We start from the raw sequence: 144,179 nt of genomic DNA, 5'->3' as shown, positions 1-144,179 counted from the left end.
GAAAAACAAGATTAACAATTGAGATATTATTAGCATTTAGTTCTCGCTCTTTTTAAAATTTCATACCAATTTTGCCACATATGGTAATTCATTTTCATGTGATTAATTTAAAACGTGAAAACATATTTTCAAAATGAACTAACTAACTGGGATTTCATGAAATCATAATATTAAAAAAAAATCAATTGTAATGTTATGTAAAGTTTGAATTATTCACTATTCAAATGTTTCTGTAGGTTTAGTGTTATGTAGGTTAAGTAGCTCTAGGTAGTTGAAATACAATCGTATGAATCATCTCCTTCTTGGCCTTTGCTTTTATAGATCATAAACATGACTTAACTAGTATATGTAATGTGTATATAGTTTAGATTATTCCTTGTAAAACGAAATTTGGTAATATTCGTATTTATTTCAAGGTAGGACAATATTTTGAACAATATTGATTATTTTTAAATGTAAAGAACAAAATAAGCAAAAAAGTCAAATAAATTATTAGTTAATTAATAATTTAGTATATTAAATTCCTAGAATAATGTTTTATTTTAATTTGTGACGTTGTTAAGAAGAAAAAGTGTCATGTAAGTACTCACAAGGGTTAACTTGGAAAGGACAGAGTTATTGGAAGTGTTTTATTTTAATAAATTGCTAAACTTAACAATAAATAAATCAATCAATATTTTCTGCATGTAGCCTCTTATGCTTTGTCCTCAAAATGTACAAAAAAACCTAATATTATACAATATCATATAAAGCATAACAAGACAAACAAACGCGTGTTTTATAAATCATTTTTTGACTTCAAATAGGGAGAAAATAACTGCATGGACTCTTTTACCATACGGAAATATAATTCCTAAGAAGATTTTCTTGTTTCGTTGAACATGTCAACGCCAAATAAATATTTTAGTTTGTAAGTAAATTTCTATATTTTTATCTGTACCATTACCATCGATCTCCTATTAAAAAATGGATGCACAATTAGCGACCAAAAAAGTTCCCACTCAATGAGTGCCAAACACTACTTTTTACCTTTTGTAAAAATCTTAGCCAAAATACGTTTTATTTAGAGTGTGACACTGAGCTTATTTACGTTAAATCTTTAAAACAAAGTCTAGTTTTGTCAACGTTTTCTAATCTTTGTAAAATATACATCAGAAATATTAAACCCACGAATTTGTTTTAAAATCAGATTTGACTACGATTTTTAGAAATTGCTGTACATTTGATATTTTGTACTGATACTGAGTAACAAACGAGACGCCATGAGCCTTCGTAGACGTCCGTAGAGCCATCACTCAAACGGAACGCGATACTTACCGACGGCGGCGGCCACCGAGGAGTATAACATAGGGATAAGTCAAGTTATAGAAACTTTCGCTACATAACAAATTATAAACAATATTATCTACATCAAAATAAATCTGAAGGACTTAAAACTAGTTAACATTGCACTTGTCCTTAGGAGGAGTGTTATTCTACAGGGTTACAACAGACGTCGTTCCTAACGTTATAAGACAACGATATTACATAGATAGAGTCATACACAAACACCACGAGATTCTAGAGGGCACCCACACAGATATACAAATATGAATTCGTTCACTCACCACTCACGCACACAACTACGAGCTACAGAAATGCTTCATTTTGAGCTAGCGGTAGAGGGGTCACGCCCCTAGTCCCGCCCGATCCGCTTGTGGATCTGCTGGTGCTTGATGAGGTGCGCCTTCTGGCGGAAGGCCTTCGCGCACACGTCGCACCGAAACGGTTTCTCGCCTGTGTGCGTGCGCAGGTGCACCTTGATGTTGGACTTGTTCAGGAACCCTCGGTTGCAGATCCCGCAGCGGTGCACCGGCTTCTCCTTGCCTAGCAGCCCGCTCAGTTCCGCCGACGTCGCCGACGCGAACGACAGCGAGCTGCCGTGGAGACCGTTGTTCGGTTGTTTTGCCTTTGCTCTACTTCGTTTGCTCTTGTTGGAGGGCGTCACCGTCGTCGTGTGCGCGTGCGGGTAGCCCAGCAGTCGATCTGGGCTGCAGAGACCGTCCGGCTTCAGCCCTAGTGCGTAGTGCGAGGCGTACCGCCCGTTGAGCAGACTGCCCACGCCGTCCGTCGTGGACACGGCGTTGCCGGGCGGGGAGGACGTCGATATGACATCCATGCCGTAGCTGGTCGAGCTCGGGGCTTCCTGCTTCACTGGAGGACCGTTCTGTAATCTATTCTGAAGGAGCGGCATATAATTCTGCGTTAGCAGCGACTGAAGCGTCGATCCCGCGTGGCCTAAATTTTTTTGAAGAAATTCGTGGCTTTTCAAGAACTCCTGACTGGGTTTGCACGGAAAGTCTATGCTCGACTGATGACTGCACTGCGAAGGCGGTGGAGACCCGGGGAGACCGAACTCGGACAAATCCTGTGGGACGATTTTATCCCCGTGCTGGCTGTACGCTCCCGCTATCCACGCGTCGATGTCCAGCCAGCTGTCTTTTGAGTCGCTTTTCTCCGGGTCTTCGGGTTGGGACGGCACGGTGGTGTCGGCTATCGCCGAGCCGATGATGGCCGCTATGTCGTCCATGGAGCTGATGTCACACGGATACATGTCCGGCTTGTTGTCGTCGAAGAACTTACGCGGCGAGCACGACTTGGCGCACGAGTCCACTGACGGCACAGAAGACTCCGGGAACGGTTTCGTGTCCGTGTCTAAAGGGAAGGGTTTGACGTCCTCCAAGTCGGGAGGCTCGGAGTCGGCGGCGCATGTCGAGGAGGAGACGACGTCGTGGTCGGCGCCGTAGCCGCTCTGCGTCGGGTAGTTGTTGTTCTCCTCGGGCAAGCGCTGCGCGATGGCGTGGAAGTGGTGGCCGGAGATGCCGTTGATGGAAAGGTGGCCGGTGTAGCCGGTGAAGGGCGGCAGCGGCTTGAGCTCGGGCGGAGGGGACAGCAGGGAGTCCAGCAGCTCGTGGCAGGGCGGCGAGGGCGCGTCGTGCTTGGGGTCGAGCCAGCAGCCCCCCAGCAGCAGCTCGTCGGGCCCGCCGCCCGCCGCGCCGGCGCACTTCATGCCGCGCCTCAGCGCGCCGGACCCGAGAGAGACCCCGCCGCCGGCATACTTGGACGCCGCCACCCTGCTGCGCTCTCTGTGGAACAAAAACTGAATTTTAAAATTTGGTTTTTTTTTCTAAATAGGTTCGTTGGACCACAATGTCACCTGATGGTGAACGTTAGTTTGGTCAACGGTGGGAAAGCATTGCTTAGCTTGCTCAAAAGATGCCGATGATTGATCAACGTTGTATGAGGTTAGAAAAATTAACGCTCTGGGATAATAAATCGAGATTTCTGCAATACCTGGCTGTCTTATGGTTAAAGATAACAGAGGAAGCAAGTCAAAATATCTGTGACATATTCTATCTAAAAATTCTTACAGGCGTTTGAGCTACCACAATCTTATAAATAATGTCACGCATATACGCAGGGCCGTTACAATCATATAGACAGTGTAATAAATAATTATCAATTATTAAGTAAGATGTAATCATAGTAGGTACAATACCCTCTACCAGTTTTAATTGAACTTTTCCAGTTTTGTGACATTATTTCTCATCTGACAATAGTTAACTTGTAGTTAAATAAAAAAAACAAGAATGTTATATCTAAGTGTTGTAATTTAATGTAGGTTAGTCGAATACGAAATCAAGATATTGGTGTTCAATAAACGTTTCCATTATACAGCGCGCGGGCCGCCTCGCTTCACTAGCTATCGGTGTTAGCGCGGCGCGAGCCGACAACACATTTTTATTTCATACTGCTTACGAGCAAGGAGAACGATTTACGATTTCCTTACAAAATGGAACGAGTTAACAATTCATATTTTGTCATAGAAACTAATTTAATTCTACTTAAGGAGTTTAAATGCCATGCGAAAATGTTCAATAAAGAACTATCAAAGTGTCGTAAAAAGTTCAATGTTATAAATTTAGCTTTTAATAGAGCTGTAGCAAGTTAAGTAATATTAAAATTTAACAATTACAGGTATTATTTCTTTTTTGTGTTATACAGGTTTGCGGTTAACCACGATCTCACCTGACGGTACCTAAGTGTAGACGCGCTTGCCTAGATTATTGTCTTAAAGATGCCCAGGTTGTAACATTAGGAAACACAGACTTCGGGAGACAGCTCCACAATCTATCTAATACGTAGAGAAAACTAGTCGAAAAAGAAATCGTAAGAAGTGGATACGACATTAGTCAAGCGGGCGGGATCGAACCACCACCGATGATGAGTCCGGCCCCTAAGTAGATAATTGAGGGTTTGTACGAGTGATGTCAATCACATAATATGGAGGGAAACCCACCGGTGTTCTGCAGCGCGATGGTAAAATAGTGACAATGGTACAATCTCAAAACAACTCCGCAATCGATTTTGATAGTTTTCTAACTCCACCTGATAATATCTATTTACTTAACTAATGATTTTTTTTTAATTATTCCACACACTAGAATGAGTTTCTGAGAGAGTAATCAAAATAATGTTTTAGATAAACTTGTGAGAAAATATATTTATTAATTTTGATCGAATAGCGTCAGTAGCTTTACGTTATATAATTAAGTTTTAGTTAAGTGTTTAAAAATCCTTCATTAAGATTAATTAATTATTTTTGTACTAAATAAATCTCTATATTTGTTACCACATCTTTTGAGTCAACGCCATATTTTGGCAAATTCTCCATCGGATCGCAGTGAAGGGATTGTTTCGGTATACGCTTTCATTCACATAATTTACAGCTAAAAATATATAAAAGTATAATTAAACTAATTGAAATAAAAAGTTTTAATCACAAGTATGTATCCGTTTAATAGCAATATCTGCAGTTAATTAAAGTGAACAGCATGGTAATGATCTCATTAGGTAGGATCTCGCGCTGATACGAGTGGCGGTGCGCGGCGCACGGCACACTTACCGGCGAGTGTGAGCATACACAATTAACCGAGTTATTCGAGTTAGCTGACCGGGTTCTCTGTAACCGCCTACTATGAAATGGATTATAGATTAATACATGCCTGCACTGCTGTCAAAAGTCAGTCTGTAACTTATCAAACATTATGTTTATATCAATAGGTAGTTTGTGGAGATTTGCGTTAAAATATAGCTTTTATTTCATTTAATGCAGTTGTGATACAAATAAAAGATAAAATCCTAAAAATTTAACCTTCCTTTTCATCATCATCATCACAATTTTTACACATTTAAATTAACAAAATCTATAACTAAAGACATAAAGAACTGTGTGGACTTTTGAATTATGAAAACGGATAACGCAAAATATATATTTCGTCATAGCTTAGATCACGCAACAGCTTAACAAGCAATATAATATGTTCAATTTATAATAAGTTAATGACCCTTGTTAAGCTTAACTTAATTATACTTTATGAAGAAAAATAAAATCAATTCCATAAATGTTTAGCAAACGATTGGCCCAGAACGTTTGGCGGAATGTCTTTGACAGAAGTTAGGTAGCTAATTAAAACTATTTAACTCTATAATAATATTTCAACAAAACCTTTAGAAAGTATAATCTAAATGTTTTGCGACAAAACCATAAATAGAAAACTATTGATACAGTATTTCTTTGAATATTAGACAGGTAGTTGTTTACCTATCTATTGTAGAATGGAATCAAGTATGAGGTTACAATAGTTTCAATTTACCAACGCTTGCAGTCGCGAATGGTATTCGGCACCTTTCTTTGTGGAAGTTAATAGTTATTGCTTGTGCCATTATAGTGCGACTGTACGTATCACTGCAGCACGCACAGTGTTGCCACACAGCTGCCAGCACGCAATAGCTTGCAATGTCCGAGTAAAAAATAAACTCGATTATAATAAAGATTTGTCTCGCCAACCACTTGGCCTTGTCGTTTTTCGCAAAGTGTATTGCGCGGGTCAACGGCCCGTGGCGCTGTGGCGAAATTATTAAAAAAAAAAACCGCCACAAAATCGATTGCGTTCCAAACGTGACTACTATTAAAAAACAATGTATTGTGACAGATGATAAACATTGGCTTGTTTACTCGAAAATTGCTGGTCACTTTACTGTTGTTTGTTTTGCGATAAATAACAGTTTAAATGAAGTAGTTCTATAAATACTGTTATCAAAATAGTGCAACCTTTTTTGTTCAAGAATAAAGTAGTTGTACTTGTGACGTTAATGACTATGTAGTCGATGAAGCAACTTCTGCGCCTAAGTACCTACTGAGGGATGATGCTGCAACAACCTTATTTCGGAGTCATAATAATGTAACATTCTATATCAGTTATAACAGCTCTACAGAGCCAGATCTAGAGAGAAGATATTGAGCTAACCCACGACGTTGCTCGAGTGGGATTAGGGCGATAATGTTCGACTCCGTAACGATCACTTCTTCTTCTTTAATTCCTCTCAATTAGCAGTTAGCTCTTTATTTTTGCGAGGCTAAATAGTTAGTAGTGCGACACTTGCCATCTCGGTCCACACTCTAATGTTTCTCAACCAAGACTTTTTTCTGCGACAAACGCTTCATCTACCAGTTTTCCATCAATGAGCTGTAGGAACTCGTATCTATCGTGGCTTATCACGTCCCCGCGATATGTAACTTTTCTCCTCTGGACACTATCAGATGTTAATGATGACTTCATCCGACGGTTCAACGTGCTCTTTTAGGCACAGTCTTACACTGCGAGCTACTCTGAACTGAGAATTTTTATTGGAACTTGGGAGAACATAAATCTCAATATTTTGTATATTAATCACTGAGCTACCGAAGCAGTTATCCTTGTATAATGAAATGTGATTAAAGCATTGCTTAGGAGCCTATATTTGTCAAACGAGATGATCCAAAATCAATGCTCCGAATTAATGAGAAAGTCGCGCGGCCATTATCCGCTCTGATGAGTCGCGTCGGTGAAAGTGTCCGCGACACGACTCGCGACTTGTGTCGCTACAACTATCTGTGCCACCATTGTCTAAGCAACGAGTAATTAAGATCGGTATACGAATATGTACAATAATTCTGTTCGAGTTACCGTACAAGCAATGGTTGTACAGGTAGTGGGTTGTACTGGCACTCCCTCAGGAGGTTAGCATCCTAAGCCCTCTTCCCCACAATACCAAAAATGCTCAATATTTCACAGGACTCAAACCCCAGACCTTGTGATCCGAAAACAAATAGGCTAACCACTAACGACAAACGACAAAAAACGGTTTCTCTATTTTCCTGTAAGATAAAAAATTATATTCGATATCATTCGTATCAAGACGTTCAAATTATAAACGCAAGTGTCAATCACACGGCTACGGACCGGACTCAACACCGGTCACCGGTTCGATCCAACCCAGCCCAGTACACTGGATTATTGTCGTACACACTCCAAACATAGGCTTTTTAACTAATTGGTTATATTTAAATTATGGCTAATATTCTTTATATAATAAAAATAAAAATAAATTATATTTCAGTAGATACGAGTATGCAAGACGAGCTTTGTAGGCGTTGAAGTCTTTTGAATCTTGAATTGATATTGCTACGAATAATTCCATTTTCCACCGAGTTCTGATAGAAAATATAATATTTTCACAAAAATACAACTATATATTATAATATATTCACAAAAATAATACTACTTTAAAATAGTTCAACTGGTTCTAAAAAGATTTCGTACCTAGGGATACTAATAATATGAACTTTGAATTAAAGTTGAAGTTTGTCTATGCAATACTGCGGAATAGATTCGTAAATTAATAATATCTTACTCACGAGGAAACCATTGTTGTTCTGATAGTCGTTTCAGTCAATGGTCAGCGAAAAGCTTCGAAGCATTAAGAAGCTTTCGTTTAACTGCTGAATTAAGAGTCGGAAGGCAGCACGGCACGTATTATAAGGAGGTTCCTCACTCTGGAACCCTGACCACCGCACCGATTGCTTGGGCACTCAAATGTCCCACATGATAGTTATTTTTTTTTATTAAATTTATATATTTATATATATTTTATAGTGTCCTGTATTATATTTAGTATTTTATTAACATTGTTAAAAATTAAACAAAAAGGAAAAATAATTAAATGTTTCGAAATATAAATAGTTCACGATCGAAATACTCAGAAACATGCGCGTGCGTAATTGAATGGACGCTGCCCCACTCTGTCCACAGTTTAAATATAACCGTCAAACAAAACTATATTCGCACATGGTGTAAAGATTCGTGTTTATTACATATCTCTAGCCTTGAGGTAGGTTGAAGTTAGATCGAGCCATCGGCCATTATAGTGATTCAGCACCGTGAAAATCGAAAACTTTCCTATTCACGACCGACAGTCGACCCTATCTCTGTAGGTCAAGGTTGAAATTCAAATAAAGAACGCACGGTGCTTACGACCCGCGGTCTTCGGATACGGTTTTACGCCACTGACACACTTCCTAGTGGGTACCGTTAGGCGGCCCTGTTTTCGTCTCTTTCACTCTCGTTTGCGGCGCGCCGGTTTCGTTCGTCGTCTCGCTCTTTAGGCGACAAATTTTCGATGCGGGCGCAGTGTGGGCTGGCCCAAAAATTAAATTCGTGATAGGACTTTTTTGAGAATCCGCCTGCCGCTGGTCATATCGGCCACTGGGTCACCCTGGTCACCCTTCGCCGGTTGACGGCGCCGTAAGGAAATTGACGATGCTTATGGGGTTGGACTCAGATTAATTCACTTATCCGATTTAAATTATGTTAACTGTGAAATTTAAATATTTAATGAATTTAAATGTCTATTATATACTAATTAATGAATATGAGTTACACTTCTATTAATTTTAATTTATAAAGATTTAGCTGTTAAATTATACATTTTTATTTAAATCCACGAATTAATTTGTGATGAATTCGTTTTATTCATATTTTTTTTAAATAATAACTTACATCCCCTATTTAACATACTTCAAAGTTTTTTGTGTATAGGTATATACAAGTAAAAATTACTGAAAAATAATAAACGGCCCGCGGTTTCTATCCGTAGATACCTAGTTCCCGTTCCTGTGTATACGGGTATAAAACTTTAACTATAACACTCATGTATAACGTGGCTTTCAATTGTCAAAAGAATTTTCAAAATCGTTTCAGTAGATGAATAAATGACTCCCACAACCTCACAAACTTTAATTCTTTAAAATATTGGTTGGACACACAAAATCTATTACATTAACAGTTCATTCAACATTTGAATACTTAATATCCAACAGAATACGATTAAAGTATGTAATTTATATACACATATACAAATATTTAGGTAAGTATATTGAAAGAAAGTCAATTAAATCAATATCACGAACAATTTATAACCACAGTATAAATAATTCTCATTAATAAAAATGAGACGAATATTTCAGAGCTTTTTTATCTTTTAGACACTAGATCAGAAAACGGGTATTTTCTGCTAATTGGGTTGTTAATTTAATAAAATTTAAGTTTGCTAACGGTTGAATGCAAAACCTGTCTAATATATGTTTTGAGTTTTATAGCAATTTGAAGCTTGTTTCAGTAATATATATGTATCGGGAAAGTAGGTAGATACTAACGTATGTTTAAATTATCAATGCATTACTAAGGATCGTTATTTGGTGATAATGATGTTCTCATCTTTTACAAGCAAAATATTAAACTAATACCTATGGTCTTTCTCAATTAATGTGACACTTCAATATTTTTTCAATTCGAAAAAGTAGGCTTTGAAATTAACGCAACCAACCAAACAAAAAAACTTTTCAGCTAAATTAAATATTATATTGAAGTTTAGTATAGATTGTGCAAGAATTGTTCTGATAGTAGGCTTCGGCTGTGGCTAGTTACCACTCACCGCTAAAGACGTACCGCCACGGGATTTAGCGTTTCGGTACGATGCTGCGTAAAAACCGTTAGAGATATAAGTAAAATGTACTTGTATGTATGTATGTATCTTCCAAGTTAGTTTCCATCGTCGACTGCATCGACGTCATGCACGTCAAAGGCTAACTTGTCATTTAATAAAAAAAAAAAAAATCCGAATCAATACAAAGTTAAAGGCACCTAACAAATAAAAAATAATCATTTAAATTAGGTACTACGTTGAAACCCAAGTCTTTATGTATATCAAAGATTTGTTTGAGAAAAGAATTATTGCAGAATTATAAAAAACGTGCCATTACAATAATTTAATAAAAAACCAAAGAATGATAGATGACGTAGGTACTAACTTTACCAAAAATATTAAGATAATAAATGGTAATAATATTATAATATGTTTACCTACAAACAGTATTAAAGGATTTAATCTACAAATACCTGAACGTATATCCGCTGTGCGCCAACATTGATCCCAATCCTTAAACTGTTAATCCTACAGAGTTACATCAAAATCCACTTATTTCACATCACAGCACTAAGACAACTTATCCGCTCAGCGACCTTACACAAAATGGGAAGAAACAACCTTTTCGGCATTTTGCGTTACCCTAGAACTCGAAACTAATCCCAAAAACAATGGAACGGTAGGTCCTTTAACCCATAAAACTACATTCATGCTATTTTCAACTCTATTATTATGGTTTTAAGTACGAAATTAGATGTTGATGGTACATTTTAGTAGTATAAGGCGGTATCTATGATCCTAACAAGCTAATATAAACAGTCGATTCTTTTCCTAACTGCGTATACCGTTATGGGCCTAAGATATTTTAATATTATGACTACCTTCTTTTATTGTAGCTTAGGTAGGAATTTAATATTCATAACGGATTCTTTTGCCAACAGAAAACTACTTATAATATAGGTACATTCAGCAGTATTTGGCGGCTTACTTAAAAAAGCTACAGTATTTCTGTTAATAGAGAAGTTACTCGTATATTGGTTTAGCATTTCTTAGTTTTTAACAATGTAGGTGTATGTGCTGTTTGGTACATAACCTTTAAGTAAAAATATCATAGAAATATTGTTCTTTAAATAATAATAGATAGCCGTGATAGCCCTGTGGATATGATTTCTGCCTCCGATTGAGGAGGTTGAGGGTTCAAATCCGGTCCGGGGCATGCCTCCAACTTTTCAGTTGTTCATAAACATTATTAAATTTCTTAAAATAATTTAAGAAACTAAATATCACGTGTTTCAAACGGTGAAGAAAAAACATCGTGAGGAAGCCTGCATACCAGAGAATTTTCTTAATTCTCTGCGAGTGTGAAGTCTGCCAATCCGCATTGGTTCAGCGTGGTGGACTATTAGCCTAACCCCTCACATTCTGTGAGGAGACTCGAGCTCAGCAGTGAGTCGCGTATGGGTTGATAACGAACGAAAATTTTACTATAAAAAGCGGCCAAGTTTGATCCAAAAATCACTTGATAATCTCTAAAGCATAGCAGAAAAATATACAAATAAAAGATAAGTAATTCGTTTTATTACGTGATACACAGTTTAAGTCGACGAATATTACCTACTAAAAATTTAAATTTTAACATCTCTACTAGAAATTAACATATTGTGACAACCGCCTTCGGACCTTTTCCAATTATTTTGCATATTTTAGAACAATACTACGGTATTCATCCTTTATCTCTCAGTCGGCAGTCACAAAGGCTCATACCCTTTGCTTTACGATATGTTTTGCATAAAGTCCGAGATGTCCGCGCAACAAAAGCTCGGCTCCTGTGATCCTAATTGCCCAAAACAAACGCTGTCGAAGCACCGTTAGATACGCAACGGTTTTTGGGGCTGGTGCGTGATCGTGCGTAGATCACTTGGCCGCATATTTTACTCTACCGAATAAATGGAAAATTTAAAGATATCAAGATTGAAAAATTTTTTTTTTTTTTTGGAAAATTCCTCCTCCTCTTTCGCCTCCAATATTACAACAAGCTTTTTATATAAATAATAATTCTTCGAGGTTCGAGGAAGAAACATGTAGACTTTTTAATACAGAAAGATGTGTGAAGTACATCTTTCTGTATTAAAAAGTCTACATGTTTCTTAAAAGCGAAAAATAACATCGTATCTATATCCTGTTTATTGATGGGTTTGAAGGCGATACCAAAATAAAAAACAAATACCTTATTAGTAGGTATATATAAGACACAGGTGAGATGAAATCGTTAATTTTTATTATAGTCGATTGAATTTTTTAAAGCTTTATTGTCTGTAACTTATTAACTAAATTACAATTACTCTAAAGATCTTAAATCTATACTAATATTATGAAGCTGAAGAGTTTGTTTGTTTGTTTGAACGAACTGATCTCAGGAACTACTAATCCGATTTGGAAAATTCTTTCAGTGTTAGGTAGCCCATTTATAGAGGAAGGCTTTAGGCATACGATTACCGTATTCTTACGGAAACGGAAACCATGCGTGTGATACCGCACGGCGTCAGCTAGTAGTATATACTGATACAATGTACGTAGGTGCAGTTTGCCTGTTACAAGATATACTAAACTGTCATTCACAGCTGGGTCCAAAATTATCTATAAAATGTAAAAATACCAGTACAATTTGATTTAATGAATAAAGAATAGTAAAACGTTAAGTTTACGATTATTGTTTTCGTATACGCCACAGCCCAAACAAACGCCCACAAGAAATACTTAATGCAAATCCTACGAAGGCCGCGTCAGCAGTCGCAGCCGGCATTAGCATTGCAAGCGCGTCCGCATTACACGTGACAAGACAGTTCCGAACATGGAGAAAACAAAACATTTCTAAACCAGATAAGCTCGCGCTTTACCTGTACAGTTCCTGTAATCAGGTGGCACAACGATTCTCTTTCTACGATCGCAAACGCTTCGAAAACTAGAAAAATCTATGGGAATGACAAAACTTGATCGCGTGACCTGTCGATAGCACAATGTCATTCCCATTCATTTTTCTAGTTTTCGAAGCGTTAGCGATCGTAGAAAGAGAATCGACGTGTCACTTGGTTACAAGGGCTGCTTTGTAGTACTTATACCTATGACCACCTCTCTAGCGCAGTTGGTAATGTTGTGATTTTCAACAGAAACGTCCTAGGGTTGATTCCCAGCTCGAGCCAACATTAGATTTTTTTTTCAAAATAGTCTTACCTAATGTAAAATTACATTGGAATTATTTAGTATTAATTAGAAGAGGTACAAAATTATTATAGCCATACATACGTCTACGCGGCATCGTACCGAAACGCTTTGCTGATGTTTTGTATAAAACACAAGTACAAGTTTCGAATTCACCTCTATCTTTCTCGTACTTTAGTATCGTGTTCGAGAGAGAAGTGTTACGTCGTTTTAGAATAGCACTACAGATGTGGTCTGGTGTTTAGTTACCACCAAATTGAACGGACAAAAATTTTCTTCCCTTCTTTTTGATTCCTACTGTGAACATGTGGAATGCTCTTCCGAGTTCCGGTTTTCGTACCGGTGTGATTCGGCAGCTTCAGAGGAAATGTCTAACCACGTAACCAAACTGTATCTACTGTAACTTGCATTTTCATTGCTCATTAATCCAAACCTACTATTTGAAGTATTTTGTTCACAACGTTAAATATTAAGTCATGGAATTGTACCCAGATACCTTCTGTTCTATCAGCCATTGTAAAAACAGAAGGCAGTAATAAACTACAGCATCACAGGAATAGATAAAGAATGAGTCAAAACGCCGGTAGCTCAAAACCAATAAGATAACCTTTTTTAAAATTAACACCCTTAAATAAATAACTGATATCTAGAACTCGGATCGCGTCAATTACGGTCAAATAACTAATAAATAACACAAGTCATTCTATCAAAAAACATCCATAAGGAAGGCGCTACCGAATGAGAGAAAAAAACCTACCGAATGCACAATCCACAAAAAAGGGCCGGTCATTGTCCTTTCCCGGGATAGCCCGGGATCTAACGGGCCTGGTCGTTGGCCCCGCGGCCTTGGGGATCCTCCGACGAATCGGGAATGAGGTGACTTTTTATCATTCCATATGTGAACATTGCGTTTTTTCGTACTTTATGTAAAATAACTGCGCAATATGTGAAGGAAAGTCGTTTTGGTCACCAATTGAGTAATCAAGAAAACTTACAAGTTATTAAGGTTATTTCTTTGAAATTTAGTAAATTATCTTTTAGAAATATCTATAATAATTGAACTTTAAATCTTGTATTGCATTGTTATTGAAGTATCAAATACAAAGTAATAGAAAATAGCTTTTTGCTGTATAACATTTTAACTGATATTTATTTGATTTAGGCGTTCCTTGATTAAGCATAATAAATTCCTTACACATGTTTTATAGGCGGACGGGCGACATTAAACGGGTTGAATAGAATAGGTTTAGGAGTTGCAGCGTGAAGGTATAACTAACATACATTCTAACACACCTACATAAACTTTTGTGATTTCTAACTATACAAATATTATAGAGGTAAAGTTTGTGGTACTTATTATATTGGGTATATATATATTATATTTTATCCTCATATTCTCACGGGAACAGAAACTACGCGGATGAAACTGCGTGGCGTCGCTTAGTGTTTTAGTTGGTTAAGATCATACAACCCAAGCATAGCCGCGGTTTTTTTATAAGCTAACACTCCTCGTTAGCTACAATCTTTAATGATACCTATCTACTCACGACACTTATGCATGAATGATTAGAATCAACTGCGCAAGTAAATGTGTTGGTATTTTTATGCTTTACTCAGCCATTCGGTTAAATATCTGATAATTATTACTTCCACGTCGCTAAAGGGCGAACGGAACTTTCAGCTTTCCTTTAAAAGTCACTTACTTATATTGTTTGACGCAGATGCGTTTGTATTGATAATGAAATTCTTTTGATCGTAAATCGAATGGGCTGCGACACAGTAATTTGTATGTGGTCTTTACAAGAGTTATGTGAGTACGCGGCTAAATAAAAATATATATCAATTTGTTTTATCGAACATTATAATTAAATGCTATCTATCCTGTATGTTCAAATAAATCCTCAAAATGACTTTTTAATTATAGCAAATTAATAAGTAAACAAAGAGTTTACTTTCTTTTCTTTTCGATTCTGCAGTGTTTTATAATAAATAACATACTCAGATAATCTACATACATATTATAACTAGAGGGTAACCGCGACTTCGTCCATGTGAAATTCAGATATTCACAAATCCCAAGTTGATCACGATTTTTTCTGAAATAAAAGAAAGCCCATATGCTTAATAACCTTCTCTAACTTCCAGAGATAATCCCATTAAAATCAGTCCAGGCATTTCAAAAATTATCACGGACGAAACACAGACAGAAAAAAAAATTAAAATCGCTCGTTTGTGTTTTAACACAAAATTTCAGACAAACACTTCAATTTTATTAATACGTTTGTGACGTTCCTTCCTGAAAATGCATTTCTCTAGCCATAATAAATTGTATTTAAATAATGTAAAAAACATTATCAGGTTTCTACATTATTTTTTTTTAATTTTTATTTTTGTTGTGTATTTATATTTTATATTATTAACATTTTTTTTTAATTAAAAAGAAAGACAAATAAATAAATGAGAGAGAAAAATAACGACTTTTAAAAGCAAACATATACGTTATGTAATTATGACTTTGACTTTGACTTGCTAATACTCGTAAATATGAAAATGTTGGATACATTTTCACTTTCACTCCAGATTAAAGACGTACCGAGCACCGACATATTACATGTACCCGCCTACATGACATTGGAAATATGGCAAAACTTTTACTTGGTAAATAGAAAATTTTAGACGACCCATCCACCTTTATGTCAAGGAAATAAGGTTCCGTTTTGAATGTATATTTCAGTATAGGTACTGTCACTAATTGACAACTTTTACATTTAGCACTAGGGCGCTAATACGGTTTTCATTTGCTCGATTTTCTACGCAGATCGTGTGTAAACACTATGGGTATATTTTTTAAGTAACAAAATACTTACAGATTCAATTAATTGTTCCAAATCTTTCAACTCAACGAAATACAATGTACAAACCAAAGAAAAAAATTGAATATTGTGGATAGCGTCATATACAATTTTAAATTTACAGTTCTTGATCGATCGATTTAATGAAAAAATGGGGTAAATTGAAAATTTTATAAACTTTGTAAACGTCAACGTAATAAAAAATGTTACAGTTCCAGAAATACTCAACAAATGCTTTTAAATTCTCTATTTCACATATGATACTCTGAGTTATAAGTATATTACATCAATCTTTGCCTTTTAAAAAATTCACAACCTTGACAAAGGATATGTTTATGTACAAGTGTATTTAATTCGAAAATGGAATCGACATTATTAGCCTACTTCGCGTACGCAAATGCCTACCTGACTTACGGTGTCATTCTATGGGGCAATAGCACAGATGCACAACAACTATTCACCCTACAAAAGAAATGTATTCGCATTATAAAAAACGTTAAAAAACTGAAAGTTGTGTACCCCACTTTAAATCATTAAAAGTTCTTACCCTACCAAGTCTATATATCTTAGAAACATGCAAATTCGTAAGCAAAAAATCCAGAATTTTTTCAAAAATTAAATGAATTGCCACGAAAAAATAAATTACGGAGCGCGCGTAATTTTAACTTGGTACAGCCAAAATCAAATTTAAAGATGCACAGTACTGGCCCGCTAAAATGTGCATAAAAATATATAATAAATTACCGCAAAACATTAAGAAAAAGGAAAACATTAATGAGTTTTTATTAACATTAAAAAACTTTTTGCTTGAAAAAGTATATTATAAAATTAATGATTTTTTGACCGAAAAACGATAAATCCGCCTCTCTACTTATCTTATCTTATGTTATGTTAAGTTAAGTTAAGTTTTACTTTGTAGTTATAACACCCTCACTGGGTTCCATTTGTAATAATTATGAAATTTTATTTATGACATGTGGAAATGTAACTTAAATAAAAAAAAAAAAAAAAAAACGACAAGACCTGCGTACCGAACTTGTTACTGAAAACTTACTTGGTAATCAAAAGATAAGTCAACCTCACATATAAAAGACTTCAACGCGGGTACCTCACACAAAAATAATTAACATTTATTTAATTCTTTTTGTACTTCTGTCTTCTGAATATATGGCGTCGGATCATGAGATTACTTATCAAATTCAGTCCTGACTCCTCAGTCGGCTCATGAAGTGGTGGGCTCAGCCCCGGTCATTATCATTAACATATCATAGTGATCGTTACAAACATTGTCACGCTACACCCGCCCACACGCATTGGAACAGCGTACTGGGTCTGAGCTTGTATAAGAAGAGATGCCTGGCAATGGCACTGTATTGGACCGTCGAAATAGATTGATAACGATTTAAGAGTCACTAGAACTTTATCAATTCAAGCTTTAAAATTAATTTAGAATGTGCGAAAGAGAGGCATATAGACACGTAGAAAGAGAAGGGAAACACACGCGAAAGGACGAGTGCTATCTCAATCAAATAAGCTTCGAATTTACGGTTCAGTTATTTAATCTAAGTATTTCTAATAAAAATACTGTACGAACTCTAGAGTTAATCACTCATTAACCGAATAGATAAAAAAATCATGAATCATGAAAAAACTCAAAAAGAAAATAATACTCGCTTCACCGTTCCCATTCTCTGCGACTGTTCCCAATACCGTACCAATCGTAGGCCGCGTCAAATTTATCAGCACTACTTTATCAGCAACGGTAGGCTATAAAGATGTGCTGATACAACCCGATCAGCAGCCGATAGCAGTCGATCGGCACCGTCGATAACTCAGACACAAGTTAGAAAGACAATTTATCTATGAATCGGGCCGGTTGTTTATCTTTACGTTTCAAGGTCATTTTTTGTGTTGACTAATGAAATACAGCTAAAATAGGTCAATGGAAGTTTCACGATAACGTCTTAATTGCTTATTTGTAGGCTTTTAAATGACAGTTTTTGTCAACATTTTAACTGTTAAGATGTGAATATCAAACTCTCGAAAGGCTCGTACGGAAAAATAAGTTTATGGCTACTTGTAGCATGACAGAAGCTATGAGTCCATTTTTAAGTTAGTTAAGTGTTTTATAGATTTTTCTCCCAAAATTCTCATAGGATTGAAAGTTCAATTGTAGCTGGAGAACAGTGTGATGTGGCACATAGATAATAATAATATGTTTTTGAGACGGAAATCGTCATAGAATCAAAAATAGTGAAATTAAATAGTTCGACGTTTAGTTTGACTATACAACATTTATAATCTAGAAAGATATATAAAATCAAAATTATGGAACCAACGAGGATTGAACCTCGATGGTTATCGCAGCCTGAGCGTCTATTAACCATTACTCAACTCACCCATTGATACAAAATTGATGCGTAGCTTTACGATTATAAATAAACATTGTCGGCAAATTTATACTTTACATTATAAAATATACTTTTTTAGTATCTAACTTTTACCTCCTTATTTATATGATTAAGTTCTCGAGTATTAGTTAAACGCTTATCAAAAGATACCAGCAAACCACTCGTCTATACATTCCGATACACATCGCACTGTCAAAATAAAATAACATTAAAAGAATCAAACAAGTTCATCATCTATTCGGGTCAGCGAGCCGTCGCGTTGGACGCAGATCGGTTTCGACACTGTCCGATGCTAATTGCCCATCAGTTAAAGTTAAACGTTACAGTTAAATACAAAGAGCTTACCGCCAATTAATGATGCATTAAATTCATCTGCTTAAACTGTAAACTTAAAAAGTGTTATAACACTATTAGGAACTAGCGGTTGTCTTGGATTTCTATCTTAATTTGTAAAATATACGCCTTTTTTGACATTTTGACATAGTTATGTATATATAATTGCCTGGCTTCGATTCCTAGCGTGGCTTAAATATAAATTGGCTTAAATCTGATATAGCTAAAGTAGAGCCACATTTGACAGTAATCACACGGCACACCCTAAACAATATTTTTAAATTAACATAATCCGATGCGGCTTGGCAGTAAGCACCCATACTAACAATTGTGTCTTTCTCGGGTTAAAAGAGCACGCAAAGCTACAGGCAAATAAAGTACTCAGTTAAAGTATCTGTTTGGTTATTGGTTTATAGTTTTCCATAGTTCCACAGACAGAGAAACAAACATGGGGTTAAAAAGGAGGTCTATCAAAAAGCTTTTCATTCACTTAACATCAATATTTAATACATCAAGTACCTATATAGATATAGATACTCCAGTAAGCGAGCACAAAGGACCCGGTATCACTCCGAGGCTAAGTGGGCTGTCCGGTAGTGGGTCGGCTTTGTCTCAGTGGAACAGATCTAGCGCTCGCACTTTATGGGATACATTACGCGCTGCGGAACGCAGGGAAAGGTCTGATACTGGGTACAGTCGAATACCAATACTTGTACATTCAATATGACCACTTTAAAATATCTGCAATCCCTTGATAGGCTTCTTGAAGCTTTAATAGCTCAACGTTGAAGGGGCCTTTCGCGGACGACCGCAATCACATATAGTGACCATATTATGTATGGAACAGCTAAAGAACTCCTAGTAATCCATTAATACTTTTACATTAACAATCTATGTTCAGTACACTGTTGACCACGAGTCACAATGAGGGGGGTTAGGGCGTTAGTCTAATAGTCCACCAAGCTGGGTAGGCTGATTTCACACACGTAGATAATTCTTAGGTGCGCAGGTTTCCTCACAATAATTATCCTTCACTCAAAAGATGGCATGCCCCGGATCGGATTCGAACCTACGCCCGCCTAGTCAAAGACAGACGTCATATCCAATCATAGCTTTCTTTTATTATAAACAAAAACAAGAGTATACAAGTAATCAAATTGATTCACAATCAGTTGTGTTATTCGTAGTAATTATTTTTGTTGCCCACAATTTATATCGAATTCAAACAAATTTATACAAAATTTTAAAACTTCAGTAAGTAACACAAATTGTTATAAGTTATTAGTGTAAAAGTAATCGACCCCCGAGGCTTCCAACAATTAAGTGGGCAGTATACGCTAGCTCTTAACGGTGTGTTCGCGAAATGCCTGATTCATTATACCGGCTCCGTTAGAATTGATATCTGACTCCAGATGTTTGAGCTCTAACTCTACTTGTATCTAACTTGAACATTGGAAATGTATTCGGTATTAATAGAAGCCTTGTTGGAGCAGTGGTTAGTTATGTCGCTTCAGGTCACAGGTTCCTGAATTCGAATCCTGGTTAGAGATATGTAATATATTGATCTTTTCTTTAGAAGACACTACCGAAGTATAAAATAGTGAGCTTTCCTATCTACGAAGACGGAATATTATCAGTCCATAGTTGGGTGCTACGCCCCCGTGTCTTGTTAAGCATGATAAGCCGTCAGTACCGGTCCTAGCTATCTGATAGTGATCGTTACAGTACACAAAATCTCTGTAATTAACCCACCATCTCGCATTGGAGCAACGTCTAGTGGCTCTTAGTTTGGGAACGAAGACTCGAGGCACAGTATAACCAGTAGTTGGACTTCATACTAGAGGTCGAAACACGAGCTATACCTACGCACCTCGAACGTGGGGTGATCGTAGGGTGAAGACAGTCGCGACTGTGCCGCGGTGACGAACGCACGGTGTATTAGATTTTTTAATTATGACGACTAGAAAAAAAAGCCTCGCAACTGGTGGGCTATTATTTTTATAAAGTTTGAATAATATTTTGTATTCTAAAGGCATAATTAAAAAATATATATACATATATAAATGCTTAAATAATAAAATTGTGTAAAAAGGTAAATAATGAAAACGGTAATATAATATTATTGAATAATTATTTATTCACTTCTTCATTTAGGTTGTTTTCTTTGATTATTATGTAATACATAGATTTAAATCTTATTACATGTGTGTTTTGTATTGCAACACGCATTTTATTGATCACCTCCTATTTTACTAAAATTTACAAAGTATTTTATTTGTTTATTTAAAAAAAAGTATATTTACAATCACAAAACTAAATGGAAACACAAAGTTGGCAAATGTAATTAAAATGCTGCAGGCGGGCAGCCCTATCACATGTTTACGTACCGCGCGGCTGTAGGTATTTATTTCAAAAATACGGCCGAGTTACTATACTGCTTGTAATATCTTTACTGTGCTCGAGGTTAAGTCTGTACTCATTTCCATAGAGCTAACAGGGATCTATACATAATTGTATGATTGAAACTCGTAATAGTATATAAGTCACAGTTAAATGCTATGAATTAGAATCTGATAAATAAGAGTATATTCTGGGAAAATCGAACCATTTCAAACCACTAGTAGGATCACTACAAACAGACGTAATTACTAGTCGTTATCTCATTTTGCAATATGTTTTGTAGTTGAAGTTTAATTTCCTAAACATATTTTAATTAATTTAAAGTCACGCAATTTTACTAAAGTATATTTTATTAAAAAACATTAAAATAACGTTTTAAAATAGTAATTATTTCCTATATCTTGTCCATAAAAATATCTTTACGTCACATAGCATCCGATCAATCCATGTTTTTAGTTCAAAAACATCGTAAACAGTCGCAAACACACCTTTAGTTGACCCTAGTGGACAGGTGCAGTACTGCGCGGTCAGCAGCGAACATATCAGCTCCACACATCGTCGAGCCATCCGATAATACAACGATGTTAAACGCTTTATTTCTTTAATTGGATAGGCCTAAAGGGTTGTCGGATATTATCTGTATGCAAAAATAAGCGTTATTTTTTTAAATTCATGACATGACCAACAATTGACTGCGCTTTGTTAGGCTCAAAAGGGCTAGAACTCAGCACCGTTAAGTCAGTTTATAAATAAAAGTTGACTGCGCTATTATCTAAGTACGAGTAGACATCTGAATAAGTGGTTTTATTAAATGAAAATTATAAATAGACTAGCGGACGCCGCGACTTCGTCCGCCCTTAGACCTCGTAAACATGGCCCTCTTGCAAAATCCGTTCTTAGCGGACGTCTACTAACTGTAAACTACCTCTCTGCCTAATTTCATCTTTGTATGTCAAGTGATATTCAAGTATCAATGACTGCCTATTTTAACGGCCCACTAGGCTATATTACATTAACATATATGGGATAATGAAAGAGTATATTGTTATATTCAGTCCTAAATCACTATGTCCGTATCTACGGAGCAATTATTACTATTTAATTGGTGGCTATATCGTTCATGCTTAAAAACATAACAAATCTTTAATAAAAAAAAAACACAAAATCGTTTCACAGTCGCCAAACACGTGTTACTTAACACATGTTTTGGGCCTCATTTTCAACCATTATATACCTACTTATTAACTAATGATTGAATTTGTGAAAAGGTGGTGCGACCAATAAAGAAATATTAAAATAATAATAATCAAAATCAGCTTGTAACCCCGCCAGGTGAAGTTTGAAATGTCAAGACCAACCACCGAAGTTTAGTTGACAAACACTCGACGTTACTCTGTCATTATTATTTATGTTGAACGATGTCATTTTACTCAATTAATTGAATAAATTGAGGGTGAATTGGAGCGTGATAAATAGGAGTTATCAAAAAGAGACCACCTAAGAAGCTTAGTGGAACACGGTTAACGTATATCAGAGCTTTTCAGAGCAATTATTGTTATGAACATAATTAGTTTAATCACTTAATGTAATAAAGTCCTGTGCACATCTTTAAAACATGAGGATTTAATTTATATTAGGTACGAGATTTTAAAGATTTTAAGTATTATGCAACTCTCTGGTTCTAACTCATTTTGAGCATCATCATTATCCTAGCTTAACCATATGAATAGCCTTTTTAAACGACCTTATATTATTATTTACCTTAGACCCACAGCACTGTTCTAATGCGGGTTGGCGGGTTGAGGATGATATGTTAAACTCTTTCATGATTACTTATATTGTATTAATAATAATGATCTAGACGGCTTTGATAACTTCGAACTGCGAATTTTCACAGACTTAAGAAAAACATAGAAGCATATTTTAGTGCTCCACCCAGGATTAGGGCCCAAATTGCATTATCCAGAGCGACATAGGTTAATCACTGTGCCAATGAGGCAGTAGTAAAATGAAAATTCATTTGACTCTGCTAGGCAACAAAAACTCTTATAAACCAAAGCATTACAAACAATAACAGCGAGGTTGTAAAGTATTTCGATGTTCAAAGTCTTAGGGTAGTAAAGTAGTAGTCTTACAAAGCACAACAAGTGTACAACACGAGGGGGCAAAGTAAATCACTTGTAACATAAAAACGCGGCCTCCCGATGTAGGTTTACGAGCTCTGCCCGCTATGTGCGCCGCCGGTCACGCCTCGCCACCAGCGCTCACCAAATGTTGACAGTATATGAAAAGATTCTTTTCCGATGTCTTCGCTGCTGTGACTTCGAGATTGTTGTGTACCTTTCTAACACGGACTATCTATGTAGTTCGTGGTATCTAGAGTACCTATCTGAATTTACTGCGGCTACATTTCCAAATATTAATTTATTCATCTATTATTTTATTATAGTTTTAATATAATTTATGGCCCAAGAAGATGAATCATCTTACAAAATACCCGCCCTGTGTATACCAATCAGAGGCGTACGTGTTGAGCCTCATGTGCCTGTAACGCCGGCCACTATGCCTTTCATTGCCTTTCACACACAAGATAAATAAGGTAAATGTACCAATATGCCTTCAATATGCTTTTCAGATCGAAACACCGCAACGTTGCTTGGCGCCAAAAATAAGGATAACGGAAAGACCTTTATACAATACAGAACATGTTTAAACAAAAAGCTCTACTGTGAAAAAAATATATCGTACTTCTAATATCAATCAGTCGTCAAAAAAACCCTTTTGATGGAAAACATATCGTTCTTGTAATAATATTAGATCTCGTCACAAATACCCTTTAATGGAAAACGTTGTAACATTATAAGAGTCCTACGAGTACCTACATATTTCCTCATACAGGTACATAACTGACCTCAAGGTCTATGTCCTACGATCATTAAAAGAAATGATAACTAGCCTTTTGGTAAGTACAAAGTCACCGTACGAGTAATCCGTATACTCGTACACATAAGAGTGCGTGCTGGCGCAGGCCTCAGGGCGGCGTGTCCTGTCGGTGCCGAAAAGGAACAGGTTCCTAAGTAACGGGACTCTGACCCCAATACATTTTTCCAAACCAGATGCACAGCGTCTATCTTTACAATCAACTTTTTTCACTATCCCGTCTCGGATTTATTGGTTTTTGGTTTTCTGAATTATTTCGTAAGCTCGATGGATATCAGAATTTTTTGTGTTCAGGATTAAATAATTTATTTCTCAGGTTTTACCGAAAATAGGATTCCTACAAAATTACCGTTTATCTCTGTGTATTTTTTGTCTGTGAAATGGTAATCATAGAAAGATTTAACTGATTTGATTTTGGCCTGTTTTTTCATAGGTAGATGACATGTATTATTAGTTCGGTTAAATATTTTTAGCTACGAGTGTGTAAGACATAAATTGGATAAATCTTTTTATGACACAAATGCGTTATTTCAACAAAATTACCTCATATGTTTTCTCTGTAGATTACGAATTCTCTTATCAATTGTTATATTTCAATTTTGGTTGAAACTTTTGACAGATGGTATTTTCGATCTCATGGTAAAACAAATACACGGATAAAATTACGGAATACGACTAGTCGTAATGCTCTATTATTGTGTCAGTCTACAATGACGTTTTTTGCTACGAATTTTTGAGTGTGTCAGTAAAAAATGAATGGAGAGCTTAATAGGCTTCTGTGATATTTCATCAGATCGGTATTTAGGCCACGACTGGGCCGCATCCTGCTGGACGCGGATCTGCCATTAATAAGTCATCGAGGGAAAGTATTTTATAACTTTTACTTCAAAATTATCGCCGAAATTAAAATTTTGTATTTTATCGCTTTTCATTTCAATACTAACAAAATTATCACCAAACAAAAAAAAAATGAAATTCCTGTGACCATCAACAATTTAAGTAGAATGCAGACTTTTGTGTAAGAAATTCCTTTTAATGAAAAATGCTCATTCTTTTAACGATTCGTCATTTAACGAAGAACTTTTTTTCGAAAATTAAGATTCAATAAAAATTTAAAATGTTGCTTTAAATTAATCCATCTGTTGCTAAGACCATACTCAGAAACATAACTCAGGAAAAAGATAAAGCATCTCAGATATCCATATTTTACTCGTAAATGTCTAGGTATACAATTTAACAACCGAGTACACAACATTCGCCAAAAAATTTAAAAATGTTTTACGAATAAACATTACTTGTATACATGTATATATGTGAAAAAGAAAAGCCATATACAAGATCCATCTATTCACTGACTTGTCCAGATGTAATTTAACCTGTCAACATATTTTGATCGCTTTGCGTGGACACAACAATTTAAAGCCATACCTATTCCAATGGAAAATTTGACGGGAAAGTATGCTAAAGGCAACCATTCAACGACATAAAAAATTAAGACTTCAAAATAACAGCTAAAAAACAATGGCATACACAATACGGCTATAAACTTTCTATATTTTTAATTACGAACTTTAATTATATCGAAGAAATTAACGCCACTAATTTGCCACTCACGCCATTCCACTACTTCATCACAGACAAAGCGTCGTTTTAATGAACTTTGCTCACGTACTTCAACTTTTACTATATGTATAGCAATAATTAATTAATTAGCAAAAAATCAGCTTAATTTGGCCATTGAAACAATAGATTAGGTGTAGTAAATCGACAACAGCGAAACAGATTGAATATTGTGACACTCAATGCTGTAAAGATCATTCTATTTTAACAGCCTACTTAAGGTTATGCCTCCCTGCTTATAGGAGAGACGACATGATGGAGCTAAGACACATCACGCTGTAGAACTGCGGGCTGACGGGCGGGTTAACCCAGACTATTCAGGCATTAAAAAGTTTCAATAATGAAACTTAATACAGCTGATTATAATACACTCTTTTTTTTATTTTGTGTCAAAAAAATTTACTTTTTATTAACTTAGTTTAAAACTAAAGTTATAAGGGTTTCAAACGTTACACAAGACGGTACCTAAAGATAAATCTTTTTATACATAGTCATTTCGAGCCGGCAACAGGTCGTCTGTAGATGCTTTATATCGTACTTGACTTTGAAAGGAGGTTTCGCGGCCACGCGCGGGGTGGTGGGGCGGGTGAAAGGGGCGAGGTGCGGGGGGCTCAAAAAGTGAAACGTCTCTAAGAACTGCCACCGATTCACGTAGAAGCGGTTAATTTGAGTTCGCATGGCAGTCCCGAGAAGTGGGTGAGTGAATCAAAAGCGTACAAAATGCGTACGCACTTTGTAACGAGGTTGTTTGTAGCATTGTTATTTTTTTCTGTTTGCGTGTTTGCTACATGTTGCTAAATGGAACGGCAGCAGTGTTGCCTATTAAGGTTTAGTAGTAGAAATGGTCAAGCGAACTCTTTTTTTTACTTGGGAAATTCTCATGGATACCTTCTCGCCAGGGGGAGGCAAGACTTCAACCGGCTAAAAACCCACGCTTTTTCGACTCGTTGATGACTGGGCTACGTTAACGTGTCGTAAGCTACCGCAACCCAGCCAGCGGCAACCGTACATCAGGCTCTCCTCTGATGTTGTTGAAAGCGTATCAGAAACACTAAAAGCTTAACAACTCGATGACCGGTGACAGATTCTCCAGCGAGTGACAGATTCCCCGTATCCATCACACGAAGTCCTCGTCAAGGAGAAAGTAAAATAAATAAATTATATGTATATCCAGGTATACAGGAGTATATACATATATGTAACCTCGGTTTAGAAGGGATTTGCAGGCTGACTGAAATCAGTGCTGAAAATCCGTGTTCAGTGTTCAAATTTAAAAAAAAAATGACAGATTCACAGATATAGGAGATTTTCGTCTTCGCCGCCAAAGTTACAACGCAAAGGTTATTACCAAGACAGCATTGTTGATGATTTTTTTCTTCATGATGACAAACTTTTCTCAAGCTTTTCTTTCAGTGGCAGAGGTTGTAAAAATAAAACTACTACTTGATTGGAGTGACTGTTATTACTACAAAACAAAAAATTGCGATAGATTAAGTAATGAGCTAATGCTGGGAGATTGCACATTTGTGATCTGATTAAGAAGGTTTCATTATTATTCATTTACAAATTGGATCCGTGTTGATTATTTCTATTCGGGTTGGTGAGCCACCTATAAGCTCGACTCTAAACTCTTCTATTCTATAAGAAGGCCTGGATCTTTAGCGAGATAAATAGATTGACAGGTCGTCTGGAGATCACAGACAATCGACTTTTTGGATTTGAAACCATTTTCATAAATACGCATTTTTTATATTTTAATGACGACGATTACTGTACCTTCATAATCTAGATGTGTGCAGAGCTTCTCAGCTAATCGCATTGCGCGATGCAAGCGCAAAAAGCTATAATTCGACACGCGCGCGCGGCCGGCCGTGTCCCCAGTTACTCTACGTCACACCGTACCGTTCCCGCGCACAGTTAGCTTGACCACCACACCACACCACAGCACTAGCCGGCGGAACAGCCACTCGACAGATTATGTTAAGCGCATTGTCTTCATATGATACGTTGCAATGATATGGATTTGTAATTTTACCCTTTTAACGGCTCCCACTCAAAAACAATGCTTAAACTAGCTGCAACTTTATGTTTAGTGGGCATTTACCTCATAAAATAAAATAGAAGATCGATGTTAGTGGGAGACCTTTATTAGGCTAGTGCATTTTTTTTTGTTTAAATTAGCTTTATGTTTTACTAAACGAATAAAAAGAATTTTCTTTCTTTTTAATTATATTATGTACAGTAGACAGCATTAGAGTTTGTGAAGGAGCTCTTCCGAGGAAGTACAGAAGTATCAAGGATGTTTGCCGGCATATGAGGCTTAACCAAAAGCCGTGATGGCCTAGTGGATATGATCTCTGGCGGGCTTTAATTAATACTAATTGCATATGCATTCTAGGCCTAATTGACAGTCCCAATCGATGCGGTGTTGATGTGTTTACATTGATTTGATTACACGCATTGCTTCACGCGCGGGGTCGGGACGTGCGGGGTCGGTCAGTCGCGCACGTGGGGTCGGCCGGCCTTGTTGGTGCGCGGCCGAGCGTGCGCGCAGTTAGCCACGTCACATAACTGTTCCCTGTTCCCGGCGAGCACGCGCCGTGTCGCACTGCACCGCGTCCTATACTAATAGCATTAACAACTGAGTCTTAGGGCCATAAATCATTTCTCTATATCTATCTCGCTTGCACTTATGGGTCTTATGGAGCCGTCTAGTGAAGGGTGTAACAATGAAAGACATATTATCGATAAGTAAAGTTTATTATCGTATCTTGTTCACAAAATTAAAAAAATTAACAATATTTGATTTAATATAATACATATTTCATATTATATAATTATTAACTAAATAAAATTAATCTTCATCTGAGTCTTCATCATCAGAATCTTCGTCTTCTGCCAAATTTATTATATATTAGTATCCATAGTGCGCAACGAGTAACACATGAATGTATTTATTTAATTGCAGTAAACACATTTATAGCAAAAAAAATACGCAATGCAATTACATTAGAAACCGACCAATCAGAATCGTCCAAATCATTATTGACTCATCATTAGCACGTGCGCAGGTAGCCGTTTATCGATAATTAGGGTGCGCAGGTAGGCGCGCTGCACATTCCTATCTTTTTTGACTTTTATGACCGGACGACTCAGATGATAATGCGCATACTATAGCTATTGTATAGGCTGTATTCATTATCAGTCTATTGTAACAGCCCATTACAGAGCCAGGCCTCCCTTCATTGAGGGGATATGGAGCACCGCTCCTAATCAGGTTGGCGGGCTTAGGGTGATAATGTTAAATTCCGTACCAACCACTATCAGATGTTAATGTTAATTGACCGGGAACGACGGTAACACCAGTAAATTCCTATTCTATCTATCCAGAAAATTTACTGAAAATTTCTTAAAAGAAAGAAACGCTTGATACTTTACAACCTAGGACTCGAACACAGAACCTTGTGGTCTGTAGCCATATAGGCTAACCGCTAGACCAACGAGGCAGTATTAGCTATTGCCCAACAATGTATCGTTTTGAGGGACCAAGCAGATGACTTACCTGATGGTCATCATCATCTGACAGCTCAGTGCGGACTGATTCGTACTTAACATCGTCAGTCCAGCTAATAGAGAGTCAACTAATACTGCGTCTTACTATACTGGCCAATTTTATCAGACTTCTTTGCACAGCGGACCACATTTCTTAATTTACGAGCGGTCGTAGAGAGAAATGCTCCCCGAAAAAAATTTCAGCTTATTACTGGAAATCACTTTTAAATACAATTATCCCATTCGGATCTTCAAATTTACGTATTTTTTGTTAAATAGGCTTCACAAGCACTTTTTAAAGGCAACAGTAGTGACTTACCACCGATCGACCACAAGAAATAAAATATAACAATATTTCATTAAACAACACGCCCCAATTTATAAGAACACATATTTTCTGAGTACTTATAAAAATGAAAAGATCAATCTATCCATTACAAGTGACGTGTGAGAGACGCACTTGCACTAATTAATAATGATAATACAATGATGGACGCAGGCTCCGTGACCACGTACCGTTACTCCGCGCCACAAGAGGCATTGTTTGATCTGACGTAACGCGAGCCGCAGGCAAGCATTATACTAACGACAGTTTACAAAACCTGACAAATATAGAACATATTGTATGGATAGGGTTTGAAATAGAGTTACCAATTGTTGTGCTTCCTGATTCTTATGGCTTGGGCGGCTTTGAAGATAAATATCTTCTACGCATACATGGCCTATCTTAACGCTACACTTATTATCAGGTGAAATCATAAACAAGCATAGCTACAATAAAATAATTGTGACCTAACCCTTCTAACCCACATTGAAGCAACGTGGTGTAGTGATGATTACTCCGTAGGGAGTGGGTACGTCAATAGCCCAAAGGCCGAGGATAGAACTCACGACCTCTTGGTATGACCCCTTGACCCCTTGATGGCCCCTTGACCGTCGAGTACATTTTCGTGTAACATGAAGTGAGCGCTAAGTATTCACTCACTTTCCGCTATTAGTGAACCTGCAATTTTCGTTCATACTGCACTGTTTCTTTATACCATCTACGACATATACAACTATCATAGTACGAGTATAAAAATAATTGAAACGTCAGTGACTGCGCAAAGCGTAATGTGGTATTTCAAGATAAGCTTAATCTTCTTTATTATAAAGAGGCAAGCTTTGCTTCGTTACTCTACAATTTCCTACTGTTTCAATCAACGAGGAAGCTGTACTAGCTGTAAATTGAGTATTTATTACATTACTACGAGTAAAATCACGCGCCACACACAATATACCAAACGCCATTATTGTTAGTAAAATCATTGCAATGCATCAAATGCATTACCACAAGTAAAATAAAATCTAAACATGTGCCACCCAGCAACAGTAACTAATAAACTCGTAATAACCAAAAGGCGAAGGAACTCTCTGAAAAAAAAAGATATAAAAATAGAAAAAAGGAAGGAAAAAAAGCTCACGATTCCCGCGTGGCCACGGAACCGCGGCGTGCGCCGTTATGTTAGACCGGACAAGGACCTGATATGTCACGGCCACACCTACCGAATATTGACAAACGTGTGATGCGTGAACTTTTCGCCGTTGTATGTGACATAATAATATAGACGTTTAAAATTCTAGAAAAAAGTAACAGTGCAAGACCTAAAGATCTGAAAAGAGCTAAGGGGCGTATTTTTCATTAGTAAAACTCGAAAAAAAACCGTAATCAGGTCCACGGTAAAAGGGCTGGACTCGCACCGAGAAGATGTGGTTTTGGACTAGACTGTTATCGTCCACTCTGAACACATATTATATTAAATTATAATTATATTATTTTATTATAGCCATTAATATCTCATTTGTTTGTCTTTTATACATTGTATATTTATGTATTCTAAATATTCCTTTTTGCGTTGTCGTAAATGGCGTCTAACTAAATAAACCAACTATTGTATCATAGATAAATTAATTGAACCTGCATTGTGTTTTCTACGCGATATTCGCAAAGTATATTGTGCTGTCTTGGCATAACCAAAAGCCATTAAATTATGGAAGAAGAAGAAGATGATTAATATAGACATATTTAAAAGACTAATGCATGCTTTATACTGTCAAAATTAAAATAAAACCTAAGTGCCCTATGCTTGAGAAGCCAAAGATAAATTCAGCCAAACAAACGTGTTGGGAATTCTAACAAATTCTTAAAATATATTAAAAAGAAATATCTCGCCTAATATGGACGCGGCGTAACCTAAGATTCCTGGCCGGTTCGCCCTCAATGGGATGTGGGTCAAGTTTATTGACAAATCAGGACGTTGCCCGCGGCCGTCCCGCTCGCACGTGGCTCGCTGTCCCTCTCTAGCGGCGAGCCTCCGCGGAACGGCGTCAGGGTCTGTGACGCTGCGGTCTGAGGCGCGTCAACCTGTCAGAAGTATTCTGACGAGGTGTCAGAGTACTTAATGCATTTTGCAATCTGATTTCTGTGACAATTCAAGTAATTATCATGAGATAATACTAATTATGCGCAATGGTATTTCGTTGTGGTGTAATGTACGATTTTTTTGGAAAAATCATCGAAAGAATAATTACCATTAATCATACATATCATTATACACTGCTACAGGTACTCTGAGCGAGGTACCTATATAATCTTCACGAAATTCCATTACACTATTTAAATTTGTTGGAAAGATATTACAATCTAAATGGCCTATTTTGTTGGTCTCCTTTCTTCTATGAGAGATAGTTACTTGGAGTTTAGGTCCACCAAGATGCTCGCGAGTACAAGCTTGCGAGCAAGCAATGTAAAATTTGGAACTTACCGCAACAATGTTTCATAAATCTCTTAATATGATATATATCTTCCTTAAAATCACTTAATTGTATTTGTAAAAAAATAATTGCCACATCAAATAGTCGTAAAACTTTAGTCCAGCGGGTGAAAATCGATCCTATAACCTCTCGGTGTCTCAAGTCCTAACCTATTGCTATTGAGACTTCAAACTAATCATCAGCGTCTGTTTTATTCCATGTTAATGTGGCAACCACTTAACATCAGGTGATCCGCATGTTTGTTTCAATAAAAAGGAGAGTCAACAACAAACAATGATAGCTAGTGATTTAACTAAATCATCGGCCGCGGATGTCAATGACTCCACATAAAGGCAATATTCGAACCTTGACTTTGAGTTGCGCAACTCATTCATGCGCGCGCGAGGCCTTGGCGAGACATTCGCATTACTACATCTACTCATATGCACGGTACAATTACGCATACATTCTTAAACTCAAATATGCAAAGAAAAGTTGTCTAACTCAAAATTTATTTATTTCACGAAGCCTTAGCAACTTATAAGCCTTAGCAACTTAGAAGAAAGAAATACTGCAAATTTTCTAGGGATAACAGTAGATAAACATTTTAATTGGAAGGCACATATCGAGATAGTGTGTAACAGGATAGATAGGTTTATTTACGCCTTGAAAAGAGTTGCACAAGTTAGTGGGAAAAAAACGGCTCTGTTAGCTTACCATGGACACGTTTCATCTATATTGCGCTATGGATTAATTTTATGGGGTAACTCAATAGATGCGAAAAAAGCCTTTATTAAACAAAAGGCATGTATAAGGTCAGTGTTTCAAGCCAACCCTTTAGATAGCTGTAAACCTCTGTTTAAATACAATAAAATCTTACCGCTGCCATGCCTTTATATATTTGAAATGTTGCTATTTGTAAAATAGAATCCAACTCTGTTCCCTACCAAAAGACTAATGTGCCCAAACTGGCGGGGCAGACAACCAAATAAAATCTGTGTGCCACCGAGACGGCTGGTTCTTCTTTCAAATAATTGCTTCTGTATGGCTGTTTCTTTGTACAATAAGCTTCCAGAATCCTATAAAAATATGCCTGTAATAAAGTTTAGGCGAATAATCTTCTCCATTTTAAATAATAAGAATTATTACAGTGCTGACGAATACATGAATGACAAAATTTTGTAATGTATAAATATTGACGTTTTAATATAATAAATTATTGTAAAATACTGTAAATATTTGCACGCTGATATGTCAGTAAATTGTGTTGGAGTTTTTTCCTATAGTGTAAGAACCATTGTAACCCACAGTTTCAGCAAATAAATTATTATTATTATTATTATAAGCACTTTTGAAACGTCAATAGGTGTTAAGTAAAATTGATGATTTTTCATCATCATCACCATCATCATTATCAACCCATATTGGCTCTCTGCTGAGCTCGAGTCTCACATAATTAAGAAAATTCTCTGGTATGCAGGTTTCCTCACGATGTTTTTCCTTCACCGTTTGAGACATACTCTTCCAATAGTGAAGGCAATTTAGATAATATTTTCATCAACAGAATAAGGGCATATTATAGCTGCACAATATGAAAATTTTACTACTCGTTAAATAAAGGATCAGTGAAATGGTTATGCTGAGGATTGTGACGCATGTTGCTTAGTGATGACGTAGTGTGACGTCACACCTTAGTGATGCCTATAGTGTCTACAGTAGTCATTTCGACGTCGATGTGTTCAAGCACACTTCGACATACACACACAGTAAACCATATATATAATAATCATGGCCGATGAAATGTTATAAGTAAACATTTTATAACTTACAAAATATTTGTGCGCTTGACAAAAAATTCTAAAACGATGTCTTATATGTATAACACATTCATAAGAATACCTAAAGATCTTATCTTATAAAATAAAAACCAAACCTAAGAACAGGTACAACCAGATATAATTTATCACTAAAATTAAACGCTTCCGAACCGGTCACCATTAAGAAATAATTTCTAACCCTTTCCAACCCCATCATTACCTAGTTCCCAGGGCACAAAACATCCAGTAGGCACACATCCGGATGGGCAGGAAATCGTTTTAATAAGCTAGGGGTGAATGGAACACGTGTTCAGGTGTAATCTTACGCCTCTATGTGGGTTAATGGGGCATTGTGATGGGGTATGATGGTGAAATGGGTTATAGTAGCGTCTAGTAAGTGAACAATTTATTTGAGTGCTAAGAGGCCAAATATTTTCGTTTTTTTATAACAAATAATACATTCGCCTACCCAAGAGATGGTGCTTGAAAGTCAAGTATCACGAGTTTGTAGTCGATACAGATAAGTCTGTATATTAAATGAGTAACTGAAGATCCAAGATCCAGTTAATGATTGGTTCAGTTTTAGTTTTTTTTTTTGGAAAATATACAGTACTTTAATGGTAAATAAGTCAAAGATGAAACTTTGATTGTCAAAGATGAACAATAAAAATTGCGTAAATAAACCACGCTTCCTGTAGGCCTAACGTGCGACCAACGACATAAGTAGTATATCAAAGGACTAAATGCATGAAAAAAATGTATATTTTTAGATTTATTGTTTAAACAAAAAAAAACACTTTAATTAATTAATTAATAGAATAATTCATTGATACGAACTCATTGATTTATAAAACATATTTTTTATTGGATGACAATGATAAATACATGTAATAATAACATTATATGCTACGGTTTTTTAAATGTGTTGTATTAAAAATTGTAATAAATAATAAAGTTAAATTAATTGTAAAATTGTGTGAAGAAAAGAAAATAAAAGGCTATTTATTTATTTATTTTATTTAATATTTAACACAGCAGCTACTAAAACTTTGATAGAATCAATGCATTTCATGCAATAATTAACCCACGAACTATATGAATGGTAGAAGGAAATTGATAATATCTACTACGACAATAGTGTTAACTATAAACCATAATTATCTACTTGAGGCCATTAATCTTAGGGTCCTTCGCCAGATGTGGGGCCTCGTAGTGAAAATATTATGACTGTTGCGGTGATACGCGAGACGCGGTGGTAATTTATTATCTTTTTATTAAGTGTTGCCGGAAACGTTCTAGGACGCTTTTGTAGGAAACGCTATTTAGGGAAAAATAGTAGATGAAAAAAGTATTTGCTGTTGGTAGCTGGTCGGCTGGTTGCTAGGGGTTGTATTGCTGCTGGTTGCTGAGGGAGATATGGAGGAGAATCACGTACAAAAGTTAGTTGGTAATAGCTGGTAGTAGCTGGTCCAGTCCAGCATATGTGTCTTCAGATCGCGAGGTCCTGGATTCGAGTCTCTGTGAAATACAGATATTTCCTTTCTTCTTTCTGGGATGGCGAAGTTGGCTTTCGTCGCGGTTTTGTAGCGAATTAACGACGTACAGTACATTCAGTAACAAAATGGATTCTGACGACGAAACACTGCTGTTTTATTTATTAAAAAAAAATAACAGATTTCTGGCTAAAAAACTATTGCTTATATTGTTTGTGTTTTTCTTTTCCAACCAACAAATCATCGTAGGTTAATTTTTTGGCAACTGTTAATATTTTTAGTTCGTTATGATGATGGGCCTAAGATTTGAAAAGATGGTAAATTTTGCCTACGATTCCGATTACTCGATCGTACATCGTACAAGAGCAACAAAAGTTGTAATATGATTTAAATCGTTCTTTTGGCAACACTGGGACGGATTATGGGATTAATTATAATGATGATGAATCGCTGGCTAAGGAATATTTATTAATTGTATTTGCAAAAAAATACTAATTATTTGGGTACCTATTATTTTGGTTTGCTATAATTATGCAACAATGAAAATAAATACCTCTCTATGTGGGTACACCTTTCTCTAAGGCACCGAATTATTCCTCAGGTAGTACTGTTCCCACAATACACAGATGTTCTTTTTTTTCCAAAATTGAATTCAAATATTGACTGATTGAAGGGTTGGTGGACATCTGTCGGGTGCTTCGCGGAGAAAGGCTCACGCGATGGGAAAGAACGTATTTTGGTAACATGTGTTAAAAGAACCTTATTGTTTGCTCTTGACATGTGCTCTCTTTTTTTGGCGGCGCAAGGAGGTATAACCCTTGTATTCATTTATTATATAACATATTTCCATGGTATAAGACCTGTCAGAGTGAAGAAAGTATAAGAATTTTACTCATTATATTTCAGAGGCATGTGTAATGGCGAAAATAGCTATATTGTTTTTGTACCTGATCAATATTACACTTCCCTCCACTATGAATGGGCGGAATCATACAATTGCGTTTGAGTTCGCCAAATTAACCAGTTGAGCTATTAAGGCTTTCGTTAATGAGATACATTAAAAGCAAAACTATCATCTATAGCAAAACATCAACTTGCAGGGCATGCAAACATAACAGAATACGTTTTGCGACAAAAAGGGCAAAGGTGTTTAGCATATGCATATAATATATATATTAATATATATATATATATTATTTTAAATCAAGGTTTGGCGTACTGGATTGATTAGCTTATTCTCTTGCAGTTGAGATTTCTTTACAATAGAATTCAACGCGCGTCGTATAGCGTCGAAGCATATCTACGTAATCTTTTAATGAATTTAGTAATTTATCTGTCAGTTGACTTGCAAAATTCCATGTTTAAAGCAAATAAATAAATTATTATTATTATTATTATAAATTTTTTTAAAGAAATCTGTATCGCTAGTAAAAATATTAGTAGATTTCTTTGTGACAACGCATATCCTGAAAGTGTTCTTTAAGCTAAGCTTTTTTCTACCACCAAGCAGAATGATAAAGCTTGAATTCTGTATATCCGAAAGGTTTCTTTAGCAAACTGTGCTTTCGACTTTTGCGATTTTCCTTGTTTAGTGATAACTTTAATTAGTAAAAGTTTCGAGATAAAGGCCGTTTTAGCCGTAGTTATCGATCGTTGTGCAAGACGTAATATGAAAAGTTTTTCCTTAAAATCTTCCAAACGAAATGTTTTAGCACCAGTTTTCCTCTACAAGTAGGTATGTAAGCACATATATGTATTATACATATACAATACCTAGTCTCTGTAGGTCTGTAGACCGCTCAAACGGATCTGAGACGGCTTTCTCCTGCCTCGTCACTACTTGACACCACTATAAAATTACTAAAATACCAACTCTTCTAAATAGAGTTGTATGTCCGAGGCGCAGAGTGCAATTTAGTGTGAAGAATTTTGCCGACGGAAAACATGAGAGTATTGCTTAGAATGAACTCAACTGTCAGTGCAATTTAAGTTCTGTGTCAAGTGCATAGAATGCAATTTTCATTGACGTATTTTGCTGTAGGAAATCTTGACACTGCACTGCGAAAGATCGCAAGAAATCAGCTCAATGAAATTTGAACGTTATGGCTGTTACTTAAAGTTTAATTGTGATTGGGACTAATTTGCGATTAAAGAACTTGATACTGCGCTACCATTTAGTGGTATTGACATTGATCTCTAAATCTATTATAACTTGTATGTTTATGGCGTGTTCCGAAGGAACTGGGTCAAACCGCTTATTTGTACGTAGGTTATTTATTTAGAATTATTAAGCTACTTTGCGTTTTGTGGGCAGATACTTAAAGTGCTATAAACTGGAGACGTGCAATTGCTAGTCTAAAACTTAATTAAGTGTGGAAGATACCTCTTATCTTCCTCTTATCTATCATTATAACTATAACTGGCTCAATTCATGTCTCCTGTAGTTCTTTCTCATTATTCTTTCTCACATCACAACATCAGCCATACGAGTATGTTGAGTGTGACTTTCGATGCTCTTGACATATGGTGTCAGATGCGCGACTGTTCCAGAACACTCAATAATAATAATAATAATAATAAAGCTTTATTTAATTTCATATAAACCTAAAAACTAACACATTCTTATATTACATTTCTAATATATATATATATATACTAAGTATGACTCCAAACGGCTTTGGAAATATTGTTTGTATCTTTTTATTACAAGTACGAAAATTCCTTTGTAGGTACTTTGAAAATATTACCAGATATCTATACACCACATATGTATATGACGTCACAAACCTTACATGACGTCATTTTAATAGCATTTCGATGTCATTTTAATTGACCAATTGACATAGCCCTCGTGAATGACGGAATTGAACAATCGCTGAAGGACTTTAAGTATCGGTTTTCCACCCGCTTTCAGGAGTTCTGCTGTGATTCCGTCCTCACCTGGCGCCTTATTGTTCTTCAGTTGTTTGAGAGCCACACTAATCTCGTATAGGCTGACGTCATTTACGAGGGCACGACGCCTGAGGCGTGGCATAGGAGCGTGGTGGTTCTGTTCTTCAAAAAAGGTGACAACACCTTGCTGAAGAATTACAGACCCATCTCGCTGTTAAGCCACGTTTACAAATTGTTCTCGAGAGTCATTACGAATCGTCTCGCTAATAGGTTCGACGACTTCCAGCCTCCCGAACAAGCCGGTTTCCGAAAAGGCTTTAGTACCATAGACCACATCCATACGGTGCGGCAGGTTATACAGAAGACTCACGAGTATAACCAGCCACTATGCTTAGCGTTTGTGGACTATGAGAAAGCCTTTGATTCGGTGGAAACCTGGGCTGTGCTAAGGTCATTGCAGAGATGCCGAATTGATTACAGGTATATCCAAGCGTTGAAGTGCTTGTACGAAAACGCCACTATGTCAGTCCGTATTCAGGATCAGACTACGAGGCCAATCCAGTTGCAGCGAGGAGTGCGTCAGGGAGATGTGATCTCTCCGAAGCTATTTACCGCCGCACTGGAAGACGTCTTTAAGCTTCTGGACTGGGGCGGACTTAGCATCAACATCAATGGCGAGTACATCACTCAACTGCGGTTCGCGGATGATGTAGTCATCATGGCACAGAATCTGGATGACCTTAGTACCATGCTCAATGACCTCAGCAGCGTTTCTCAACAGGTGGGCCTGAAAATGAACATGGGCAAAACAAAAATAATGTGTAATGCTCATGTATCGCTCCACCCAATTATAGTTGAGAACGCTGCACTCGAAATTGTAGACGAATACATATACCTAGGACATATGATCCAGTTAGGTAGGTCCAATTTCGAGAAAGAGGTGAACCGTCGAATCCAACTCGGCTGGGCTGCATTCGGGAAACTTCGCGACATCTTTTCGTCCGAAATTCCTCAGTGCCTGAAGACAAAAGTCTTCGAACAGTGCGTGTTGCCAGTGATGACCTATGGTTCCGAGACTTGGTCGCTAACTATGGGCCTGATAAGAAGGCTCAGAGTCACACAGCGGGCGATGGAACGAGCTATGTTAGGAGTATCTCTGCGTGATCGAATCAGAAATGAGGAGATCCGCAGAAGAACCAAAGTCACAGACATAGCTCAACGAGTTGCGAAGCTGAAGTGGCAATGGGCGGGGCACATAGTGCGAAGAGCCGATGGACGTTGGGGTCCCAAAGTGCTGGAATGGCGACCCCGCACTAGTAAGCGCAGTGTTGGCCGACCCCCCACCAGGTGGACTGACGACATCAAGCGAGTCGCAGGTATTCGCTGGATGCAGATGGCTCAGTATCGTGATGTTTGGAAGTCCCTACAAAAGGCCTATGTCCTGCAGTGGACGTCCATCGGCTGATATGATGATGATGATGATGAATTGACATAGTTTAATATACGAGTAGGTACTTAGGTGGTCTAAAGATAAGAAAATTTGCTATCATGATTAAGCGTACATACAAAGAATTTTAGAGGAGGAAAGCTTGAAAGCAGCATCAAGGGATTTTTATTATTTTGAATACCTACTTGAAACTAAACAATGCAAAATTTGAAAGTTCTGAGTTGTAAGTATCACAGCAAATTAATAAAAAAAACCCATGCAAAGTTTTATCAGACCCATTGAAAAAGAAAAACTGCGACGCGTCCTTGCCAACTCAAATGGACTTGACCCATACATACAAACTAACATTAATAAAAAACTGACAAAAAACCATCAGACTCATTGACAAACTGCGACGCGTCCTTGCCAACACAAATAGGCAGTCAATCACGAATTCAGCGAACGTACGCGCGCGCGCACGGCGCACGGGAACGGCGCACGAGCACGGCGCACGCGACGCGTTCGTTGCCCAGCGGAGAAAGCGATCAGCTGGCACTAACCTTTCGCCTTGGAGTCTACGTTCATGCGTGCATGCGTAGCCTAACTTAACTGTTGCACATCCTTATTGGGACCACAAAAATATATACTTTTTGTCATACAGTAGACATAAGAAGCAGATGGCTCATCTGATCATAATTGGACAACCAACGTCTATAACAGACCATCTCCTGTAGTGAATGTTAGCCTATACTTAATGTTATTTCTATAAGTGTGGGCACGATAGTAGTTCGTCGAATCTTCCTTAGGACTTGTCTAGTGGAGAACACGACAGGTCCTCTGTAGATTCGACGGTCTTTTCTACGTCGGGTTCGGTGTGAACTGCGTTTTCAGGATATCCGCAAAATATCTCCGCTCGGTCCTCGGCTCGATAACGGGGGGTACCGTCACTGGCCAGGAGGGGCTTAGTCGGAGGGGTTTTTCGGAGAGACGGCAGCAGAGGTGGTGGACGCCGGAGCAGTCGGCGCCAGCTCTCTCAATGGTTAAGTGCCATGCCTCGGTGACATCGGTTTTGAGCAATTTCAAGATTTTGGCTGCCAGAGCGTTGAGCTGCAACCTCATGATCACTCTAAAATACGTTATAAACTCGTGTACCTACAATACTACTATGCTGGTTAGTGACAAAAATAAACATGGCGCTAGAATTTTGTCAAAAGAGCGTTAGCTACTGGCAAAATTATCACTTTTTAAAGCTTTAATTAATCAGACGTTAACTACGTATGGGAAACGTCAGGACAAAACAGGAGCTCAAGTTATGTTGTATTCCAATACGTGTAGCATGTTTTTATAAGAGGTTAGGTAGGAGGTAGGTTAGGAGGTGATGGTAAGATAAGAAGCAGCCTACGAAATATTTTTGCCCAGAAAATGCCCATTCAGTGTGGACTCTGTAGCAAATTCCAAATATTTACAAAACGTATCAGGAATGAGGAATCAAGCTGACCTCAAACTTCTGACCAGATGATTCCTGCGACGTCTGGCTTCGTAGTAAATAACAGAGGTAGAATAACATGAAAGGTATTGTTGACGAAATTCTAAATTTGTAATTTGTCAACACTTCAGTAAGTTCCAGTTAGTCATAGGCTTATTTACATAAATAATTACGCTCATAGTTGTATAACCTTCCTGACAGCCTCGACAGACGGACAGACGGAGGCTCTGTGTGGCACCGACCAGGCTGCGTGACTCATCAGATTAGCCAACACTTCGGCCACAGCAGCGCTAATGGGTTATCGGGAAACACAGATTTCATTTACTCTTGTGAAACGTAAGACACCATGTAATTGATGGATTTCAATCTGTTTTTAAATACTTTTTTTTTGATTGGATATGACGATTTTTTCATCCATATTATTTCAAACAATTTTTATTCGTTATGCACCTAGAAAGCGCAGTGTTGGTTGATCTACCACCAAAGGCTAATTTAACATTGAGAGCAAGGCAAGCATCGGCGTCCCTTTATTAAACATAACTAGTTCTATAATTTGACCGAAATAAACTAGAGTGGTGGGACGCCAGCACCACTCTAGATGGACCGACGACATCAAGCGGATTACACCGAGCTGTTGGATGCTGCAGTACACAAGACCTATATCCATCTATACACCTAGGACATCTATAGGGTGTTCTTGATCATGATGTTAGATTGATGAACCCATCATCACCAGTGTTTCGTTAAATTTTGTACAAAGACAGTGAAGATTAATTAATGGCGTCGGAAATCTCTTGAATCACGAATCTCGGGGATAAGGACGAGGAAATAATAATTAATAGTTAATACTCGTATATTTAGATAGGTATATGAAAGTCAATTTTCTTACTCATTGGAAACGTATACATGTCACCGTAACATTGTGTGCACTATATACGAGTATAAAATACGGTAAAGCCAAGATATTCTGTCAATCAAGTTGTTCTCCATGTTCCGCGGCCGGGGGGGAGGGGGCGGTGCGGGCGCGCAGTGAAACCGCACTTGACATTACTCGCATGGTCATTGCCGCGCATCATAGTGAAAGTCGCCAAAGTGTGTCACTGTGGACGGGGTCCGCCGGGGACCGCCACTCGCGCCGCTGATTCTGTTCATGCACATTATAGTACCTACTGAGTGTGTCTCAGTCTAGACGTGAGACGATATGAGTAGAGATTTAAGTAGACGAATTATAGACATTTTTATATTTCTTTATTGAAAATGAAATAATAACAGCAGCTAGACATAAGGCTAGACGCGTTTTGAAGCTTTGATTTTTAACATGTAAATGAAATGTTGAAATGTTAGTTTTAAATGGAAATACTTACTTGTAGTTTTGTCAGCGTCTAGACCATCTATACTCGACTGTAGGTACATGCTTGTTTATTGAGATAGAAAAAAAACAAAAAAAAACTATTCCAAATAAAGAAGTCCTTCCATACTGTACCTACGAATACTACTTAAGTACTTGTTGTTTCGTAAGTCAGTATCGGACGTATCGCATCAAAGGGATCGTATTAGTCTTTGTATAGTATTTAAAAGATTAATAAACTTACTGACTGTTTACATTTATACGCACAATGAAACTATTAAATGTAATATATTTTATTATATATGCTATGGGAGCTACACCTTCATTGAGGCTTTCTGTCACACTTTTTATTAATGTAAAGCACGCTAATGTAGTGGACTTATTCTTCCTAAATCCAAACTGTTCAGTTTTTAAAATATCACAAGTCGACAAAAAGCTGTATAATTTATTGTACATGACCCTTTCTATAACTTTGGATATTATTGGTATTAAAGTGACAGGTAAACAGGTATGACGGGCAAATTATGAAAATATGGTTTCTTAAGCGAACGAATTCGCGGGAGTCTGCGAGTTTAAAGATTAAACAGACATCCTTAACCAAACAATTAGTGTAGGATGTTTGAATGTATGGCACGCTTGCACGGTCAGGCGAGTGCATGGCGCAGTGAAAGTTGCCAATGTGTCACAGAGCTAGCGGCTAGGTCTAGGTTTTGTGACGCTCACGTGTGTGTACAGTGATGCGTTCAATGGATTTTATTTACACTAAACGGAACAAGATGAACAAACTGTTGTTCAGTGGACACCATCTAAACTAATAAGGGAGTAAGATTTAAATTTTCTGTTACGATTTAACTCAAAAACTACTCGAATTTTTTTTAAATTCTTCCACTAATGTAAAGCTACATTACCAGCGAATAACATAGGTTATATTTTATCCCCTTATTCGCACTCTATTACACTACGACGGTAAAACCGCGGGGTGACACAGAGCAGGATCACAGGATATGACAGGAACACCATCTATGTAGTAATAAATGAAGGACCAAGCAGCATCTGCAGATGGTCTAAAGCCCAAAGGACCCACACGCAAAGCATAGCCAAAGTCAAAGTCGAAATTCATTTATTTCAATTAGGCTTAGTTTACAAGCGCTTTCGAAGCGTCAGGTAAAAATATTATTCAATAATAGTAATAATAATAATTAATCGAAAACTTAAAATTAAAGTTATGAGGGTTCCAAACTCGCACCGGTCCGAGATGAACCCATACTAAACTCAGCTAGGATTTATTTTAGGGTTCATTTTACAAATATGTGTACTAAGTACACAATCGTATAGTGCAATACCAAGATTTTTTGTCTTCTAAATAATCCTTTAATAAGATTTTTCTTTAAGTTTGCGTTTAATAAATACTTGCAACTTATAGAGAGACATGCCCATGCGGCCTACGTCCGCATGTGCGTATGTTCTACGAAGTGCCGCTTTCTGTCCATCTACTTCAGACTTAGATGTTACGTGGCTTAAATTATACCGACAACCAGGCCCTTTAAAATTAACAGTAATGCTGCTTAACGATTAAATAAGTATGGAAAGGTCGTAGCTACTTTCTTAAAAGAACCCTAATAGAAAAGGCTATTCCCACCTCCTAAAATATGTCCATCAACCTGATATGTAGGTGTAATGACATACACGTATAATTGACTATAATTATATCGTATGAAGATCTGTTCTTAATTATTTTTTTTTTCTTCACTTAGCAACTGTTTTATACATTTAACAAGACGCGCACTAATTGGCATTTCCATACTAAGTAGGTATCAGCCACAAAATAAACACCTTGAGACGTATAATTTTCCGTCCTACTAGCGCGCAGAACGACCGGTGCCGTTTTAAATTATCAAAATTATCATAATCCGCTGACTCGACCCAGAATTCGTCGGAACACATTTCGGGGCGCATATCTCACCGTGTATAATATATCGGTCAGCTCTTTATGAGTTACTATGGGACTGGTAAACCGGCTTCCTTGGACAGCGCTCCGTCCGGAGGAGACTTGGGCTGAGATTTGAATTAGAAACGACCTTCACCTAACTGTTTATTAAATGAAAACGGATTTTTTAACATAAGGAATTTTATAAATTGCGAGTATATTGCTTAAAACCCTTAACCAAACTATCTTTTTTGAATAATGTTTAGTAAAAATTTGGCAACGAATACGGCATCATAATTTTAACACATTAAATTTTATATTAAAAAATTTTCATCCTACAAATAGATGAGTGAAGATCGTTTCTCATTTAGATCTACAACACATATTGATAAAAGTAATGCAATCCGTGGCGAAGGTTCAAAGATCTAAGCCACAAAGGAACAGCGAACTTTGTTTCATATTAATAAATAGAATTAAATAAACAAATATATAACATATATCCTATATCTAGAAGTAATATATGTTTTATAATTAACTAGCGGACGCCCGCGACTTCGTCCGCGTAAAATTAGTTTTTTTAGAAATCCCTCGGAAACCATGGATTTTTCCGGGATGAAAAGTAGCCTATGTGTTAATCCAGAATAAAATCTATTTCCATTCCAAATTTCATCCAAATCGCTTTAGCAGCCGCAGCGTAAAGGAGGAACTAACATACACACACACACAAACTTTCGTCTTTAAAATATTAGTGTTATAGCGGTCATGCTTTTGCTTTCGCTTTTACTTATGTACACATCTTCCCTACCCCTACCTTACCCTACCCCCTACCTAAACCTACCCAACCCTACTGTGCCCCTACTTTTCCCTTACCCTACCGCTAACCCTACCCTTACCCTACCCCTACCTTACCCGTACCCTACCCGTACTCTATCCTACCCGCACCCTACCCTACTCGTACCCTACCCCTTCCCTACCCTACCTCTATCCTACCCCTACCTCTACCCTAACCCTACACTACCCCTACCCTACCCTAACCTACTGGTACCCTACACCTTCCATTCCTTACCCCTACCCTTCCCATACCTTTAGCAAAATCGGTCCTGCCCTCTGAGCGTGGTTCGATGACCAAAGGACTATTTCCCAAGAAACTAAAGAGGGGTAATCTCTGGATCTACTGGACCGATTTAGAAAATTCTTTTACCAGTAGTAAGCTCCGTTATTTGCGAGTGTCATAGGCTATGTTTGATCCCCATATTCATACGGGAACGGAAACTACGTAATTAAAAGCGCGGGGCGTCATGTAGCGGAATTTCTGCGTTTTTTAGAAATTTTGTATTATCTCCGAAACTATTTAACTAATTAACATACTATAAAGGGCAAATATTATCTCCATAATATTCTTGTGATTATTAAATAATTTATTTTGATAAGGATTTAAGTTAAGTAGCATAAATAATGACGCAAACCTAAGTATATAAAATTTATAATTTTTAAAACACAAAAGGTACTATATCTGCTAATATATAGAAGATAGATATATGGTGTCGCGGACTTTTTTGTAGAACTTTTAAAGATACATAAAGCCTCCATACATTAATTTCAATTTTACACAATGGTTAAGGCAGCGCATGCGAATAAGTCTGCTTAAGAGGATTTTCGGTCCGACCTGTATGACAAAAACTGTGTTAACTCGACGAATATATATCATACTAATATAAAATATAGCCTATAGCACTCCCCGATAATGTAGCATTCTACTGGTGAAAGAATTGTTGAAATCGGACCAGTAGTTCCGAAGATTACCCCATTTAAAAAATGTGACAAACTTACAAACTTTACCTCTTTATAATATTAGTATAGATTAATTATGCTGCTGTATTTAAGTCGTCAATAACATTACTTGTTTGCTCATCAGTAACAATTGTCTAAGCACTACAATGTAAATGACACGAGTACTTAAGTCATATCGAGCCTTCCGCGTGCCGCCTACAGCATTGCTTCATCCGGGCCATGTGAGTCACGCAGCCTCGCTGTCAAACGCTAGGAGGGACTGACTGTGTCATCCGCGACCTTTGACAGTTACCGCGCCGAAAAATGTGTGATGCGTTTACCTTCGCAGCTTTAGTTTTCAAGCTATAGAGTTTAATTATTTATATTTTTTATAAAAGTGTCATATCTTTTATGATCAAAAAGTCTATGAAACTGTGAGCCCATGCTTCTAGCATAGCCATTTCAGGTACTTAATTCTATTCTGACTTTGAGAAGTATTGGATTGGACAGATTGAAATGGATCAAATGAAATGTTGACTTTACGCTCGATTTTGTTTTAGCAGTTTTAGATGCTTTTAAGACATTTTTGTCATGTATTTTTCTTTGATCGTACCAGTACATCACGTTTGTGCAATCTTTGTCGCACTTTTTATTTTCTTAAACTTGACTTTGTGATCTGCAAATACCAAGTCTTACAATGTACGCGGCGTCTATCAGTTACATTGTAGGCAAGTAATGGACCCGCCCTCAATCAACTAACGCCATTATCAAGCGAGTACGTAAAACAAGTGTTATCAAATTAATTCAGCTAATCCTGACTGGTTTGTCGGTAGGTAGGTAGGTGCCAGTAGATATAGGTAGGCACGCAAAACATTTATTCCACTTTAGGTCAGTCACCCACGAGCCGTGCTATTCGCGGGTCAACAACCGACGTTTGCGCGGAATATCCGAATTATCGCGCCCAGGGTCGTTCGCGCAACGGTATACCTAGATGTTATGACTATAAATACCTAGTTGTAAACTAAATATTATTTAAATATACAAAGCGAAAAATCCATAACAATGTTGAAGTTTTAGCTGTTCTTTGGGGTCAATATATGTGTACGGTTCTTAAGTATCCGAAACTAGGCTCGCTATAGAAAGCCGTCTCGAGGGCGAACGAGGGATACGTCCTAATGCGCTGCCCTACCTCAACCTGAGGCATAATATAGTAAGCCTCGTAACTATGTAATTTCACCACCTATCCAATGCAGCAAAGTCACACGTGATGGTACACATAAATATTGCTATAGTATTGTCACAAAGTGCCCTTTTGTTGCAAACGTACTTAAGATCATAAAATGTTATTGTAATAAGTATGAATATTAACATCTACCACATTTCAGTTGTGTGCATTTTTAGAAATTAAATATCACGTGTCTCAAACGGTGAAGAAAAAACATCCTAAAGAAATCTGCATACCTAAGAATTTTCTTAATTCTCTGCGTGTGTGAAGTCTGCCAATCCGCATTGGGTCAGCGTGGTGGACTATTGGCCTAACCCCTCTCATTCTAAGAGGAGAATCGAACTCAGCAGTGAGGCGAATATGGGTTGATATTGATGATGATGAATAAGAATATTAAGTTAATATTAAGTTTTAAGTTAAGTCAAGAATTGTATTATAATTCAAGGCGCGTAATACAAAATTCGGGTTACTCGTTGTACGTTGAATTGTTGTCGTAGTGTTGTTTTTGTCTACAAATATCTACAAAAGAACCGAAACAAGCAAAAGTTTCAGTTATGTATAAAACCTATAACTTTACCTATTCCAAGACCATCCGGCCAATTTTAATTTCTTCCAAACACTCCACTCCAAAATCTAATACCATAATCAGACAGTATGGAGAAGTAGATGTAATTTTTGGAGATTCCAGGCGTTATTTCATCATTACTGTATGGTTTATGTTACTTTAAGTATGTATATTGAAGAAGGCTTTCATTTCATATTACTTTTAAATATGATTAAATTATTTTTCCTTTACACGAGAAACGGAAAATCGGTAATCGAAGTCTATTTGCCTCCTGTAAGTGACAATTGAGCAGTCTATGGAAGTACATAATAAAATATGTACAAAACATTTTTTGATATATTTTGTGAAAATTATACAATTTTTTAACTTACCTGAAATTTTTATACAGGATCGTTGTTAGCGGCTGGGAGCGTGTCAAATCCAAAACAACATTATACACTGTGTCCACTTCAGAGCGTTCAAAGTCAGTAGATTCGATTCCCGATTGAGGTACGTGTCGGCCGTTAGAAGGGGAAAGACTAGAACAAGAGGTTTTACTGTACACTTTTGTTATTTTAATATCTATTGTGTCCAAGACCTGGTGAGTTAGATCGAAATTTGAGATAGGCTTGTTAGATACTCGTAAGTAAGTACATCGTAAGCTTTAGATATTGTGCAAAACTTACCTAGTTATAAATTTTTGGGGGAGAATTTCTCAATCGTAAATTAAGTAAATAATAAGAATTTGACCCAACAAATAGAGATTATTTAATATACAAATAGTTTTTAAACAAAGAATATATTTTTATTACTATTAAAGAAAAGATACGACTATATACATGCATTAGTTGTATAAAAAGTAAACTAATGATTAATGTAAATGATACTCTAAATGTAGGTCATAGTAATTAATTGATAATGTTAGTTACGTAACTAAGTATACTCGTATTACTTAAATATTACTCAGTACTCAGAGGAACATCTAACTCATAAAATAACTAATTATAATTAATAAATACTTTCCATATAATGGTACCAAAGTCTGTGCAGATAATAAATATTTACTCTATAATGCAAAGTGAGCTAATTTCCAAATTGGTCCAAGTCTGTCATTAATGATTTAATTTGAAATTTCAATTCCAAAATGAACAGTAGATATGATTTTTAGGTTTTAGTTTTAATATTTACTTTCGCAATAGTTCCATAAAATACGCAATGTAACCTTATTTCAAAAGCAACACCAAATTATATAGTCGAGTATTTAATTCATTTTATATAGTCATTATCATATTCATTTTATATAGTCGAGTATTTAATTCATCAAAACTAGGTAAATTAACGTAGATAAACTAAAAATCCATTGTCAATTTATTAAATTTACAGAATTATTAACCTTTGTAATCCCTGTCCTACGCTATACATATTTTCTTTTACAATACTTCTTAAATATACGCAACCTGACTTAATTATGAAATATCATTAAAAAATCCCATTGAAAAGGTAACTGAAATATATGGATCCGCAATTATTCAAACAAAAACATAGTTTAAGCGTAGTTGTACTAAATAAAAACAAAAGAGTGTAATCGGTGTCACCGCCGCGGCGCCCGTTAAAACTGTAAAAAAACCTGTCGGCCGACCTTCGCGCTATCAACCGAAAACCAGCGCTTCACGATTTACGGGGAAATGCGCTCCCATGTTAATACCGACTACTCTATGGTTGTTCACTAGTCTCATTTTAATTTTTTTTTTCAATATTTTTTTTAATTAACTACTCCATTATAATTTAAATTTGTTTATTTATATCTCAGTTATTTATATTAAATGAAATGCTCATGAAAAATAATGTCTATATCATTTCGAATTTAGAATTAATTTTTTATAAACATTTTTAGAGGTAACTACCGTGCTCCGTTTTTTCGGAACTTTGTTTGTAAAAAAAGCTCTGATTTAAATGTAATTTTTTTAAAGTTACTTTTATTTAAGTTATTATATTTATCGGTAATATGTTTGTTGGTCAAAAACGTTTCAGGTCGAACGTTGCTGAAATTCAGGTCAACTTTGCAATGCTGAAATATTTAAACTCTGTTGCACAGTCCGAGAAACATATTAACTATTGAATTGCTTTTTATCATGAAAGCTACTAATAAGTCATAATATTAGCAAAATACCCATAGATTTGTTTAGTTAATCACAGAAAAAGCATGCGGGTAAGTAAACTAAATAGAAATTAGAAAGAAAAAGAGAAAAGAGGGTATGTGATTGGCAAAAATAAAAGATCAGAACAACAAAAATAATACTAAATATTCTCTCGAATATTTACAAGGGGGTGGGGAGAAGAGAAATTAAAAAAAAATAAAAAACGGATAGATTAAAAAAACATGGCGTCCAGTTTCACTGTTTACTCCATCACACATTCACGTCACTTTATTAATGCCAATAACATATTTTCCGCTCCGATTCTTTTTTTCAGAAATGGGATGAACGTACACTGTTTATTATTTGTGTTTTTTTTTCTTTTTTTAAATCTCGCAGCGTGCGTATCGTGTCCGTCACTTCACTACACTCCGGGATGGCGGGCGCGCGCGCCGCGTGCTTGGAACCGACTGGCGGCGCGGGCGCACCCCACTCACTCCCACCAGCGCGTTCCACCACCGGCTACGGGGCGCGCAAGCTACGGCCCGCTTTTCGCGATACGTAGCAGCAATTTTCTTTTAGAATTCGCTAAGCTTGTATCTCTATTCAGTTGTTCAGGTGTTTGGCGCTGTATTGGCGTAATTACAAATTAGCTTCATTGTTAATATGCTGATTCAGAGCTTCCTACAATCTGTTGCGACCTACACATATTATTTTTAACTATTGTCCTTACCTAATATGATCTTTTGAGACTAACTAAATATATACTCGTAGTGACAAAAAATTAATTATTATTAAGATAAATATATAATTTCTTTCTGCTTTATTTTTAATACAACATATTTGGAATGATAATAATACTAATATCTACTAATATCTATCTAATTGCGTAACGATTGACCCTATGCATAGGCCTACATTCATTAACTCTTAATAGTCGATAAAAAAAGAATAATAATAAGGGTGCAATTAATCAAAATTAATTACTCTTTGAGTGCTATTAAATGATTTTACCGGTAATTATATTAAACACTGTTATTAACTTATTGATTATTGCGCTGAAAACATTCGGTAATTACGTAATCTCATCATACATTGTAAACAGTGCTATTATCATTACTAAGTTGATACTAAACTTCAGTATTCATACAAGTGTATTTGAATTGATTTACCGTGAATTCAAGCATTAATTTTCTTAAACAATTTCAACTATCCAATAAGATTCTTATTTAATTATATAAATAAATAAAGACTTTTGATCTCGATTCCATTTTACAAAAGTAAATTGTATTTTTTTTTGTTTACTTCAAAATTACGAATGTTTACTAATTGTATTACTTGCAGTCGATATATTTTTTATAAACTGGATTTTGGGCTCTGAGTTCTAGCACCTTTGAGCCTAATCCTTATAGTAGTAATTTACTTTAGGTTATAGTGATACGAGTTATTTTCCATTCAATTTTCTATATTGTTATGCCATAAAATCTTTACATTTAAAATTATTCTTAAAATCGAAAAGCGACGCATTTCTCTTCACGTTGAGGTCCCCTGCGGCATACTATCTCCAATGCGTACACGCACACCTCGACACGTAAACACGTCTCACCCACACAGACGCACCATGACAGGCCTACAGACCTACAAAATTTACTTTCTCTCTACCAGGCATCTATTTCTATAATCATAACGTTGAAACTTGGTCGAACTACCAGTAAAGTGACTTTGTAAGTGAGTTGGTAAGTAGGACACCAATGGTTTTCTTTATGGGTCCTCGTGAGGCCCTGGCAAGGTCCCCGTTTTATGATAAAGAGATTAATTGACTAATGGAGAAACTGATTAGTTACTTGAGATGAATAGATTATTACTATTTAAGCGTTTTCATAAATATTTCTTAAATTTTATTAATTTGTAATCAGAACTGAGTTAAAAAAATTTTGATTTGTCTGCCTCTTTGGTCAAGTGGTTAATATATTCAGCTACGGATCGTTGGGTTCAATTCTTGAATCAGTTTTTGAAAGTATATTTGAATATGTGAGTATTGGTTATTCTTCTACTGTACAAGATATTGTCAGTATTAGTATATACAGATGAGAAGTCAGTGGTATTTACACTCTGTGCCTCCAATAAAATTAGTAACTAATGAGGCAGTTTATTTATTTAATAGATATCAATATATATAGGCTTATATACAGCCTTATTAACTGGCCCTTTGGTCCAGTGGCTAGCCTATGTGGCTTAGGATCACGAGGTCCTCGGTTTAAATGTCAGAGTCTGGTCATGCAATTTTCTTTCTTTGAAGAAATTTTCAGTCAATTTCTCAGTCCGTTGGTGGCATTACACCTCGGTGCCTCGGAGAGCACATTAAGCCGTCGGTCCCGGTCATTATCATTATCAATAACATCCTATAATGGCCGTTAATTTACCAGTGACGTGGTGGGTCTAAGTTCTATATCCCCTCTCCTATAAGGAGGGAGGCCTGGCCCTATAGTGGGTTGTTCAAATAGGCTAATGAATGGATGCAGGATCTTTATACTATGTTTAGTGCACAATAGTCATGTAGAGCAATACGTGGGTGTGGTAGTGCACATGATTAGTAGTCGACTACAACGCGCATAAATTCGAAGTCGCGCGGTACCGTTGCGGACAATATTCGTCAGTGTTAAGGCTGAGTTGTCTATAACACATACTAAAGTAGCAGACTACCCGCGGTTTCACCCATGTAAGTCCCATTTTTAGAAACATACGAGAGTAAAATATAACTTATGATACTTGGTGAAGATGTAGGTTTCTAATGGTGAAAGAGTTTTTGAGATATGTCATGTAGTTTTTGAGTTACGTCGTAACAAACAAGCAAATCAAAAATGGAATCTTACCTATCTTAATGAGAGTAAAAATAAAAGTAAAATATAGTTTGTGAGATAGAACTACAAAGATCTTAATTGAGAGTTTTGTGTTTTATTATGTCGAAGATGTAATATGGCATATGAGGGTTTATACAATAGAAATATGTTTTTGGGTATAATTATTTGTGGCGTTTTCAGGTGATGACATACTTGAGTAAGTTTATTTATGGAAGTTCGTTATCAAACTAACTTAAAATCTGCAATGTTAGTCCAGTAGTTAACCTGTTCCGCTACGATTCACGAGATCATGCGGTCGACTCAGACATCAGCCATAAAAATATTAAGTTTCTCTTCCTTCCAAGAAATGATTACTTTAACTTAGTCAAACATTGAGAAGTTGGTGATGTTTTAATGATTATTATTATACACAAAATATACAAACATACCATCATACCTCATTCACGTTGAGATAGGCAGAGATTAGGTACGCTCCTCCTACGATTTTTGCTTTTTTCTTTCGCATGATAAATTACTTTACTATTAGCAAATGCGGACTTATCGCTTAAGCGACAATTTCAAGTGAGAGGATATGTTATTAAACGGGTCGTTATGTTACATTCTAAGCCAGATGAGTTAATAATTAAAAGACGGTGATCGTAGAAAAGCTTCCTCTTAACAGAATCCTATTGAATGAGACTCACTGCATTCATGTTATGCTGATAGCGGCCCTCATTACGCGCTGATTGTGCCAACTTGTAATCCCTGCATTAAGTATTGCTTAGTTTCAATTAATAACTAATTGCTCTACTTAGAATATGTATCTGATTAAAAAATACTGTTCCGTTGTAATAGTTATCGTCAAATGCACCCTAACTCAATGCGTTTGTTTTGTTGGTTATATCACAGAGTCTAGAATGTCAGGATGTGCTTGAAATTTAGCTTCTAAGATTTGACCCAAACAATAACAATAACAGTTAAGAGAATACACACTTACAACAGAACACCATACCTCTTTTCTTGGAAGGCGGTTTAAAATTATGAAGGAGACATTCAACAGTATTAAATAGTCCCTTCGCTACTGGTTTGAACTCGTAGTACGATATTCTCGGCGTAGCGACGCGTTAGATGCAAATAAGGTCGCCATCTCTAACTTGATGCTTGATGATGTTAGGAGAGTGATGCGGCGAATTCCGCCGATTTCCGCAGACCCATGTCGAGGTATCGCGGTGTCACTCACTCGCCGTACAACAGTTACGATCTTATTAAGTTTCATTATGCGGCATTTTTGATTTTTTGCATACAAATATTTAATTAAGAAATGAGTGACGTCAGTCTATTAATTTTATCTACAACTTTGTTCTGTGAAATTTGAAATTCTGCTAATACATTGTTACTTTTTTAGCATTGCCAAGTGTTAGTTAACCCGTAAGGCGTTATCTATACATATTGGACGAGTGAATATTTGTGCCTAATTAAAAATTTCAGATCCTAATTTCGTATCAAATTGTAATGATTTTTTCGAAAGCGCTGCTACGCTTTCGATTTCAAGTTTTATAATTATTCGACTTTCATTTCCAAATTTTGAATTTGAATTTAAGATGTTCCTATTAGCACAAAACAACCGTAAAAACAGTTTTTTTTTTCAAAAAGAAGAGAATAAAATGCACTAAAGTATTTTTCTAACAATTTTTGGGGTCAGACGACGACGGATATCTTCCGGATGTATTTTGAAATCAAATAGTTGATACGTCTTTTAGTTATAAATTCACAATTTCAAAAATAGTTGTACTTCTCTTCTTCTTATTCCCGGGCCTTTTCCGCACTTGGCCACTAGGGTTGGCCGTTGTACGTATGGTTGTACTTTGTATTAACAATAATTTTTACTTTAATAAAATTCTCAGTAAGAGTGTCCCAGAACTTGAGAAATTGTAATTTTCGCAAACCCCCGTGCCTCAGAGCCAAATTAAATGTATTACGTATAAAACTCAATGTAACAGAGACAGAAAAATCGGGACAGTTATTAATGATGAAATGTTGCGCAATTTCATCTTTAATATAATTATTAACTATCCCAAATTTTCGGTGCGTCAGATACTAACGGTACCTAAATACCTGTACAGTATTACAAACAGATATACATATTTAGTACAAGTAGTTCTTAGAAAAATTAAATATCATAAATTTTAGTAGTAATTACAGTTATTTGTTATTTTTTTATCCTTCACAAGTTAGCCAATGACTACAATCTCATCTGATGGTAAGTGATGATGCAATCCAAGATAGAAGCGGGCTAACTTGGTTGGAGTAGGATGAAAATCCACACCCCAGTGTTACTCTGTTTATAGGAGATAGTTTTCGATATACCATCAGGTAGACCATCTCCTTGGTCCATCATTTATTACTAAGAATTTTATTTATATTCTGAAAAATACAGAAATACTTAAATTTACACTAAAATAATAGAGTACTGCTGGGCTTACCAATGATACTGGGTTTCATCTTCCATTTATCTTCATCTTGGTTATAGTTCCATTAGTAACATACACACGTACAAACGGATCAGCCTACATATCTTGAAGAACATCAAATCTAGTCGACGAAGACCTAATTCAGGCCTACGAACAGTTCCAAGAGATATTTCAATCACCTTAAGGCTTTAGATAAAGCTTCGAAAGAGACTGAGATATTCAAACAAAAGTAACGTCTGCTAGTCATTAAAAAGAGCCAAATAGCAATTTTTCCCTTCACTGTTAATAAGAACCGTATTCAACAACCTGTATATTATATATAAGTCGCCTGATAATCACAACGTAATCTTGTTCTAGTCCCTCGTCTAGTCTAGAAGTTTAGTGTTTTGAATGAAAATACCTAATGCCTACAATTTTGACAGAACTAGATTGTACACCTGACATTAAGCAAGACTATTTTCACATCTTGTATTTTTTGTTAAGAATACGTCCTACAAATTACAATGTATGCCTGTAAACTTAAAGTACACTAGTTTAATCTACCGCTAATTTCACTAGAAACTAGCAAATATCTAGGTAGTGTATATAGCCTCTCTACAAATGAAGTAGTCATGGTTTAACCTAAATCTCTTATTTAAAAGCTATCTGTCTCTATATCTAAATGCTTTAGTCATAGAGTTAGAGCAACAAAAGTGCTCAAAGAGAACAAAGGCGAAAATCGCGACGCTCTCATAACTGGGCCAGTGGGCCGCGCCCGATCATTAGATGCCGAATTCGATGAGACATGCCGTGTGACACAAGACACAAGCGCCAGCGGAAATAGTCTTGTAGCTAATTTTTTTATTAGTAGTCTTGTAGTTAGTTATCTCTCGTATCGCATTACACGAGTTTTCAAGATACTGGCAAGTTTATGATTATTTTACTGACTGTATTTTAAAGTTATAGAGATATTTTATTCTGTAATTAAAATAAAGTAATAAAACAGAAGAAACGAGGGCAAATATTTTGAACTTAAACAATTTATTAATAAGAAATGAAATTAGAACACCTTAATTATTATGCTCATTTTAAAATATTGAATTGACATTGGCCTATATAGGTATTATTTTTTATTGCTAAAACTAAAGTAATATCTTTATTCTTTCTATTACTTACAGGCCAGTCAATTTCGACAATTCATTTACAAAACGTGATGTATCTATAATTTTAGTCTATTATTGGACTCACGCTTAAATGCATGGTTTAATACATACTCTCAAATAAAATATAAATAAATGAAAATATTAAGAACATACTCATCGCATATCTTCATCAATGATGTTCAGCCAAACGCAACAAGCATATCCCGCTATATCTCACACCTCGGTCCACCCTCTAGTTTATATTATAAGAAACCGATTCGCAGACCATCCATCTTGCTAATGACGGGCTACCGCGCTGATAAATAGGAGTAGTACAACGGGGCTTGCTATGTGTAATTACTTGCCGTCATTGAGTAAATTACATGGTGACAACTATATATTACAGGGGTTTTGGACGGGGCTGGGAAAATAGTATAATATCGCTAGTGTGCAATATAGTAGAGATTTTTGTTCAAGAACTCAGCCGCCATGATGTCTGCCAACCAACAGCTGTGTTTTGGCCTGACAGAACACTGTTTATAGGGTATCGCCTATAAACAGTGTTCTGTCTATAGGCGATGGGTTTTCCAAGACTTCACAGGGCTAGTAACCAACACAATCGTACCGTTCAGTACACGTCCTAAAGCATGCCATCCTATGTCCCCAAATATATAGGTGTAAAGTAATGTACCTGTAATTATATCAGCAAAACACCTCGACAAATTATATACTTGGCTTTCTAGTGGTAAAAGAATTTTCAAATCGGTTCAGTAGTTCCAGCGATTACCCACTACAACACCACAAGCTTTACCTCTATATATTAGTATAGATAAACAGACAGATAGACATGCAGTATTGGCAGAGATTTTTGTTTTGTAGTATGAATAGATAATGTTAAAAAATGAAAAAAATCATAAATAGAAGGCGTATGCTTTATTCTCTCCTGAAAAATCTTTATTAATAGGTATCCACAGTTTCTGGCAGTATATTTGTATAGCATAAAAGCATGAAGTAACGAAAATATAAAATTAATTGGATATTTCTGGTTTATTTCCGTTTCTTCTCTAAATGTATCATAAAATACCGTTCCGTACCTTCGTCAGCATGACACGAGAGATAACACTTTTGTCGAAAAATAAATCAAAAGTGAAAGTTATACGTATTTGTCACCAAGTTATTAAGGTGATCAATAAAATGTATTACCATTCAAATATTTAACTGTATTATTAAGTAAATTAATTGAAATTAATATGAAAATGAAAGTTATCTGTCAATTTTAAACTGAAATGATTTATGGATTTTAAATTAATGTTTAATTGTTTTTATTAAGTATGTAGATAATCGTTGACTTGTACATATATAACTATTTATACAAAATATTCGTGACCTCGAAAATTTCTGCATGGCTCATACTATTGGCAGGGTGGAATTTAAACTCTACGGGCAGCCCTGAGACTTGTGAACGATTGACGGTGACACGCGGTAGATTTACAAGACAAAGGTCCTGGGTTCGACACCCGGTTAGACTGATTAAGGTCTTCATAATTGGCCCGGGTATGGCTGGTGGGCGGCTCCGACCGTGGCTAGTTACCACTCTACCGGCAAAGGCGTACTGCCAAGCAATTTAGCGTTCTGGTACGATGTCGTGTAGAAACCGAAAAGGGCGTGAATTTTCATTCTCCTTCTAACTAGTTAGCCCGCTTCCATCTTAGATTGCATAATCACTTACTATCAAGTGAGGTTGTTTATTGGATAGAAGCAGGCGATACTTTGCGGAAGTTCATCATGGTTATAAATTTAGTTATAAAATTTTGCAAAGGACTTTGCAATTGTGCAATTGCACGTTGTAGAGTCAACATCTCCCGAGGATTCTCCGGTTTCGGGGTGAAACGTACGTAAAGAGTATTTTGTCGGACCTGGGTGACGTTGTCGCATGGGTTCGTCGGCTTTTCGCGGAGGACAGCAAAATAAATAAATCATTATATAAGGGCTAGCTTGTAAAAAATACTCAGAAATAACGAATGTATTATTTACGGCTGCGCCCACAAGCCACGCTGTCTGGCACACGGCGGGCGCACAGTGGCCCCCTTTCCGTAACGGTGTGGCACAGGTTTTTGCGAACCAAAATACCTACTGTGGAATGTGGACGATGAAATGAAATCTCTTCTTGTTTATTATACTAATGGCTTTTATATGAAACGCAATAAATTGCAATTTGTTGCCAAGCTACACCGAATCGGAACTTGTTTCTTTTTTAGAACACAATTTGATGGTTATTTCATTTTAATCAATTATGTTTTTTTTATAGTTGGAATAAAAAAAATTATAATTGATATATTTAAATATACTTTTGTTATACTTTGTTTAACGCACATTAATAATTCATTTTAATAAAATGGTGATTATCGAATGAAAAGACGCAAATCAATATAGCGTGATAGTGGCAAATTTTCATGGTAGTTTTTGTCATGGACACCTTTACCATAGACAAGGATACCTATCCTGGAAAACAGTAGCTTCAGAGGCTTGAAAATAGTTTATTTAAGTTTGAAAGATCAAACTAAATAACTTTACGTAAATTCAAAAATATAAAAAAAAATAATTGACATTTTCCAGCTTTTTTCTACTTTCTCTGTCTATCCCAGTACAAAAATAATAATGCTGAAGTCCCTATGATTTAAAATATTAAATTATCACTAAAGTATAAATCTTAAAGATCTTGTCCGTTCAGATAACAATCTTGAATAGCTACGCCGTAGCGCCGTTCTAAAGATTTCAACGCGTTCCTTCGTTTTGTTCACTTTGTTCAAAATGCTTATTTAGTTTCATTTTAATTATTCATCATTATCAACCCATATTCGGCTCACTACTGAGTACGAGTCTCCTCTCGGAATGACTGGGGTTAGGCCAATATTCCACCACGCTAGCCCAATGCGGATTGGCAAAATTCACATACGTAGCGAATTTGGAAAATTCTCAGGTATACAGGTTTCCTCACAATGTTTTTCCTTCACCATTTAAAACACATGATATTTAATTTCTTAAAATGCACATCACTGAAAAGTTGGAGGTGCATGCCCTGGGCCGGATTCGAACCTATGCCTTCCGGAATCGGAGGCAGAGGGAGAGAGATGACAAAGATTAGGGAAGCTAAGCCTTATGGATCGCTGTCCTTTTAACCGATGAGCTAATGAGGCTCAGCTATGAGTAACATCTGCATTGTTGTAATTGTGTCAAATAAATCTAACATTGTACCAAACAATACTCTTTTCGTACGGTCTCAACAACACTAGAGTCAAAAATAAATGTTGTTGTTACGGTCAAATAATATTATAAATGTTGACAACAAAAAATCCTCTTTGGCGGTATGAAGAACAAATTTCTCTTTGCAATAATCAACTCTCTATTTACAAAGCCTTATGATTCAAAATGGCACGGTAGAATGCTTTGCGATAATTGTAAAATATTGTACTCCTTTGGTGATACATTACACGAATATTTTGCTAGCTGTAAACTCTTACGCGGATGTATTTAAGGTTCCAAATCGTTCATTTTAATAACAAATTAGTTATTGTTAAATATGTTATTAACGGTTTAAGCCAATCGGTCACTCGTCACGGTCCCAAATCGCAGGTGCTATAAAAGTAAACACTAAATAGACAGTGGCATTATATTGTCTATTGGCCAAAATTTGGGTTTATTGTATAACTTCATTGTCGTTTTGGAATTTTGTTGTTCCTCTGTGACATGCAACATTCAAAATGGCTTACTTATTTGTTTTATTATAAATAGTTTAAAATGAGCAGGTAGGTAGCTAGGTATCATATTTGTTATGAAAAAATGTAGGCATGGAAACTAGTTGTTATATTTTCAAATGGATAACTTACCCCTAGTTATAGTAGTTAACAACGCTGCACTTGAAATTGTAGACGCATACATGATACCTAGGAAATAAAGGTCCAGTTAGTTACGAGTAGGTCCAATCTCGAGAAAGAGGTTAACCGCCGAATCCAACTCGGCTTGGCAGCGTTCGGAAAACTTCGCAATATGTTTTAGTTCGAAATTCTTCAGTGCCTAAAGACAATAGTCTTCGAACAGTGGCTCTGTTATAATTTAGAAACAAACGCATGTTTCTTTGTTTCTTTCTTTTCCAAGCCTTGGTCGCGAATTATGGTCATAAGAAGGCTCAGAGTCACACAGCGGGCGATGGTACGAGCTATGTTAGGAGTATCTCTGCGTGATCGAATCGGAAATGAGGAGATCCGCAAAAGGACCAAAGTCACTGACTCAACGAGTTACAAAGCTGAAGTGGCAATTGGCAGGGCACATAGTTAAAGAGCCGATGGACGTGGGGTCCCAAAGTGCTGGAATGGCAACCCCGCACTAGAAAGCGCAGTGTTGGTCGACCTCAGACCAGGTGGACAGACGACATCAAGCAAGTCGCAGGGATTCGCTGGATGCAGGCGACTCAGTATAGTGATGTTTGGAAGTCCCTACTAAAGGCCTGTGTCCTGCTGTGGATGTCCATCGGCTGATATGATGATGATCATATTTTAAAACTAATATTTATAATTTTCAGTCAAAAGTTTTAGACAGTGATGCGATTTATAAATAAATTCTAGCTATAGATTCCAAAGCCTAGTTTTGCATATGCAGAGCGCACGTAACGCATGGTAGACTGCGCGGTATGGAGTGCGCTCACTCACTGCAGCGGTTACAGCGCTACACACGTTGTATTCTGATAAACGATTGTTTTGTTCGAGCGCTGCAGCGTAACTTCTAACGTATATGGCTCTTGACACACTTGGTTAAGTCTTTATTACTCACGCTGAATATCATCATATTCATCTGCTTGTATGTTGTTCTCAATATTTAGATACGCCTTGTAGTTTTAGAAATGTCCTACATTTTTTTATAAAATAACTTTGTAGTAAGTATAATTTTAAAACTAAAAATTTAAGCAAACTACCATTCGATTCTTCTGAGAATACTAATAATTTTGTTCTGAATATCGTTGCCAGCCACTTTAGTTAGTCGGTAAAATAAATGGAATTATGTTTTATTGCAAATAATAAACAATACCTAAACACATCTGATATTTGCTATGCCTTTTCAATTGAGTTCTGTCTTCTGAACTGAGGCTGAGTCAAGCTTCGGTACTTTAGATAAACGATTTTGAACTTAAACGTTTTCTTTTCTAATTATTAATTTATAAAATAATTTGATAGATTTTCAATAAAGAAATGACATGACAATGACAATGATATGACATTCTTGTAAAGCTTAACTTTCTTTTATGAATTAATGCGATGAATTTTAAAATTAGGTTTACAGTGTCATTCTCTTGAAATAGAGAAATTCAATTAAACTTATACTAAACTCCATAATCATTTGCGACCGCACTTCAATTAAATACCTGTATTAACATTTAAACTTTCATAATTAAACATTTGAAATTCTTCTTATCATTTTTAGGAGGTAAGTAGTAGATTTCTCTGTGACCTCGCTTGTCTTACTTACTACCGCAATGTCTTATGATTATTCTTAAACTTAATTATTCTTAATCCCATAAGCTTAGCAGTCCACCCAGGTCAGCGATTGCCTCAGTGAACATTGCTGGAGAGCCAAGGTATAGCTTAGCAACTTCGATCGTAACAATTCCGATGGTCTGCGCGGGCCGGGGGGCGTGTAGCGATGAATGAAAAACCCACGACTGTTGCACCTCACTTCCCCGCACGCACGGTTTCACATCCGCGCAGTCTTTCCCCCCGTCGCCCGCATACCATGGGAGTGTCATCAACGATCTTGTCAGATTATGCACCGTTGTGACACAGACTTGTTGTATTATTACGTATGTCGGTGTAATATTGTTCCACCATCGCCATAATCTTTAGCAGAATACGCTATTCAATTAGTTAATTTTTTAACTTTTGAAATACTCTAAAGTGTTTGAAAACAAACACACTGCTAAGATTTTGCTTAATTACTAAAAACATGTGTTCGTGTAAATGGCGTGAACAGTTCGGGTCAAAACATTTGGTCAAACTCAAAGACTTTGTTAAAAAAGCGATAATTAAACTGTCTTTTTACTATAATGACCGTTTAGTGCGGAAGAAATGCACTATTAAGATGTTGTTTTGTTGTTTAACGTATCATTGTTTTAACAGGGTTTCGGACATGTGCAACAGATTTAGTAAAACACCAAGTTTTACTAAAGCGTTTAGTAAAATAACAGTTTTAAATAATATGCGAACAATGATCATCGTCTCCTTTATTGTAATTATTATTGTATTGTGCAGTATTAGCTACAGTACGGATAACAAAGTACACGCATTTTTTTATAATTACGTATTTAATTAACGAAAATATCCTCATGCATTACTCGCAGGAATATCCGCATTTGAGTGTATCGTGAACAAACAGATAGACAAACAGACACGGCGTACCTGGTTTGTCTTATAATATGTACCCGTATATTAAAATTAAATATGTGTATCTGTCAGTGTATCATACCTTTACATTTTTGAAATTTTGATGGATTAAAATCTAGATAAGAACGTTTGTTGCAAAAAGTTAAACTACTAAAATGCCACTAGAAGTTCTGTGTCATTTTACAATCTATCTATGACAACAAATAAAGCCAGGACTCAAAATGTCTCAAAAACTCAAGTCCTCATGAGCGAAACAGATTAACCAACGTGCAGTCCTGTTACTAAAGCCTGGACTGTTTTGAGTGGTTGTAAAAAAAAGTTAATATCATATAGGTAAGTCTAACTATAGCAGAATGTATTCGTTTAGTTGAATGGGAAACTAGAATTTTTATCATGATCAAGGACATAATATTTTACAAATATATTTTCAAGTAGATATCTCGTCATTAAATATAAAGAAATGATAAAACAAAGAAGCCGAAGTAACCCAAAAGCCAATAAGTTTCGCACAGCGCACGGCGGGTCTCGGCTCCGAAAGCCGGAATGGGGGCCGCTCGCTCCACTTGCATTTTAGGTTAGCGGGCTGTCGCGCGTTGCCGGGGCAAAGGTTCGCACTTGAGTCAACCGGTGAAGGTTTTATATTAAAAGCCTTCATTTATACCTACTAAGTAGAATTTAATTCCTATGCGTCCTGCAGACTTCACACATTTGTACATTTCTTCAATTTTCCCGAGACTGAAGCACCAAGCAGTTTTCGTTAAATGTGTGTTGTCTCTCCATAAAACAATTGCTGCAACGTTAGCTCATTAACAATTTTTCTTTTCTAATTTTTTTTTCCGATTTACTCATATCAAATAGTAGATATAGCCTGACCAGAAAAAAGGCAGTTAATAGGGAGCCCAGTTTCCAAGATACCAATACCAAGATGTGTTGGTCCGAAATGCAATCCGCTATTTAGTCCACTGCAGGAAAATTTATAAAAACGCTCCAGATTCCATGATTCGAAGCATTTTACTAAATAATAGGAAGTCCTTGGGCCTCGATCCAGATTCTTTAAATTTCAGGGCTTGTAGCCATGTGTCACTTCGATTCTTTCTACGATAGCAAACGCTTTGAAAATTTAAAAATGTATGGGAATGACATTCGTCATCGATAGGTCACGTGATCAGCTATCGATCGGGTCTGTCATTCCCATTTTTTTTAGTTTTCGAAGCGTTAGCGTTTGTAGAAAGAGAATCTACGAGCCACATGGCTACATGCCCTGGTCAGGCTGCTATTGGAGCACGTAGTTAGCCCTATTTCGAACTTTTGCCCTGTTCATTGTATAAATTGAAGATGGAGGTCAGTGTGCCGCCGCTGCCGGATCCACTCCGCCGCCGACAACTGACTTTGCTTTATTTATTCCAAAATGGTCGCCATGTTTTTTGTTGATCGCATTATCGTTGTTTTGCATTCAAAACCGCGAATGTGGAAACTAGCTGTTTTGCACCTGACACGAAGAGATTTTGGATTCCATTACGGCACTAGACCATGCGACTTTCTCTTTTTTAAATTATCCAATTTTGAGTAGTGTTAAAGACACATTTTATTAATTTATTTGTCGAATTATAATTTAATGTATTGATTTTTTAGTCGCCCGCATTGGAGAAGTGGTGGGTTTAAGCTCCATATTATTGTCTCCTCTTTTATTAAAAGAGAGAAAAAGCCATGTAGCGGGCCGTTATAAAAGGTTGATAATGATGATTGATTTTTTATATTCCGCATCAAGTTAAGATGGCTATCTCACTTGATGTTAAGTTAAGCTGTCTAAGATAGGATGATAATGTTTTGACTGTTTAATGCTTAGGCTCCACTGCCTTCTTAGAAATAAAGTAACACTAAATGTTTCATAGCCCGACCTAAGGCCTCACGATAGGCTAACCACTGCACCAATAAAGCAATTGGTATACATTTACCAGACGGTAACTAGCCACGACCAACTTGATTCGACCTTTTTTTTGGTCCCGGGGGGAAATCTCTTTCTGAGATATCCGACTCTTGGGGGAGAAGATGGATTATGTGGGACTTACCACTAAAACTCTCTCCGTTGCCACCCTCAGCGCAATTTGTTAGGCTCCGGGACCCAACTTAAACTCGCCGGTGCCTCCGTTGCACTATGCCTCTTGTGCTCGTCTAAGGACTAAGAGTGACAAATTAGTGCTGCTACTACTACGTATAGTCACTCTAGGCTGCTATTATCCCTGTGTCGCATATTATTAGCAGCCAGAACCCCCACTGTAGCCGCTTGCGATACCGAGGTCCCTACTCAAGCGACTACTGATCCGACATAGAAATCGAAACCCAGGAACTCTCTTTTGTTAATGCACCAAAGAGGTCAACAAATAGATAATTGCACAAACTTGTACAGGTTACAAAATAATAGTAATTCCAAATGGCAGGCGACATCTATTTATTTATTGGAACGCATAGCAAACAAAAAAATAGTTTTTGTCCAAGTTTCGGTAGCCGACACTGACAAAGGGAAGGTGCTTCTAATTCTAACAACGGATTGTAAGCTTCAGTTTTTACCTCTACAGCGGAACAATCGACCTACTTCTTTGCACAATGTTAGCAAGCGCTGCAGATTTATTGTTGACTCAGGGATTTCATAAAATAACTAGAAATCAAAATCAAAATACTTAGCCATTTAAATATCACGACGAACAGACTCTAACAGCTCCATAGTACCTATGTATTGTAATTAAATTAAAAAATTACTAGCGGACGCGGACTTTGTCCGCCCTTTGACCTCCTTAATCCGGCCCTATCGCAAAATACGTTCTTAGCGGTAACTATAAGATACCTCCCTGCCAAATTTCGTCGTCTTTGTACATCAAGCGATTGTGGGAATTTCATGATGAGTCCTTTAACATTTATATATAAGATTACATAAATTACATTAATGGTAGCTAGTGAAGGAAAATTATCATACGACGTATATTTCCGTGAATTACATTTTATTCACTTAGTTTTAAATAACTTTTTCTGTAATATGAATATGTTGTATGTTGTATAGAAGTAGTTACTTTGCGGAAGCTTATGAAGGTATAACTAATTAATTTTGATATTTTCTGAAATACCTGAAAAAACAGGGCACCTATTATTTGTAAACAAATGCAAGTTCTCTTTGGATACTAGAATCAATCATGTATCCGATACCTTTAACCTTTAACAACTTAATGAATTTTATTAGAATCATGAACCTTACATGAAGAATGAAACGCTGAAGCACTTTAAAAACTAGACATTAGTGTAAAAACCGAATTGTGTGTAAAACTGCGACACATAAAAAAGCTATTGGCTGACAATATGGACGTGGGCGGGCTTTCGTCACACCTCGCAGACAATAGTAAACAAGACGTAGCGACGAAAGGGGACGCAACTACAAGGGATGATTTAGTGCGAGGAGGTCGATACGTGACTCTGTAATTGGGAATGTTTGCGTCAATTTGCGATAATTGATTGTATGTAAATGTTAAGTCCATTAACGAAGAGAATGTAAGCGATTAAAGTTTGCTGCAAGAAAGCGAAAAATATGATCATAATAATGAAATTATTCAAATATCTAAGTATTGAATTAGGCTCTAGACGATTATGAAAGGCTTTTAATATGAGTAGTAGTTTTTTCTTTGTTTTTATCATCAGCCTATTTTTAACGGTACAGTACAGGACCTGAGGACCTGGTGTTTTAAGGCAGGACATGGTGCTTGGACCCAAGACGTTGCTTAATTGAAAGCTGGTGGGCTTAGAGGCTTAGAGGATAATATTTGACACGGTAACAGTCACTATCAGAAGTCGGTGATAATGAATGATCTCTACTATTTCAGCAGAATTTTTACCAAGCATCTCTTGGAAGTAAGAAATGTTCTATATTTCCTGACCCAAGACCAGCCCAGAACCCAGCCCTCGTGTTCTGAAGCCCCACAGGCTAAGCACTAGACCAACGAGACATTTCAATACATATGGATACAAGGTGAAGATTTTACTTCGCCTATTTAGTTACCTACTTCCTTATTACATACCTACATGATTTCGTGCTATGGTTAACTAGAAAAGCTACCTGCCACCGCCTTGCTTATTACTGCTACCAAGCGGCACTATTGTCTCCCAAAAGCTCAACTGACAGATCACCTTCAACAACCTACTGAGCTATTATCTCTCGTCACACCTTACATCCATTTGTTCCGTATTTTGACTACTAAACAATTGCCCAAGCTACAGGAACCTACCTACCTTGCACAAGAAATCGTCGAGATATAAAAACTATAAATCTCATACCCCATACTGTGTGCGAACAACTAACAAACCAAAATATTTACCTCCATAAACTGCTACCGTCTTATTTTTGTGAGTCCTTTGTCTAACTCTATTGTACAACCTGTCAGCCATGCACTTGTCCGATTTAGATTTATTTGCCTTTACTGAGGAATACTTATTTTATGTAGAATAAAATATTGTTCACCTTGACTAATAAGCCTGTATCCTGCGATGACTGCAGCGAAGTCAAGCATCAAAACTTATAGACACGCCGTCCTTTTTTATAGTAGGTACCTATAAGTATATTATGTACCACGTAGTAGTAGTTGTATGTAGTTTTTACGCGTTATATTTCTTCATACTTCATCTTGAGGTTTTCTAAATTGGTCCAGGTCTGGCTGGTGGGAGGCTTTCGGCCGAGGCCAGTTACCACCATACCGACAAAGACGTACCGCCAAACGATTTAGCGTTTCGGTACGATGTCGTGTAGAAACTGAAAAGAGTGTGGATTTTCATCCTCCTCCTAACAGCCCACTAATTTAGCCCATTTCCATCTTAGATTGCATCATCTCTTACCATCAGGTGAGATTGTAGTCAAAGGTTAACTTGTAAAGAATAAAATTAACACTTAATTACTTAGTCTGTTTTAAGGGTGTACTGCAGGGTCAGGACACCCAGCTTATAGGTCAGAGCGTATATATTGATAAGCCTATGTTCTCTTAGGTCCTCCAGGCTTATGGCAATGGCAAGGGATTTCGTGTTTAAGCTCAACGCACTGTCCCAATGCAGGGTGAAGGGTGATAATGTATTATAACTTTATAACGATTACTATCAAATGACTACGATGGATTTTCTACTGAACTTCATGTGGATCCGACGAATTTGATGGCTACGAAATGTTTTAAAAAATACTGGAAGTAGAATTAATATAACAGTGACATCTATTGTCATTTTTTCGTATTACGATATAACGTGACTGTTATACACACTAACCTGTGATACAAGCTTAGAAGTTCGAACGTTATAGACCAGATGGCGCTAATAGGTGTTAATGTTGATTCTTTATTTTCACAACAGATGGCGCTTTTCGAATTGGTTTAAAAAAGGATTGTATTTTAATTGGTAATCTCATATTATATAAAACCTACCCATTGTTTTGTGCTTAAACTATCTTAAGTTATAATCGGCCTCTGCTAGACATAGGCCTCTTAGAGAAATCCAAACATTCTTGTGTTGAGCTGCCTGCATACAGCAGTCCCTTACAAACAGTTTGTTATCAACAGTTCGGTTCAAGTGGCCATTTTTAAATTTATATTATGTCTATGTCTTTATTTACTCAGTGTGATTTGAGCTAATTTCTGTTAATTATGCAATAAATAAATAAAAGTTTGCAAAAATGTAGCAATTCAGATCACTGGTGTATACCGTATAAGTTTTAAAATTAAAGTCAATATAAACCTCATTACCTTGAGTTAGTGCTAAGCATAGAGTATACATTTTCCGACAAAGAAAAACTTTTCCACTCCTTAAGGGAGTCACGTCCCACTTTCATTCGAGTTTAGAAGTTAGCGGGAGTTCAGCAAATAACTTCTAATGAAATAGAAAAACTTCATCGTGATATTTACACCATATACACCGATACATATTTGAAATAATGTCATACAACTAACCTTCCATTCATTAGAGTAGTTTTTTTCTATGTCGGAGCCAGAGGCGTAGCGTGCCTTGAAGGGGCCCTGTATTAAAATTAGTTGAGAAAGTTAGTTAGTCCAGAGTAAAGTTTCTCAAAAAAGAAATAAAATGCTTGCTTGAAATAAATATAACAGTGGCTTAACTAATGTAGGATCTTTAATTTTTTTGGGCGCTCGCTTAAGCCGGGAAAAATATTGCTTTTTAGACTTTTGTCATTTTTGAAGTGAAACTCTAATGATGGGCAGTTTTTATATGATTTTGAAGTGAAGTTGTGTATTACATTTTACCAATTTTTGCTTTCACATGTAAGGGGCCCCGTATAATTGATATGGCTGACATGGTGGTAGTTATTGCCCCTGGTCTTATAAGAGGAAGTAGATATTACCGTCATATTAATTTCAGGCGCCCAGCCGATTTAGGGACGTGTTCTGATTTGAAGGACAGGGTTGCTGGTGAAACTACATGCGCCCTTGAAGCTAAAGCTCAACCATAATTAAATAAAATATTTATTAACTAATTATGTTAAATATTTAGTTAAATATTTTATTTAACTAATTATGGTTGAGCTTAACTTAACCATAAAACATTATCACCTAAGTTCGCTAACCCGCACTGAAGCGTGGTAATGGGTCTAAGCTCCATACGTTTTCCTATATCTGTCCCTGTTATAACTATTAAAATAGACTAATCATAATGTATGATCATGTGATCTTTGTTGTATTTAATTTAAAGATACAGAGATAAAGTACTAAATATGATAACTACAACAAATTATTAACTACAACGAAATATGATTACCTAAATCTTAGTTATAATAACATTTATAATCAATGTAATTTAAATGTTACCTGAATTTAGTTTAACCTTGTATATTGTGTGAATAGAAATTATATTAAGCATTAGCAACGCCCTGACAGGGCCTTATGTAACCATACTATTAATATTAAGACTACCTGTGTTTTAGTATATGTAGTATAAGTAGGTACATGAATGCTATAAATAAATAAATAAAAAAAGTAACTCCGATTATAAAATAACAGACGACGGTCGATTTCTCGAAAATTGCAGCAGGTAATTTGTTTTCAATTATTCTGAATAATGGCGGGCATTCTGCTGTCATGGCCTTGCAGTTCGTTGACCCGAGGACCTTCCCTGAACCTCGGCACCGAAGGGTCTTTCATATGATCAGGTCGGATAAGGAAAAAGATACAAAGGTGTGTAATTATTTTGTCAAAAATAAATTAGCATCTGCAATTTTATTGTGTATCGATATCGATTCGTAAATTATTATTTTGGTAGTGCCTTAACTGCTGTATATTACAATTAGGTATTTATTGAAAAGAAATCGCATTCTTGACTTTAAATACCGTAAATTGTTTAAAATTACTGGATTCATAGGTCGTAAAACTAAAAAGAATAGGTAGTTAATATCATCATATTAGCCAATGGACGTCCACTGCAGTATACTCGTATAGCCCTTTTGTAGGAACTTCCAAACACGATCCTGAGCCACGTGCATCCAACGAATCCCTGCGACTTTGCTTGATGTCATCAGTCCACCTGGTGGGAGGTCGACCAACACTGCGCTTTCTAGCCCTATTTTTATATTAAAGCCCCATAAACACCTTTGAGCTTGCCCTACAGTCTAGAGCTGGCACAAAGTCAAAGAATGTACAGCGTCATACGGCGTAGAGCATTTGTTACTATGAATTTATTGTTCAAATAAGGTCCAAAATAACAAAGCTCTCGGTAATTAGGGGTCTTGTTAATTAATTATGAACTTTATTTCAATACATTGTAATAGAAATAAAGCAATAATAGTTTGTATTTAATTATCTACGCTGCAATAGATATGTCGTTTGGTGACACGCTACTGAACGAATAGCAAAAGTGACTTAACAAGTGAAATTAGTAGTTACTGGTTCTGACTGTAACAGATGTTGTTTCGGTTGTTCGCACCCTTTCACCCCTACGAACAGTGTTAACGGTGGTTTTTAGTTTTATACACGATAGATACGCTGTATTGGTACTTTGGTACTATTTTTTGTTTGTACAAGATGTTAATTTGTAGGTACGTCATATCGTAGAAACCATTACCTGGTAATTTGATACTATTTATTGTTTGTAAAAGATCATTGATAGGTACGTCACACCGTAGAAACCGTATCCAAGCAATGGATGTCCCCTTTTGGACATCTTTCTGTAAGAATTATCCACCAGTATGGCCTCGAGCCGCCTGCATAAAGCAGCTCCCTGGATCCCGTTTGTTGTCAGTCCACGTAGTGAGGGATCTACCAACACTGCTCACTGCGGGGTCGCCATCCGTCTACAACTACTTGCTTATGAATATACCTAACTAACCGTCGCCCCACCATTCCACTCGCGTAGTTCCCGTTCTCGGGAGAATACGGAGATATAGCCTTTGACACAAATAACGTGGCTTCCTACTGGTAACCACACCCACTCGGCAGAATACTTATATTAAATGTGACGTTAAGCTAAGGAGTAGATACTACCTGACTTTGGGTATAATAAACTTGTGCCTCTACCAGGGACGTAGCTACCGCCGTATCAGCCGTATCAATGACACGGGGCCTCCTACAGGGGCTCCTTACGTGTGAAAGCAAAAGTTAGTAAAATGTTATCCACAATATCACGTATTCTGGTGCTTCCCGGAAAAAACTAAAAAATAATATTACATCTTAAGTAGTACGAGTATCTTACAATAAATATTTTGATACCAATTTTACTTTGTGGTGAAAGATCAAAAGTGGTAAATCAAAAACTAAAGAAATTTTTCGGGATTTACCGTTCGTCCATTGAGCCAAAAAACTAATTTTGATACAGGTCCCCTCCAAGACACGCTACGCCACTGGCCTCTTCCAAGTCAAATTTATCTTAGACTGCACAGTCACAACATCATCTGACTTAGTAGTCGTTGAATAGAAGAAAATGTAGTATATTTAATACACATAATGATAGGTGTGTTACTGCTGACAAACAGATGTGGTAGTTTTATGAAAATTATAATATTTTTGAAAAGAGCCTCTCCTATGTTTCTCTCTAACCACCTTCTTAGCTAGTAGTGGATATACAGATTTACTTAAAAAATAAACATTTGACGGCCTCCGTGGCGCTGTAGTATGCGCAGTGGATTTACAAGACGGAGGTCCTGGGTTCGATCCCCGGCTGGGTCTGGCTAGTGGGAGGCTTCGGCCGTGGCTAGTTACCCTACCGACAAAGACGTACCGCAAAGCGATATAGCGTTCCGGTACGATATCGTGTAGAATCCAAAAGGGGTGTGGATTTTCATCCTCCTCCTTACAAGTTAGCCCGCGTCCATCTTAGATTGTATCATCATTTACCATCAGGTGAGATTGTAGTCAAGGGCTAACTTGCAAAGAATAAAAAAAAATAAACATAAATGAACGCTCACGTCTAAACTATTTTCCTTATTCACTGTTAAAGATTCTTTTTGCATGTATTTTAGTAATCTTTAGCAGACAAATGTCGTTATCTACAGAATTTCAATGAACATGCAGTTACGGAAAAGGGAAAATAAAATTCAGATAAAATATTTTTCTTACATTTATTATCTGTTAATGTTCCTCCCTACAGACGTGGTTGACCCAACATAACAAACGGTGTATAATGTAAAGTGGAATGTGTAAGTACCTCTAGACCTCGAGTAGAATATTTATGATATAACAGATTCATATTGACCCGATAAACATCAAAAATTGCATCTAAACTTTACAATAACTAACTAGTAATAATACAAGCGATAAATAATTAATTATTTAACAAAACGGTCATTCGAGATAAAGTTCCAACGCAAGTAATAAAAATCTCCAAAAATCTTTTTATCTATAATAATAATTATTAATTATCTATATTTAATATTCGTAAAATCAAATTTTACAAACTATATTACAATATATACATATAGATTCATCTAAACACAGTATGTCAACTGGATAAAGTACATTATGTACCCTGTTATTTACATTTAAATCTAGTAATAAAGAAGTAGGTAGGCAAGCCTTTCAACGCAACCACATTTACACAACGAGAATTTTCTAAATTATAAAATATTACTTCTTGGTTTTTACAATAAAATAGAATTTTATAATCTCCTTAAAATATTTATTTCGTGTTTACTTTTATAATATAATTTGCACAATGAAAATCATTAATATTATTATTTTAATAATAACAGAGGTATGTCTGACTGACAGACACAGAACAAAATTAATGTGATGTAGTCCTGCACCTTGCGTGGTGTGCCAATTATTGTGACTATATTGATAAACCAGATCATTATCATTACATGTCCTAGTACAGTTTGTAAAACTCTTTGTTATAATATGGCAATGCTATTGAGGTAATGCCATAACTCTAATATGAGTTATGGCATTACCTCAATAGCATTGCCATATTATTACTTTTATATTGGTGTTATATGTATATATATACATATATTACTTTTTTATTGGTGTTACTTAGGTTAGCCATAAAAAAATTAATAATTATGCAAATATAATGTTATTTATAGATTGCGCGAGAAAATATAGTCGTGTGAAAAGGCTCTCAAGGTAATCCTAAATAAAAGTTAGCGGTACCGTGCATTGCTGTGGCTCTTTCTCACCATCGGTTAGACCATAATGGTATTGCCGATAATACTTTCCTTGCCATCGAGCAGTTCGGAATAACCAGATTCGTCGCTGCACGCGCTGTCATTGTCACCGGTGTTCTTGAACACCTCGTTTTCGGCGCTGGACGTCAAGCTGTCCACGTCGGTCAAGTTGTCGATGAGACTCTCGAACTTGCTCTCCAGGATGCCGGAGTCGCCCCGCAGCGGGGGGTACGTGCACCGGCGGCGGAAGGCGTTCTTCTCGCCGATCGGCACGTGGAGGACTTCGTCCGAAGACGCCGCACCACTCGCGTCGCTGGCGCTGAGGCTGTGGATGGAGTTCGTGTAACACCTACTACCGTTTCTGAGCGATGCGCTTTCGAAGGTGCGCATCCTGCCGAAGACGGGCAGCCGCTCCTCGTCGCTGTCCAGCTCCTTGTGCATCTCCTCGTGAGAGAACTGCGAAGGAAGCGACGACGGCTCGGCGTCGGACGAGGTGACCGTGCTCGCCGTCTCGCAGCCCGAAGAAACTGACCCATCGTCGCTATCCGTGACGAGGTAGTTACTTTGAGATAGCAGCAGATTCTTCCTGTCGTCGCTTATCACGATCAGACTGTCGTTCAGTACGTCGGTCTCCTCGATCGACTCCAACGTTTTTAACCTCGATTCCTGTTTTTCGGTATCATCTTGACTAGTTTTATGTCGGCGTTCTATATCCGCCTGTAATTTGCTCTCTTGTGCGAGCAAGTTTAATAGATTTTCAGTCGCTTCCGCCTTGGTCTTCTCGGTCTGCAGGAGCATCCGGTCCATCACTCCCTCGGGACACGACAGCTTGCGAGGTGACAACATTTCAGCTCGCCGCCTGTCCAGAGTTTGCGTCGTGGACAGGCCTGTGAGCTGACAGTGCTCCTTCTTCGCGTTCAGTTCCGCTTCTTCTTCGTCTTCTTCCGAGCAGAGTTCCTCAATGGCACCGAGTTTAGGAGCGGACTTGGACCGCTCCAGCGGCGGTCTGTAGTTCATGGCGCCCACGCTCAGCAGGATCTTCCTGCGAGGCATGCTCGGGTTGTCGTACACGCTGTTGGCGAGGCTGAGCCGCGCGTTCTGTTTGGAGATTCTGTCCTTTTTGAATTCGACTAGCGCCTGTTTGAGTTTGATCTGTAGTTCCTCGGTTATTTTCTTTGATACGGATTCTTTGGTGCAGAGAACGGCGTGGCAGCGCAGTTCGTGTTTGAGCTTCTTGCCCTCGTGGCGGTACACCCAGCAGAACAGCTTGGGGTAGTGCGGCGGGCTGGCGCAGTACGTGATGCGGTGGGACCAGTACTCGGTGAGGCCGTGTTCTTTGGTGAAGCCCTTGAGGCCGGAGTTGGTGACGGACAGCTTCATCACCACGTCGGGCTTCGTGGACTGCTGGTAGTTCCTCCACAGCGTCGCGAGCGGTTTCTCTATGCAGCTTTCACCTGAAACGGAGAGAAGACGCATGTTTATAACCTGTCGTCAGCGAATCGTGTGTAACAAGCTGCTAAGTAGAGTGAGTGAGTGAAGCAAAGGCCGCGAGTCGGCGCGGACACGCCGTCGCCCACGCGTGGCGTGTCATCAATCCCCATCAGAGCGGTCTGGAATCTCGTACGCGTCTGTTTGTATAATGTCGAGGCAAACAACTGCCGACTTGATATTGATAGACTGTTATCGAATTAGGCGCGATTTCTTTGCTCGATTTGATTTAGCATCTACATAATTTAGTATATTTAGTATATTTAGAGGATGTTACTTATTTTAAAAACAGAATTAGGAATATATGATTAAGCTAACAAAAGAATTATAATGAAATTTAAATAAACAGCATTTTGTAATAATTTGCAGTAATTTACAGTTTACAAAAATTTTTGTTTATCAGAAGCTCTATATGAAAAGCCTGAAATTTAAAATACTCGTGTTCAATGAATACCTCGTTTTAGCATTTATAAAACGTCATCACTGTAAACATGTGTCCTTATTTCTGCTGTTGCATAAAGAAATTGCAATCGTAATGTATATGTGCATGTAGGGTGGCCATGTGTTACACATCTATTTATGTACAGCCAGACCTGGTCATTTGTGTCGCCATATGCACCTCGCATTAAGACAATACAAATTATGTAAATACAAAGTTATAATGAAGTCATCGAGTTATCTTCGCTATCAAAGCCGTCATGTGCGCAATGATTGACATATTATGTCATATAGCAAGTGTCACGCGCAATGACCAGTTGTATAACCAATATCGTATTCTATGGAGTAGGGCAAAATAATATTACATAATACCTATTACTTTAATTGATGACGTCTTAGTGCTTCAAGCCGACACCACTCAATATTATCAAGTTTATATTATAAGGGGTAATTTCTGGTTTAGTGAACCGATTTTGAAAATTCTTTTACCACTTGAAAGCCACGTTATTTGTGAGTATCATAGGCTATATTTTTTCTTACGAGAAACGCGGGTATAACCGCGGGGCGACGACTATAATAAATAAAAACAATTAATTTTTAAAGTTGCTTTACGATATATTTTTTTTTTGGTTAAGTTAGTGTTTGTTTTTATGCTTTTTACATGCTATTAAATTAATTAGAATCCAGGAAAAAAAGTATGAAGGCTACAACTTAAAATAAATCAAAGAAGTCTCAAGCCTACTTTGCATGCAGCCTAAAATGGTTGAAGATACTTCGATAAAGTGATTACGTTATCACCAGTTTGGAAACTACAATCTAATGGAAAATCAGTAAGAAACCGGCAAAGTCAACGTTTCGCATTCTGACAACTTCCTCAATAAATCTCGTTGACTGTGTGCGGATGAACTGATCCGCTTGCTTCCTTGTATCTTTGCCATTATGTTATAAATGTTATTTTAACTTTGGTGTTCTTATTTTTCATTCATTGTGGCTCTTTACAAATGTAGTTATAACATTTCGTATACTAATTTTATCATTTTCCAAGTAAGGTAAGTTACGTCTGTTTGTTACCTCTTCAAGGATAAGTCGCTGATTTTGGTATAGAAATTTGAAATAATTTTGACTTTGGCTTATAGTACTCGTACATAGATACGAGTAGGAAAAAACAAACATGATTGAAAGTTTAAAGTATTCAAGAAAATTGGCACATAAAACATAATTATTATTATAATGAAATTCAAGAACTTTTGACGTTATAATGAAATTCAAGAACTTTTGACATTTCACATATAATAAAACTATGAAGTATGAATAAGGCCTTCAAGTTATGTTTTTTGAAAAAAAGAAAACAATATGTTTTAAAAAATTCATCCCTATGGAGAAATACAGGGGTAAATTTTAAAAGGTAAAAAGGATTTAGTTTATTAAAAACTTATACTGATTATATCGCTGACAATATCGGGGGCGTCCGACAGGTTTGTTTTAAAAATAAGCGGCGTTATCTTTACGACTTATTAAATTCCTAAATTAGACCATCTAGAATCGCAAGTATAAACTTATAAAATAAAAGATGTATATTGTATAATTATGCAAAAATATAACTATATTTATAAAGAGTATCAATATGTGTATATGTGTAAGGTTGAGAGACACCCGAAAGAAGTTTTATGGATTTAGTTTATTATAAAATCACCCTTGACCGCTTACCAAATCGATTTATTGACCTTTTTTGCCAACAATTGATTTCGACCTTGTTTTCTAAATAAGGTATGGTAATACTCGAAGTTAATATTTGATATTCCATTATACATATTTATGCTTAAAGAGTAGGACAGTTTTTAAACTTAAATTCTATAAATTACCAAATCAAGTTATTTTATCGGAAACTAGCTGTTACCCGCGATTTCTTCGACATGGAATAAAAATAAATAGCCTCATTTAGTCGTTATAACTTCAGTTTTCGACAAATGAAAGACCCTTCAAATCGGTCCGGTTTCTAAGATTACTCGTAGCTGAAATAAATAGACAGGCAAAAATTTCAACAGTAGATTTTTGTTACCGATATATTATTATCATAATATGCATTTAATGAAAAACTGTTTGCTGAAAATTATAAACAGACATTAATAATTTCATCTTTCCTCATCTTGTTTATTATGCTTATTAAGTGTAATAAATAAGGAATTACTGTTTTATCTTTCCTAAATACTACTACTATTCGTCCTTAAGCTTAAAGTAATGAAATTTAGAATATCTAATTGTTATTATTATATTACTAGCGGACTACAGCGACTTCGTTCGCTTTAACCCTCCATAAACCGGCTATGTCGCAAAATTCGTTCTTAGCGGACGTCTACTATCTATAAACTACCTCCCTGCCAAATTTCATCTTTGTACGTCAACCAGTTTTCGAGATTTCGTGATGACCTTTCGCATTTATACATTAAAATTATACTAAATATGTAGTATACATTTGAGTATAGATTCTATTTTGTTTATTTCATGCTGGTGAAATAAAATAAAAAAAAAGTAGTAGCTTACTTCTGCTACTGGCAATATGAAGCTGTCTCGTAGCTCCTGCCAGCATGGTCACCCCAGAGAGTCCGCACGGGACGCGTGAGGCAAGCGACGTTACATCAGGTGCTGACCGCTGGCGTAATGTTTGTGCCATTCATTGCTTTCGTACGATTTATTATTACGAGAAATGTGGAATTTTACAGCAGACTGTACATAGGTACACTCAACGTCATTTATTACCCTTTTTTTTAATAATTTCTGAAACATTTTCTGATATTTGCCGCAACATTACAAATATTTCAAAATTGGAGAGTTTTGTTGGTTGGTTGGTTGAACACATTAATCTCAAGCAAGAAGTACTGCTCCGATTGAAAAACTATTTTTGTTTTAAATAGTCCGTTTATCGAAGAAGACTATAGATAGAATTCTTTAGTATTTAACATTAAGCTACAACTAATGTAAAAAAATGTGAAAAAAGCGGGAAAAAATTGCTTTCGTTGCGTGCTAACATAATATGCAAAAATCGTGTACGACGATATTGCTTCTCTTTTTAACCCCCGACGCAAAAAGAGGAGGAGAGTGTTATAAGTTTGACGTTTCTGTCTGTCTGTGGCACCATAGCTCCCGAACGAATGAGGCCATTTCAATTTGTTTTTTTTGTATTAAAGGTGTCATACGAGCGAGTGTTCTAAGACATATTTGATGAAAATAGGTTGAGCCGTTTAAAAGTAGTGAAGAACAAAGAGAATATTGATGACTTGATCGAGAGTGTAATTAATAATTTCATGACATTCGGGGGCAAAATTTTCAATTTTATGTTATTTAAAAAAATTGTTGAAAAAAGTTCGCGACATAATGTTCATCTCTTAAGACTGACTCACTGAAACATTTTTAATCAAGGGTTTCCACGCGGACAAAGTCGCGTGCGTCCACTACATGTATATCATTGTTACTTAGCTATTGTTTTTCGCAGACTGCGATTTGATACATCATCAAGACAGCAGCAATCTCATCGGCCAGCGGCCGTTGAACCGACGTCGAGACGAACTGCAATGAAAGTGAAAGTCCCTCCGTCTGACCGATTGTGACGAGTACCGAGATGTAATACAACAAGAAATAAATCATCGGACCCATTGTATCATTGAACGTAAATATATAATATACATTATACATGTATACAATTTATTAGGGAAAACATATATAACATATAAAGCAAAGATCCCATTATCTGTCTGCAACTAGAAACAACTAAAACAGATTAGACAATTCAGAATGTTTTTTTTAATGTATGATCTTTTATTCAAGATTGGTAGGTAAGTTACGCCACAAGGTTTTCCTGTAGGTACGGAAAAGCGTGATGTAAATGTTAAAAGTGAACGGTGGAAGATTCCCGATCGTTTTACCGCCATTAAAATGATTTGCAATAATTTAAAGAAATTTTATATATCTATGGAAGAAAGTGTTATCTATGGAATAATAATATTAATATAGAAGAAACGATTTCTCTCTAAATATACAACATTCATTGTAAATGAAATACCTTAAATATGTTGCAGTTTAAATGAGTATTGAGAGTATTTAGAAGAGTCACTCGAAAGCATTAGTTTTGAACCTGTTACCCTTAGTGCTCATCTCATACTGTCCACTAATAATTACGTCATCATTAAAAAAATCTTAATTTCCTAGTCGGCCGACAAACAAATCGTTTCGCATTATTCACGAACTCCGAAGGTCGTCTGAATTCTAGAAATCTCAGTATTTGAGATCTAATTTAAATTTCATCAGATTTTAATTGTGTTCCTAATGATTTTCCAACCTGTCTAAGTTAACGTTTCGCCTATACTCCTTTGCCAAGATTTTCTTATTGTTAATGTATATTATTTATTCAAAAGGCCTGCCTTCGTCGGGCATTTTGGATGTGATTTTTGCTTATCGCAAACATAATTGATATTTTTCTCTTGTCATTGTTTATTACCGTTTGATATTGATCTAATGGCGGACGAAGTCGCGGGCGTCCGCTAGTTTATTATACCTAGCCGATGTCTCGCGGTTTCAGCCGCGTAGTCCCCGTTCCCGTGAGAATATGGGCTCACACACAGATAATGTGGTTTTTCTAGTGGTAAAAGAATTTTCAAAATCGGTTAAGTAGATCCAGAGATTACCCCCCTACAACACCACAAACTTTACCTCTTTATAATATTACTACCAGCCGCCGCGCGGTTTCACCCGCGAGGTTCCCGTTCACGTAGGAATACGGGAACAAAATATAGCCTATAGCACTCAGCAATAATGTAGCTTAGCAACAGTATAAGAATTTTTCAAATCAGTTCAATAGTTTTAGATCCTATTCAATGCAAATAAACAAGGAAACGATCAAATCTTTAAATTTTTATCTACTATTTATAATATTAGTACAGATAAGTTATTACGAAATATATCAATTTTAGTGCTTATATGAAATGAAATGATTTTACTAACGATCTAACATGGTGACTGTTATAATTAGTAAAATGTTAGTAGTAGTTAGTTAGTGAATACGGCCAAGTAGAGATAAGATATTGAGATCGCGATAGTATCAAACTGTACAATATAGGCCGACACGGAGAAAGCGCGCCACTTGCATGCGAGCAGTCGCGTGACCCTCGGCATATAGCTGAGTATGATTTTTAATTTTAATTAATTAATTATTATTGCTTGTGCATTATATTATATGTTAGTTTAACGTTTTCCGAGGATTATCTCAACAAGAATAATAGGTTTAGTGTATAAAATTTATTATTTCAATTATTTGGTCTCGGTATTGCAAAGGTTAGATATAATTAATATTATATAGGTATAAACCTATATACTAGTAACTCCAGAACAGTTGAACGGATATGGTTGAAATTTAGCACATAGGTCTTGGCTACTAAATGACAACCATCCCATTGAAATGGATTTACGCAAGTGAAACTGCAGGCTACTGCTAGTTTATAATCTATTTTTTTTTTTTTTATTTTATCTAAATTAATATTATAAATAAGTAAAATTTCACTCGTCGACTGATTTAGATAATTCATTAACCTATCTATATTAATATTATAAAGCTGAAGGGTTTGTTTGTTTGTTTGATTGAACGCGCTAATCTCAGGAACTACTGGTCCGATTTCAAAAATTCTTTCAGTGTTAGATAGCACATTTATCGAGGAAAGCTAAAGGCTATATATTATCCCCGTATTCCTACGGAAACGGGAACCACGCGGGGTCAGCTAGCTATAAATAAGTAAAATTTCAATCGTCGACCGATTTAGATAATTCATTAACCTATACAAATATATTATCTCCGAGTACCATAGGCCATATTTTATACCTATATTCCCACGGGAACTGAAATTACGCGGGTGAAAGCGCATGGGTTCGCTTTTGCTGGTATAGTTCAATAGTATTTGTTTCTTTTTACGTATTATTGTGGAATAATTAATACAAATTCAATAAAACAATAAACGCAGCCGTTTGCCCCGGTTAGTTGGCAACCTCAGTGACAAGTGGTCCAACGCAGCGGAAAGTAGGAGCCGTCCCGTTACGCTGCCATTGTCAACAGTTCGCACGACCTTTGTGCCGACGAGCAGCGTCGCGGCCGTTGCCTCCATAACGTACGATTTCAAGTCTAAGCCAATACCGACGATCAGTATGTATCTATTTATTATTTTACTTTATGATTTTCCATGTAATGTAAAAGCAAGCCCAATGAAATCATGGGCATGTCTCTCAACCTGCCTGAGCTGACCTTAAAGGTTTTACTAACCGCAAACCTATAGTAAAATCTTATTAAAAGATGTAAGGGATTTTAACTATGTGTGCTTAGTTTTAAACAATAAATGAACCCTCGTAACTTAAATTCAAAATGACATGGTCCAAAATTATATGTTAGTCATTGTACCCTGGCGGAAATAAAAGAAAATATCTTTTTTTAACTATTTTTGATTATACAAATCTACGATTTTACCTTCATTGTTTCAAAATAATATTCATTTTCTCCCAAGAAATGCAACACTAATACGGGTAATAATAGCGAATTGATGACGTTTTCGATGCAGTAGTCGTTTTGACGTTTACTGTAAATTGTCATGTCATAGTGGCTTTAAGGGCGCCATCTTGATATAACTCAAAAGCTTGGGTTATAATTTTGTTTATTTCTTTTTATATAGTTTGATTTATTCACTTATTTAAATTTAAAAAAAAATAATGTTGATGTACAAGAGTGGACCTGAAATGGACCATCTCATTTTTGACTTTACTTGTCAATTTACAAAATAACCTAACGATCGATGTTCTCCTCGAACTGATAATCGAAAGTGCTTGTAAACTAAGCTAATACTTGAAATACATTAATTTTGTAAAACATGGATTTTCATTGTTAAATTCAAAGCAACAACGGAATCCCAATAATTAAATACTTCCTACAAGAAGCAATAAACTCTGGTATTATTACTTACGTCTTAATTCACGGTGCACTTTGGAAGTGTAAATTGTTTTCAAAAACAGTAAACAATACCGTACGTGTCAAATGCGCAAATTTAAGCGAACCACGTCAGCGAACGCGGAAAATGGACCGAAAACTTATTTTTTTCTTAGTCACCGATATTAAGCTGAGCGGTGCAATAATTAAAGGTTTCCTTATGGCAACTTTCACATCGTAAGCGCTGTCGACAAATACTTCCTACTAACGTATAATTATAATAACTAAATACTACACAAAAACTAAATCCCCATAGTTTCCGTTCCCGTGGGGTACACGGAGATGAAATAAAGCCTATGATTTCTATTGACGATAGAAGTTTTGAAATCGCTTTAGTGTTTCGCGTAATAAACTAGTCGACGCCCTGCGGTTTCACTCGCATGGTTCCAGTTACCGTGATACAAATAGCATGGCTTTCTGGTGGTAAAAGAATTTTCAAAATCGATTCAGTAGACTACCCCTACAATTCCACAAACGTTCTTTATAATATTAGTATAGATCGGATTACTATCTTTAGCCAATAATTTTTTTTACCATTTTCATTATTTTTATATTTAGAGAATTAAAATAAAATCTTTTGAACGTATACTCTTAACTTGATACTTTACTATCGGTCCGGAATTTAGATTTTATTTAGAAAAAGCGGCTACAAAATCAGCAGTCTCTCTTCAATAAGCCAATCCAGCAGACTTCGTATTCAAATAACTATCGAAATAGATTGCGCCATCTAAATCTGTCTCATCTCACATGAGACGCCATTTCTCGTTGCGCAATACATATAATATCGCAGTTTCCAGCTATTGTTGCGTTGCGTCAGCGCAGTGTTACGCTTTGTTTTAATTCATCCACATTTCGCTTAATGCGCTAACCGAGAAAGTCGTAATTGCTAGCTACGACAAACGTCGCGTCGTACCTGCGGCTTATTTATTTAACATATTACTATGTTTATTATGATTACCTCATCTATTTCTATGTTATAAAATAAAGTCTTCCGCCACGTCTGTCTGTTTGCGATAATTATTGAAAATCTATACTTAAGTAATGTTATAAAGAGAAAACATTTGATTGATTGTTTGTTTGCGTCGAATATTTTTCAAAACTACTTAACCGATTTGAAAAATTCTTTTACTGTTTGGAAACTACTCTATTCCCCAATTTTATCCTCGAGAACGGACTTTACGCGGGTGAAACCGCGAGGTCCTGCTAGTGTCCGATAAAGTCAAATAATGCCTTGTGGGATGTACCTATTTTATAAATTTACGTAATGTCTATGATGGCATAATACGAGTATCTATCTATAGAGGATCGGTTTAAAAAAACAAAGGGTATAAAAGAACAGAGCATAAAGATATTTTCTATTTGATGTTGATGTTAGTTTGTTGTTGTTAATTTTCTATTTGATGTCTCGTAATATTTTGTTTTTATGTTCGTCTATTTACAAGACAACGAAACTCACTCAATTACGGAAAATTGAAAAGGTCGAAGAGAAAAGTTTCAGTCGCCTCGAGGAAAACAGTTGATAAATGCGACTCTGAAAGAGTGTCAAGTTTTAGATGGAAGTGATAAGGTAGACTCACTAATTAGTAGGCAGGTGCTTATTTAGAACAAAAGATACAAATATAGATGAAAAGGGGTCACAGGCCATAAACACCAGTCCATATATAGATTCATCATCATTATCAGCCTATTTTAACAACCTACTGCAGGATCAGGCCAGATAAAATTCAAAATTCAAAATTCATTTATTTCAAGTAGGCTCAGTTTACAAGCACTTTTGACACGTCAGTTGACTATTTGTAAAGATTCTACCACCGGTTCGGAAGGCAGGTTCTGCTGAGAAGATACCGGCAAGAAACTCAACAGTTGCTCTTTTGAAAAAGTCATACAGTATTACAATTTACATTTGATAACAATTAAATTACAATTTCTTATAGTTTTATTTCCTGTGTGAAGGTGGAAGCTGATCCAATGGCCTCCAAGCACCTTTGTCGTTAAGGAACTCATCAATAGTGTAGTAACCTCGACTAAATAAATGTTTTTTAACACATTGCTTAAAGTTGTGCATTGGCAAGTCCATCACAGTCTTGGGGATCTTGTTATAGAAGAGTACACCCAAACCCACAAAAGATTTTTTAACTCTTTGGAGACGATATGCAGAAATAACTAACTTATGCCCGTGTTTAGTAAGACGTGGGTTTAGATCTCCTTTTCGTTTGTACAAATTAATATTTTGTCTTACATAAACTATACTGTTATATATATACTGACAGGCTACTGTTAAAATGCCTATTTCTTTAAACTTTTGACGAAGGGACTCGCGTGATTTTAGTTGATATATTGCTCGAATTGCTCTTTTTTGAAGTACAAATATAGAATGTATATCAGCAGCCTTGCCCCACAACAAAATACCGTAAGACATTACGCTGTGAAAGTACGCAAAATAAACAAGTCTAGCTGTATCAACATCAGTAAACTGTCTTATTTTTCTCACTGCAAAAGCAGCTGAGCTGAGTTTACCTGACAATTTTTCTATATGAGCACCCCACTGAAGTTTAGAATCCAAGGTCACTCCCAGGAAAACTGTGGAATTCTCTATTTCTAGTGTTTCACCATTGATCATTATAGACTTATCTAATTTTATAACATTTGGTAATGAAAACTCAATACATTTAGTTTTCTTTGCATTTAAAAGTAAGTTGTTAACAGTGAACCAATGCGACACATGCGATATGGCACGGTTTACATCGTCGGAATTATCTTTACTTCTGTCACTCTTAAAAATTAGGGATGTGTCGTCAGCAAACAGTACTATCTCACAGATGCCGCTAACATGGTGTGGTAAATCGTTTATGTACACTAGAAATAGAAAAGGACCCAGAATTGAACCCTGTGGGACGCCCATTGTGTTAGAAAAACCGCGAGACTTTGAATCATTTATGCATACCTTTTGTGTTCTATCACTAAGATAAGAGGCGATGAGATCAAGTGCAACACTTTTTATGCCATAGTAGCTTAACTTAAGTAAAAGAATGTTATGATCAACACAATCGAATGCTTTGGACAAATCACAAAATACACCAATAGCATTCTTAGCATTTTCCCATGCATCATATATATGTTTTAAAAGTTTAGCACCTGCATCAGTTGTACTGCGACCTTTAGTAAAACCATACTGTTCAGGGTGAAATAAATTATTTAAATTAAAATGGCTTAAAAGTTGATTTAAAATGATTTTTTCAAAAACCTTACTAAGTGTTGGCAGTATTGTAATTGGTCTATAATTATTAACATCAGTTTTGTCACCTGATTTAAAAAGTGGTAACAGTTTGTTTCATTAGGTTCGGAAAGATACCCAAATCCACGCATTCATTAAAAATAATAGCTAAGTGGGGAGCAATGACATCAATGATGTTAGATATTACTTTCACTGACATGCCCCACATGTCTCCAGTTCTTTTTAATTTTAACAGTTTAAAAGTTTTTTTAATGTCTGATACAGTTATATGATGAAATTCAAAAATAACGTTGCACTCTTTAACATGGCCTCTTAATATCCTCTGGGCTTCCGTAGCAGAAGAGTCCAGTGATATAAATTATATTTACTCAGTCAGTCTATTTGTTTGTCTTTGAACCTTGAAGATTACATAAAGATTAGTACTTTTTATCACGAAATTATAAAGAAATAGGTGAAATACAGAATGAAAGTTTATAGAAAAGTACCTACTTAATTTTTCAAGTAATATTTACATAAAATTGGTATATTTTGCAATATGAGCCAAACAGAAACCGCACGTGTTGTTTACTCTAGCACGTCAATACACTATGGGATATTGGCACCTCGATGATTGATCGGTCAGTTTGTTTGTCTCTCTACTACGATACGATATTGTTATTGATGGTTATATACTTTTAATATAACATTATTGATATGATATTTTAGTTTGAGTTTATACGCCCCCCTGTCTCGTAGAGCAAGTTAAATCGTCGGTCCCGGTCACTATCATGCAATAGAAATCGTCATAGAGTTATCACCTTTGCCCGCCAAACCCCAGCGAAGTGACATGGTAAACATAAACTACAAATCTCCTCTTTTATAGGAAAGAAAAAGGTTGTACCCCGGACCCTGTTCTTTAAATACAAGCAGACGATTGACAATGATGATGAGAATGTCCTCACTAGGGTTAATAGGGCAAGTCTTTTTTGATATGCGTAATAGTTACGTATGCACAGTGCACACAAACTGACAAAATCTCTCTGTATAATAATTAATATACATATTATAAATCGATTATAAACCTCGCTATGGTTATAGTCGGTTACATAATGAAATGCCATAAGCACAAATACATAATGTCCTTGTTGGTCATATCACCTAGTCTAATATGTGATACAGGGTGCTTAGGAATGCGTAATGGCGAACAATGGGGACGATGACCTTACGCTAGCTAAGTATCGTACAGTTTCTGAAACGCTGGTTAAGTTAATCGTTTGGTGATAAGTGACGTCATCACTGCAGCCACGGCACGAGTAGTTGATTTACATTTATGTGTAGAAGAAATTAAAGTATCGGACACAGAAAGGATTTTATTAAAGGTTGCAAAGTAGCTTTGTTTATTTAATCACAAGTGAACATTTTTATCCATGCACCATTTGTTTATAACATGAAAGATGCAATCTTTAATCATTTAATGCATCAGATTGTGTAAAAAGGGAATGACCACCCCGGCCCTGGCTTACCTTACCCAACTACAAATTTGCTTATATCTAAAAAATCTTGATAATTTAATTTTCTTCTTTAATAATGAATCAATATTTTATAAAAAAAATATTCCTACTACATTTTACGACATTTTTAATTAATCTTTGATTTGCCCACAACGACAAGAAAGAATTTTTCGACATTTTTTGAAGGCTTATGATTGGTTTAAATGTACGTTTTCTAGTTTTTTAATCTTTTTGTTAACAGGAAAATATAATTAAAATAAAATTCAAACGGAATAAAGTTATACTTCGCCCCTTATGATACACCGGCAAACTTTTTGAGCAAAAAGAGTGATAAAAAAAAGTTCTTTTCTTCAAGAAATATACTTTTATTAAGCCAATTATTTTATGAGATCCTTATTTATACACCATAATTATCCATATAGGCTTTTATACGGGAGTATACCTGTTGGGCCAACCCGGGGCCAACGTTGTATTGGTTGGTGTGCATTCCATTTTGTGATTATTTTTCTTATTAATTTCTATATCTCTTTTTAAGCATTTATAAAACAAAAATGATTGTGGATTAATAAATAACGTTAAAAAATCAAATCTAGGTAGCTACATACTCCGTATTTACACGTAACCTTTGAATGGTACAGTTGGTAGTAAGCTTCAGTTAAGACATTTAATCGTTGATTTTATCCGACGTGATGTCGTCAACGATTGTTTATTCGAATTATTATTACCGGTAGAGCAAGACCAAATGAGTGATGGACATTGAATTTACTTTGCTGTTAGGTGAACGGTTATCATAGTTTCAGAAACTTTTAAATTAATCTTAATTATAATGTACCGATTACCTTATGGCATAAGATCACAGAAGAGTTAATGTAATTTTTAAACTTTAACTAAGAGAAACAAGAGCCAATATTTAAGATTTTTTGCACATAAACTTTAATGTATTTTAAACATTAGTCTTGATTGAAATAAGATTGAATTTATAATATTGACTAACTTACGTAATATGCATCTATACCTAATCAAGTTGTTTAAGTGTCCGTGACGGGACTACTAGAAAAACTAATTTGCATATAAAATGAAGTTATATATTAGTTTTAGTAGTTCAGTGGTTATTTTTTTTTTGTAGAACATAACAAACCGCTATAGTTTAAAAAAAACTGGACACGTGCGATCCGGACTAGCTCAGCGAGGATTCATTATGAGTTTGTAGAAATACTGGATTACGTAATTGATAAAACATAGGTTTTTATTTATTTTAGTTACGAATAATGCATTTTCAGATTCGAATGTACTTTCAGTAAAGGGTTAAAAAGGGGTTGAAGTTTTTTTATTATTATAAGTTTTGCTTTATATTTCTGTAAAATGATTAGTGCACTATTTATTCTATATGCAACATGCTAAAATATAAATAGAAGGGTGGGGGAGGCGAATAGGGGACGAAGTCGTGGGCGTCCGACAATGTTTAATTTTCAACTATACCTATACAATTAAAATATAGTAAAACACTTCAAATGTGTTAAAATTACAAATTACAAATAAAATCAACAGTAAAGTAGGGTGAGGTTGCTTTAATAAGTAAATAGGTGCGAATTTAGGTGAGTTTACCCTTCTTTATTGAAAATATGAATGTGAGTATGCAGGGAACCTTACGTCATGATAATTAGTGTCAACAGGTGCTAGTTCCTTAACAGTAATGTAGTAAGTAAACAACTTTGCGGAGATCAGCCGCGGATAACATGTAAACAAGTGCGTAACTAAAGAAACGCGTAAGTGAGTGAATGGCACCAGTTACAATACAAATATACTCAAAATATTCACTTAAACTCTATCTTCCCTTTCTAAAAGATTATTTTGTTATATTTAATTTTTTGGTTATTTCAAAACTGAAACTGCTACATCGGAATGCACCACACGGATCCAAATTGGATGCAGATAGCGCAATCCAGAGAAAACTGGCACAATTTGGAGGATGCCTTTTACGTATAATATTAAAATTATTGCCTAACTAAAAGGTACTATTAATATAAAAAACTACCATTTTTTTATATTATAATTTTAAACTAACATTTTTTGTATGAAATAATAGGCTTTTTTTATTTATTTATTAAAACAATCATTGTGTTTAGGTAAAGAAAATGTTAAACTAATGAGATATCTCGTTTCGGAAGTGCTTTATCTATAAAAATACTATTATCGTTAATCAAAAGTTATCGTTTAGTTGACCTACATCGTTGTTTATATTATTGAATCATTAGTTAATTACGAATAGCCAATTAAATAATATAAATGTTACATAACACAACCGTTTGTTAATACCTACATTACATATAAGTTTAGTGCTTGTTACTGTTAAAAATGGATGCATATTAATGAAAGGGTACACTCTCGCCCTAATTTCTGTGTAAATTGCTTTAGTTTCATTAAAATAACGAGTAGTTATGAAACCTTGACTACATTTCGATCCTTGGAGCTTTCAGCTCGTTAATATTTCTCGCTGACTTACTTTGATCCTGCCGCTCTAATAACTGTATCATTATAAGAGGTTTAGATCAAAGTTAGATATTAATCTGCTATAGGTTCATCCCCATTAGTCTTTGTCAATGAGCTGTTATGGTAGGGGGAGATCTAGAGCTTAAACCCGCTACTCTAATGGGCTGGCTGGCTTAGAGTTAGGCTTGACTCTGACGCAATTGCAGTTCTCGAGAGAATACGGGGAAGTTCTCGAGAGAATCTACACTAATATAATAAAGCTGAAGAGTTTGTTTGTTTTTTGCTTGAACACACTAATCTCAGAAACTACTGGTCCGATTTGAAAAATTCTTTTTGTGTTAGATAGCTCATTTATCGAGGAAGGCTATATATTCCCGTAGTCCTCCTGGAACCGGAACCGCGCGGCGTCAACTAGTACTGGGGTAAAATATAGCCTGTGACACTCACAAATATTTTGGCTTTCTAGTGACAAAAGAATTCGGTTCAGAGATTAACCCTTACAATACCACAAACTTGCATTGTAGTTGTTTCATTTGTTCAGGAACTACATGATGCCACAAACTGACACAGAAATACATCAAACTTATGACAACCCTCTCTTTAATTACGGTTACAAAGCATGTAAGTAACAAAGAACTGTACTCAAGAACAACATACACTCGCAAGAATGTACATTAGAATGTACAGCGCAGCACCTGTCCCGTCGGCACCGTACGCGACGCATACCGGCGCGCGGTATGTCACAGTATTGTTGTGGTACGAACGCCCACGCGCGGTACGCATAGTGTTGTTGTGGTACGAACGCCCACGCGAGCGGACTGCGGTAATGTCACTGGTACGCCCTTGAAATGGACCGAATATCCTTTGGAGGTATCTTTTTAAAAAGCGTCATATAAACTATAATTAGTGGACAAACACAACGCTTTAAAATAAATTTAAGCTTAATTAGCTTGGTAAAGGTGTCAAACTCATTACTGAGAGATCAGGGGTTCGATGCCCACGCGCTGGACTACTAATACTGTATTCAGGACTAAGTGCAAAGGAATAGCAATATCGATTATCCGTACTAATATTATGAAGAGGTTAAGTTTTGTGTGCTATTCTACTATTCTTTTACTAATAGAAAGCTACGTTATCTGTTAGTGTCATAGGCTATATAGAATCACGTTACGGTCATTAGGAGCGAATCATCAACGAAAAGTGTGGCAAACGGGAAAATTTCCTTTCGAGAGCTTTCGTTGGGTGCGCTGCGTAATCGGTTACTTTAAAAGTAAAAAAAAAGCTGCTGCTTTTCTGCTAGTAGTATATAACAAACAAATATAACAGACAAATTATTATTATTATATAAATGATTACAAACAATTATTTAGCTATAAAATGATGGATTGTTACCTAAAATATATCTATTTGGTACTGTGGAACTTGTACTATTTATTCACAAGTGTGATCGATTGCGCAGCACAAATGAACCATTAAAATTAGTTTTAAATGTTATGTAACTATGGTTCAAAATAAATTGAGCGCGATATTGGATCAATTCATTGCCCACTCACACGTAACAAAGCGGTTAGCGTGCTAATTAGTTTGGCGCGTTTTATAAATCATTATGTGTCATAATTAGGGTGGGGTTCATTGTGTGCTAACAGATTTTATTGCTTTAATTCAATCATTCTATTATGATAGTTACGTATAAGTATTTTGTTATATTCAACGAGTATATAGCGCTTGACTGCTAATTCACCTGATGTTTAGTTATGATGCAATCTTAGATAGTTCAGTGACTTCTTGTTATTTGTTTTGACTGCATTGTAATGCACTTGTGACGTCATCTCATCTAGAATAATTAGGTATTACGTATATTACAGTTTTTTTTTTAATTTAAGTACGCCGTGCGACAATACGTCATAATGTATTGCCCTATATGTAAATATTGAATTTAAAAAAACTTGTTTTCGAATGTCTTATTGCAAAGAAACATGAACGTTTCCATCCTTTACAAGCTATAAGTATTATTTATATATACTTTTTAATGACCGTTAAAAAACTCTCGTGCGAAAGAAGGCTGGGACATTTTACGATGTCATTTATATTAAATTTTTTATGACAATAATTTTTTGTATATGATTATACTTATCACGCAAGAACTATAATGAAACTAATTTTGTACACAAAGCTGCAAGTTTCAAGTTACGTGATAAACCAGAGTTTCAAACGTGTTCAAAGACTGGACTTTACGATTTGTTGCGATACACTACGAAACACTTAATAGCTACCAGATCATTGTCACGACGCGTAAGCTTTGAAGTTTCTTTTACCCATGTTACCTTTGAAGAATGTTGTGTTTTTATAGCCAGCATCACGTAGGAGATATTTACCTGCGAACAAACAAAGATACTGTCAAGAAACTAAATATTTAAACACATTAAATTGAAAAAAATAACAATCCTTTGATAGATCTGTGATAGCCCAGTGGATATGACCTCTGCCTCCGATTCCGGCGGGCGTAGGTTCGAGTCCGGGGCATGCACCACCAACTTTTCAATTATGTGCATTTGAAGAAATTAAATACTACGTACTCTCAAACGGGGAGAATTTTATAAGTGTGTGAAGTCTGTTAATCCTCATTGGACTATTGGACTAACCCCTCTCATTCTAAAAGGAGATTCGTGCTCAGCAGTGAGCCGAATATAGGATGATAGTGATGATCATGATGAACAGTCCTTTATCTATATATATTTAAATAACTATTAATTATTATGAATAACGTCATAAAAGTAATAAGTAAGCATCTCTATTTGTGGCATCCGTCTAAATTCATAGATTATCATCATCTTTATGGCTATAAATAAATTTTATTATATTTTAAATCATGTAATTATATTTTTTAATATTTAAATCACAATAATATACCTACCTATGTTTTTTATTATAAAAAAACAATGATTATTATTAATCCAACAAACAGGACAATCTTTATCATGCCTGTTTGCATTAGAGGAAAAAGTTTCGATGGAAAACCTGCCATGTTTACCTATTTCAAGAATTTTAGATTAGACAGCGATAGCAGAGTCACGACTGGAAACTCCCGCTTGCGTTCCCATGTGTGAGTATAACAATGTACCTAAGTAGGTATTTCTAGATTTAGGGCGTTTTACGATCTTTTCTTAAGTGTCGGGCTTGGACAGCATATTTTTTGTCATATATGTTGTATATCTATACCTACTAATATAATTTAGGTTAAGTTGGTGGTGTTGTGATCTCTGGATCTAATGAACCGATTTTGAAAAATTTTGCACCTCTAGAAAGTCATGTTATTTGTGAGTGTCACTGGCTATTTTTTCTCCGTATTCTCACTTGAACGGGAACTACGCGGGTCAAACCGCAGGGCGTTCTGTAGTATTAAATAAAAACGAAATGTCATCAGGAAATCTATCTCAAAAACTTGTTTGGCGTAGGTACAAAGTTGAAATTTGGCATGGAGATAGTTTATAGGCAATAGACATCTGCTAAGAATGGATTTTGCGAGAGGGCCAGATTACAGACGTCAAAGGGCAGAAGTCGTCCGCTAGTTACTTATAGAAGGAAAATGACGAAACTTACGTTTAGGCTATCCGACGCTTATCAATTGGTGTAACCGGGCTTTAAGCTGTTACGTTAGTCATCGACCTAGGCACTGAATGTAGCGCAGTGAGCCCATTATCGTAAAAGCGAATCCCTCACGGAATGGCACGTACTCACTACTCATATGACTGTAAGATATACGCTTTTATCGCGGCAATAAACCGTTTACAATCCAATAGCGTTTAGCGCGGATTGGTTGACGGAGATGGCGCGTTTACGACGAATAGCGAACTAATATAACTACTAAGTAAACGCCGTAAACATGACATGTGGTTGTAAAAGGTTTATTTGCATTCTGATTTTTACATTAAAAATGTTTTTTTTTAAAGAATATAAGCCATAATTTGTATATAAGGTCAATATCCCCTTACTATGAAAGCGAAACCTGGCCTATCCAATGAAAGGACTTACGACACTACTTTATCGAGATATTGTCAATTTTATTGACTGTGGGATTGAGCTCTAGACCTTCGGATTATGTCAGTTACTGAGGATCAAGTTAACTCACATGCCTGCAGCGCTAACGGCTTTACAGCCGATACATCTGATCGTGTGTTGTTCGCGATGTGCATGATAATGCCGATCGCGACCAACACCCGATCACCGTTTTATCGGACGTCAAGTCGATAGCGCTGCAGGCATGTGTGGTTATCGGATGATGAGTGCCTAGTATTATGCTTAATGAACATGAAAATTACAGTTTCCTAGGTACGAGTACATTAAACTCGCATACTCGTATCTGTGTCTTGGATCAAAGATATATATTTTTAGACAAGTTAATAAAAAATGTTTTATTTGAATTCTTTACTCTCAGAATAGTCTGTTAATTAATCTGAGCATTTAATATGGAAAATTAAATTCCTCAGTAAAGGTAATTAGAATATGAACAGAATTTCTTCTTTGACTTTATACATATAATGGTACTTGAATATATCAGTTAGTATTCAACACCTATTCAAATATACGTACGTTTTACGACGAAAAGCATTTTTTGTAGAGACCAAAGTATTAACTAATTTGTTTTTATTTATAATCCAGAGATAGCAAAACCAAAAAACTTTAGTGACAAGCTGTGTAAAAGTCGCTAAATTTTGAGGTTTAAAAGGCATTAGATTAAGTAACTCTTGCTTGTTTCGTATAAATACCTACCTAAACATAATATAGTGCTTCAACCAAGTAAATAGACATTGAGAAATTTCTCTCTCAAATACTTTAAAACGTCAATAATGTAATCAACAACAAGTTTGTAAGAGACGTATGAAAAAATTCACCAGTTTCCAAATCGTTGCGAACTTCTTTCCAAGGTCTCTTCTCTTGAGACTTACCGGGCGAATTAAGTACCTAATTGAATTTGTAATACTGAATTGTTGTAATAGATGTTGTTGGTCATTTTTCTTTATTTATAAAATAGTATTTAAATCTATACCTACAAATATTGTAAAGCTGCAGAGTTTGTCTAGTTGGACGTGCTAATTTCAGCATAATATACTAGTTCGAATTGAAGAAATATGTTTATCTCGTGTAGTCTATTTATTAAGGAGGACTACATTACGCTATATAAACATCACGCTACAATAAATAGAAGCAGAGCATCTATGAGAAATGTGTTTATAACAGGAAAAAGGAGTGCTTTCACTGAGTGAGCTTCCAGATGTTGACTCTACAACGTATAATCGCGGAGATCAAGCAATATTATGTGTATTTCAGTTCTCACTATCCGTATTAAATCAATCAATACAGAAATATAAAATAGGGAAATCATTATAGAATTTGACTTAATGGTGACTACACCAATGAGAGTCACGTTTCATTTGATAGCCAGTAGCCGCCGGCGCCGGGGTCGAGGACCTGCTTCGCCTTTCAACACGTCCACGCTTTAGCAATTCCACGCAGAGCCACCAACATTATGTAAATACTTGGTCGATTGTGAGAACACGATCCAAACACTATTACAATAAAACGCATTATAGGGCGCGAGGCGTTCAGTCATCATCATTATTGTGCATTACTCTGTGTGGTTCCGTACCGACAAGCGCACTGATGGTTGACCACCCTGAAGGTAGTGGAGGTCCTGAATACGTATGACTCAAGACAGTGATATGTCATCACCATAGTCAATTTATTTATTATAGTCCAAAACTTAAAATGAAATTTATAAGAGTTCCGAACGCACTACATCATCATCATATTATCATCTGATGGACGTCCACTCATCATAGACCTCTTTTACACACTTCCAAACACCACAGTCTCGAGGCGCCAGCTTCCAGTGTTTGGATGTCGTTGAAAATACCTTTATCAAAAAGTGATAGTCTTTAGGATGGCTAGATTAAAATGCTGCAAACAAAACAACTCAGCCTATTTTAGTAGCCCATTGCATGCTTCATGGCAGGTATCTCTTCATAAACAATAGAGTATATGTAACTTAGACCCGCCACGCTGCTTTAATGCAGGTTGATGAACTGAGTGTTATTATGTTTGATTTTGTAACAATCACTATCAGAATGTTAGTTATAATAACTGGGACCGAAAATTCATTGCTAAACGTACTCTGCTACGCACGGAGATGTAACACCACTAATTTCCCATATCCGGGATTGGAATTGTTACTGAGAGTTTCTTGGAAAGAGAAGCTCACGGTTCAACCCAGGACTTATACCCAGGTCTACATGATCCGCAGATACATGGGTTAACCAGTGGATGACTTTTCATAAAGTTAGTATAAGTATATGCTTTTCGAAGGTCACAAATAAACTGTTGTTTAAGGCGAACTTACACAAACATTGTGACAAAAAAGGCGCAAAGATTTACGTGGAAAGCGAACCGTGTCAGTGGACTGGTGGCCTTATTGCCGTTTAGTTGCCTAACAGTTGCGCAATCGCTTTCAGATTGAATAACGATGAGCATGCGACGCGAGACGCGATGTAGGCGCGGCTTGATAGCATATCATGTATTCTCCGAATATTCATAACTCCCCTGCTCTAGACAGCTTTGCGATACGCGTTTAACCATGCTAGTTAGTTAGTTAAACTTGGTGGACCACAGATAGAGAAACATTAGTAACGGGCGCTCGAAATTTGGTCGTGTTTCTCAGTTACAGGTGACGTTTTCAACACAAGTTATCATCAGTTTGTACCAGTCCCATCTCTTTCGTGCCAACGCAAAAAAAAAAAACACGGCAGTTCTTGTCACACCGCCATGGGTTGGAGTTTGTCTATTTCTCTTCACTATTATGCACCATTATCTCGTTGTTCGCAAGTCAGCGCCTCAGGAGTCAAGTAGAAATACCACTTGTATACAACGTCGTTTTTTTTAAATTTTCTACAAGCTATCGAGAAATCATGTCCTCACTCGGTAATACACTTAGCTTCATAACAACCATTCGTTAAAGATACATAATGATTGATAAGTAGCTCTGTTTTCCGAAGAGTTAGAGCTAAGTGACTGGCGAGGAAAATGTGAAAAAATGCTATAGTAGGAGACTGACAAACTTCCAGCTTTTATAAAACATCACTCAGTCACAAGTTCTCGAGATGATGAGCGAGTTTCCGCTGTACGTTGTTAATGTCGAACGAACGCGATCAAAGCGATTTATTAGCGTTTTCTATTCTCATACGCAGCTAAAATCTGTAATCCATCTGCGTTGTTAGTGATTGTAACAAAAACTAAGGCCACGTGCATACTTACGAGAAACAGATGTCAGATCATGGTGAAGAGTGAGTCTACTACGTCAAAAAAGATGATGTGACGTAACACATTCGAAACCGTACGAGTATATAAGCGTAGGTAATAACTAACAGAGTCGCAGGAATTACTAAACAGTGCTAATACTTGGATATACATGATGTTCTTTTCCTCGAGCTAATTGAGCCAATGAATTAGATGAGTGTAAATGGAAGCATGTGCCTTTTGCCCCGCACCGCGCTCACGCAGTGTCGCGGACACACACCTGTGAGTGTGACACCTGACTCACACAGAGCAAATGTATCAACCCGTCATATACATATCTGTGATTTCAAAATAGCTATGTTTTCGCAAGTGCTTAAAGTTCTTTACTCGTTACTAAAACACACAAAACGAATTTTTGTCTGTCTTTATATCCGGGCAAAAAAAGAGGCTTGACAGGAGAGCTCTGAATTATAGAGGTTTTGAGCTACACATAGACTATGTTTTATTCCTTAAATTTATGGTTCACGCGAGATTTGTTAGAGACTGAATTTTACGCAGACGAAGTTGCGGGCGTCCGCTATTTTATAATAAATGCAGTGCCATATATTTTACGACCTCTCTAGCGCAGATGGTAATTCTGTGGTTTTTAATAGAGAAGCTCAGGTCAAGATTTTTACATTTTTATATTTTCTAAATTGCCTATGTTCTGGTCTCGTAGTAGACTAATAACCACCCTATCAGCGTACCGTAAGCAGTTTAGCATTTCGGCAGTCGTATTGAAACTGTCGGAGGTTTGACACTTGTAACTCTTTTACGTAAACCAGCTTCTACCTTGACTGCATCGTCACTTAACATCAGGTGAGATCGTAGTCAAGGACTAATAACTTGTCATTGAATAAAAACAACTAAGAACCCATACTTTGCCTTCGGAAATATAAACGTACACGACATAGAAGTAAAATCAAAGAAAACCTGCTTCTTGGAAAAAATGGCGACTTAGCGTTTGTTCTCAATTCCTGGTCGTTTGTTCGGAGTCGTTTGTTATTAGTTAGGTATCCCATATCAGGTGTATTATAAGTACAGTATGTATAATAATCAATATAATATTTTGTGTTTTTGTTAACTATGAAATGTACCCAAAAGCCCATTCATGTTCTCTGAGCTCATTGAAATTTCTCATTATAATAAGGTTTTGATTTACCTCATCATTAGCATTACAAACCTACTACAGGTAGAAGGGACTTTCCTCTCTCCTTGTATGGAGCTTAGACTTAGAATATATATAATGTAAGTAAACATAAAATTCGGATCACTTTTTGCGGTGATTTTGTAGGCGTATAACATGTCTATAGTACAAAATATCGTTGTATGTATAGCTCAACGTTTTGCAAACGGATGCGGCCGGCGAGCCGCGGGACATTGGGAAATACTGACTCGAAAATTCCTCGTGGAAATATATGAGTGTTGCACCGACGCTTACTCGTAGCTGCGGACTCTGGCTAGCGTGGCATTTGTGATTAGTTGCTGTGAGATATTGCTGCTGTATATATTTAAGCCGTTACTTGGAGTATATAATATTTCGTTAAGAATTGTGCAAATAACACCCATTTTGTTTTGACACACTTTAAATTAAATATAATAATAAAACCTCACAGGCAGACACTCCCGCACTGCATGGACCAATAACATCATACTAGTTGCAGAGAGCCATTGAATGTAAAATGTCCATCGGATAATACTGCTGATAACACAAAATGCTTAATAATAAATTTTGTAACAATTTAGTAGCAATATGTACATGTAACTACTGTACCTTCATATGCATTTTAATCTTACGAGCTTGAATTTTAAACCGATAGTAAAAACTGGTAAAAGTAAGGTAACTGTTGTTATATCACACTAAGTTAAGTATTTATATTTTGTCATACTTATAAAATCTAATATAAATATCTAATTACCATTGGTAATGTAGACACATTAATATTAATATCTGTGAAGTGGAATAGCCGAGTATTAACGAAAGGGACCGGTCTTATCGGTCGTGAGCGGGCAGCGGAAGTGCGGCGCCAACACGTGACTTCCTACCGTTTCACACCCGTGCTAACGACGAGAAAGGGCTACGCGTTACAACAACTAACCTACATCTTATTCTGTATATCGATGAAAATGTGCATTTAAACTTCCATAATGAGAGATATTGCCTACTTATTTCTGCCGACGATATTGCTTTGATTGCATTTGGATTTCAAAGATGTGGTTGCCAATCAAGTTAATTACATTGACACATTATGACAAGACACATTATTACATGAACACATTACGACAAGAGTTTCAATGCGGTAACTGCGATAGATATACTATTTTTCTTATAAATCAGTATTATATAGGAAGCCATTTGCAACCTGTTCATTGAAGCGAAATAAACAAAATAAATATTAAAATTCAAAGATTTTTATTATTTATTTTCTATAGATATAATCTTATAAAATGACATCATCATTCTTGCCTAATTAATAACCCGGACTTGTTTATTCTGTCGTAGCTTGAAGGTAAAGGACCTTGTTCTTAAAATGAAATCAACAATTAAATTTCTACGGGCTCTAAGTGCGAAGGGAAATAATAAGAATACTTAAAATAACTAAGCTGTTTGAGCAGTAGTGTAAACGAAGATTAAGTATTGTATACGACATAAATAATGTAGGTATGTACCGTAAGTAAATAAATGTAAACTATTCATTCATCAGATAGGCTAGATCGTAATTTTAGCAAATATACTGCTACATTACTTTACACTAACCTAAAAATAACTTTACACTAACCAAAAATAAGCCGTGATAGCCCAGTGGATATGACCCCCGCTTCCGATTCCGGAGGCAAAGAGACTTAAAATGCACGCAACTTTTCAGTTGTGTACATTTTAAGAAATTAAATATCACGTGTCACAATCGGTGAAGGAAAACATCGTGAGGAAACCTGCATACCAGAAAATTATCTTAATTCTCTGCGTGTGTGAAGTCTGCCAATCCGCATTGGGCCAGCGTGGTGAACTATTAGCCTAACCCCTCTCATTCTGAGAGGAGACTCGAGCTCAGCAATGAGCCGAATATGGGTTGATGACGACGACGACGAACCAAAAAATGTAATAAACCTGTCAACCCTACGGTCATCTGCCAACATACGGTCATGTCTAAACCTCGTGGCGACTACTCTATTGTCGTCGCTTTATGACCTTTTCATGGAATGATAATCGTACCGGATTTAAAGTGCCACGGGTATTGGGTTCTTTAGCATTAGAAGCAATAAAAATAGTTCGCTTGAATGAAATTCAGGGTTGAGTTCCGAGAATTCCGCCTTTTTGTAAAAGGGTCACTAATAAGGAACAACGACATTGAGACATTCTTCCTTGATTTGTACCTAGCAATTTTAGACGTAGATTCGATGTGAAGAATTAGCTTATGTTTTACCTCAAACACAAAAGAGAGTTGTACATAATTTTTCTGAGTGTCTCTTTGTTTGTGGCTCTCAGAACTTCCCAATTGGACTAATTTGGTTGATTTTTAGGGTAACAAACGTACGTCCAAAAACGGAAGCCTTATGACTGAGAGACAAACATGCAAACCCTTTGCATGTTTGTCTCTCAATCTGTCACAGTCATTTTTTTTGTTTATGTATCAAGTCTATCAGCCTTTCTCATTCAAAAAGTTTTTCATTTAATTCGTGATCAAGATTTACAAAATTTGTAGTTTCTAATAAACTTTCATTTGCATTCAATAGTAATAGCGTTAGCTTACTTACAACTGGTTTTCGAAGTTGGTTGGAAATTCAATTTGTTGGTAGCACCTCATCAGCGATCAGCTCGCTAACACGGTAATCTTACTTCCGGCACACGTAGCTGCTTAGGGAACTTTCGACGTCGCCATTTTCGTTTTTGCGTAGAAAGTCTCAATTTGGTTTGCAGATGCTCGGGAGATTCCGGGCGGCGTGACCGGCGTGCTAAATGTTAGTTTTAGTTGGCCGGACTTTGATACTTTAAATATTAAATACTAGCAGAAGCCACGCGGTTACAACCGCATAGTTCTCGTTCCCGTGGGAATACGGGGATAAAATATAGCCTATGTTACTGATAATGTAGTTTTTTCAAAGTTGAAAGAATTTTTCAAGTCGGTCCATAAAGAGGGAGGTCTAGCCCTGTAGGCCGTTAAACTATACTGATAGTAATGACTTGTATAGTAAACACAGACGGATTACAGATTGTAGCCATGTGTATGCGAATATGAGACGCAAATAAATGGCTTTGTTCGCGCTGTTCGGGTCAAAAATTATCATTTTATTTTAATATAAGCCTAAGCCCACCAACTCGCGTTAGAGCAGTGTGGTGGGTCTATGTTACATATCCTCTATCCTATAAGGAAGAAGGTCTGGCCCTGTAGTGCGTCATGATCTTATACAAAGTCATCACCAAGTACTAATTAGTCTTTCGCAAACACTTAAACTATGGCGGATATAATAACATACGAGTTGTGATGGAGTCTCAAAGGTCATGAGTTGTTTATTATAATTTACTCATAGAGCCACGTGATTTATGGGGTGACGTATGCCGAATAGACATGGCTCGTGTTCGGAGGAAAATTTTAGCTTTAACGATCAATACGATCGTTTTATTGCTACTGAAGAGGCGACCGAACAATGTGCTCCGAGGACTTCCATGTCAAGTAAACAACTCTTCAACACAATGGTTATATCGTCAGATGCGTTCTCCTTACGTCATTGAAACTTACTAGCTTTTGCTTACAGCTATGATAGCAAAAGAAAAACAGACAATGTAATTAATTGGGTTTAATTCCTGCATAATTATTATATTGACGATTACTGAATGAGTATGTTAACTACTTCTCTTGAGGATAACTTATTAAAGGTTATTAGTAATTCGGTTTAATTTATAATGACATATTTTCCTAACGATATACTTAAACATAAGTATGCTTAAGCCATGAAGCATATTGTCACATTGAGTGGCCGTTGAACTCCAAAACTAGAGCAGATAAACCGAAGATATTTTTTCTTGACAAACTTATGACAAGCTTTTATTATTAAACAAATAGACATGGCTCGAATGTTAACGATTTCGTTTCGATTTCGAACTCCTATGTCTTCTGGTAAGCCTGATCCAGTAGGTTGTAATAGTCTATTAGTGATGGTCAATAATTTACCTTTCCCTCCAAAAAAATCTAGTAAGTAGGAATGTGCAAAACAAAAGCGCAACCGTATCGAAACCAGGTCCTTTCTATTTACAGGCTCCTTGACATTGCACTACTGGGGTATCATCAAAGTACTCGTAAACCATTAGGAATGTAACACGAGAGTCAGTCGTATAAAGCTGTGGTGTTTCGGTCTAATTCCTCTTGATCCCGCGACCCGCCGCCCGCGACCCTGAACCTTCACCCAACAATCAGTAATTAGCCTGACAATGCGGCCACTGTGACTCATGCGCCGTGACGTCAGGCAATCAAGGCAATTGACATATCCTCCGCTTTCTTTGTATCCCCAGAGGGCAGAGGTCATGATTATGCATTCATCATATGATCAATTTGTTCTGTCAATTAATTTTGCATATATTTGCATTATCTTTTTTATCATGTCGTCAAGTGGCGACACTCAGGAGCTAAAGTGCACTTCTTCATATCCGCTGACAGCCTGGTACACTCGTGTAAATGCAGATGGATTTCATTTAAGACTATTTACCGTATATTTTTAAATACGACCAATATTTTCATCCCTCTCCAATGAGTCAGATAGTAACGACAATAGTGCAGCGAGCGGGGATGGAACCTATAACCTCTCGGTGTTGCTAATGAGTTCCCACCGAGGCTTGAGGCTTCAGTTTTAATTAGTCAGTCGGTATTGATATAATTTGTATAAGTGATCTGGTTTTTTCACCTTGAACTGAAGAACAAATTGCTTCATGAAATCATTTCCTTTACGAATATGAAAAGTAAAAATATTAGAACTGTAAACACAAAAAAATTTGAATATTTTAGTAAGGGATTGATTGAAAGGGTAGAGCTAAAATGTTCAATTTGTAAGTTGATACTAAAGAAAAAGATCTTCTTATAACAAATTACAGGTTAGTCTCCTTACTTAGCTATTTATTCAAGAGAGTTAACATTGTTTAGCCAGCTTTACTCGACTCCAGCCTCTTTTGACAACAAAGGTAAAATCTTGAATAAATAGCAGCAGATTTCTCTTTGTTCAGTTACTTAATTATCAAATAGGATTTATCCTATGACGGCTACGTATTTGCGTTGTATAACGTTAGAAATTCTAATGCCTAAAGATAAATGTGAGAATATTTTCAAAGCAAATGACATAATAACTATAGCTGAGCCCTGCGGTTTTGGCCGCGTAGATCCTTTATTCCGATAGACATAAAAACAGCCTAAAAAATCTATCTCTGTACCAATTTTCAAACAGATCCTTTAAGCCGTTGAGCCGAGATTGAGTAACGTAAAAATCCTTAAAATGGTCGGTAGTTTTTAAGCAATCTTTAGGTTTTCTACGCAATTTTTGTTCCGTAGAAACCGTCTACGAAGTGTAAGAAAATTTTGTTGCCTAAACAGTTGTCGTACGTACCTATAAATTACCTTCTGAACGCCTCAGTTCGAACATAATTTTCGTTTAAAAGGCTTTAAACTTAAAAACAACTTTCGTTGGATACAATGTAACCAGTTATTTTATTTCGTTTTTGTACGTTGTTTACTTTTCTTTGGACTGTACGTCTACTTAAGTAAAATATTAAATGGCCTGTTTACGTATTGTGAAACTTCTTTTATGAGTTTATTTATATTGAATGTTGCTTTTAGGGGTAGAGTAATCAAAATTTACTTTGGGATCGCTTCTGATTGTTTTGAAATTAAACGATAACATAATAATATTATGCTTGACTTTTGACCTTATTTTAAAGTAAACAGTGTTATATTTATTTACTCGTACTTCAGTAAAATTGCCTCGCAAACCTAAATGTTAAAAACTAGATCAATGAGGATTTGTATGTAAATTATAGGGTTATATTAAAAGTAGGTCTCACTTATTACGTGCTTGTTAATGATTATTATTATTAATAGATTGATTGATTAATCCAGCCTTGTTACGTTTTAACAAACAAGTTAGTTGATTTCCAAGACAATTTGCTTATCAAAATATGGTTAATGGTCTATGGGGACCAATCTGTACTAGTACCTAAGAACATTCTATATTCCTCGCCTTCTACAGAATTTACCAATTAAGTTACGACTTCAACATATCATTTCCGTGATCCATAGCGCATTTCCTTCGAAGCTGCGCTACACCAGTCTCAAAATATGATATTCTCAGAATTAATTTCCAGCTAATATTGCGCTATGAATGTAATGTAAATCAGTCGGTGTGTTTATTTGCAGCGCGAATCGGTTTACGATTGCTTAGAATGGAACGACCACGCCAGGTGGTCGGGTCTTGGCTGTTGGCAGCGGTCCAGCGGTCGCGGTCCAGCGGCTCCTGTTAACGGGCCCGACTCAATAAAAAAAGTAACAGGTTCGATTCACCCTTGGACAATAGTCGTGTGTTCTTCATACCAATAATAAGTAGGTAAGTAATACCTATAACATATGAACGATCCTGATAAGCATCAAAAACAAGCATAATGGTTTAATAATACCATCGTGCTTATTTCTGCATGGCAAAAGAGATCAAAGAAGCTTCTCATCAGAAAAACAGTAGAGATACTCCTAAGCTCATAAAACTACGTTGCGTAGTTACAAAATGTTTTTATACTCGTAATTCAACCACAGAAAACATGAGACTGAACAACAGATAACAAATGTAGGTACACTCAACTGAAACTATAGTAGAAATGATTACTATAGTTCTATAATTAGAAGTAATTCACAAGTAATAAAACTAAGTGTTCACCTCTACGCGTAGGTCCTGAGGCGCTTGCTCAAGGTATTCGGGTAGGAACAGGTCTGCACCATGGAACCTTCAGAGGACCACGGTGACGTCACGATCACAGTTGTATTCTTTTATTTGTATTTCAATTGTTGTAATCACTATAATGCTGCAATGCTGATAGTCTAGACTTTTAGGAGCTTATTTAAGAATCTGTTGTGTACTTCCAGACATTTACAACTAAATCTAAGCCAGGTCATGGTTGCTAACAAACTAACTATTAAAAACATTATTTGGAGTACATAAATAAGAAATAGGTATGATCAATAGGTTCTTGGACAAATGAAGGAACCCATACAAGTCGCTACCTCCCAAAGCCACTACAAAGTCCATAGTTGCCGTGTTTGTCTATGGTACGAGTAGGAGAGAGAACTAACGATCTTTAAGCTTCTGTATAGAATCACGAAAGTTTGGCCATCACTGGCTCTCAATTTAGATTGGTGATGTCACAGGTTTTATACACGAACACGTTTGTATGAATTTAAAAATAGCTTGAAATTTTATGGACTATAACAGATCAATGACTATAAAAAATATATTTAGTATCAATAATATTAATTCAAATACCTATAAAACGGCAACATTGTAGTTTGTTAATGCATGAATTATGTAATATATAGGTACCTTTATTACATTTCACAAAAAACTTTTTGAACGAGTTGAGTGATCGCTTGACTTTAAGACAGGTGATCCTTCAATAAAAATAAAAAATATATAACTAGCAGACGCCCGCGACTTCGTCCGCGTGAAATTCAGTTTTTCGCAAATCTTGCTGAAACCATGAATTTTTTCGAGATAAAAAGTAGCCTTTGTGTTAATCCAGGGTAATCTCTACCTTCGTTTTACATTTAAGTCAAATCGGTTCGCCAAATCATCCAAACAAATATCCATACAAACTTTCGCGTTTATAATATTAGTAGGATTATACATCAATGATTATTTAATATGTATTTATTGGCTTTAATTTACACATAATGACTGAACATTGACTAAATGTACGTCGTTCTATGTTGGCTATTTCGACCGATAGAACACTAATCTTGCTATCTACTTAAACATCTTCCATCGGACGGTTCTCCCAGGAGACTTCTTGTAATAAGCTTAGTTGGAAATGCCCGCAAAAGCCGCCCAGAAGTCGGTCAGTCACAATCAGCCTATTTTAATGGTACGCTATAGAGCCAGGCCTTTACCTTTGTAGATAATAGGATTTCAAGCGTTTGCTCCCAACGATGCTCCAACGCGGGTTGACGGGGTAGTTATTGTCAACGGACGGCTTACTCTCTGGGGCACGGGGATGATGGTGATGATTATTTCATTTAGTTGATGCTTAACATAAACAGGCGAAAGTTTAAAGAAAAAACTTGTTTTAAATTACTTTAATATTCAGATTAAAAAAAAACTTAATTTAAGTAATACACACAGTACAAAATATCTATAATAAGAATTATGTATCTATTATATAATCATATAATCATCTTGTAACATTACTAAAATTAGGCTTTCGAGGGCTCTGACCTGGTTTCGGATCGTTAGCAGCCGTGTCCTTGTCAAAAGAGGTCATTGTCTCCAAAAGGTATCTTAAGCTGTATAGAGGTAATATTGAAGGCATTACACATAATACCTACCCTCACATTTATTGCGAGGATTATTTTCGCTCAACGCTAATAATAATTTATTTAATATTTTTCGGAGCGGAGAAAAATATGTTCCTTAAATAGATATTTATAGCTGGGATTTGTTACTAATTATGTTTATTTTTGCAGTTGTTGCTATAGCCTTTTTTATATTTAATGATAATATTGCGTTGTGTCCTCTGAAGTCACTGAGTTGATTCTACGTGAAGATGGTAGCGTATTAACTTTGTAGCTGAATCGTTTATGTAACCCATACCGACTTATTACTGAGAACCGCGTGTTGATTATTCTTTAAGGCCAGGACTTCTCCAAGAATGTTGTCATGAGCATCTAGATTTGTCAATACTTTTTTCTACAAACAGGTATTCTAAGTACCTTTTGTATTTTTCAGTGTTTAAGTTGACATTGAATAAAAAGCACTCTAACCAAAATAAATATTTAGTTTGTCAAACGTTGTATTTTATATTATTTGTTTTTTTTTTCAAGAATATTTTCTAATATGATTAATATTCCCCACCTCCTCAATAGTAGAGTACTAATAGTAGACAATAGTCTAAGGTGCGGCGATTGAACTCACGACTTTTTGATGTTAAGTCCGGAGTCCGGACTCCTAACCAAGGGGCTATTGAGGCTTAAGTACTTAAGTGAAAAAGTCTGCTAAATTTAGAACGTCACATTAGTCATAACTTCGTATATGTATTCGGCGCTATCACCACAGCCTGCATCACTTAATTGGGCATCAAGAACAAGTTCCATCGAACCTGTTTCACTTCGGGGACATTGTGAGCGCGCGTGTTGAGGCAACATACGTTTTTACAATGCTCAACTATTGATACCATATGCAGAAGACATTTCTTTTTTTGAAAATACATACAAGGTTATAAAAATAAAATATATGACGTAAAGTAGTTCATTTATTTAAATCTCCTTATGGGTATATTTGAGATATCGTACTGAGTAATCATTGATTTAAATTTTAGTGGTTAATTTACGAGTAAGATAAAGATACAATCGAGACGGTTTATGTGATAATAATCTTCGGAGTATTTTAGCTAAATCAAAACTAAGAGTAAAACAGACGAGTTTAAGAAAAACATAGTTCATTAGATTCATAATTTTTTCATCGTATTGTCGATTTGGTGATCAGCTACCTATAACATTGCCATGTCAAACATCCTCAAAAAATCATCCTTTAACATGTCAAACAAACAAATCTACACTAATATTATAAAGAAGGGTATTTTTTTTATGTAACGAGTAATTTAAAAAACTACTGAATCGATTTTAAAAATTCTTTTAGGAATAAAATGCTACATTATCAGAGAGCTATATTATATCCGCGTATTCACACAGGAATGGGAACTACACGAGAAAAAGAACGAGTTTCTGCTGGTAAAGTATAAATTCACAAGTAGGTAAGTAACTCGTAAGTAGTTGATATTTTACAAAACTATAATCATTATAATAATATCGTCTTTTTGGACAGGAAAATAGAACCGATTGCTTTCCAACGTAAGTCATTAAAATCACATTATCGTACTAGAGTTTACCGTTCGGTGTTCCTTGTTTGATCTGTTTCCTTATGCTAATACACAAATCGTGCCGGACCACGGTCGAGATGACAGACGACAGGCGGCAAATAATTTATATCGAGACAGGATATTCACAAACTTACAGGCATTAATAGACGAAATTAATGATCATTTATAAGGCTAGGAATAACTTATTGCTACCGTAAATTATACCATTTTACTGCAATAAAGTACGCATTCTTTTTACAACCAATCCATCATGCTTTTCATCTTAATGAAATTCAGAAAACAGAACTAGAAATATATAATGAAATAGTCAGGTAGCTGTAATTCATCCATGTCCAATTGCCAAGCACATGACCGTGAGTACTGTCGAGTAGGTATTGTAAATGGAATAACAAGTGGCACCAAGTCGCGCTGTTTTACATTAAAGGTATTATCGTCTAGCACATAAACTGCATTCTTAAGCAATTAAGGTGATTTATTTTTCAACAATTTTTTGTCTTAATATACTCGTACCTTATGGTGACGTGTACAGAATACATGTTTTTGTTACTAGTTCGGGACACATTAACAGAACCATTCTGTCGGAGTTTTAATACCATAGTATGGCACAGATAGAGCAACATTAAGTTTATAAATTCTGCTTGGATCTATTTAATAGTATATGCCCACGATTTCGTCTGTCGTTGATTCACAATCCTAAAACAAGTTTTTGATTTTTAATAGACTTCCAAATAGGAAAATTCTATGCTCGGAACTTCTATACTCGGCTGTATGTAACATGTTTTTGAAATAAAAGTAGAATATTTATGTCCGTCACCAAAATCCAAACACCACTTACATGAATACAAGATTAATTATTATGAGCATGTGAGATTGTGTGAGACATTCTCTACCATTTATTACAATTATTACATGAACATTTTATGAAGATTGTGTGATATACTCTGACGGAAATTATTTTATGAACAACAGCGATACTTTGCAATAAATGCAGTTTCAACTTGAAAATATGACAATATATACTTAGATAGATGCTTAACACGCGGAAGTCAGTTTTTAAATGCATTATACTTTATACTACAACTCCGCCAGTGAACAGTAGAACGGAGGTTTATAACTCTTATCGGGTTCATTGCCTCGGAAGGTATCTCAGAACGAGGTTAGAGTTTAACTATTTGCGCATTAATGTAATGTGTCGGCCATTCTATGTAAAGTGCGCGCTTCGATTTAACCGAATGCCTCCTATAAGTACGCAGACACACTAACGACATTCTGTTACAATATATCGTGTCGTGACATATACCCTTAAGAATAATTAAATACGTTCGAATGGGTATTAACATAAAGTATTTATCAATTTAATTTATAGCAATAGGCTAGTGATGTAGTCCCTATCTGATCCAAGTTATAGTTTATTAAATTTATTTCACTGTTCGATGTTAAATGCATTACGTTGATTGTAATGTGCAAAAGTCACCTTTGTGTTTTGTAGCTGTTTAACTAAAATCTATCACTGATTTGAAAAAAAGAATAATCTTGTCTAGTATTGCGATTACAAACAGATAAATTATTACAAACTTACCTGTGTAGCCTTAAGTTATAGCATTTATGTAAAATGCTATAAAATTATGTTCGACATGACTGATATGACACGTCTTAATTATACCAGTCAGTTTCATAGCTTTAGCAGTCCGAGATGATTGGTGCAACCAGCCTTGAATTTTCCGGTAGATAAAGTCATAAAGGCGGAGTCTTTAGTGTATGCACGCTCTAGCTGCTGGTACAAAGCGAACCTACCGATTAAGTGGTTAATACGTCGTGTTCTGCTCCCCGTTAGGGCAACGGGATCGAATTCCTGCCGACTGCCGCCCGCCGGCGGAACCATTGCTGACGTTATTTGCAATTTCTATTTAATAAGTATTAAACTGCTCGCCGTAGAATGCACTAACGAATACGGCGAGTTTGCTTTGCAGAGGATGTTTGTCTCTGGAATTGTAGGGCTCTTGGTGATAGTGCTCGTCTGTACAGTACTATCGACAGGCTTGTGTCACTGAGCAGTAGCGACGTACCTAGGGATGAAACGATACCATTGAGGTATCGATACTTTTACTCGATACTGTATCGGTCGTCAAGTATCGACTCTTACTCGGTATCAGTTGAAAAGTATCGATACTTACTCGTATCGAATCGTTTTTGGAAATTTTTGAGTAAAAACCGTAACATGTACTAGGTATTCTTTATTGTTAAGTACATTTATGAAAAAGCCTGTCTTTGTAGTGCTTCCCAAAAATATTAATTTTTCCAAACGTTTCCTAGTTAAATTTAAGCGAAGTGGCATAGACAAACAAGCTTGCCAACTACACAAACAAAACTAAGGTTAGGATGCCTTCAATAATTTCAATTTAAAATATGCAATTTTCAATTATCAATGTTAAAACAAAATAGTGACATTGGTTTACTGATATGAGTACTTTTGACCGATACCCACTCGATTCTTAATTTCAAAGTATCGATACTAAAAGTACTTGGTATCGGCGCAAAAGTATCGAGTACGTACTTGTATTTACTCGTATCGTTTCATCCCTAGACGTACCTACTTCGATCTACAATGTTAGAGTCTACATAAAAATTTATCATGTAACCCCAACTATACAAGCAATTCCTCGCGACTTCGTAGGTACGCGAGGAATTCAGTTTTTCATGTTCCAACGACAGATAAACAGACATACAGACAAAATTATCAAAGGAGCTTGTTTGTGTTTGGTATTGTATTATCACGGTTATTTTTAAATCCCAGATACACAAAAATTTTATTTATATTATGACGACTTTTAAGAGCTAAGAAAAAAAAATGCAGTGACGCAATACCTTTCAGTAAAGGGATTATAGCATATACATAGCATATATACCTTGAGGGATTATAGCACCTCAATATTTGACCGGAATTTGGTTCATCCTCGCCCGTTTTATTTTTTTATATTATGACACCTACTCGTACCTAGCACAATCATTACAGTTAACTGGAGGTAAAAAAGGATTGGTTGTTAAAAAAAAAAAAACACGTGAAAGCGTAACGCAACGAAAAGGCCGCGAGTTGCGCAGCGCGCGCTGTCGTCAGCGCACGCTCGTGTGATGACGACACTGAAGGACATTTTTATTTATTAACCGAATTTTTGTACGCAACTACGGCATACATGACACCAAACTATCCGTGCCTTTGCTTAACTTTTTATATTTTCCAAAGGTATCAATGAAATATGAACAATATTTCCGTACCCCACCAACTAGGGGTGGGTACGACAACAGTCGGGCGGGGATCGATTACGACCTATATCGGTGACTAGCTGACGCCATGCGATTTAACCAGCGTGGTTTCCTGTACCCGTAGGAATACGGGGATAATATATAGCCTATAGGCTTCCTCGATAAATCTAACACTGAAAGAATTTTTCAAATCGGACCAGTAGTTCCTGAGATTAGCGCGTTCAACCAAACATACAAACGAACCCTTTAACTTTATGTATTAGTATAGATGAGTCCGGCCCGGCCCCTTTACCACGTGAACTTATTTAGCAAGTTTAGACTTATTCCGTGGTTGTTCGTCAGAAAAATTTATTTCTGCGGGTAGCTAACTACAGATGCATAGGTTCCCGTTTCACGGTCTACGAAACTGGACGTACGGACTTTACTTTGGCAATATTAAAAAATAATTTTGAGAAACCCTCCAACAATCAAGAGGTACCTTACTTCAGGACCCCAGATTTGTCACCCAAATGTTAACGCAAATTGCAATGTATTGTAAATCGTGGCCCAACTAACTACCAAGAGCGATATTATAAAAGAAAATAAAAAAGATTTAATACTTTACAAGCAACCAAAGGACTGCGGATCGATGCAATAACAAAATTGTATAAAGTATAAACTAAGTGAAAGTATAAACTTCAGGTGAAAGTTAGGGGTCACACACAGCTTGCTACTTTTGGCTTTAGAGGGCTTATTTTCACTTGTCTTTCGAAGGTTTATGGCAGTGCAACTCCATACAGTGCAAATGTAAGATGTTCGAGTACAAATTCAGACCTACATTGGTCTGAATTTGTACTCGAACATCTTATAGAAAGCAATAGAAAGCTTATAAGGCTTAACCTGGGACTTCAAACAGTAAGAAAAGATTATAACTCCCAAGCGCCCATAAATGGATCGTCTGACCTCACTTACTACAACAAAGTTAATGATGCTTCCCTAGGGGTCAGAAATGGGTCTATGTTTGCTTGTTAATGTAACCTATATTTGATGGACTATTAATAATTATATGGAACATTACTCTGACCCAAAAACGGTTACGGGTCGAATATTTAACAAAATGACTATAAACAACTGAGCTTCATCCTACTAATATTATAAACGCGAAAGTTTGTATGGATGTTTGTTTGTTTGGATATTTGTAACTCTTTAACGCCATGGTTAACCACGCCAACGCCACGCCAAAATCCATGGTTCCCGCGGGATTTGTGAAAAACTGAATTCCACGCGGACGAAGTCGCCGGCGTCCGTTAATACAGAAATACTTGCATAATAATTATATATATTTTACAGATAAGAAAGCAACTCTGAGTATGTTTATAACATTGGCAAGCTGTATTTATTGCAGCGTTAGCTTTTAGCGATTTTAGTTCTGTGCTTTACAATATATTATCAATTTTGTATAGATAGTAAAGTATCTATTTCTATACAAGACATTGCTTGAGCACATTGTTTCTTGTATATATTTTTTCAAGTAAATTCAATGATATTTTATACTAGAGCCTACGTAGTAAAAACCTAGCACGTCTAAATTAGTTTTTTTTTTTTTTTTTAAATAATGTATTTTGTAAAATTATGTATTTTCAAAAATAAATATAATTTTACTAAAATATGACGTATAACACCAATTAAACTGGTAAAATCCGCATAAATAAATCGTATAAACCGTTAAATATAAAGTTTCTAAGATTAAATATTATTTATACACGTCCTGCGGTTAGCCTTACCTTGTAGAGGTCAAACTATATCCGAACGAAATATCTAGTTCACGACCTGTCTCGGACAAGTGTATACACCTACATCATATATATGGAAATTTAATTTAACATAAACGTATAAAATATATAAAAACTTAAATACAAGGATCAATTATATAACGTAAACAAAAAAATGTTACGTCATACACCTACTCTTAATGCTGCCTGCGGCAAGTGTCACGGTCAAAATATTTGGTTAATTAATTACTAAAGTACAAGAATTTCGTTGAGCATACCGTGTTTTTTCCTCGAAAAAATAAATTAGAGCACAATAATAGAATTATCACACTCGTATGCAAATGTCGTCGAACAAACTGGCATTAGCCGCCGGCTGCGTTTATGCTAATGCGTCGATTGCAGCGAGAGAGATTAGAGAATGCAACAGTAGCATGTGGAAGGTTATGAAACAGATTGCCGAGATATTTGCTGCAAACGTGATATTGGCAAACTAAGTTGTAATATGGCACTAGTACAAATTTAAGAAGGAAAAATTTTAAATTTTGATAATGATTCTCTCTCATTTGGTCATGATTACGTTATATAAAGCCCTAGAATAACTATTAATTTTTGTCTGAAATTATTTCCATCTATACTAATATTATACAGTTTGTTTTCTCAGGAACTACTGGTCCGTTTTTAGTGTTAGATAGCCCATTTATCGAGAAAGGCTATTAGCTAAATATTATCCCCGTATTCTCACGAAAACGGGAACCACGCTGGTGAAACCGCGTGGCGTTAGCTAGTCATAATATAAAAACGCCTTAATATAAAAATATATTTTATGGCTTATTGAATCTTCACCATGTCTAGCAAGCAAACAACCATCTCGATTAAGCAGCAAAAATAAAACACTCCATCATAATCGGTCCGTTCGTTTATAAGCTATGGCACTACAGACACTATTTTGCACGTCAGGGATTAAAAAACTTAATTTCACTGTCAAATAAAACAAATAACTTGAATTTCAATCCTTGAACCTCATGCTAATCAGAAATTGGAAATTAGACAAGAAAACTTAATTTTGCCGTAAGAAAGGTCGCAATCAGTTTATTTTCTGTGCCCGTGATGGGACTTAACTTTTGATTTGGGTATGAGATTTTGAGTTTTTTTTTTTCGTTTTAAGTCAACAATTAAATCCAAATTCAATTGGTGATTAAGCTTATCTGCCTAGAACGGATTTTCACTACATTTCATTTCATTTGTGTCATATAAGGCTCTAATTGAGCCGTGATATGACCTCTGCCTCCGATACGGAGGGCGTAGGTTCGAATCCGATCCATTAACCTTCAACTTTTCAGTTATGTGCATTTTAAGAAATTAAATATCACTCAAACGGTGGAGGAAAACATCGTGAGGAAACCTGCGTACCTGAGAATTTTCATAATTCTCTGGCTATGTGAAGTCTGCCAATCCGAATTGGCCTAACCCCTCTCATTCTAAAAGGAGAATCGTGCTCAACAGTTAGCCGAATATGGGTTGCTAATGATGAATGATGAAGGCTCTAATAAAGTATTACTATTTGCTCATATTGTCAATGCCTCGAAGAATAGCAATAACAGGTAGACTAGGCACGCGCCGCGCAATTCGTATGCCTATAATAATTAATTTCGTAAACCGGAGGCAGTTGTTCAATATAGAAATCGTGCCTTCCCGTGTTAGCTACTCGTGATGTACTGTAATGAGTTGGCGAATCATTCAGTGCTTTAGCCGTCCAATACGTTTGCAAAAATATTATCACCTAACAAAATAAATGTTTTTTATTACGGAATTGAGTTTGTATATTTACATAATATTAATCTACACTATTTTTCTGGAAGCTACGCTATCCCCGAGTGCTTTATGCATTTTATCCCCTCAGTCCTGCGAGAACGGAAACTACGCGAGAGAAACCGCGAGGTTCTGCTAGTAATACTTTAGGATTGATTTCATCGTGTGTTTGCATTGAATAGGCTCTAACACTTCTGAACCGATTTGAAAACTTCTTTCACTGTTGGGAAGCTAGACTATCGCCGAGTGCTATAGGCTATATTACATCCCCGTATTCCTACGGGAATAGGAACCAACTGGGTGAAACCGCGCGGCGTCTCCTAGTAGAGTATAAGCCACAGAACATGGAAAACACTAAAGCTAACGCTTAGACCATTTGTTACCATATTGGGATTCATTTATACGAGACGATATCGTTCGAGTTGACACTTCAGCTAGTTCAAGGAAAACAACCGCTTGAATAATGTATACGAGCTGTAGTTTTCCCTGCGTGTTCTTCTTACACGACTTTACAATTACTTATTTATTCAATGAACTATAGCTTGGCAAGTTCGTTGATGATATGCGGGCGACGGGGGGAAAGGAATCGCGGGTGTGAAGTTGTACGCGCGGAGCAGAGGGAAGGAGCGCAGTCATTCCCTATGGGAAGGTATGAAGTCGTGCGCGCTAGGCATCTCCCGGCCCCGCGGACCATCGGAAGTATTACGAACGAATTTGCCGAGCATAACTACTTCAAAGAAATAGGTATATGGTTAAAATGTGCGGTAGAATTGGGGGCGAGAGTCATGCCAGCAAAATTTCTCTATATCCTGCTTAAAGACCTTGCAGCCTCGCTGGAACTGCAGCATGATAAATTACACCTATGTTCCTACAAGCATCTGATTTATCAGATAATTTATTCTACGCATGCAAATGTAGAACCAATTTTATGCTGTGGTGTTCCTAAGCAGTTTTACCATGGGGTCATCTTAAAACGAACAAACAAATCCGACAATTGCAATAGATATATTAGCAAAGCTTCAGGTGCTACAAAAGACGACCCATTTAAGATTAAGCATTCAATCAGAACCGCGAACTCTAAAAGACCAAGAGACTAGAGAGAGTACGAGATACAAGAGATACGAATTCCTATCACTCATCTTGGTGGGAATCGTGGAAGAGAATTTAATCACAGAAAGAATTCTTGGTTGAGGAGCATCATAGAATGGACCGGGTTCGCGAGTGATGGAAATTGTTTCGCCTTTCGTCTCTAGAAGAGAGCTTACAAAGCTGACTGCCAATCTTCGCTAGTCAGAGAGACATTCGAACCAGCATTCTCATTTGATTGCTTTTTAAACAACGTATTAAACTGAATCGTATCGGATATTTGAAACGCTTTAAAACGACATTATTTGCACAAGAATCGCCAAATGCATAAGGTTGCAAAATTCACGAAAACTGCCAGCGCTAATAACAAGTGTTTGCTTACCAATTGTACATCACACAAGTGTTCCGCCTAGTTCCATAGACAAACGAGTCTTACCTGAAACAATACAATAAATATTATTGAATATTATAACTGCTGTTAGTATCGTGCAACTGAAATAACAATATTGAGTCATTCCAACTATTTCCATAGAATTAATACTGTTTCCATGTAAAAACTAAACACGTTGTATTAAACTATAGATTTTTTTTTATTAATTAATTACAGAAATTATAGAAAACCACATTATAAACAAAACAATGTATATCAATACAATCCTCAGAAAAGTCTTTAACGATCTGTTTATCTAAGATTTTCTTGGGCCAAAGATATTTTAAGGAAGGCCAAGAAATTCAGGAGCCGGAGTTAGGTGATTGCGATTGGCGGTGTTACACTCCTCAATTATCACGTTAAGGACCCTGTGATTACCAAACAACAATGAACCAGCATGGTGGCGAGGGGGGGGGCAATTCTCAAAATCTTCTTGGTTAACTACAATAGTATGATTCCTGCTCATAAAGAGAGCCCCCTGAAGACTAGATGATGATGATGATGTATGCTGGAAAGCGATAATATATGAATGTAGGCAAGGCTCGGGCCTGTAGGTATGTTGTCTGCAGCGGAGCGCGGCGCGAGATGCAAGTGAAAGTGCGCTGGATGCTGCATTCCGATCCGCTGCACTAACTGCCCGCTCTGTGCAACAATCTCCGTGTAGAGGGCTACTGTAAAACAGCACTGTGTGAAAGGTACCTTAGGAATCAAAATACGTGACGTAAAGACCTAAACATGAAAATTACGCCAACGGAGTATGTTATATATTGCAATAGTCAATTGTTGTACCTACTTAACAGAATATAAGAATACTAAAATATTACTCACAATACGTGGTATTGTGTGTAATATTTTGTGTTAGTTGCATATGTGTCACAATAATGTCTAGACTTACATTCAGGTTCCACGGACAACAAATTAATATTATTTTAGGGTATAATTAAAAAAAAACATAATTATATGTACTTGTCTAAACAAGTATTCTTTGAAATTTAAAAGAAAAATTCTTTTGACAAAAACAAATAAAAAGGACAAGCTTTTATGACAATGCAGACTTGATAATTAACCTAAAATCGAATTTCTATGACTTATTTAGTTTAGGACCTTATTTAGTTTAGGAGTTTCTATGCCGCCTTCATACTCCATCAACAGGTCAGTTGTATGCTACCATATTATTGCATAATCACCAAGAGAGAACACCAAGTGACCAATCAAGCGTTAGAATGTAGCTCTAATATCACTTCAAAGATTCTCCTCAAACGTAACAAAGCAAGTTAAACAAAGTGATTTGCTAGAGCAAGTCTATGTTACCCGTACCTCCGTAAGGGCTGTAATGGTCGGAGCGAGCTCGAAATGTGTGTCGTCCGTGGCAAGGCCGCGCCGCACTAATCAGCCGATAATGGCGTCGCATTAATTCGCTCGAAACCAATCACGTTAGTGGCTCCAGGAATCAGTAACATTAATTACTTTGTTACTTTTTATTGTTACATATGTCTCTTTGTGACATAGCGTGTCCAAGAAGTGCCGACGCAATAATAATTTCTGCAGCCTCTTTTTACTTTAGTCTATTTCTTCCATAAGCAATAGACAAGTCTTACATGCCTGTCGTCCACTGCAGACAACATATCTTAAATAACTTAAAAGAATCGTGGCAATAACGCCCAGCGAGCCCACATTTCCTTGACTAAAGTAATAGATTGGCTAAATAATAACAATTTACAAATTAACTTAAATAAAACTAATTACATACACTAGATATGAGCTTTCCAATTGGAAAGCTCACATCCATTGGGTTGTTGTACACTAGAAAAGTTTATTTAGGTTCTGAAACATCTGAAACAAACATCTACCCATAAAGCCACTCTGATGGCTTACCATGGATATGTGTCATCACTTCTTAGATATGGTCTGATACTTTGGGGAAACTCTGTAGACTGTGAAAGAGCATTTAGAGTACAAAATAAATGTATCAGGGCACTCTTTGGTGTGGTATGCTACACAGGTGCAGACCCCTGTTCACATCTTTGAACCTATTGCCACTACCTAGCTTATTTATTTTCGAAATGTTTATATTTGTAAAAAATATCAGTTTTCCTATAAAATACCTATTCACTCTTGACTTGCTATGATGTGTTTAAGGAATGAGGGGCCAAACGCTTAGTCCAACGGTTATTGACTAGGTACGTGGTGCTGCAGATTTCTGCCATGACAGTTCTACGATAGGATGGTGAAGGAGTAACGAGATCCAACAGTTCTATTTTTTGAAACTAACACGAAAAATATTAGCAATGATTTTCTTAATGTTTTGAGACTAAAATCTCGTGAAATCTTGCCCACTGTCGATTTAACGGAGTTTTCGTTTAATTCGCAAAGCTACCTTCACTAACTAAACACCTTGAAAGCTTGACACATTTTACACATTTTACACTTTCACTTTACAAGTATTATCTACACTTAAATTGAAGATTATATATTTATGTCAATGCCGTTACCAATTCGGTACCGAGAGAGTCGAATTGGTTGTGTAAAAGAAATATTGTCGACAATAAACAGCTTACAAGGAGGTTGGCCTCGTGTGGTTGAATTTTGAGTATTTTGCCCAAAAATGGAGTGAACATAATGACTGACAGCGTTCCATGGATAGGTACTGGTTTCCACCGGTTCTTGGTCGAAACAACCTTGTAGAAGAGCAGAGTTCAGTTTGGATGTATTTCAATTTGTATTCAATGTAATTCAATTTCTTTAGTTATGTTGTTACCTACTCAACTAAGGAAATTAATTCTAGCAATACACTAATCAAATGAAAATGGGGAAATTACCTATCTGGATAACTATGGATAATTTAGTTAACAATTTTTAACTAAACAAAAATTAAATTCTATTCGTCGGCGGCTATCAGAACATTTTCGAAATGTAGAAAAGACGTAAATTTGTTTTTCCAATGATTTTTAGAGTCAAGCCTATTTTAAGAGACCGCTTTTAACTTGAATAACAACATCTAAAACATTAATTCAGTTCTGTATACACAGAAGATAGTCTGTGGCACGCCAAAATTATCTTAATATTTATCTGAAAAATAGAATTTAAAAAAAAGACTTTACAATTAGTTGCTACAAACAAGTTAGTCACATTTTTATTGATCCTATAAAAAATAAGCAACGGTCTAAAATGTTAACCGGTTTCGGATTTCCTGTAAGGCGCAGCTTTTATATGGTATCAGTGACCCCCTCAGAAGCCTTTGTTCTATGCGGTTGGCCGTCGAAACCTTTACAATACTGATTGTATATTACAATACTGAATTACGAGTAGGATCATATTCTATTGCAAATGTACGTTAGATGCAAGTTTGATTCAGGAAGAAACAGTAAAAATCAAATAGTCATTCTATAGTTAAAGTTAATTTTTCCTTATTAAACAGGTTATGGTGAGGTTTTTAATTTGATATTTTCCGCGAAATCTTGTCAGTTTCCTTTAACAAGAAAGATACGGAAATTCACATTTTCCCGCAATAATACCGGGGCATCTTCGAAAGTCGTTTTGTTAATTATATGATTACAAAAACGACAATAAAGATCTTGGAAGTGAACTGACCTTAATGATTTGCGTCGGTCACATCCAGCAAATCATTAGTCTATGGCAATGAACTGTATGTAACTGGGTACTCAGTTCTAAATGAAGAAATAAAATGAGGTGGTGATAATAAAAAAATAGCAAAATCAAGGATGTATGATGTAAATGACTTTGTGTGAGAGTTTGAGTCGTGGACTTCTCCTTCTAAGATGTGTTTGGAACCCTCTCAACTTTATTTTACAGCTCTTGGTGATATTTTTATTTATAATTATCATGTTTACGTAAATTAATGGTTACGTAATGTACCTAAACAAAATGTTTGTTAACGATTCAAAACAAACTCCGATTTTTATTAAATTACATATTTGAAAGTTTAAACTTTGATGTTGATTCGACAGAGGTCTTTGCAATTGAACATTAATCAGTAAAACGTAAAAAATACATCCTAAAAACTTTTTTAGGTACAAGAAAAACCTGTATTATGTTCAACTTTTTGTATATCTAAAAGCCTATAGTTATAATTAGAATCATTTAACGTCGTTAATGGATGCTGTAAAGAATTTTTTTACACAGAAAAATCTTTTGACCCTACGTCAAGTGTGAACAAAATGAAGAGGTAGACTTTTTGTCCAGTGTTTTTGTTAAATTAAATCTACGCGCTCCTAACTATCAATTTCCGGTTTAGATAATAATAAATTATAAAATGTGATACCTATTTCACATTGATATATGAACAAATACTAGATAGCCAAATGAATATTATGGATTCAAACGCGGAAGTTTCTGTCATTAATGGTTCAAATAAAGTGAAAAAAAATACTGATGATCTAGTCTAATTAGTAAGTTCATGATGCAATATATTAAATAATTGTCAGTTATGAACAAACATTACGTATGACAGGCAAAAGTTTTGTACAATTCTCTTTTTTTACAATCACCGTCTAAGTATAAAGTACTTATATTTTTTTATATATTTTTATCAGTATAAAAATATATAAAAAAATAAAAAATATATAACTTGAGAAATGTTATCCCCATTTGCCAGACACTTAGCTTCGCGTCAACCCTTCGAAAAACAATATTTAATTTGAAACTTCAAGGGTCTTTAGCGAAGGGTTGCCATGAATCCAAGTGTCTGGATATCTAATGGGGATATCATTTCTTGTATTATGCCGATGAACATATAAAAAATTATACTATAAACTTAGACGGTTGAGAGTCTCGATCCTTAAAACTTGCTAATTCCCAAAGCCCCCACGAACCAAACTCCACAATTGGCTACCATACTTACTTATGGTGACAAAGGTCCGGGGTTCACGGCTCTCCGTCTATTACTTTAAAGTGAGAATGTGCAACAATAATTAATTAAACACTTTTACTGCCGATTATTCTAACATCTACATTAATTTGATTCGTATCAATTAAATATATGTTTTTGTCCAAATAGAGTAGTTAATGGTGTATTTATAATGAACTTAAAGTAAATTTAGATAAATTAATTTATATTTCTATTTATTTGTTTACTTTGTTAATCTTTGGTTATTATCTATACTATAATAATCTACTGTAGAATGATAGTTCAGCGACGTAACTTACACATACAAATGAGTTTTCCCATTAGAAAATCTATCATAACGAGCGCACTCATTGAGATAACGTAATGTTGACTACTAGCTGTTGCCGGTGAGTATGTTCGTATGTTCGTGTCGTATTTGGCGTTTTAGATAGCGCTTTTAATTTAGTCACCTCAACAAAGCCGTCTATGCTCGGACTAATTAAATATAATAGTGTTAAAAACCCCTGAAAATCGTTTAAACCTTTCGGAATTTAGTTTAGTGTGAATTAATTGGCATTTAAAAGTATAAGGAAACATATGAATTGTATTCTTAGATGACATTCTATTCTTCACAAAAAGTTCAACAACAACTTCACATAATAACTTTGTATAAAAATGTAACATACTGACAGACATACATAATATTGCCGTAAATTCGCCAACTTATATTGAAGCCGCATGGTGGGTGAATGTTCTATAATAGCTCTCTCCTATGAGAAACGTGTATTAACTAAGTTATAGGAAAATAGTTGCTGTCGGTCTCATTAACACAGTTTATTGTTTTAATTAACGACTCTTTGCTGCGAGATATTTTAATTAACTCCTGTTTGACTTCAAATTAACAGTTAATGAATTCATCCGAGGCCGCCACCGTCAGCTACAATGTATATAGAAGCGTGTCACAGCAAGATGCGAGACACCGTAGCCAGACTGTAGCGGCATAGATAACAGAACGAGCTTGCGGAAGGCAGACATATCGCATTTTATGACGGCTGAAGGTTTGTCTGCCCCCGTTGCTACCATAGGTAAGTAATTATAGAGCTGGAACTGTAATGGGTTTGATAGATAGCAGGTTACAAGCATCATCATCATCATCATTATCAATCCATATTAGGCTCACTGCTAAGCTCGAGTCTCCTCTCAGAATGAGGGGGTTTAGGCCAATAGTCCACCACGCTGGTCCAATGCGGATTGGCAGACTTCACACACGCAGAGAATTAAGAAAATTCTCAGGTATGCAGGTTTCCTCACGATGGTTTTTCTTCACCATTTGAAACACGTAATATTTATTTTCTTAAAATGCACACAACTAAAAAGATGAAGGTGCATGCCCCGGACCGGATTCGAACCCACACGACGGGGCACATATCCAATGGGCTATCACGACTCTCAATTATTACAAGCTTATAGTTCTTCAATTGTCTAATTGTAAAACGTAATGGATACCATGAAGAATCATGTTGCCAGTGGCCAGTTCTTTAAACTAGTGGTAACACATTCACATGAAACTTGGCACGATTTGAGTCCACAATACGAAGACGGTGGTTATAGGATACTTTTAATCGTGAAGATAAAATGAAAAGGGGGTGAAATAGAGACTTGTAAGAAAGTCCTCCATTTTTCAAGTTACATTTGTAAAGACTGGTGTATATAGGTATATATTACCAAATACTAGTTACTATAGTATGCGCGTTATCATCTGAGTCGTCCGGTCATAAAAGTCAAAAAAGATAGGAATGTGCAGCGCGCCTACCTGCGCACCCTAATTATCGATAAACGGCTACCTGCGCACGTGCTAATGATGAGTCAATAATGATTTGGACGATTCTGATTGGTCGGTTTCTAATGTAATTGCATTGCGTATTTTTTTTGCTATAAATGTGTTTACTGCAATTAAATAAATACATTCATGTGTTACTCGTTGCGCACTATGGATACTTTATTTTCTAACGTTGATCTGAAGAAATTACATGGCGATATTAGCCCTCAAGCTCGAACACTGATTCACAACGTATTCCTGTTTCTCAATGAATTGAAAAGTTTATTTAGTTAATAATTATATAATATGAAATATGTATTATATTAAATCAAATATTGTTAATTTTTTTAATTTTGTGAACAAGATACGATAATAAACTTTACTTATCGATAATATGTCTTTCATTGTTACACCCTTCACTAGACGGCTCCATAAGACCCATAAGTGCAAGCGAGATAGATATAGAGAAATGATTTATGGCCCTAAGACTCAGTTGTTAACGATAGTAGTATAATAAAATAATGTCATTCAAGATTTTGAAAAACTCTACCCTTAACGGTTAAAAAGAAGTTAAAGATTTTTTTAATATAATATATCGTTTATGTTTTGATTTAGTTAAGAAAAAAACATGCACAAATATAAATAGAAGGGGATGAAATAGTGGTTGAAAGTTTACATCATGTAACACGCGGACGAAGTCAAGCGTCCGCGTGTTACTTGATGCTTTGTTGAAAAAATGCTTTATTTTTGGACGATTAAAGGTCTGGACAGATAAAAACTGCTACATTTCAAAGCCTTCACAGTCTAAACTCCTTAATTAACAACCTCTTAGGGTGAGGCAAGCCTGGCTACCGCAGGCTAAGTCCGTAAGCGGCTCGTAATGAAGAGAGTGCAATTACTGCGCGATGGTTATCAAACGTACCGCAATAATTATATCAATTGCACTTGCAGTTGCAGTACATGTCAATATACAGGTGGCTGTCTATATACAGGTGACTGATATAATTGCTCTTTAGTCCAGAGGTTAGTCTTTGAGGCCTATATATGCTATGATCATGAGTCCCTGGATGTAAATCTAGAGACGGGCTATGAAATACGGAGTGTAACTCCGTTATGGAGTCAAAAAATATACATAGTCCGCCAATGGGCGTATTAGCGCTGCTTGATGGGTCTAAACTTAAAACTACCCTCCTTTATGAGAGGCCTGGTCAGTTTTGGGTTAGTACAATAGGCAGCTAAGATTATAATAGGATATAGGTGACTCGTGTCTTTCAGAATACTTTCAAAATAAGCTGATACTTCTAAAAATAAAGACCCGAAATAAAACCAATTTGAAAACCATACGTCAGTCCCAATTCAAGAAAAAAATTCGAAACTCACACTATCGAGTTATATAATTAAACACCTTATAGGCAGGATTCACACATTAGGCAGTCACAGTTTCATTATACATCAAATGTTATGAAAGTAGTCGAGTCGGCATGTATGGAGACATGGAGATACAAAAGGCAGCAATATGGCACAAGGTCTAGTTCTTATTAATTACGCTGAGCTATTATTTGCTGCGTGGCTGCACGTTTTGTATATAGCGCTCGCCCTAAGGGCGCGTACACATCGACATACATTAATATTATCATGTTTCTGTTTCGATCCTAAGAGGTAAATCATATAAAATATAGCCAAATGAATGAATGCACGCATGAAAATAAAAACTCTTATCAATTTACGATGTATTAAGAAACAGCATCCAGTACGGAGTTCTACCTGTTTATATTTTAATCTGTTTTGTTGGGTCTAATTAAATTCCACCTTTAGATACTCACGAAAGGGATCTCTTGGGTTTCTTTTACTTTTGCACGGCATTGAATGCATTTTTCTATTATGAAGGCAATATAGGTAGAGCTTAGACAAGCCACACTGCATCAATGGAAGTTGACGGATTTAGAGTGGTATTTATTTTACATTGTACAAATCACGAAGAGATTTTGTGTTAATGACCGTACACTTAGCATGCTCGCCAAGGCACCACAGACTTCCCTTTTCTTTTCTTTTTTAAGGTTTTTCTTTTTCGCCTTTTAACTGAATTGTAGGACCATCAATAGTTACCACATGTCTGTAATATTTATTGATATTTGTTTTTACCCCAATCTATTGATATTTATGGCTACAAGACTCGTTTGTTAACATGATATATACATGAAAATTATCTTTGACCTTACGATCCATTAACTATAGGGTTTTTGGCATGCAGTAGACACCTAATGCTACAAAATGATATCCATATAAAAACCACAACAGCCATAAAGCTTTCACACATGGTGCGTGTGCACAGCCCCTTACAAGTGCAGCGCGGCTCGACAAAAGAAGCGCTATTTATAGACACCATTGATAACCCGGTCATTGATCTAATTACATCGCGTCATCTCTATTGTTCACCCAGTCAGCATCTAGGCCGGACAGGTTTATTTGTGCTGTATCGAGATCTAACGGACAGCAGCAACTTCGTTTGTATGGAATTCAGTTTCCTGAGACAAGGTTTCTCCATAAAAATCAACCCCTATTCCACCCCCTTCAAGTTTTTATTTAGTAACAAATGTCTGAAAGCACATAGTGCTTGTCTTCACGCGTGATGAAAACCAATAAAAAGGATTTTGTTGGGACGCATATGCGTAATAAATGCCTATTTATTCTTATATTGAAAGTGAGCAAGTTACGGTAACAAATTAACAAATAAGCCGAAAGGGCAATCCATACTTTAACTGCTCAAATTAGTAACGTTGGTGCGAGTTGTCTGGATCCTACGTAGAGATGCCACGACATCTCATTATTTTCAGAAATAACGATGAACTTTATACTACAGCCTTTCTTGATGAGTACTGTTTACCAACAAATAAATTAGAAATGAAGGTAGAAAACGCATGTCATTTCATAACTTATTTATTTTAAATTATGTATGGTTTGTTTATAATATAATATTATTTAAAATATATTAACCATATCTAATTGTTTTAAGCTATTAATCAAATTTATTTTTATTAATCTAAGAGCAAGTTAATTGTAATTATTTTTAGGTGTGAAATGACTAGTGAATTATATCCTTATTCTTAATTTGTTCGTTAGTAAACAGTACTCATCAAGAAAAGCTGTAGTATAGTTTTTTGTTTTCCTGAGTACACTGACTAAAGTTGTATAATAAATCTCAGGCAAAATCGATAAGATATTGAGAATGGTTAATTGCGCAATTTTTGTTGTAAACATAATATACCTGTACCTATCTACGTTCTATTGGAGAGTATATAATGTTTGTACATTTATAACATATAATACAATATAAACCTGTTTCCTAATACGCACACACAAAATTATAAACAAGATGTTATGAACAAATAAATAACACGTCTTATAGGTGAACAGAAATTTCCTGTTAGGTTCATCTAAACACAAAAACATACTAACGAAAAAAGTACGCAACTAATTTCAAGGTTGAATTTCAACCTCATTTCAAAATTTTATCAAAATTTTAACTTAAACAATTTTAATTTTAAATCGTCTTTAATTATTTATCATAAGTAACTTATCTACGACATTAGGTTCCTACATAATATAATTTTAACGCAATGACGAGCTAATAAATAAACTTATAGTCAATGAGGCTTTCAAGTCTGAGAAGAAGACTACAAACCTGCTCCTTTATTTGTTTTTATCACAGTATTAACTCGTAAGCGTAACAGTAATACATTCCCAAGCTTTTGTATGTAAGTATAGTTTCGTTATTTTATTGTTTACTAGCTGACGCCGCGCGGTTTCACCCGCGTGGTTCCCGTTCCCGTAGGAATACGGGGATAATATATAGCCTATAGCCTTCCTCGATAAATGGGCTATCTATCACTAAAATATTTTTTTAAATCGGACCAGTAGTACCTGAGATTAGCGCGTTCAATCAAACAAACAAACTCTTCAGTTTTATATTATTAGTATAGATAAGAGCCATTTTGTAGCCTCAGATATTATTAAATGTTTATGTTTGTAACCAAACAAGAAAACATTCATTAACGTTATCACAATAAATAAAACCCAAAATGTGTTCGTCAGATAAGTGTTACTTAGTCATTAAAAAAAAAGTTGTTGTAGAGTTCAGATTAAATGGTCGGTATTTCCACTTTGTACTTATTTGGTAAAAAATAATGACATGTACATTGTCCATATAGTTTTTCTGGTATTTCTTTAACATCCACACAACAAAATATCCAGCAATTTGTTAGCGTTTTTATAGTCTTTATTCAATTGAGACGTTGACTGTAGTTAATGATGACTTGACATGTATATAATATGTACATAATACATTAAAGTTATGCCTTTTTTCACGTGTTTCAACACGCCAAAGCCAACAAGTTAAAGAAAAACTGACCCGCCGAAATGCCTTGGTTTTAAAGGAATTCCTTAAAAAGATTTGTACGTAGCATACAGCACATTCTTAATAGCATTTAACCACGCAACAAGCAGGGAGTTATAACATAGACCTCTGGCTGCGTCTGTGAGTCAGTATGTGGAACCATAGCTCTTAGACGAGTGAACAGCTTTGGATGCTACTTTTATTTGAACGCTGATTTTCCAGCGGCTTTTAAATTTCTTTTCATAAAAATTGCTACAGCCGTTTTGGGGATAAAAGTGGCGATGATCAACCTAATGTTTATTGTACATAAGTACATTATAATATTGTAGATTTCGCACCTACGTGGGTATCTAACCCTGAGTTATTTCTGCACGACATCGCATCAGAACGCTAAATCATCGTATACTTAGGTACTGCTAGTAGAGCGGTTGACTGCCGGCTGATGTTTGGAGAACCCTGGGAAGCGAACCCAGGACCTCGCAGTTAATTAACAAAATAATGTACAAAACATCATATCATTAGTCTTTTAAATTATGCTTGAAAGGCAAGCATGTATTTTTTCTGTAGTTAATGGTGACTGTCCAAAAAAATATGCCTAATTTGTAATAGAGACAGGTTTCTTTTTATAAAAAGATATAATTATTAAGATAACTTTAGACAGTCACTATTAACATTTTGATTCTGATTTTGATTTAGTTCTCTATAATTAAGACTAATGTAATGTTTTAGACAGCGGACTGTAATTTATAATGAAGGTGGTTTGCAAGGCAAAAAAGCAGTTAATCGTGTTTTAAATTAAAATCTTTATGATATTTATCCTTTAAGGTTACGCTATCCATATTTTTTTTATTAAATATAGATAACGTAATCGAGAGAACTATGAAGTTTATTTTCTTGTCTTTAGATGCACCTTGCATCTTACACAGTGTTACATAAACTGAGTTTTTGATAAACTCCTTATTTCCTCCTTGATAATAAAAAGTACCTACTATCAGATAATTAATATTATTGTAGTGTATTAATTGATGTATTTAAAATCTTTATGTAGGTACTTATTTACACACTTTGGTCTTGAATGCTATTTCTGATTTGGGCACAGGCAAATCAAAACACCGCATTTCGTTGTCAAGTGTTTACCATCGGCAAATGCGAAATGAAGTGACTAGACGGCTAGCGCACTCTTAAATGCCAATAGCACTGACGGTATGTGTTGGTCGGTGTATACTTCGTGATTAATATCAACCAGCTATACCGGTAACATTAGATGAATAAATTAGTTAATTATCTTGCAGTTAGCGTGATTTCGTAATTTTAACCTCAACATAAATACCAAAAATTTTACTTTAGGTATAAATCAGATTTTGGGTTGACGCAAATTTTTATTCTCTTAAATAGGCAATATAAGAGTCCAATAAGAATGTTTTGTCGAGTATGTTTATTTGTAGAGGATGTTTACATGTTTTATTGATTTTATAAGCCATTTCGCACTAGTGTTTCTCTATCACTGTACTTTATGGAATTGTCGCGCTGCGCAGATGTGTTCATATTACTGTTGCCAGTGTGAAAGGCCTGTAATCTAACAGTTCCGTCACAGTTTAGTTCCGCGGTGCTAACTGCTAACTGCGCAAATCCCGTGGTTAACGATATCGGCTCGATAAGCGATGATTAAGCGAAGCGAGTGTGGTCGATGGATTTGTTCTCCACGTTATGTTGAACCAGTCTTATCACTCACAATGTGAGGTCAATTCAAAATTTAAGGTGTTTTTACTGACCTCAAAAATAAAGTTCTATTTGATGTATTGTAATTTGTATCTATGTTTGTAAGATTTTTTGTTGAGTATCCAAGAGTTGGGACTTTTATTTTTTGGACAAATGACAAATGTACATTGTACATATATTGTTTACATATTACAGCGCAGTTACCCATAGATAACCTTTCTTGACAACCTAAAAGCTTACATTGTAGAAAACAATGCTTTTTAACAACGTTACTAGGATTATATTATAATCGTTGTGTTAATTAATTAATTATATGACTGTACAAGTAACCATATTAGGTATAATTTACATAAATACCTAATAATTTACAAACGTTCGAAAAAACTAGTTTTTACCCGACTGCGTCAGAAGGAGGATAATGTTTCAACGTTTATTTTTTTTTAATTACCTAACACAGTATTATTCAACACTACCAGACCAATCTTAAGAAAAAGTTACTTAATTAGATTTTTTTACTTAGTAAGTTACTTACCTATAGTCAGGTATTTTATAAATGCAACTTTTTTGAAACGGTAATTTGCTGGCTAAAAATAGATTGAGCGTCGTTTTTTGGTTTTGATTGTTATATGGTAATCCACCATTGTCACTGTAAGCCCTCCTTCCTGCTTTCGTGCACCGTGAGTGTAAGCACTCAGCTCCCAAGGTCCTCTTCAATAAGAATCCCTCTTTATAGCCTAGCCGATTAGTGGGATGAATATAATCAAATAAGGTAATACTTTAAAATTATAACAATGATGACCTGTACCTGTACAAATTGGGTAGATAAAGATTTATTCACGTCCCTACTCGTACGTAAACTGTTTTAAGTAATGAAGAATAGTAAGTAAATATATTGTAACGTTGTCAAATACCACGAAACCAGTAGACTTGTAACAGCTGCAAATTGTGTGAATGTTAAGTTAAAATTAGCTTTACGTACTAGGCCATAGAGCCGGCTCTGACTGCATTTAAAGTTGGTACAGTTTAGCTACGGACCGTGTCTGTGGGAGTATACGAACAATGATGGAATGTGATACGAAAAAATTGTGCGACGGAGATAGCTGCAGATAGAGAGAGAGGCACGATCCGTTGGAGCACTTCCGCCGTACTACAGGGGGACTTCGGTACATTGTAGAGGGAAGGTCATATTTTAATTTCCCGTTCACGACCACTAGACGTTCACTGGATATTGTGGACACCACACTCTACATTGATGTATAAAAGTAAGTCAACTAACATACTCGTACGTCAAAGTACGTGACATCTTCGCATCCGAAATTTGTCAGTGTCTGAAGACGAAAGTCTTCGAACAGTGCGTGTTGCCAGTGATGACCTACGCGTCCGACACTTGGTAGCTGACTGTTGGCCTTATTAGAAGGCTCAAAGTCACTCAGAGTGAGCTATGCTTGGAGTTTCTCTGCGTGATCAAATCAGAAATGAGGAGATCCGCAGTCGAACCAAAGTGTCTGACATAACTCAGCGAGTCGCGAAGCTAAAGTGGCAACATAGTTCGAAGAGCCGATGGACGTTGGCGTCCCAAGTTCCAAGCCGCTGGATGATAGCGGCTCTAGACCGTTTTGCTTGGAAGTCCATGCAAGAGACTATGTCCAGCAGTCCACGTTCATCGGCTAATAATGATGATGATGATGATGATGATGATAATGATAATGACGATGATGATGATGATGATGATGATGATGATGATGATGATGATGATGATGATGATGATGATGATGGTGATGGTGATGGTGATGGTGATGGTGATGATGGTGATGGCGACGACGACGACGACGACAACGACGATGATGATGATGATGAAATCAGTTATAATCACTCTAATAAAGATGAAGGGCCGTAGCTCGTATAGAGTTTTTTTTCAATGATGAGTTATAACCTCTATTTCAAGAATAAGATTTCCTGAAATCTAATTCTGCAATTGTGCGACCTCCATGACATACCACGTAAATATAATATCACAATAAACAAAAAGATTATCTCTATTTTAATTTTGATTCCTTAATATCAAACCAAAGTAATATTTAGTTGGCCGTCGGTCCGTGACTAACGTCGCGGTTGTCCTCATACTATAACTTCCTGCCGAACTGGCAATGAAACCGTCTCAACTAACTAGACGACTTGTTCACAATATCTGAACCATAGCATGGATTCATTTATTCAATTCAATACTTGTCTACCAAACATTAGATTAGCAAATATTCTTAAAAAACAAAATATGTACGATGAAGATCGAATAAGATAACAGAATCGAATAACATTGTCCATCATGATGATTTTCTGATACAAAAGTTGTACAAAATGCTTCCAAGAAAACAAACACAAACAATATTATAAATTATGTAACTCGAGGACAACCTTCATCTTATTTTTACGATAATCTTGATATTATTATTGCGAGGCTGCAAATTTCAAGTAATTGGATTTTCATTCATACTAGTGGAAAGAGCTGGAAGAAGAAAAGCGCCGGATTTAACAACCATCGTACAATAAGTTCCATCTCAAATATTACCAGGCTCCTGAACCAACAGACAAGCGAAAAATATGATGGCAAATTCGAACATTAGCAGTAATAGACCACTAATTAAAACTAACACGTACGTATTGTTCGTACAATTGACATTTAGCTGGCAATTAATTAATACTAAGTACCTATTATATTTTAGAACAATAGAGGATAAATCAATCGCACACCTACTCGAGTTTGTTCTACTTGTTTATACAGATAATTATAATTATGTAATTCTAACGGTTTCCTGCCATGTTATCGTAATTTTACTAAATTAAAAACATCCGTGAACATAAAAATTTAACTGGTCTACACTTTAACTACACGCTAAATTATGAAACACAAAAAGCAAAATAAATCAAACGTTATGAAATAAAGTATTCGTACCCAGATTTTTTTAAATAATCAAATGCTAACTTCGGTAGATACAATTAATATGTGCTCTTTAACTGTATTTTTGCGAGGGTTGCCACGAAGCTGGTGATTAGGGATATCATTTCTCATATCGTACTTGGAAAGTAAAAAAATACGCATTATACTTGGACGTTCGCCCAGACACTTGAAACACGCTAAACCTATAGAAGGGAAATGGGAAAACTAATAGCATTTATAAAATCATGAAGTTCTGGCAATCATAGATTCACAATGTATATGTACTCATAAGTTAATAACATCAGGAGAATCGAAGGAAACTACAGTAACTACAAGGCATACTACAATAACTACAAGGCCGTAGTAACACTCGCAATCCTCAACAGCAGCAGAGAAAAAATATTTGGGAAAAATATCTGTTTTCTGGCTCAAATACCAACTCTGCCTTGACTCTGGTGTGACGCTAAAATACATAAAATATTTGTATAGTTAACGACTATGGCGAGATCCGCTAATCAAAGGCAACGTGCCGAGCAAATGTTTTGGTCAAACATCATTATCAGCTTGTTATCACGTTAATCAGTTTGTGACGTAGCTGTGGCGCGCTGGTCTTCGGAGTTAGGATTAGATTTTTTGGAATATCTTAAAAATATCACTATGGAAGAAATCTGGTGATTAATTTTAGTACGAATGAACTAGCAAAATTAAAGAATTTTACCTAAATGCTTTAATTCCTCCTTCAACTCACTTCGGGTTATCAATACCGAAGTTTATTAGAACTGCGATATTGATCCTAGCCTATACTAGCTCTGGTAAATATTGTAAGAAGCAATATTTTTTGTAATCCAATGTAGCGTCAATGATTTAAAGCGCACTTTGAATAAACAAACGAAAAATCTATTCGGCTTTATTATGTTATCAAAAAAGAGCAATTCGAGCAATATATCAACTAAAATCACGCGAGTCCCTTCGTCAAAAGTTTAAAGAAATAGGCATTTTAACAGTAGCCTGTCAGTATATATATAACAGTATAGTTTATGTAAGACAAAATATTAATTTGTACAAACGAAAAGGAGATCTAAACCCACGTCTTACTTGACACGGGCATAAGTTAGTTATTTCTGCATATCGTCTCCAAAGAGTTAAAAAAATCTTTTGTGGGTTTGGGTGTACTCTTCTATAACAAGATCCCCAAGACTGTGATGGACTTGCCAATGCACAACTTTAAGCAATGTGTTAAAAAACATTTACTTAGTCGAGGTTACTACACTATTGATGAGTTCCTTAACGACAAAGGTGCTTGGAGGCCATTGGATCAGCTTCCACCTTCACACAGGAAAAAAAAACTATAATAAATTGTAATTTAATTGTTATCAAATGTAAATTGTAATACTGTATGACTTTTTCAAAAGAGCAACTGTTGAGTTTCTTGCCGGTATCTTCTCAGCAGAACCTGCCTTCCGAACCGATGGTAGAATCTTTACAAATAGTCAACTGACGTGTCAAAAGTGCTTATAAACTGAGCCTACTTGAAATAAATGAATTTTGAATTTAGTGTAGATACTAGAACTAGTCCATGTTCAACATATTTCTTTATAATCGGTAGGTTGTTTTGCGTGATACCTTCCTAAATTATGAGCCGCCTCCGATCAAATATTTTGTTCACTGGATCAAACACCGTTATCAAGCTGGTATCAAGTTAATAAGGCAATGACGTGTCTGCGTCACCTTGATCTTCGGAATTATACGAGCTAATGCTTTATCTCCGCACACAAGCGTCAAGATATGGAGATAAGAAGAACTTGTCCCGCGGGCTTTACTGTTTATCTTATAAGTATATCGTTTTAAAGATTACGCTGAACATGAACCCAAAGAAATGCTCCACTGTATGTTGCAAAACTCAACAGTTTATTTGCTCTAGCTCTTAAAAATGTTGTTGAGGGAGCCCTTTTTTTGTTTTGTTTTATTAAACCACTACCCACGTTTACTTTTTGTAAACATATTTTGTCATATTATTAATACAAGTATTGCTATATTAATAAAAAATTAATTTTTTACAATTTCCTACATTTACCATGACTTTTAACATATTTCAAGGTTGACTGCTAAGAACGGGTAGCATTGACTCTTTTATATTATTTTCTTGAATTCGTGTTTTGTACGTAAAGCTAAATATGTACATTTCAATATCTCTGTCTCAAACTGAACCAAGTACATATATTTACGAGTTTCATAACCGCTAATAAACCAGTTTACAAAATGGCATTGTTGGCAAACGATTTTTTACTTTCGATCATTTCTAGTACATCAGTTGCGACCGTGAGTGCGCAGTTTGTTTGCAGTCATCAGGATTCCAGCAAGCGCTGACTTTCACTATCTCGGCTTGACCGCCGGCTCCGAATGACCCGCATTAGCCGATAACCGAGCTCCAGCACCAATAACACAAGCTATCTATTCAATAACAATAATCCCGTCCAAATAAACAGATTCATTGTAACAATGTATGTAAGTGTCGGAATCGTACCTAGACTTTGTTTATACTTACTGGATCTAATCTACCAGCTCTAAGCCAAATATTTATTATAATGTAATTTTTATCCGTAAAATTGTTCGAATAAGTATCTCTTGTTAATAAAATAACATAAATGTTTTAATAACATAAGTAATTGAACAAAAATAAATGAAAAAAAGAACGAAAAAACGAACTAGAATTCTAAATTAGCAATATTCTCAAAACAATCATGTAAATGTTAAAACTAGTTTACAAACAAGTTAAAACTACAGCCATTATAGTAATCGTGCAGAATCAATAGCTATTTTGACTGTTTGAGTATAAACAATGTTTTGTTGTAGAGATTCTAGAATGTTGAATCGGTATTAATCATCTCGAAGCCAGAAAGGTCACATTGACTGATAGGATACATGCGAGTTTATCAATAAATTGTAAGATTATTTAATTTGTTAATAACGTCAATAAATCTTACATTAACATAACACAACAGATGTTATACCTATAGTTCCTCTATTTTGTCCTCAAAATACATCAATAGAAACCGTTGGAGATGTTACGAAACTTCAGTAAAAAATTCAAGCCATGACGACTATACTTACTTAAATGTCAATTTAAAGGGTGGTCGATAATAACAAATCGATATTAGAAATGTCAAAGTGTTAACATGCAAAAGTGGCAATTCTTTAATTTTTACAATGGATTCTCAGAAATAATATAAACAAAATGTTTGATTCAAATAATAGCTTACATTTTTAGACGTAAATAACTAAATACTATTATTTCCACAGGCTAACATTATATCTCGCTCATTTAATGAATGAAAATATTACCATTTAAAAATAGATGCAATTCGGGCATTTTGGAAAATCGTTCCCGTAATATTTAAATAATGTTTAAACATTATAGCACATTAAAGTTAATTAATGCACATAAAGTCAATCTGAAAAATAAATAAGTAGATAAAAGTTTACTCTAACCAACCCGTGACATGTGCCGCCCAAATGAAAGTTACAAGCATTTAATTGCACACACTGATTGCTTTTTTGTCTTCACCATTTATGTAGAACATGTTTCGCGAAAAGGAAAGTTACAGAAGTAATTATTTTAATAAGTACGTCTTTGTTAGCAACGTAATCTAGTTGTTAATAAAACTTGATAAATTATAATATGAATCGTTCTTTAATGTTTAACTTATGAAGCCATCACCAGTCTTCTAAGAAACTGCACTGCCTAATAAAGTTGATCCTTATGTTCACTGTACTCGTAATATGTACAATTGGGTTAACGGTATTTGTTTATCTTTAAATAGCGTTTATTATATTTGCCTATTTACTCAACAACACAGCATCAATAGTAGCGTTTTCATATTTATGTAATTGAGTCATATTATTATCTACTGTACTTATTTTTAGCTTGTGATGAATAATAATCTCACTTATTTTAAATTTTCAATCAAAATTATTTATTGTTAATATAACTACATGCTTTTTTTAAATATTATGTTGTTGTGTTTTGTTATTTTTAAATGATTTATCCGTACGTTAATTTCTGCATGTATTGTTATAAGGGTTAAGTTACTCTTAATTTGTCTAAAACGTCTTTTGAAAAAACATTTATTTATTTATTAAACATTTATAATTGTATTCGATATAGTACGTTTTTAAATCTTGATTATATTCGTCTTACACTGAAAGATTAAATTCAATAAGATCATGCTTTCAACCAAACTACATTGCTTTAACAACAAATACACCTTGAACCACTTACGCAGGCGGCCTTACTTCGTAAAACCCTCTACTTGTTTCATCCAAGGTTTCACGAAATTTACGATATTTATTCAGTTAAAATTAGAACTCAATTAAAACTTAGTTAATTTGAAGCGTTACACGAAATCTCTAATTGTTTATTATCCGCAGAATTCTCAGTCATGCTCACATCCTTGTGCAAAATCATGATTTAAATTCAATTATCTTATAACTGATTTTAATAACAGTCTAGTTATTTACGTAAGTTTCATTTTATTTCAAAAAGCAAGCTGGTGTTTCAATCAATTTCATCTTCTAATATCGGGTTGACAAAGCTTTTTGTTTATAATCTTTAAAACCGTATTTCGTCTTTCTTGTGATATGTGACTCTAAAATTTATTACCATATCGTTTTACGACAGATATAGGTAATATAAAAATATAGTGTTAACTCTTGGCCTTAACTTAACACACATCTAAGATTTTAGAGATAGCGTTTGCGATAAAAAAGCTTTTTTATCTAAGTAGGTAAATACAAAAATACGCGTTGAAATTAAGTAAAAAGTTACAATTGATCTGCGAATAGATAATTTAGACATATTAAAAATGAAAATGGACTCCTTTGAAAACAAATAATTAAGTAACTGTCGTATAGGATATGCGATATCTTCACGAACAGTCAAACAAATTTTAATGATCCCATCGACTAACTTCATTGATTGAACTTCATGATTAAAAAATCAAATACTCCTAAATGAGTGTATTCTCCTCAAAAAGACGACTTTCTGTCTATTTGTATTATAATTTAATATTTTTCCTACTCTCTCAATTCTCATTACTAATATATATGCAATTTCATACATATTATAAATATTTTCGTGTTTTGAGTAAAATGTCCATTCTTCATTGACCTTCATATTTTCAACGAACTCATATTATAAAGTTATTAAATCATTATTTTGCGCTTTTATAATAATATTATAATTGACTACGAGACTGTTTATAACAATAATGTAATTTTTAAGTTAATTGCAACTCTTATCTGTTCAATTTGCATACTTTATTTGCTAAAGTTATCTCAGCAGTAACCCATGTTAAATAACATGTTAATTACTTTCTAGTATTTAATCGTAGAAAAGTTAACATTGAGTCACCAAGACAACGAGATTATTCAAACGCCTTTTTAAACGTTTTAAGAGTTTTAAACAAACTCTTGCAAAAGCCTGGAGTTTTCACAATTATTCTGTGAAATCTGATGTCAATACATTTTAATTTTAAGGAGGTCAGGGAATATCAGAATAATTAATATCTTATTTAGATGTAATAAAAGTCAAACGTAATTTAATGGTCAGAGATCACCCCAATCCTTTGGATGTGTAACATAATTAGTTATTACTAGGTTATTATGTTGCACTTACATTACTCAAATATTATCTTCCAAACTCAAAGAAATATATTGAAAAAGGTAAATTAAACGAACTTAGATGATTTTTTTAATTTGTTTGCATCTATAAATATTGAACGCAAACTTAGACCATTAATAACTGGTCTAAGAACGCAAAAGACAACAATTCAAAACTACTTAGCTTTTTGAAACGAAAGAACGACAATCCAGTCACACACTTTTCCTATCGCATACAGTGAGGAAATTCGCATAGGATAAGAACCATATTTATATGACACAAATACCGACTTTGAGAACGTGTTACATTATAATTATTATAAGTTGACACGTCGTTTAAATAAAAACGTGACTTTCAATGCAATTCATTAAATGATACAATGGTAATGAAAATTTAACAACCACAGGTGCCGTGTGTCGGCAAGACCTTGTTCAGGTCACTCGTGTCGAAACGGTTTTTGCAGCTTTAGTAGTATAGAATAGATAACTGCGTGTTTGTACTAGGTGCCTACTATAATCGTCTGCCTGCAACTTCGTCGATTAAAACAAACAACGTAAAAAAGTAATAAAAAAATATACTTTTTATAGCTAACTGATAATTATCATGATAGATAATCGAAATAGGTAGCTTCTTCAGAAGAGATTTAATCAATTCTACATTTGTTTTATATAACAATCGCGTCAACTTCTCCTGATGGTGCAAGTCTTACACTTGGTTCAGATTAACTAATATGCCGCATCTCTCCCAACATAGCGTTGTCGTAAAATTTTTGCGATTAAAGGAGATTTTTTAAGTTTTTATTGCTCGATTAAATAAGATAAAGTTGGAGTTTGCTTGTATTTTGAAAAACCAAAAATTAGTGATCTTTCCACACTTACTGTTACAACTGTTATTAACGCTATGAAGCGCAAAACATTTCGTTAAAGTAATAATAAGTGGCGGTGTTGACATAAATCACAAATGATTCAGCAAACTTTCGTTAAAAAATACACGCACCTACATGTCGTCGACGATGTTTAATAGAGCATAGCCATCCTCTACGTTGCGTCCACATACAAGTATGCTTCAACTCAATGAACTGAAAACGTGGAACACATTACTACACAATACACATAGAGCTACATATAACGGTGTTTAATACTGAGGCAGTTTCACAACATGACACTCACCTCTAGCCCAGCCGGTGAGGACGTTGCCGAGGTACGCCACTTTGTACATCGGGTCTGGTTCGCTGATTCGCACGCTGTTCGTACGACGAAGGAGGCGTCCTATTCCCCGCGAAAGTCTTCCGATCGCACGCGCCGTGAAGTCCTTCCCAGAAGCACCATCAGCTAGACAGACCTCCGCCGGTAGAGTGGACTTTACATGGTCGTGTTCCTTGTGCGCGATCAATCTCGGAATCGTCAGTTGATGAGATTTCTTCCTCTCCGGAGTCAAAGTCTTCGCCTGGTTCACGCTGTACACGTTGCAGTTCTTCTTAAAGCTCTGGCTGTCTTTGGTTTGGTCCGCTTCTCGATCATCCTTTTCGGAGCTACTTTGATCGATATGTTTTCCATTGAGATTCTCTCTGAGGGAGTTGTTGTTCAAAGAGTCGGTGTGTCCGTCGCTGTATCGGCGCTCGGAGCTCAGCGGCCTCTTTATGAGAGACGGGTTTCTGAGGAGTATGCTAGTTTCGCTAGAGCTTCTGTTCTTTAAAATGTGTATCTTTTTGACTCTCGAGACGGCGCAGTCGACGACGTCGGCGCTGACCGTCCTCTCGGTCTTCCCCTCCTCGTCGAGAAAGCGGACCCTCAGTCCGTTAGACTTGCTGGTCTCTGTCTCCTGCAATCGCTCTTGTAGTTTAGCGCCCGCGTCCAAGCAGGGGCGTTCGTTCTCACTCAACGCGCCGCGAGCCATGTTAGCTTTATCTCTGAACAGCTTTAAGTTCGGAAAACTTTACATTATGGCCCGACCGCGTGGCGCAAGCACAGTTTATTTGTTTATTTATCTAGTTCGCAGAGCGGGGCTACATTAAGCCACTAAACCAGTCACTTCTAAGTAACAACACACACACACAGTAGTAACACACTTCGTCCATTAAAGAACGACACCGGTTTGGAATGTAGCCTTCCCCGCTCACTGGTTTTTGTGAGAGAAATCTGTACGTTTTACACTGTAAAGGTAATTCAGTCGGGAGCACTGGGTGGAAGGAGTGTCGCGGGCGACAGGTGATGGTTCACAAAGTGCAATACTGCAGAGCTTGGACCCCGAGCTACCGCATACGTCCGTCCGGCGCGGCCCGCGGACTAGGTATGGCGGCGGAGCGCGCGGGCGGCGCGGGCGGAAGGCGCTGCGCGGGCGCACCGGTCTGCCAGTTGATCCCAACTTTGATTTTAATAATCCGAGCGAGTGGCGCTTAACCGCTGTCAGCAACCTGCAACAATAACACATGTTCATCTTTATTGCAATGGCCAATATCAAGGATAAAAGACTAACTGAAGATGGATTTAAATGAAAGCTCTCAACACACGTTCTAAATTAAAAAGCTTGTCTTGTAGAACAAAACACAAATAGATATATTCCGGCAGCTTCCGAATGATGAATATGGAAGCTCTACGTCACTTAGACATTAGAACACTAAAATCTCTGAAATCATCATTAATGTTAGTAATTGACGAAGGAATGTTTCTATTTAATATATAATTATTCAATTAATATTTAACGGGGTAAACGTAGCACATTAAAATTTAGATGGAATACGTTAGACACTTTCTAATAAAAGCAGATAAACACATCCTATAACCTCTGAAGAATTTAATAGATTTACAGAACTCTTAAACATTAAAGAATACATATTTATCAAATTTTTTCAGTTTCCATTATCCTTCAAGACTGTTGCCTGCTAGCTATACATGCTCGAGTCATCTAGTTCGTGCCAGAGCTCCAGCAGAAAAGCTCGACGCTCGAGTGTTTCGCGTAAACAGAAGTGCATTTACATTCTGATATTATGTTGGTAGCTAAAGGCCGAGCGAGGCAAACAATGTAAACTAGAAAATAGATATACTTCTATACAACAATTATCTGTATCTATAGTACATTAACATTTTATGTAGATAAATGTACAGGTTTTGGGGAAAAAAATGTTTTAGATCGGCATTCGTTTATTCTTTGATTAAGGAAATCTACATAAAATGTAAAGCGAAATTATTGAGAGTGGACCATAAAACAAAAATCTAAAAATTTCATTGCACATTTCAAGTGCAGTCTAAGACGGCACCCTCATTTGAAAATGGGTACAATGTTCAAACCATACCCTGTTTTCTTCGCAAAACTAATAATTCTCCTGAATGTTGATGAAAAGTATCCATTAACTTGTATTTTTGCAATTTGTGTGTTACGTTAAAACAACGCCAAATGAAACCTGTATAATGTCGTGTAGTTATTTTTGCGAATGTCGCCAGCCACACGATGTGGGTCCTTGTAATGACAAACTGTGTAATTATTGTAATGATACCATTAGCATAATTCATGATGCCATTCGCAAAATGGGTGATCAGCATTACCGGCACGTTACACGACACTTACCTAATGCATGTGGAGAATCTACGAATGCTGACTTCGTTTTGAATAACTATACTTACCTACTAGCATTTTCATAAGAACAAATAGCTCACTATTAAGTGGAAAAACATTGCCAGTATGATATACGACAACAACATTTTGCAGGGCATGCAACAATCACGTCCTACTTACGCCCTACTCGTACAATATTTGTATAGTACCAACCTGATGGTAAGCCATAAGTACCCCTGTAACTTTACAGGCATAATATAACCATTTCATGGCTTTAAGATCGGAAAATAGCAATACTGCTTGTTGATAGAAATAAGTATGTTACTCAGGACGAGCTCCTAGCCTAACCTAACTAGTTACATATTACCATCCTACTTCTTCTCCTATCATCTTAATCGGCTTTAGTTTTTGTTAGAGTTTTTCTGACTTTACACTTCACCTAACATAAACAAAACATCTATATCCAGGAGCATCCGTTGACGCGATAACAATCGAGTCTCAGTCGTTTCCTGCGTCTTCCTTACAAGTTATTGGTTGAGCTACAATAGTAACATATCAAGATCGTAGTTAGAGCAAACATGAAGTTATTTATAGATCTCATAAATTACGCAACTCGACGTCACTACAAAGTTTCACACAGGAAACCTTAATCGCAATGTGGACCAGCACCGGCGCGTCAATCGCAATACCCACGAGATATTACACTCACAAACCACCTATCTGCACTGCAATCCCAACCTTGTTAATTACAAAATTAGGTAGAGATTTCCCTGAAGAATCAAATTGGGAAACATCAACTCCGATGGGTATATAGTGCATGCTGTTATGACCCACATACACGTTAGCATACGTTTCAAATTTCTGTAACCTACAAGGCCCAAAAATAGTGTTGTACGAAAAGCAATAAGTCATGTACAAATGTCCTATCATAAGGCATTTGAACATAAATTGGTTTGGACAAAATGTAACTCCAAACAGTTTTACGAGCGTTATATATGAAGGCATACGTACCTATATAATTTAAGCTTGAGATAGGTGTTTGCTTATACTCCTAAAACTTGATCAAATAAATTCATAAGTTATCTAAGGCAAGTAAAGTTATTCATCCATTTCTACTTGTCACTTTTTTCAGCATAACATAAATTTCTGAACTTTGTCTCATAAACGCAAAGTAGTGCACTGTGGTCTAAGTTCATGAAGAATTTACTTTAGTTCAAAATATTGGCCTTCTACAAAATGTCAGTATAATAAAAAAGGTAATTTTAACATTCTTACACATCATGCTCGAACCTGGAAACAATTAGAATACTCAAGTTTGCTTGGCATAGGTACCCTTGTTTGTTAAATATGGTAACAATGATGTTTGATCAAATCTTTCAATCAGATCATACAACAAATGATAATAAACCATTTTACATGTTCTAAATTAACTCAGATATGATCTGGCAGTGGTCTTTGACTTCGCCAATCAGATCGACATCGAGATTCGACATCAGATAAGAACGCAATTAAGAACTAGATCAAAATCAAATTATAAATTCCCAAATTAGCTCCCCATTTTAAAGAAATAAGAATTGTCATTCTTGAGACATTATTCACTCACTTGTTGGATGGCAAGGATTAATGGATGCAATTGACTCTGCATTTATTATTACAGATTACTGTAACATTGGATTATATTCTAACAACTAATTTGTTTCTCGCCAGCTCCGTAGAACCTGCGTTCTAAACCAATGGTAGAGTCACTAGTTCTTTACAGACATTATTTATTAAAAGTGTTCTTATAAAATAAAAATAAAACATACATACAGCCGAACATAGAACATCCTCCTTTTTGGAAGTCCGTTAAAAAGCCTTCTACAAAATAAACTAATTTCATTATTGAACATAGGTAAATATATTGGAGTCCCGTGAGTCCAAGCAGTCCTTATTGCGCTAAACGTTGCAGCCCAGAGCGCCGGCCGAGAACACCTCGCCCTGCAACGACTCGAATACTAATCACGTACATGATACGAGTACATATGCCTACTGTATTAAGGCGCAAATCAGCAGGCTTGTTCACTACTAGCGGACGCCCGCGACTTCGTCCGCGTGAAACTCGATGTAAACCTTTAACTACCTCTACCCTACCCCTACCCCTACCCTACCTCTACCCTGTGCCAAATTTCATCAAAATCGGTTGAGAAGTTTAAGCGGGAAAGCGTAACAGACAGACAGAGTTACTTTCGCATTTATAATATTAGTAATAATGTCATCCAGTGCTTACTGGTGGATATCACACGGTATAATCGGTGAATATAACTAAATATAGGTAACTAAAAATAGTGAACAGGCCGCTCGTGGAGTGGCGTTACTATCAAATTATTGATATTGCCGACGTTGAAAATAAATGGCAATTTATTTCATACGAAGTTCACTATAATATTTTGTACGAAGATTTTAGTCTGTAGATTCAATCCGCCACCGTAGCAAAAGTCCAGTTGCTATTGGCATTAAGACGAATCCATGGATAGAAAAAGGAAAATACTTTCGCGTAATATGTTTTGGAAGTGTAAATATTAGAAGAGATTTACGCCTACTACATGCGTTTTAGTTCCCAAAGAATTGTAAGGTTTTTACTAGTAGGTTAGAGAGCTTGAAATAAAAGGCGATTTATCGTATGGAAATGCAATATCGAATGTATTTTCGTCTTATTAATATTTACAATTTTAGCAATACAAATCTGCGAACACACGTTAGTAATAAAACCACAATTGACCAATCACGCGGAACAGGTTTTTCGCTGCGTGATATAAAACT

At 36.0% G+C, this 144,179-nt stretch overlaps 2 protein-coding genes across 6 annotated transcripts in view; both read right to left on the bottom strand.

The window, feature by feature from the left end:
- LOC112048933 (ichor) overlaps nt 1-50,536 on the bottom strand; it is a 53,457-nt gene extending 2,921 nt beyond the window's left edge. Inside the window, exons 1-3 of one of the 5 annotated variants that reach the window (XM_024086643.2) lie at nt 50,384-50,536; nt 48,287-48,433; nt 1-3,125 (exon numbers count right to left, since the gene is read on the bottom strand). The exon at nt 1-3,125 is cut by the window's left edge and continues 2,921 nt beyond it. In XM_024086643.2, coding sequence (XP_023942411.1) covers nt 1,676-3,049 — 1,374 coding nt within the window. In that variant the 5' untranslated portion in view covers nt 3,050-3,125; nt 48,287-48,433; nt 50,384-50,536 and the 3' untranslated portion in view covers nt 1-1,675. Of the gene's footprint in view, nt 3,126-10,319; nt 10,448-48,286; nt 48,493-48,580; nt 49,152-50,383 lie in introns of those variants that run through there. The other 4 variants (XM_052881189.1, XM_052881191.1, XM_052881190.1 and 1 more) reach the window with 4 other exon arrangements.
- Nucleotides 50,537-72,452: 21,916 nt separating this feature from the next.
- Nucleotides 72,453-140,185, bottom strand: LOC112048934 (uncharacterized). The gene is made up of 2 exons (XM_024086644.2): nt 138,998-140,185; nt 72,453-74,970 (listed from the first exon to the last, which is right to left on the bottom strand). The coding sequence occupies exons 1-2, from the start codon at nt 139,722-139,724 to the stop codon at nt 73,535-73,537; spliced, it is 2,163 nt and encodes a 720-aa protein (XP_023942412.2). The 5' UTR covers nt 139,725-140,185; the 3' UTR covers nt 72,453-73,534.
- Nucleotides 140,186-144,179: the final 3,994 nt, after the last annotated feature.

The sequence above is a fragment of the Bicyclus anynana genome, chromosome 4 (assembly GCF_947172395.1).
Source record: "Bicyclus anynana chromosome 4, ilBicAnyn1.1, whole genome shotgun sequence".
NCBI lineage: Eukaryota > Metazoa > Arthropoda > Insecta > Lepidoptera > Nymphalidae > Bicyclus > Bicyclus anynana.
This window is presented reverse-complemented; position numbering and strand designations above follow the sequence as displayed.

Bases quoted from the DNA above. Each gene is read 5' to 3' on its own strand.
- LOC112048934 (XM_024086644.2), bottom strand. From the start codon at position 139,724: ATGGCTCGCGGCGCGTTGAGTGAGAACGAACGCCCCTGCTTGGACGCG. The intron at 74,971-138,997 runs GTGAGTGTCATG...TCTCCGTTTCAG, and splicing joins CCTCACCGGCTGGGCTAGAG to GTGAAAGCTGCATAGAGAAA.